This window comes from Oryctolagus cuniculus, chromosome 16 (assembly GCF_051225735.1).
Source record: "Oryctolagus cuniculus isolate XC-2025 breed Fujian yellow rabbit chromosome 16, ASM5122573v1, whole genome shotgun sequence".
Classification (NCBI taxonomy): domain Eukaryota; kingdom Metazoa; phylum Chordata; class Mammalia; order Lagomorpha; family Leporidae; genus Oryctolagus; species Oryctolagus cuniculus.
In genome coordinates this window covers 39769647-39896143 of record NC_142882.1, presented here as the reverse complement: position 1 = coordinate 39896143, position 126497 = coordinate 39769647, and the positions used below count along the sequence as shown (strand labels likewise).

General features: G+C 43.2%; 1 protein-coding gene and 3 pseudogenes across 2 annotated transcripts; 3 read left to right on the top strand and 1 right to left on the bottom strand.

The window, feature by feature from the left end:
• The first annotated feature begins 46744 nt into the window (after positions 1 to 46744).
• LOC100355902 (uncharacterized) lies at positions 46745 to 92763 on the top strand. Its single transcript, XM_070059570.2, has 4 exons — positions 46745 to 46997; positions 83169 to 83226; positions 85370 to 85496; positions 87884 to 92763. The coding sequence occupies exons 3-4, from the start codon at positions 85373 to 85375 to the stop codon at positions 89848 to 89850; spliced, it is 2091 nt and encodes a 696-aa protein (XP_069915671.2). The 5' UTR covers positions 46745 to 46997; positions 83169 to 83226; positions 85370 to 85372; the 3' UTR covers positions 89851 to 92763.
• Positions 89995 to 104230, top strand: LOC149121692 (receptor expression-enhancing protein 1 pseudogene; annotated as a pseudogene).
• A 2325-nt stretch (positions 104231 to 106555) lies between these two features.
• LOC100355659 (developmental pluripotency-associated protein 4 pseudogene) lies at positions 106556 to 110173 on the top strand (annotated as a pseudogene).
• A 2603-nt stretch (positions 110174 to 112776) lies between these two features.
• On the bottom strand, positions 112777 to 115195 carry LOC100355410 (E3 ubiquitin-protein ligase TRIM4 pseudogene; annotated as a pseudogene). The gene has a single exon (XR_016222632.1). The product of XR_016222632.1 is annotated as an E3 ubiquitin-protein ligase TRIM4 pseudogene (transcript).
• Between the last annotated feature and the right edge of the window lie 11302 nt (positions 115196 to 126497).

Here is a 126497-nt window from a genome sequence, read left to right as displayed (position 1 = left end):
GTAGTAATTCAATAATCAAAATCCATTGCAGGTCAAATGGATTTCAGTTTTTAGCTCATGGTATTCAAGTTTGGTTGCCTTTCAGCTGGGAAGCAGAAGAAATGGCTGACAAGTTTAAATGCCATAGGGATGGCCAGAGATTCAGAGTAATGACAATGATAGGCACCACCAATGGAAAAATCCAGCCTTAATGATAGAAACCCAAATCCCCAATGAGGGGCCACACTTTTGGCGTCTTTCAAGTCATCAAGAAGTAGTTCTATTTTACAAGGACTCTCAGTCAAGCTTCAAGCGAAGTGCATGGATTTTTGTTGTTGTTCTAAGAAAATACATTTGCTGAACCATTTGTAGGAAAGACAAGGGGAAAGTTATCCATGTTAGGCCACCTGTTCACAACTTCCAACATCACTGCTATCACCATTTCATATTTCAGAGGTCAACTGCTAACGTTGGGTGTCCATCCTGAGGAAGGGGGAGAGGGCAGGTACTATCTGCTATCTCCTCGCTTAGTTTCTTGACTTCAAACCACTCTTTCCCTTCTCTCGTTGCCCCAGGTCAGAAGTCAGCCTGCTTCACTAGTTCACCAGTCTGCCTTGCAAAGCCCCTGGCCCACTCCCCCACTGTGAGAATCTCACTCAGGTCATGCAGACAGGTGAGTACATGTGCCAGCACACAATGTTGCATGGACTGTTGGAACTGAGAACCACAAACTGCATGCAGTAACCAGAATATCATCTGGTGGCCTCTCAGCATCACCCACCCAGGTGGTTGTACTCAATTCAATCTCACATAATTCCAGAGGAGCATAAAAGGAAAGACATGGGGTCAGGAGACCAGCTGGCCTCACTGGGCTGTCCCTACCATGTCACCCTCTGAAAAGGGTGTTGCTATGGCAACTCTGCAACCTTGGGGCCAGTGCATCAGACTTCCTCTGGCTGCAGGGCCTCATGTCTCCCTTAGCCTCAGCAGGCACTCCTAGGGCAAACTCGGCCCATGCATATTACAGTACTGGCCAGGCAGAAGCAGGGCTAGCTCTGCTCCCTGCCCACTGTGAGTTCCTGGTGTGTCAATAGCTGCAGCCAGAACCACAAGGCCACAACACACAACACAACTGGCTGTCCTGTGAGTCCAGCCAGCCCTGTGAGCAAATGTGTGATGTGATCAGCCTTGGAGACTTCCGTTGGATCCTTTGACCAATGGGCCCCAGTGGGGTGGGGATTGTTCTCCCCAAATCCTTTCTATAAGAGTCAAGATGGCAACTGCTCACCTCTGGTCTTAGAGGGTTTGCTGTTTTCTGGAAGAATGTACTCAGGAGGTGATGGTTGGCGGTAGTGGAGTGGTTAACACTTCTGAACTATGAAAGGGATTTTCTTTTTTTTTGTTCTTAAGGACTCTACCTCTGTCTCAGTTTTCTCACTTTGCAGTACACCCATAAGGTAAGTATAGACTCATAAGATGTCTTGTATTTAAATTTAAAAAGTCATCATCTGCCCTCTAATGTTGGCCTGTTGAGATCTGATGGCAGGATGGCAGGATGGAAGGATGGCAGGAAAGAGTCACTCTAAGAAAATGCTTGAAGTCTTCATTAGAAAGAGGAAACTTCAGGGTTAAAAGATTCTGGTCTGAAATGTGGGGAGCTCCCATAGTCCCTCCATTCAGCCAAAACCAGAGATACTGATGGAACAAAGACATAAGCCTCAGCCATTCTTGCTCCCTGCCCAAAAGATGGATAAATATTGGAATTTATTCCTAGCCCTTGAATCTTAATTGGGTCTCACAATTGCCTTCATACTCCATCCTGCATTGTTTTCCAGATTTCCAAGGGCCCCGCCTGGTTCCATGAATTCATCTCTGCTAGCTACCTTCTTCCTCACCCCCATGTATCACTGTCTTAAAATATAAAAAACCCAGCCCCTGGGAGTCAGGCCTTCTGCCACGTGTTCCATCAATGTCCAAGCTGGCAGTTGGTCACCCACCTCTGCCAATGTATTTTCTCTGAATAAATTCGGTCTTGCTGTAAATTCATACACTGCCTCCTCTTGATTTTGCAGCTTTTTTCCTAACAGATTTGATTCTCCTTCTTGATTACACCTTTCTGCAAATCATGGGCACCAGGATAGAAGTGAGATCCCAGTCTTGTCCAGATTAATCAGAGGTTTGACAACCTCCCAATTAGGATCCATATTCCTGTCCCAGTTTCACTTACCAAGTCTCTGCCTACTATCTGCCTATTTCCACTTCAGACAATAGTGTCATTTCTGGACTCTGCAATCTCTGAGATCTTACATTAACCCAGTTGTTTCTGCCTGACATGGATATGACATCCACAAATGAGTTAGGTGAGTCTATTGTGTGCCTACACCTTCTGTCACATTGTTTTGTAATTGTGTCCATCCTTGTCATCTGTTCCCCAGGACTGTAAGTGCCTTTACAGTAAGCATTATATTCACATCATCCGTGTTGTATCCATTATACCCAGGATAGTACCAGGTATAATGCAGGCATGTCACCCCTGTCATCCTCCCTCCTCTGCTCCTTACTCCCACAGTGCTGGTGGCTGTGGCTTTCCTGCTTCTCTTCCACTCCTTTCTCTGCATAGCCAACAACACCAGGACACCACACACATCATGCATGCTCTTCTACCCCGTTGGATCCCATATGCCCTCTAGTTTCCATGGCTCCAAACAGAATGATACAGAAAGTGAGTGAAGCTTAGCTGCACCCATGAAGCCAAGCTACTGTGCTCCTTTATCACTAAGTGAATTGTGGACGTTGGCCTTGAATGCTCTGACTATGCTCAGTACTTATGCTCCCATGACAGCTGAGAGCATGGCAGTTTCCCAGAATTCAAGAAGATGCCTGCCTGCATATTACACTCAGTTAGGGGCCACAGAACTCTGCAGCGCTGTTGTTGGAGCCCTTTCTACTTATTCACTGTTCACACCTACTGCCTTTTTCTTCTTTTTGTGCCCATGTACTTCCACCAGAATAGCCAAGACAAAGTGAGTTTATTGAAGAGCCATGATGCTGAGCCAGTGGCAGGACATATCACTTGGACCTTATAATGTGCAATTTGGCTATCCTGGGAAGAAATTTCACTTATTTACTGCTTCACTGTGCTTTGGGTAGCTGAGGTTGGTGGACAAATGAACTGTGAATTAGTGAGGTATTCCAGATTCAGCTTTTATTTTTTTTTAATACTGATGAGACACTACGTACCATAAGAGGTCAGAATCTCATCTTTTAAAATTTATTTTATTTACTGAAAATGCAGAATTAAAGAGAGAGGTAGAGACAGAGAGAAAGAGAGCGGTCTTCCATCAGCTGGTTAACTCCCCAAATGGCCACAACAACTGGGGCTGGGTCAGGCTGAAGCCAGGAGACAGGAGCTTCCTCTGGGTCTCCCACATGGAAAGCAGGCGCCCAAGCACTTAGGCCATCCTCTGTTGCTGTCCCAGGCCATGAGAAGGAGTTGGATTGGAAATGGAGCAGCTGGAACTTGAACTTGGATTGGAAGTGGAGCAGCTGGAACTCGAACTGGCACCCATATGGGATGCCTGTGCTACAGGCCAGAGTTTTAACCCAGTGCCAGCCCCCAAATTCAGATTTGAATTATATAATTTTGTGGGTTTTTTAATTTAAATTTTTCATATAGATTATTCTTGTAGACACTGATTTTGTTTTCTAGTTTCTAAGTAACTACATGATAATGAGGACAATTGTATATGGTAGCAGTTAAAAACATTTGGCTTGCTGATTTACATAAGACTTACAGGTAGTATCCACCCATGAGACTGTGTCTTGGATTAATGTGAACTCTGTAAATTGATTGGAGGAAGCCATTCATTACTGGTGAATATTAATGTACTGACAACACCTTGTCCTTTAAATAACAAAGTTCAATTTAAGATTTACACAGCAGTTTCCACCTTCCTCCATCTATGCTAGTAACACATTGAAATCCAGTTGTTTCTACCTTTTAGAACTCACTCTGATGTGTTACTTTTCTTCACTCCCACTGCCACAGTACCTTAGTTTAGGTCCTACTAAATTACCTTCAAAAGAGTTTTTAATTAACCTCCTTGGCTTTTGTCTTCCTTGCTTTTGTTTCCAAAACCTTCTGAGATTCAGCACACTACTCTGCCTACATCTGGGTTCTCAGTATATCCTACTCCAATTTCTAAGGAAATCAAGAGGTTGGTAGTTTTTTTTTTTTTTTTTTTTTTTGACAGGCAGAGTGGACAGTGAGAGAGAGAGAGAGAGAGACAGAGGTTTTCCTTTTGCCATTGGTTCACCCTCCAATGGCCGCTGCGGCCAGTGTGCTGTGGCCGGTGCATCGCGCTGATCCGATGGCAGGAGCCAGGTGCTTCTCCTGGTCTCCCATGGGGTGCAGGGCCCAAGGACTTGGGCCATCCTCCACTGCACTCCCTGGACACAGCAGAGAGCTGACCTGGAAGAGGGGCAACCGGGACAGAATCTGGCGCCCCGACCGGGACTAGAACCCGGTGTGCCGGCGCCGCAAGGCGGAGGATTAGCCTAGTGAGCCGTGGTGCCAGCCGGTAGTTCTTTCAACACACCACACAAAAGGTTGCTCAATAAATGGCTTATTGAACCATATGTTCTCCCTGACGGTGACGACTGACTGAACACCAAGAGGGAAACCTGTTGGAGCGAGGTGGACACTATGGGAAACGGTGGCTTGATCAGCATAGCCCTGACTGTTAATGAACAACTTAATACATTATCCCTCTTAGTAGTTTTTTTTATCTGTTCTACTTAATATGACTGGTTTAGTTCTGTAATTGATGCACAGTTATTCTTAAGTGTTGAAAATTAACTGAAATGTGATCCCTGTTGAACATGGGAATGGGAATGGGAGAGGGAAGAGAGGTATAATTTGGAACATGCTCAGGCTGACTTGCCCCAAGTGGTGGAGTTGGAAGCATACCAGGGGATTCCAATTCAATCCCATCGAGGTGGCATGTACCAATGCCATCTCACTGTTCCAGGTGATCAATTTCAGTTCACAGTTGGTCATGGTGGAGGGACTGGGAGTCAAAGGGAGCACATAGACAAGTCTAGTACCTGCTAACGCTAACCGATAGAATAAATAAAGGGGAGAGTGATCCAACATGGGAAGTGAGATACTCAGCAGACTCATAGAATGGCAGATGTCCTAAATAGCACTCTGGCCTCAGAATCAGCCCTAAAGGCATTCGGAGCTGGCTGAAAAGCTCATGAGAGTATTTCAGGCATGGAAAGCCAAGACACTCTGGCAAAAGATCTCTGCGAGTGAGATCCCAGTGGAAAGAACAGGTCTTCAAAGAAGGAGGTACCTTTCTCTGAAGGGAGGAGAGAACCTCCACTATGACTATGACCTTGTCTAAACAAGATAAGAGTCGGAGAGCTCAGAGGGCTTCCATAGCCTTGGAAACTCATGACTGGAGAATAGGGAGATTACTGATGCCATAGACAGGAGTGTCAATTGGTAAAGTCAACAACAGGAGTCACTGTGCACTTACTCCTCATGTAGGATCTCTATCCTTAATGTGCTGTACATTGAGATTTAATGCTATAACGAGTACTCAAACAATATATTTCACTTTGTGTTTCTATGGGGGTGAAAACTGTTGAAATCCTTACTTAATGCATACTAAACTGATCCTCTGTAAAAAAAAAAAAAATGAAATTATCAATTCCCAACTTGACTCTCACTGGGATTAAACATGACAATAGGTCTGCTCTGATTTCATCATCATTTAAAAAAAAATCATCTATTATTTTTCACTTTATGTTTCTGTGTGGGAGCAAACTGTTGAAATCCATACTTAATGTATACTAAGCTGATCTTCTGTATATTAAGATAATCGAAAATGAATCTTGATGTGAATGGAAGGGGAGAGGGAGTGGGAAAGGGGAGGGTTGTGGGTGGGAAGGACGCTATGGGGGGGAAGCCATTGTAATCCATAAGTCGTACTTTGGAAATTTATATTCATTAAATAAAAGTTTAAAAAAAATAAATAAATGGCTTATTGAGTAAATAAATGGATTGCCTTGCATAGCGAGGGTGAACATACAACCCTGTGTTAATATGCCCCTTTTATGATCAAACTTGTCTGAGAACAACAAATTATACATTCATCTATTGTGGCAGTCATCAAATAGATTTCTATTTCCTTATCTAGTCTCAGGTTCTTGACTTGAGAGTGGTCCAGTTCTGACCAATATGGGCATTTGAGGAGTAAGTCACTTCAAGGCAGCTCCCTTTGTCTCTGTACCTCTCAAATACACCCAAAACTATTTTTAATTCAAGTTATGAAATAACCATGTGACCATTCACTTTCAAAATGTATTTTCATAGGTTTCTCATGCATTTTTATACATAATGCCCCCTATGAAGTAAAAAAATTTCTGAATTCCAAAAAAAGAGTGAATAACGCACATAAACTTTTCTGAAGATAATAGTAAAAATAAAGATGACTTTTCAGAGAATAACAAAGGAATTGAGAGAGAAAATGATCTCAGAATTAAAGTCTGAGATGTCATAATATTCAACAAATATTGGTGAATGAACAGAAAGCAATGTCTATCAAAATCATAATATTGGCTCACATGCTTGTCATATGCCTGCTTCCCAGCAGGGCAGTGCTGGAGCTGTGACAGAAAGTGCTAGGCACCCCGCCCTTTACCAGGTTCTGGGGATGTTGTGTGAGGCAGTGGACTGAGAGGTCCAACATGGCTACCAGGGGTGTCCCTGCAGGTGCACCTGGGCCAGGTGGGTGTGGGCGACTGGGATAACACCACCTGCTGCTTCCAGATCCTGGGGAAAGTCCATTCTGTTCTGAGTGACAGCAATCAGACAGCACTGCACCAAGAGCAGAGGACAGCACTGCACCAAGAGCAGAGGACAGCGCCTGACTCTGCAGGGCCCAACCAAGACCAAGATGGAGATGCACATTAGAGGTCACTCTATAAAAGGTGTCGCTAGAGGGCACTCAAGCACACGAGCTTCTAGCAAAAGCCTGCTGGTGTTCCACAGGCCTCTCTTGGACATCTAGGGAGACCTGATCAGATCTTGGAGTCTGTGCTTTGTGAGCAGCAACAGGAATCCAGGATGAGGGACTGCTTGGCAAGCCCCTGACACAGGCATTTCGCATCTATGAGGCCAGTGGTGCCTACATAAGCACTGGTTGTCAGATGACTTCAGGAAACAGGTGAAAAATGGAAACCAGGTGCTGTCCCGGCCCCAGGAAAACAGATCCGTATCTCACCTGACTCTTAGTCTGTCCCTGCTGACCTGTGTTCTTCCACTGTGGTCCCTACTTGATGCCTCTCATCAACCTCCCAAAGGAAAGCAAGTGCCTGATGGACCACTGTAGATGAAGAAGCCAACGCAGGGCATAATAGACTAATCCTCTGCCTGCCGTGCCAGCACACCAGGTTCTAGTCCCGGTCGGGGCGCCGGATTCTGCACAAGTTGCTCTTCTTCCAGTCCCACTCTCTGCTGTGACCCGAGAAGTCAGTGGAGGATGGCCCAAGTACTTGGGCCCTGCACCCGCATGGGAGACCAGGAGAAGCACTTGGCTCCTGGCTTCGGATCAGCGCAGCGTGCTGGCGGCAGCGGCCATTGGGGGGGGGGTGAACCAATGTAAAAGGAAGACCTTTCTCTCTGTCTCTCTCTCACTGTCCACTCTGCCTGTCAAAAAAAATAAATAAATAAACAAGAAGCCAACGCAGAACAGGAAGGGACTCTTCCTTTGGACCCCATCAGAAGAGGTGTGTATAGAGATCAGTGCAGCCGTGATGTTGCCTCCTGCTCACTCCCATGTAGAAAAACAGAATTGTTTACAGGACTATGGTTGAACATAGTGACCACCCCCACTGTATGCATGGCCATGGCTAGATACAGGTGACCACCCTCACTGTGCATGACCATGGCTAGACACATATGATCACCCCCACTGTGCACATGGCCATGGCTGGACACAGGTGACCACCCTCACTGTGCGCATGGCCATGACTGGGCACAGGTGGCCACACCCAGACTACCCCATCTCTGTATATTGTTGTTGTTGTTTTTGACAGGCAGAGTGGACAGTGAGAGAGAGATACAGAGAGAAAGGTCTTCCTTTGCTGTTGGTTCACTTCCCAATGGCCACTGCGGCCAGCGCGCCATGCTGAACCAAAGCCAGGAGCCAGGTGCTTATCCTGGTCTCCCATGGGATGCAGGGCCCAAGCACTTGGGCCATCCTCCACTGACCTCCAGGGCCACAGCAGAGAGCTGGCCTGGAAGAGGAGCAACCGGGACAGAACCGGCGCCCCGACCGTGACTAGAACCCAGTGTGCCAGTGCCGCAGGTAGAGGATTAGCCTATTGAGCCGCAGCGCCGACCCCCATCTCTGTATCTTTTCCCTCATCTGGTCCAGTCCATGACCAAGTCCTGCCTTTCCTCAGGAAGTCCGCTTGGCAGCTGGCTATGGATTTCCAGAACCCTTGTTCTTTTTTAAAAATTTTAAATTTATACAAGGTGAACAAATATCATGTGATTCAAAAAAAAATATATATATACATGTGTATATGTATTGAGGATATGTTCCACCCCACCCTCCCTTCTACATTCTCTCTGCTTTTCTTGTTTTTTAATTTTTACAATGATACTTAGTTTATTTTATAATTGCAAACTTAATCCTCCACTAAATAAAGAATTCAACAAGTATTAAGTAAAAAATCCACTGTTCCTCAAGAGTATAGACAAGTGCTATAAACAACAGCTCTCAAAATGTCAAATTCATTCATACACATTGCTTCTTTTGTACTTTGCCTATTAGTTACCACAAATCAGGGAAAACATATATTTGTATTTTGGGCCTGCCTTGTTTCACTAAGCCTAATGGTTTCCACTTGCAAAAGACAGGATTTCATTCTTGTTTACAGCTGAGTAGTCTTGCACAGAGTACATATATCACAATTTCTTTATCCAGTCATCAGTTGGTGAACATCTGGGTTGATTGCATTCCTTAGCTATTGTGATTTGGGCTGCAATACACATGGTGCTTGTTTATCACTCTGGCATTTGAGTCACAGCTGGCTTCCCCTTGCGCTCCACTGGGTTCTAGAGATTAGGGACTAACACAGACATCTTGCTATGAGAGGCAGTAGTTGTCAATCAAGCAATCTCTCTCTGTTGTTTCATGGTGGGGAGGACAGTGACAGCTCCAGGACAATCAAACTCCATTAAAACAAAACATATTTGACACAGGATTCATGAGCCAAAAGGATCCTCAAGACAGAAGTTGCCTTATGTTATGATTACTTAAACACTGGCGGGGCTGGATTCCTCACAAGAGTCTCCAGAAGCCACCAAGAATGGGTTTGAACAGGGAGGGTGACGGGACTCCTTGGGGAGTGCTCTGTCCTATGACCTTCTTTCCCCTCCAGGCACTGCCCAACCTGCCCTCTGTCACCCCAGGAAGGAGGTCACGCCCCCAAGCTGAGGCTGAGCTCCTGAGCTCCTGAGGATCATCTCTTGCTTCCCTTTTCACTTGACCTAGGGCTTCTTAACCCCACCACAAAGAAACCAGGGCTGGCCAAGGCGAGGGGAGATAGGTTTTTCACAACAGCATGCCAATTCCTGTACTTGGTAACATTACCTGAAAGAAGTAGCCTTTAGCTGGGAAAGGTGCTTTGAATTTTCTCCAGTGCTGCCTGGAGTTTTCTCTCTACTTCCTGCCAGCCAGCACAAGTGTAACATTGTAGCTCCGGTTCACCAGGGGCTCACTGCAAAAGGAAAGAGCCCCAGCTGGACTCGGCTTTTCATATGGGCTGAGGATGAATCCAGAGGCTTCCTGTCATAAATAAGAGGCCTTGGGAATAGGAAAAGGGGCAGAAATGAAGGATCCATATGGGGCAGCCATATCTCCCTAAATGCAAAAAAGGGTCTGAGGGAACAAGGACCCTGCATGGGTGTTAGTCCCAGCAAGCACCCCACCCAAGGAGGACCAGTAACAAGGGCTAAACTAGAATTGGGAGTGAGTGCTAAGCATGGCAAGTGGGACACCCACATCCTATATTGGGGTGCTGCGTTTGAGTCCTGGTTCCCCTCCCAATTCCAGCTTCCTGCTAGTGCAAACCCAGGGAGGCAGCAAGTGAGGGCTCAAGTACTTGTGTCTCTGCCACTTACCTGGGAGATCTGGCTTGAGGGCTGGGCTCCGGGCTCCAACTTGACCAAAGCTCAACTGCTGCTGGCAGCTGGGGAGTGAACCAGCAAATGGAATATCTCTTTGTGTTTCTCTTACTTACAAATAAAATCAAAATAAAATCACACACACATATGTAACCAATGAGTGTGTATAGAGCTTGAGTATTTTTTTAAACATTCTGGTATGCAGCTGTGGACTGCAAGGCTCTCTGTTCTCAAAGAGAAACAATGTTAATTTGGGGACAGAAAGATAACTGGGCCATGCCCAGGGAATACAACCAACCCCCCTTATGATTTTCACTTCTCATTCTTGAACTCTGTCTTCCATAATTTATTCAACTTGAAGAAATTGGCTGGGGACCTGATAGAAGAGTGAAGTCTCTCTCTAGCCAACCACAAGTAAGTCTGTTTATCCCCTGGCTGAAGGTCTACTCGTTTATACCCCTAGGTGACTTAAAGATGTGTAATTGTATAGCCTCAATTTTGTTTGGGCACTGGTGGATGGGACCACATAGTGTAGCAGACAGGCCTGAAAAATCAAGAGGGACACAACAGTAACTAAAGGGCCCAGGGAGAAAAAACTCAAGCAAGTTCAAGGATGGCTGCTCTGTGATGTCCCATAGCCCTCAGGGCCAATGTTCTTTCGGTTAAAGCTACCTGGCCTGGTCAGGTGATTAGTTGACATCCTTTTGCATTATCCCTGAATTGTTTACCCAAGCACAAGAAGAGTTGGTGACTGTACACACCCCACCAGGTTCTGCCTATAGGTGGTCAGTGCAGAGTTAAAAGGTTGTCAAGTGTGACATGGGACAAAGAATCTAAGGAGGTGTTAAGGGCACCAAGGTTTCTCAAACTGCTGTGAGGTTGCCATAGTAGCCTTTCCATAGGCAAAACCTCCCCAAGGGGCTAGGAGATGGCCTCCAGCCCCAGCACTGGCCCTAAACCACCTGCTGTTTCATGCCTTCCAAAGGAAGACTAGGCCTATCCTGACCTCTCCTTAGGAACACCACAATCAAAACATCATGTACACCCTGGAGCACAGTACCCCAAGGGCTGAATCCCCAAGGTCTTCCAAAAAAGCCACTTGTAATTTGTCAGGTGAGTCTTTGAAACATTTGGAGGAGCCTTTCAACACATCTGCATTCCTGTGTGCTCTGGGAGTCCCACTGTCCCAGAGCAAAGAGACACTGGGACATGGGAGACAAAAGAAAGCAAACCCCGGGTCCAAAAAAGAGCCCCACCTCTGTTGGGTAGGAGGAGCACAGCAGGAAACAGGACCAGGCCTCCTCCGGGCCATGTCCTCTGCAGTGTTGTCCATCTGCTGAGGCCCTGTGCTGGATGACACTGGGCATCTGGGTGCCCTGCAGGGGGGATTCAGTGACTACCAGGAGAGAAGCAGGTCAGTGCAAATGCCACCTCAAAAGCCCATCTACAGCACACCTAGAACCCAAACAACCCTTCAGTCCTGCAGACAATGTCCTCCGCCCAGACAAGCACATCTCAGAGCCAGATGACCAGAGGGAGGGGTAAGGTAGTGAGTATTGTGGCTGCCCCTACACTGCCCCCCACAGGGAAGAGTCAGGGTGGCATGGACCATGGGCCATCCGAGGAAGCACACTCCACACAGCAGAATGCACATTTGTTGGCCCCCACCTCCATGGTGTTAGCGATGTGTTCCACCCACCTCACCCCGTGTGTGACACCTGCAGGCCCATCCACACAGTGTGATTGACCCACCACACCAACTCAGCTGATCTGGATCTCCAGGGCCCAGCTGCTGACCTCCAAGAAGGGCAACTCAGCCACTCCCCATTCCTTCAACTTTCTTGGGCATTGGGGGAGATAAAGTGAGGTCAGAGGGCAGGGCTCGTTTCATGTAGACAAGAGGCAGCACCAGCACTGATGCAATGCAGAGGCACCCTGGAAATGCCTCACAACGGCAGAGGGGTTTAACTCTGGTCCCACTCCCATCAGTGGGCCGGCCCCCTGGTGCCCACACCTCTCTCTTCACACCAAGAATGCCTCAACTCCCTCCTAACCCCTCCCAATAGTCCTTCAGTCACAAAAATCCAAGAACACAAATAGCACAGTGAGAACCACCAAAGGAGAGGAGTTGGCTTTACCTGAAGGCCCATGGCTCGCTGTCCACTGTGGGTGTCCCCCAGGCTGGAATTGGGATCTGGAATGTAGAGAGAGTGCCCAGATGTCAGCAGAGGTGAGCCCTTGCTTGCAGCTTGGCAGCTGGGCCACACAGAGCCCCAAACCTGGTGCAGATACACCTGGTTCCGCATCCAGGGCAGCCCAGAAGAGTTGCTTGCTAGGAGTGGACCAGGGCCAGGGGCCCAGCCCAGGTAGCTGCCACCTGTCAACCTTGGTGCTGAGTGGCAGCTGCAGTCTCAGTCCCTGTGCTGCACTGTGGGGAGTGAGGTTCACAGAGGGCAAGCAGGAGCCAGGGCAGACATGAGTATCCAGTGTGGCACAGAAGAACCTGCACGTAAACCCTCAGATAACTTTCCAGAGCTGCGTGGCCAGGATGCCGGGTGAGAATGTGTTTGTGCCTCACTCACCTTCATGAATTCTGGTGTGGGGACACTACTGGGGACTCCAGCAGACTCTGTACAGAATCCTGGACTTTGTGCAGGGCACACACAGGGCCTTGGTCTCGGATGGGGGCATCCCTGGTCCACCTACCCTAGAGGGTCATGTATTGGGCACTCACCTTAGTGCAGAACTTAGCAGAGCAAGGTCTGCAGGGCTGACATGGGTCACTGGAGGGGACAAGTCCAAACAATGGGACAGGGGAGCAGTCCCTTATAGCACTGCTGGAAGTGGTGATTGGCATGGATGCACACAGGATGAAGGCTGAGATTGTCTGCAAGTCACCCAGCAGTGATTTGGTCTAGCAGGTTCAAGCAGCCACCCTGAGGGGAATTGCTGTGACTGCAAGGCGTCTGGTTCCCACAGAGCAGCATTGTGAGTATGCCGGTACAGAAGTGACTAGACCCTGCAGGCCCTGCCCTAGGTAACATCACCAACCTGGGACAGCAGTGGAGGAGAGGAAATTTGCCTAGAGTAGGCTGTTTAAGTCTTTTTTCTCCCAGAAGTCATCTCTGAAAAATGCACATGGATATTTTGAAAGGAGCCAAGAGCCACCATAAAAAAATGGGGCTCCTGAGACAAACCGTTCCAGAGACGGCCTTGGGAAATGGGGAGTAAACCGGTTCACAGAGAAAGCAGTCAGCTACTAACCAGAGATACACAGAACACCTGCCTTGTAGATAAGCCCCTTCCCTACGCTTGCTCAAGGTTAACTAAGAAAGTTACAAGGCACGTAGCAACCTACTCCTGTCTCCTAGAAACCCCCTCCCCTAATGTATCCCTTTGACCTAGTACTTTTCCACCGACATTAGCACTTCAGACTGCCATACAAGGCCCGCTACTGAAAATTATCCAATGAACTTATGCCAGTCTTTAATATGTTAATTCTGTGGTTTTGCCTTTTAAAAGCTGTAGAAGATAGCTGCTCGGGGCTCCTCTCGCTTGCTTGCTGCTTGCAGCAGTAGAGGGCCCATTTGTACAAATGAAATAAAATTACCTCCTGTTCTATTGCATCGTCTGGTCTGTGTTTCTGGGGTCGTCACAAGAGGACACCGCTTTTGGGGTCCTACAATTTCTATCTGTATAATCACATACTTGGTGCTTCCTAACATTGCAAAAGCCTTCTTTCCTGCTCTCAGATGTGATGCAAACATTTTTTTTTTTATTTGACAGATAGAGTTAGTGTGAAAGAGAGACAGAGAGAAAGGTCTTCCTTCCGTTGGTTCACCCCTCAAATGGTCACCATGTCCGGAGCTTCGCTGATCCAAAGCCAGGAGCCAGGTACTTCTTCCTGGTCTCCATTGTGGGTGTAGGCACCCAAGCACTTGGGCTATCCTCAGCTGCCTTCCTGGGCCACAGCAGAGAACTGGACTGGAAGAGGAGCAACAGGGACAAGAACCCGGCACCAATATGGGATGCTGGCGTCGCAGGCGGAGGACTAACCAAGTGAGCCACGGTGCCGGCCCCACAAACATTTGTTTTAAAAGCCCAGTGGTATATGATGAATTGTGTAGTTTAGATTTTTCAACAATGCATCATTGTTAAAAAGATTTATTCATTTAAAAGGCAGAGCTACAGAGAGTCAGAGGCAGAGGCAGATAGAGAGAGGTCTTCCATCTGATGGTTCACTCCCCAGATGGCCACAGTGGCCGATGCTGCACCGATCCGAAGCCAGGAGCCAGGAGCACCTTCCAGGTCTCCCATGCAGGCTAAGGCACCCAAGGCCTTGGGCCATCTTCTGCTGCTTTCCCAGGTGTCGGGGAACGGGACAGCCTGGCCAGCTGTGCCCCTCCGGACATGTACAAGCACAAGTTTAGTGCTGGGCTTTTTCCACCCTGCCCGTTGCTAATTGCAAGATCCTGTTTTGACTTTAAGCATCCTGTTATTGCATGTTTCCCACACTTAGTTGGTAACATGTTTTCCGTGAATCATATATAAATAGGTGGACGGTGGGCGGAGTGAAGGAATGAATGAACGCTGGTAAAAGACGGAGTAATGAATGAACGCCGGTAACAGGCGGGAGCTGTGAAAGAATGCGAGTAGTAAGCGGGAGTGGTGAATGAAGGAGTTGTGAATGAATGCCGGTAACAGGGCGGGCGTTCGCGACATGTAACGCGAGTCTGCTGAAAAATAAAGTGGAAGCTGAAAAGCCGATAAACGCGTCTGGTGTCTCCGAGGTCTCGCTGGCGTTAACCTATCCGGAAGGTGTACGCCTGCACCCAGGCCATAGCAGAGAGCTATATTGGAAGTGGAGCCGCTGGGACTTGAACCGGCACCCATATGGGATGCCAGCAATGCAGTCGGCGGCTGCACCCACTTCGCCACAGCGCTGGCCCCAAAGATGAATGCATCTTTAATGATGGATTTTTTCCCCACAGATGTCAACCATCTCCTTAATTTCCTTATTTATTTAAAGTTTTTTTCTGTATTTAAAGGCACAGTTAAGCACACACACACAAACAGATATCAGAGACAGAGACAGAGACAAAATCACTTCCCAGATGGCTGCATTGGCCAGGTCTGGGCCTGGTCGAAGCAAGGAGCCAGGAGGTTCTTCTGGGTCTCCCACATAGGTGCAAGGGCCCAAGCACTTGGGCCATCTACCACTATTTCTACAGGTGTTTTAACAGGGAGCTGGCTTGGAAGTGGGAGCGTTCAATATAGGAACTGGAGCCCATATGGGATGTGTGTGTCGCAGGTGGCGGCCTTATCCACTTCACCACAATGCCATCCCCTATTTCCTTATTTCTAGCTTAAATGTACCCCTTACCTCCACCCTACTGACACACATCCTTGTCTTAGAAATTGAGAATCATGGGGCCAGTGCTGTGGCACAGCGGGTTAAACCCCAGCCTACAATGCCAGCATCCCATATGGGTGCTGGTTTGAGTCCTTGCTGCACTTCTGATCCAACTCTCTGTTATGGCCTGGGAAAGCAGTGGAAGATGGCCCAAGGTCTTGGGCCCTTGCACCCACGTGGTACACCTGGAAGAAGATCCTGACTCCTTGCTTTGGTTCAGCTCAGCTCTGGCCGTTGCGGCCATTTGGGGACTGAATAAGTGGATGGAACATTCTTTCTCTCTCTGACTCTACCTCTCTCTGTTACTGTGTCTTTCAAATAAAATAAAATAAATTAAAAAAAAAGATATTCAGAATCAGATGCTCAACCTGCAGTGCCTACCGGTCCAGGGAAAGAGACAGCCTAAAATATAGCCTCTGACCTTGGCTTAAATCTTATGGATAGGATTCCCTGGCTTTGTCCAGGAGCCAAGTGGCCTTCCTGTTCCTGTTCCTAGAGTCTCCCAGCCTGCTGATTAAGGCATATTATTTTTAATTTTTTTTGGATGTGTGGCACCTGATGCTTAAGTCTTGTAGATTGTAGGATCATCATTCCATAAACTTCTTTTAAAAAAAAGTCATTTATTTGAAAGAGTGAGGGAGAGAGAGAATCTTTCAACCACTAGTTCACTCCCCAAATGGATGCACTGGCCAGGGTTGGACTATGTGGAAGGCAGGAACTTCATTTGGGTCACTCATGTAGGTGCAGGGATCCAAGTACTTGGGCCATCTTCTGCTTTATGAGGTCCATTAACAGGGAGCTGGACTGGAAGTGGGCCTCTGGGACTTAAATCAGCACATGTATGGGTTACCAATGCTGCAGGGGGTAGCTTATCCATTGTGCCAGAGCGCCGGCCCCTGCACAAACTTCTTTAAAAGTACTTGGTAGTGCAGTCCTGCTTTGCTCTGAATTTTGGAATATTCCCCCTTTCCATGAACTGAATCTATTCTGTTCTGTTTCTCATTTAGCCCCTAGTGTGGTGGGAGTTGAGAGTAGAAAGGCAAAGACTCTGTGCAGGTTCTTTAGAGCCTCAGACAGCGAGTTGAACAAAGCTCACACAGACACTGAGTATAATGCAAAGGTTCATTATAGGACAAGAATGTACAGAGTAGGATTCTAATCACAGGTTGAGGCTGAGCTACAAAGCCCCAAAGATGACTGGGGCTGTGAGTTTTTAGGAGCTGGCCCTGGGTGAGGGGCCCGTGGTGTGGTTTTGGAGTCACCTGGTGCATAGGCCATCTATCGTATCGAGATTCAGCTTCTAAGGGAAGGTTTAAAGCTTACAATTCTGATTTTTCAGCTTTCTCTATTAGGCTTTTTTTTGTCTCCTGCCTCAAGCACACGGATTAGGGAGGCAGAGAGAAACAGATAAGGAAGTGTTTGGGAATTATCTTCTCCCAGCTTCCCCGGTTTACCCTTAGCTGTCTCCTGCCTGACAGTATTCAGTGCGTGTCTTCAGGCATGAATCCTGGGAGAAGAACTTCACTCAGGGGACCACAGTGTCACAGTGGATCACAGCAGGATTCCCTGTTGAGGGCAGGCAGTGTGCTTGGTGCTGAACATAGTGCTGACTAACACGGGAACCTCACTTTAGCTTGAACATGCCGGGGAGAGCAGGTGCTGAAGGAGAGCTGGCAGGGTCACAGGATTCTGGGTCCAGTGAGTGGGACAAGACTGTTGCCCATGGTGCCAAAGGCCAGACAGGACACCCTGGGTGGGCCACACCTCAGCAGCATCTGTCCCCAGTCTCCTTGTGGGCCATTAGGATGGACCAAGTAAGGAAGTCAAGATCTCTGATCTGTACAACCTTGGAAACACCACGTCTCTCCCCTGAGCCTTACCTGGAATATGAGACTCATAGGAAAACTACAGAGAGCTATGGCAGTGTTTACGACAGTAGATGCTGGAAGGCCAAACACTATACTCATTGAGTCTTAGCCTATTTTCTTCCTCACACTGAGCCTAATTTTCTTCTACTGTGACCATTTGTACAAATGTTGCAGGATTTTTGTGGATCAGGTCTAGGTTTGTGTCCATGAGTCAATTTGAGACTGGGTGCAAGAGTGAGAAGAGGAGCTAAGATTTTATTTTATTTTATTTTATTTTATTTACTTGACAGATAGAATTACAGACAGTGAGAGGGAGAGACAGAGAGAAAGGTCTTCCATCCACTGGTTCACTCCCCAAACGGCGGCGACGGCCAGAGCTGGGCCGATCCAGCTTCCTCCAGGTCTCCCACACAGGTACAGGACTTGGGCCAAGGACTTGGGCCATCTTCTACTGCTTTCCCAGGCCATAAGCAGAGAGCTGGATTGGAAGTGGAGCAGCCAGGACTAGAACTGGAGCCCATATGGGATGCTGGCACCTCAGGTAGAGGATTAACCTCCTGCACCACAGCGCTGGCCCCAGGAGCTAAGCTTTATTAGACAGACAGTATTAAAGCTCCCAGAAGTGGGAGGAGCTGGCAGAAAGAGACCAAACAGAGGGAGACTTGCAGTCTAGAGATATGTATGGTGCCAATGTAGGTTGTTTTCTACAAGAGGGCAGGACTCAAGCTGGTGAGGCTTTTGCTGTTGTGGATGTGGTTTCTGGGCAGGGCACCTATGCTCAGGCTTGGAGAGAAAGGACTTCTTTGGTGGCGTCTCCTGGGGTTAAGGCTGGTTGGAAATAGGGTGACTCTGGGCCCCCCACTGTGAGGTGCCACGTCCTGTTTCAACAGTTTGAATCTGTAGGCGAGAAGTGGAGAGATGGCGGGGTTCTAATCTGGACTGAAGATGGAATCCGTGACATCTGTTACTCCTAAGGGTATTGCAGTCCCTCACAACCTTGTGAGACTTTTAAAAAGTGAAATTAGAGCAGGGGGTAGGGGGCACTCAGCCTGGTTGCTGAGGCTTGATTTCTGGCTCCATTTCCTGATTCCAATCACCTGGTATTTTGAATAAAAATTTAAATCATTCTATAGTGATCTTTTTTTTTTTTTCAACTAAAAGGTTGTTGTTATTTTGTTGAGTCATTATATCATATAAAAAATAAAGTACATGAGAAACCTATAGAAAATTCATTTTAAAAATGATCACACTTGGGCCAGCACTATAGCATAGTAGATTAAAGTATCCTCCTGTGGCAGAGTATCCCACATGGGCTCTGGTTCAAGTCCCGGCTGCTCTACTTGTGATCCAGCTGCGTGCTGATGGCCTAAGAAAGCAATAAAAGATGGTTCAAGTGCTTGGATCCCTGAATCCATGTGAGAGACCTGAAGAAGCTCTTGGCTCCTGGCTTTGGATCAGCCCAGCTCTGGCCATTGTGGCCATTTAGGGAGTGAACCAGCGGAGGGAAGACCTGTCCTTCTGTCTCTCCCTCTCTGTCTGTAACTCTGCCTCTCAAGTAAATAAATAAATCTTTTTAAAAAGGGATCACACTGACTTTTTTCCCATTTAATTACAAGAAGTTAAATATATTAGAATGGGAGGGGGAGAGAGAGAGAGAGACAAAGGAGGGAGGGAGGGAGGAAAGGGGAGAGAGAGGGAGGGAGAGGGAGGAAAAGAGAGGGAGAAGGAGAGGGGGAGGGAGATAGCTACAGATAGCTCTCATCTACTGGTTCACTCCGTAAATGCCCACAACACCCAAAGTGGACAGAGGTCAAAGCCGGGTCTGAAGCTCAGTCCACATCTCCCATGTGGGTAGCAAGGACACAGCTGCTGGGGTCATCTCTCCACCTCCCAGCATGGGCATTAGCAGGAAGGTGGAACTGAAAGCAGAGCCAGGACTTGAACCCAATCTGATATGGGAGGGGCATCCCAATGAGCAGCTTGGTCTGCACCAAACACCCACCCCTTTTTTGCTTTACTTTGGAGGGATAATTTCAATGGATACAGAATTATAGGATGATCAGAGGTGTTTGCTGATGAGCCTTGAATATCTCTTTCCTCTCTCTTCTTGTATAGTTCCTAAGAAGAACTCCCCTGTGGTTTCTGTGTGGCTCCTCTACAATGGGTGATTTTCCTGGCTGCTCCTTTCTTCTGCTTCGGGTCCCTGTGCAAAGATGTTACATCTTGTGTACTTGTCCCACCGTTCTTGGACATACATTCTTCCTTGTTTTCTTCAGTCTTTTCCCCTCTCCCTTTAGTTTGAGAAGTCTCTGCCACCTGTCTTCCAACTCAGATTCTTTCCTCATCTGTGTCCATCTAGCAATGAGCCCACCAAGGCATCCTCCACTTCTGTGAGCGTGGCTTCTGGTTTCTATCATCTGTTCCTGTCTCTCTACTTATGTTATTCACAGTTCTAGCGTGCTCTCTTCCTTTTCCATTTCATCCTTTACAGTATTTTTCACGTTTGTTTTCAGTTCCGAGTCTTAGAATTCCACTGCCTGCCACGTCTGAGCCTGGCTCTGATGCTCACTCTGAGTTTCCAAACTGTGGCATTTCTGTCTTTTACTAGGCACACTTTCCACTTGTTCTTTTCAATCCATTAGCATATTAATGACAGTCACTCTCCACTCCCTGACAGTCCTAGGAACTTCATAGTACTAGGTCTGCCTCTGATGCTTGCCCTGTCTCTTCAAAATATTTTTTTTTTTGCATTTTAGTTTGCCTTGTAACTGGTTATGCTGAAAGCCAGCATGATGTAGTGGGAAATGACTGGGGTAAATAAGCTTTAGTGCAAGTTTTTTCTGGTTGGGAGTCAGGCTATGCCTATGGTTTGCTGCTAGCAGCAGGTGTTAGACACCAGTTTTCTAGAACATGTGTTCCTGGCCTTCGACATTCACAAGCACTTGGCAGGTCCTTTTATCTACACTGCATGAGATGATTCCAGAGGGCAGGTGCAGCTCTGCTGCAACCTGAGCTAGGGAGATTCCCTGAGGGCAGGCTTCTTGCAAGAACAGGAAACTGTTGCTCTATTTCAGACGGGCTGCTTTCCCCCTTCTTCCTGGGGACAGAAGTGGACACCTTTCTCTGACTCTCACCCTGATAATGTGCGGGGTTCCTGGAGATAAAAACTCCATCAGTCTGGAGATGTGGTTTCTGCTCACCGTGCTGAGCTTCTGCAAAATTGTCAATTCCAGTTTGATTTCCCTTGCTCAGGTATCTCCCCCATCAGTAACTTTGGATTACTTAAGCCATGATTCTCTGTGTCTGCCTATCCAATATTTGGAGGGGTGGCTCTCCTTGTGCTCTCAATTCCTGACAGACAGAAGAAGAGCTGATTTGCATTTTGACTTCTCAGCTCCACATACGACCTCTATGCTCATGGCCTGTGAAAGTTGTCTTTTAACTACTTTTCTTCTCCATCCCTATTTTGTAAAATGGAAGGGGTGTGTTCAGGACATTCTTCTGCTTTTTAAAAGCAACATAATGCAGCATGCTCAAGAACAGTGCAGCCCAGAATCAGGGTTGTCCTAGGTCACAGAGCACAAGGAATTCCTTTTCCTGGTTCTCTGTGACCTAGGAAATTTGGTGTCAGGCTCATATTCTGGCCGAGATGAGTATGTGGTCCTGGACTCCCCTGCATCACCCTCTCATGCCACTGGCCCCCATTTTCGGGAACCCTGCTTCCCCATCTCTCCTGTGTCTAAGGACCCGCACTCGTCCTCACCCTCCCTGCACCAAGGTATGTTCTTTTTTTTTTTTTTTTTGACAGGCAGAGTGGACAGTGAGAAAGAGAGACAGAGAGAAAGGTCTTCCTTTTCCGTTGGTTCACCCTCCAATGGCCGCCGCGGCCAGCACACTGCTGCCGGTGCACCACGCTGATCTGATGGCAGGAGCCAGATACTTATCCTGGTCTCCCATGGGGTACAGGGCCCAAGGACTTGGGCCGTCCTCCACTGCACTCCCTGGCCACAGCAGAGAACTGGCCTGGAAGAGGGGCAACCAGGACAGAATCTGGCCCCCTGACCAGGACTAGAACCTGGTGTGCCGGCGCCGCAAGGCAGAGGATTAGCCTAGTGAGCCACGGCACAGGCCCCCAAGGTATGTTCTTGCACCTCCTTGTCAAGGTATGTCCTTGTATATTGCTGCATTTCCCCTCCTCCCACTCAGGTGCTCTCCCTCCTTGCCCCAACTACTCTCCATGTTGGCCTTCCTTTATTTCAACCTGCCCTTTCTCTTGCCTTCTCACTGAGTCGCTCCACTGAAAATTCCACATTGAATGTGGCTCAGGTCAAAAAATTTGGGGGTCATTATGGCTCTCTAGTTCTCTCACCACCAACACAGTCTGTCAGCAAATCCCACCAGTTCTGATACAAATCTCCATTTCTACCTTCTTCACCGCCATCAGACCCTGCAGTGCCGGGTGCTAGGGGAACTCTTCCTCCTTTATCCTCTGCCTACTGCAGCCAGAGGGAGCCCATTCAAAGCAAAGTCCAGAAGTACACATCCTATTTTATGGAATACCTATTCTAGAACAGAAATAAATACAAATGAAGTAAACGCAAAACTTGGCTCAGGTTGAGCAATTGGCTCAGCAGCTTGGGATACCCACATTCCCTAATGGAGTGTGTGGGTTTGTGGCGTGAGAGACTGATGGGGGCTGTAACTGAGGCCTGCCAGGTCCCGTGGTGGAGGTGGAGGTGCGAAGGTCTTTGCTCAGCAGCTGATGGGACACAAGAGCCTGGGGACTCCCAGGATGCAGGGCTGGCCTGCAGGTGCTGAGCATGAGGTGCTTGGACGGGACCCAGTGGTTGCTGCTTTTGTGTGCAGTTTTGTTTGTGTGTGTGCCTTGGAATCCTGGCATGTATCCTGTTGTCTGAATGTCTCTGGAGGAAAGGGGCTTCAGGAAGACCCTCTGTCTTGGGCTGGACATCCACATGGGTCCAAGCCTCTGGCCCTGAAGCCTTCTTGGGTCTGACCAGTGTCTGGGATTTCACCACTCTGCATGGTCTTGGGCATGTGTTCAGCTGCGGAGTTATCCACCTGTGGCCCAGCGACCTTCAGGGATCAGCCACCCATTCATTCCCTCTACAAGGAGAGAACATCTTCCAAGGCTCCAGGAGTTGGCTATGCGGCTTCTGTGAGGTCCTAGAGTTGCTCCCAGATGCTATTTATCACATAGATGGTGGAGGAATGATGTTCTCTGGTGTTCGAGGAGCTTGGGTCAGGTCCCTTGGGTCAGACAGTAGCAGCACAGCTTGGGCCATGCAGGTGGCTGAAGCCTAGGACCTAGGGACTCTCAGACTGCTTGTGGCAGGCAGAGGCTGGAAAGAGCAAAAGAGGTTGCCTCTGGCTCCTGTGACAGCTGGATCTGGTCTGTCTGCTGACGCCCCTTGTTTTTGTTGTGCATTGCTCATCACTCTATGAGTGGATCCCCCACTCCGTGCACATGTCCACTTTCCTTCACTTATGGGTACTGGAGCTGAGCCCAGCCCCCAGCTGGCAGAATGCAATGCCTGCCTGAGCCCCTGAAAGTTGGCTGCCTAACCCTGATTGGGAAGACTCTCCACAATCCTCCCAACAAGCCTAACAAATCCCAGGAGATGCCATGTGCCCATGCAAAAGCATTGGGGCAACTGGAATTTGAACACCCTGTTTGACCTTCCAAATCCTGGTCCATTTTATGAGGGCCCCAGCATTTCTGTATAGTCCTTCTGGGATTTCTTTCTTTCTTTCTTTCTTTCTTTCTTTCTTTCTTTCTTTCTTTCTTTCTTTCTTTCCTTTTTTTTTTTTTTTTTTGACAGTCAGAGTAGACAGTGAAAGAGAGAGACAGAGAGAAAGATCTTCCTTTTTCTATTGGTTCACCCCGCAATGGCCGCTGCAGCTGGTGCACTGCAGCCGGCGCACCGTGCTGATCCGAAGCCAGGAGCCAGGTGCTTCTCCTGGTCTCCCATTCGGGTGCAGGGGCCCAAGCACTTGGACCATCCTCTACTGCCCTCCCGGGCCACAGCAGAGAACTGAACTGGAAGAGGAGCAACCGGGACAGAAATAGCAGACCCAACCAGACTAGAACCCGGTGTGCCAGCGCGCAGGCGGAGGATTAGCCTATTGAGCAGTGCCGCCGGCCCTTCTGGGATGTCAAAGCAGTAGCATTAGCCCTAGGCTGCTGTCTTGGTTGGTATCTGAGGAGGAGATTGAAGGACCTCGAGTCGTTTGGAGCATGGGACCCAATCTCTCCTCCTTGACAGATGGACGGCTGAGTATCAAACCTGGGATATGACGGTGAGACTCACAGCCACTAGGGGTGCCCTCAAGCAAGGCTTGGCTGTGCCTGGCTCTGAACTAGTTTTGTTATGGCCCTGCATTTTCATCACAGCCCCCATGAAGTGGTGGAACATGGGTTCTGTACTATAGGTGCAGACACTCTCCTGAGATCACACAGGTCATGAGTCAAGGCTTTATGGAACCCTTCTGAGGCTCACATCCAGGTGTGGCCACCCTTGTGAAGGTAGGAAGAAACAGTGACATCATCCCTGAACCTTCTAGAACATGCATCTGTTTAAAACCTTTTTTTGTTCTTGGCTTCCAGGATATTCTTTGGACTAAAGAGGCTGCAGGCTTCAAAGCTGCAGTGGGACCATCCCCTTACCCCCCATCTGCCAGCCTGGTCCTGCAGGCATTCATCATACCTTACCCTGGAGTTGTTCCTTAGAACACCAGGTTTGCAGGCTGCCCCGCATGGAGACCCCAGGCACAGAAAAGCTCTCTCAGCTCAGACCTTCTGGGGTCTGGTGCTGTGGGGAAATATGAGTCTTGGGGGTGCTGCAGCTCACTGGTATTGAGAGGGCCAGTGGGGTACCGTGATCCTGGGCAGGAGATAGGTTCCCTCGAGTGCAGGCTGGAGAAGGGGTATCCAGGAGGCTGAGTTGTAGGGTGATGAGGCCCAGCACTGGGTTCTCCTCTGCCAGACACCCTGCTGGTCCCAGGGCTTCCCTAGCACTGCTGGGGTCCATGTGCTGCCTCCCTTCCCTGGAAGTCCACACTCCTTATACAAAAAGTTTCCCTGGCTTGAGCCTGACAGACTGGTGCTCCTTGTGCAGAGCTCACCACAGAGCCAGTCCCTCACACCCCATTGTCAGGTAAGGCAGCTGGAGTGGGGTGGGCTGGCAGGCGGTAGGTGGGCTTACCTGCACCAGAGCAGTGCTACTGGGTGCTGTGCCTAGCTGGGAGGAGGCTGGAGGGGCAGGAAGCAGCCAGTCACCCACAGCATCCCGAGGGTGCCTGCTCTGAGTTCCCTTGTCTTCTATAAAACAATGGTAAGAGCAATACTGTAGTAATAGTGGCTAACATTCCATGGGATGTGTGTGCGAGGGCTTTCCATGTCTCATCTCATGGAACTACCTTCAACAACCTTAGGAGGTAGTACTATTTTTTAAAAAGATTTTTTTATTTTATTTATTTGACAGGTAGAGCTACAGACAGTGAGAATGAGAGACAGAGAGAAAGGTCTTCCTTCCGTTGGTTCACCCCCCAAATGGCCGCTATGGCTGGCGTGCTGTGCTGATCCAAAGCCAGGAGCCAGGTGCTTTTTCCTGGTCTCCCATGCGGGTGCAGGTGCCCAAGCACTTGGGCCATCCTCCACTGCCTTCCCGGGCCACAGCAGAGAGCTGGACTGGAAGAGGAACAACTGGGACGAGAACAAGGGGCCCATATGGGATTCCGGCGCTGCAGGCGGAGGATTAGCCAAGTGAGCCATGGCACTGGCCCCGATAGTACTATTATTAACTTTTTATTAGTCCATTTCACAGATTGACAAGTGGAGGTTGAGTGTGAGGGCTGGGTTCACCCAACCAAGGCTGCTGAACTGGGTAGTGGCAGAGCTAGAGGTTTGAACCTAGACCTATTAGAGTCCAAAGTACACATTGTAAGGTACGATGCAGTCCCAAAGCAATTTTTCATTTTATTTGTCATCTTTTGAGTTCAAATGTAACAGGTGTCCAGGAAAGTGCACTTCCAGAACTGGACCATTCAAGAGTTCTCAGGAGCTGAACTCATTCATATCCCCTGACCCCAGATCAATGCCCCAGAACATGCTCTCATCAAAGCATGTTAGTCATTAATTCATGTTAAATTCATTTCTTCTAAAATTATTTTTAATTAGGACATTAAAATTGTACCTATTTATTGTGTATCATGTGATTCTTTGACACATGTGTTTTTTAAAATTATTCTTTAGTAGACTTCAATGAATTTTTCAATGCTGTTTTTAAAAGACTATTTGAGAGGCAGAATTTCAGAGAGAGAGAGAGAGAGAGAGAAAGATCTTACATATGCTGGTTCACTCCTCAAATGGCTGCAACAGGGGGAGCCAGGTTTATCTGAAGCCAGGATCCAGGATCATCTTCAAGGTCTTCCATGTCCATGCAGGGGCCCAAGCTCCTGGGTCATCTTCAGTTTCCACCTTGTAAGGTGGAAAAACCACACACAAAAGCAGCAACCACTGGGTAACGTCCAGGCACCTCATGCTTAGCACCTGCAGGCCAGCCCTGCATCCTGGGAGTCCCCAGGCTCTTGTGTCCCTTCCAATAGGACCTCTGGGTAGCTTCTTTGGAAATAATAAATGTTTTATGTGAGCCCTCCTGGACTTCAAGCTCTCATGGCCTGGCACTCAGTCTCACATAGACTTCCTTTTTTCATTTTAGTGCAGCAAGAGTGAAATGATTCCTGTTTGGTTTTATTAGATAGAGACCACCTACTTAAGTCCAGGATTCTGCGTGGGTGGTATAAACACACACACACACATGCCTACAGACTATGAAAGCACCAAGACACTTTCCTAGTAGCTACTTATTTAGCCTCTCTGCCCTTGGGGAAAAGGCCAAATTGCCAGAGGCACCTGTAATCTCAGAGTTCTCTTTATAACTGGTTGCCATTTAAGCAGAACTAAATTGCTAAAGAATGGAGACCCTGAACAGAAAGACATAATCAAGAAGTGTCGTCATTCTCATGACTCACTATAATTGTCCTAGGGAGTTGTTCATGTTAATGGAAGTAGAGATTATTTTTCATTCAATCTCTAAATCTCAAAAGTTAATCAAAGTTAACTTTTATTCATCTAGTCCAACTAGAATTTAACTTAGAAACAGTCAGGTAGTTGCCTGAATTGCTGTTATACAAACTTCAGTTTGGTTACAGGTTTTATAATCTTTATACATAGTGAATGAAAGCATTGAATCAGGCTTAATAATACTGATTTCTATGTAGTTATCAATCACAACAAAAATAAACGACACCTCATTGAAAGCAGAACAGCAGATGTGAGTTAACAGACTTGGTTATTGATGAAAAGGGGTGATACTACATTCCCAAATTTGATGCTCTCTATAAGCGGGGAGAGGCAAACCACAGGATGATTAATTGCCTTACCTTTGATGGCTCTAATACAAAACGCCTGCTCCTGCTCCCTGTTAACATGTGGTGGATGCTGTCCTGGCCCACAGCTGAGTGGCCTTGTTCACAGCTGCAGCTCACCGAGGAGGCCACGTCACCTGGGAATGAGCTACAAGGCATCTTCCCAGCATGGAGACAATCCCACCTCACTTAAGCCTTAATAGGATTCAAGTCCAAGTTCCCCCTTGTGGTACTGTAACAACTTATGTTTACATACCAGGAACACCAATCCGTGCCATGCTCATAGCTTTGCTATTGGGCATGTCTGGAACATTAGGAGGCTCAAGCTTTACTCTCCCCTATGATTATCATGAAAAGCAGTAGGCATTATCTCTAATCTTCTAGCTAGCATGACCTAGTTTCCTCTCCTTTTGTTACTCTTTCTTGCATCTACTACAACATCTAATCAAAATCACACAGAGAAATTGTATTTCAATGGTGACAGTTTAACCAACAATATCAATGTATGTGGGAGATTTAAATATACAGGATAATATCTATTAACTCAGTATATCCATCATGGGAGAAATTTTTGTTCTTTTAGTTTTTTAGGATTTATTTTATTTATCTGAAAGACAGAGTTACAGATAGAGGTAGATCCAGAGAGAGAGAGAGAGAGAGAGAGAGAGAGAGGTATTCCAAATGCTGGTTCACTCTCCAAATGACCACAATGGACAGAGCTGAGCTGATCTGAAACCAGGAGCCAAGAGCCAGGAGCCAGGAGCCTCCTGCAGGTCTCCCACAAGGGTATAGGGGACAAACGACTTGGACAATCTTCTACTGCTTTCCCAGGCCATTGCAGAGAGCTGGATGGGAAATGGAGCAGCCGGACTCAAAATGGTGCCCATAAGGGATGCAGGCTGTACAGGCTGGGACTTTTACCCATTGCACCACAGCGATAGCCCCCATCATCAGAATATTGACCAGCAAAATAATCCCTTTCCCTCCTCCAGTTTCAGCTTAGTACTTCAGTATTTTTAAGTTTCTCTGAAGTTTTCTTCTAGGTTATAGATTTAGGTCCTTGACCCATTTTGAGTTGATTTTTGTATAAAGTGTAAGGTAGAGGTTTTGTTTCATACTTCTGCACATACAGATACAGTTTTCCCAGTACCATTTGTTGAAGAGACTGCTGTTTCTCCATGGGTTGAGTTTAGCTAATTTGTCAAAGAATAGGTGGTTAATGCATTGATTGGTTTTGGGGGGTTTCTATTCTGTTTCATTAGTCTACATGTTGATTTTTGTGCCAGTAGAAGACTGTTTTGATTATAATTGCCTTGCAATATGTATTGAAATCTGTTACTGTAATGCATCTGCTTAGTTTTTGCTGTATAGAATTGTTTTAACTATTCAAGGTCTCTTGCTTTTCCAAATGAATTTTAGCATAATTTCTTCTAGATCTGAGAAGAATATTGTTGATATTATCATTGAGATTGCATTTGATCTGTAAATTGCCTTAGTTTGTATGGATATTTTGATGATATTCATTCTTCTAACCCATGAACATGGAAAATTCTTCCTTTTTCTTATCTTCTTTTATTCTTTGTTTAATGTTTTATAGTTTTTATTGTAGATAACCTTCATCCTTAGTCAAATTTATTTCAAGATATTAAATTTTTATAGTTCTTGTGAATGGGACTGATCTTACTAGCTCTTTCTCAGCCATGACATTGTTTGTGCATACAAAGGCTATTGATTTTATACCCTGCCAACTTTACCAAACTCTTATGAATTCCAATAATCTCACAGTTGAATTTTTTGGCTTTCCTATATATAAGATCATATCATCTAAAGTAGGAAAAATTCAACCTTCTCTTTTCCCATTTGTATATCTTTGATTTCCTTTTTGTGTAATGTCTTTGGCTAAAAGTTCCATAACCCTGTTGAATAGCAATGGTCAGAGTGAATATCCTTGTCTGGTTCTGGATCTTAGTGGAAATTCTTCCATCTTTTCCCTATTTAATGCCAGCTGTGGGTTTGTCATAAATTGCCTTGATTTTTTTAAAAGATTTATTTGTTTATTTGAAAGTCAGAGTTACACAGAGAGAGGAAAGGCAGAGAGAGAGAGAGGTCTTCCATCCACTGGTTCACTCCTCAGTTGGCAGCAATAGGCAGAGCTGTGATGATCTGAAGTCAGGAGTTTCTTCTGGGTCTCCCATGTGGGTGTAGGGGCCCAAGAACTTGGGATGTTCTCTACTGCTTTCCCAGTACATAGCAGAGAGCTGGATTGGAAGTGGAGTAGCTGGGACTTGAACCAGCACCCATATGGGATGCCAGGACTGCAGGTGGTGGCTTTAACCACTATGCCACAGTACTGGCCCGCCTTGATTGTTTTAAGGAATGCTCCTTCTATACCTAATTTGCTAAAGTTTTTTTTTTATCAAGAAAAAATATTGTATTTTATCAAATGCTTTCTCTGCATCTACTGAGATGATCATATGGTTTTTATTCATCAATTTTAATGTGATATGTCACATTTATTGATTTGCATTGTTGAAGCACCTCTGCACACCAGGGATAAATCCCACTTGGTCTGGGTTAATGATCCTTTGATGTCTTGTTGGACTTGATTAACTAGTATTTTGTTGTAGGTTTTGGCATTTATATTTATCAGTGATAATGATCTATAGTTCTCTTTCTCTGTTGCATTTTTTCTGGATTTGTAATTAATGCGATCATAGAAAGAGTTTGGGAGGATTTCTTCCCTCTCAATCCTCTTGAGTAGTTTGAGAGGAATTGGAATTAGTTCTTCTTTCAAAGTTTGGTAGAATTCAGCAGTGAAGCCATCTTGGTCCTGGGCTTTTCTTTGCTGCAGGGGTCTTTATTATTAACTCAACATCCATCTTGGTTGTTGGTCTATTTAGGTTCTGTTTGTCTTCATCACTCAATTTTGGTAAATTGCCTATGTCCAAAAATTTATTCATTTCTTCTAGATTCTCCAACTTGTTGTCCTATAACTGTCTGTATTAGTTCCTGGTGGTTCTTTTTATTTCTGTGGTATCCATTGTAGCATCTCTTTTTTCATGTCTGATTTTCTTGATTTGGATCTTACCCCTTTTTTGGTTAGTTGGGCTGATGGTGTATCAATTTCATTAATTTTTTTCTGAACAACAGCCCTTCATTTCATTGATCTTTTAAATTTTTTGGTCTCAATTTTCTTTATTTCTTCTCTAATTTTAATATTTTTCCTCCTCCTAATTTTGTGTTTTATTTGTTTTCATTTTTCTAAATCCTCATGAGGCTTTGGTAGATCATTTATGCTGCCTGTAAAATTTCTTGATGTGGGCACCAATTGCTATAAATTGTCCTCTTAGCACTGCTTTTCCTGCATTTCATAGGTTTTGATACACTGGTTTGTCATCTCCATTCATTTCCAGTAATTTTTGGCTTCCCTTTTGATATATTCTATGACCCAATGTTCATTCAAGAGCATATTTTCAGTCTTCACGTGCTTTCGTATTTTCCGGAGTTTCTTACGTTGTTAATTTCCAGGTGTATTCCACTGTAGTCAGAAAACATACATGGTGTGGTTTCAATTGTTTGAGTTTGTGAGTTTTGCTTTATGGCCTAGCATACGGTCTATCTCAGAGAATGTTCTTTGCACTGATGAACAGAATGAGTATTCTTCAGCAGTGGGCTGAGATGTTCTGTAGGTATCAGGCCAATGTTCCATTGTGTAGATGGCTCCTGTTTCTTTTTTTTTTTAACAATATTTGTTTTTATTTTTTAATTTTATTTAAGGAATACAAACTTCATGAACTTAATATATACAAATTTAGGAATATAGTGATTCTTTCCACCCTATCTCCCTCACACCCACACTCCTATCCTTCTTCCTCCTCCCTCCTACTCACATTCTTATTTTTTGCGAAGATCTATTTTCAGCTAACTTTATACTCATGAGATTAACCCTACATTAAATAGAAGTATCAAAAAATGTAAAAAAAAGTGTAAAAAACATAAACAAAAACAAACAAAAAGAATCGTTCCTCAATGATCAATATAAGGGCTATTCAAAATCATTACATCACAGAGTGTTAATTTCAGTCCTATAGAATACCACTGATCAGAGAGAATATGTGGTATTTTTCTTTCTGGGACTGGATTATTTCACTAAGTGTAATGATTTCCACTTGCATCCATTTTATTGGAAAAAAACAGGATTTCATTCATTTTTACTGTGTAGTATCCCATGTTGCAATATATACAATAATTTCTTTAACCAGTCTTCAGCTGATTGACATCTAGGTTGATTCCATATCTTAGCTTTTGTGAATTGAGCTGCAATGAGCATGGGGGTACCGATAATTCTTTCAAATTCTGATTTCATTACCTTTGGTTAAATTCCCAGGATTGGGATAGTTGGGTCATATGGTAGGTCTATATTCAGCTTTCTGAGATATCTCCATTCTGGCTCCACAAAGGCTGCATCTCTTTACATTTCCAACAATAGTGATTAGGGTACCTTTTTCCAAATCCTTGTCAGCATTTATTGCTTGTTGATTTCTGTATGAGAGCATTCTAACAGGGGCAAGGAGAAACCTCCTTTTGGATTTGATCTACATTTCCCAAATGGATAGGGATCCTGAGCATTTTTTTCAAGTGTCTGTTGGCCATTTGAATTTCCTCTCTTGAAAAATGTGTTTGGATTCTTTGCCCATTTCTTAACTGCATTGTTTCTTTTGTTGTTGAGTTTCTTGAGCTCTTTACAGATTGTGGATATGAGTCCTTTATCATTTGCAAAGTTTGCAAATATTTTCTCCCATGCTGTTGGTTGCCTCTTAAGTTGATGTTTCCTTTGCAGTGCAGAAGCTTCACAGTTTATGTAATACCATTTGTAAATTTTAGCTTTGATTGCCTGTGCTTCTGGGTTCTTTTCTAAGAAGTCTTTGCCTATGCCAACGTCTTATAGGCATTGCTCCAAAATGTTCTCTAGTACTTTGATGGCATCAGGTCATACATTTCGTTCTTTGATCCATTTTGAGTGAATTTTTATGTAAGGTTTAAGTTGGGGTCTTTTTCATACTTCTACATGTGGAGATCCAGTTATCCAGCACTATTTGTTGAAGAGACTGTCTTTACTCCAGCAATTGATTTTTGCTCCTTTGTCAAAGATAAGTTTGTTGTATAGATATGTGGAATGATTTCTGGAGTTTCTATTCTGTTCCATTGGTCATCATGCCAATCTGAAGCCAGAAGCCAGGTGCTTCCTCCTGGTCTCCCATGCGGGTGCAGGGCCCAAGCACTTGTGCCATCCTCCACTGCCTTCCTGGGCCACAGCAGAGAGCTGGACTGGAAAAGTAGCAACCGGGCAGGACTGGCATCCCAACCGGGACTAGAAGCTGGAGTGCCGGTGCTGCAGGTGGAGGATTAGCCTAGTGAGCCACAGCACCGGCCAAGTTTTGATATTTTATACTGTCATCTTCATTCATTTCCAGAACTTTTTTTGACTTTTCTTTTGATTTCTTCAATGACCCACTGTTCATTCAAGAGCATGCTGTTCAGTCTCCAGGTGTTTACATATATTTTATATTTTCTTGAGTTGTTAATTTCCAGCTTCATTCCATTGTGGAATGCACTGGTGAGAAGAACATGTGTTCTGCATCTGTGGGATGAAAATTTCTGTAGATATCGTTTAGATCCATTTGATCTGTAGTGTCGATTAACTCTGTTGTTTCCTTGCTGATGTTCTGTGTGATTTATATGTCCATTGCAGAACCTAGAGTATAGAGCCCCCATTACTATTGTATGGTAATATATGTCTCCCTTTAGTTACATTAACATTTCTTTTAAATAGCCAGGTGCCCTGTACTTAGGTGTGTATACATTTATTATAGTCACAGATTACTGTTGACTTGATCCCTTAAACATTGCATAATGCATTAAAGGATTGTCAGTGTTTCTTGGGCAAACGTTTGAAGAAAATTTCAAGTGTAAGATTTCTGTAAGTAATAACTACCATTGAAATACATGTAACCATGTTTGCATGCAGTGACTGTTTAATGATTCAAAAACAGAAAAGCACTGGTCTTTATGGCAGCACTCAGATATAGTTTGTTAGAGATTACATAACACCCAGAGAGGTGCAGGTGTCTGGGGCAGGTCTTAAGACCCCACTAGGGATGCACACTTTTGTCAGGGAACGGGACAGCCTGGCCAGCTGTGCCCCTCCCGACATGTACAAGCACAAGAAGTTTAGTGTTGGGCTTTTTCCACCCTGCCCGTTGCTAATTGCAAGATCCTGTTTTGACTTTAAGCATCCTGTTATTGCATGTTTCCCACACTTACTCTTGCTGAGTTGGTAACATGTTTTCCGTGAATCATATATAAATAGGTGGACGGTGGGCGGGAGTTATGAATGAACGCTGGTAAAAGGCAGAGTTGTGAATGAACGCCGGTAACAGGCGAGAGCAGTGAATGAACGCCAGTAATAAGCAGGAGTGGTGAATGAAGGAGTTGTGAATGAATGCCGGTAACAGGGCACGATATATAAGAGGGTTGGAGGAGGCGAAGACGGCGGGCGTTCGCGACATGTAACGCGAGTCTGCTGAAAAATAAAGTTGAAGCTGAAAAGCCGATAAACGCGTCTGGTGTCTCCGAGGTCTCGCCGGCATTAACCTATCCGGAAGGTGTATGCCTGCACACTTTCCCTGCTCGAGTGCCTGGGTTCAGTCCTGGCACTGCTTTCAATTTCACGTCCCTACTCACTTGTATGCCAGGATGCAGCAGGTGAACACCCAATTTCTTGGGTCCCTGACACCCAACATGGGAGACCCAGATGCAGTTCCAAGTTTCAGGCTTGGTGACCACAGCCTGCTGGCTTCTCAGAGAGGAAAGAGCACGTGCAGTGGACCAGAGGAGACCCAGAATCTGAGATAAACAAGGATTTCAATGTGTGCAGAGGGAAGGTGGGCAGGGGGCAGGTGAATATAGGTCCCCAATGTCAGAGGAGGAGCTGTGTCCTGCCCTGAAGGGGATGGAGACAGAAATGGATTTGAAGAATAGCAATGGTGAGAGTCCACATTTGGGCAGCTGAGCATAAAAACCACACTGGGGAGCATATGAGGACAACAAGCCTGCCACCCCATCCCCAGCCTGCTTCTTTCTTTCCCCAACTGCTCATCATCACCACCCCACCACCCTCTTACCTCCGTCTCTCCCACACTCCAGTATCCACCCCACATTGCCCTTTCTACCCTCACTCCAACCAGCCTCTGGAACCAACACTCTGTTCTCTAGGTCTTGGAGGTCAGCTTTTGTGTTAGCCCCAGAGCAGTGAGAGGGGACTACATTAGTCAGTGTGACAACTTCTTGCCTGTTAACTCCATCCATCCATGCCAAGGAACACACAGGGAGCCAAACATGACACAAGACCAATTCCATGCATACAGTTAAGATTTTTATTCATGAGAAGCATAGAAAACTCTCAAGCAAGTGAAAAAGCTTAAGTAGGCTCAGCTTGCAACCCCTGTTCTTGATGTGCTCTGAGGTAGGCTAGCGGGGGGCCACCTTTCGGTTGTGGGGGCCAAGGCCTCTGGCTGGGGCCGGCAGGCAGCAGGCACACAGGAGGAATCTGAGGATGCTCCTGCCAATCCTCCTGCCCAGCCCTGGCAGGCCCTTGCTCTGGACAGAGGCAGCTGCTGAGATCCAAGGCTCCTCAGGCTCAGCTCCTGGGATCTCTGGCACCAATGGGTCCCCACTGTTCCTGGGGGAGGGGGTGGAGGGGGCAGCCACAGGGACAGGTTCTGGGGCTGGGCTAACATCAAGGTTCCTCTCCTCTTGCAACAGTCCAGGGAGGGGAGAGGCAAGCACAGCAGGTGCAGTGCCAGGATCCGGCTCAGTGTAGGACTCTGGTTCCGGTTCAGGCTCCCTGCAGCCCTGAGGCAACAGGGGCTGGCAGGAGAGAAGGGCAGGTGCACTCCAGACCTCCCTCGTAGCTGCATATGCAGGTGCTCCCCATAAAGCTGGGAGACTCTGTGGCGAGGCCACAGCCAGACTCGTGCTCTGCCAACGGGGCTGCACCTGCTCAAAACTCCGCAAGTCCAAAGGCAGGGACACAGGGCTGGGGCAGCCAGGACCAGATGGCATCAAGACCCCAGGCCCGCCAGGTACTTCTGGGCCTCTGGGTCCGCAGGAACCTTCAGGGTGAAAGGAGCCAAGAGCCACCATAAAAAAAAATGGGGCTCCTGAGACAAACCGTTCCAGAGATGGCCTTGGGAAATGGGGAGTAAACCGGTTCACAGAGAAAGCAGTCAGCTACTAACCAGAGATACACAGAACACCTGCCTTGTAGATAAGCCCCTTCCCTACGCTTGCTCAAGGTTAACAAAGAAAGCTGCAAGGCACGTAGCAACCTATTCCTCTCTCCTAGAGACCCCCTCCCCTAATGTATCCCTTTGACCTAGTACTTTTCCACCGACATTACCACTTTTAGACTGCCATACAAGGCCCGCTACTGAAAATTATCCAATGAACTTACGCCAGCCTATAATATGTTAATTTTGTGGTTTTGCCCTTTAAAAGCTGTGTGAGATAGCTGCTCGGGGCTCCTCTCGCTTGCTTGCTGCTTGCAGCAGTAGAGGGCCCATTTGTACAAATGAAATAAATTACCTCCTGTTCTATTGCATCGTCTGGTCCGGAGTCTGTGTTTCTGGGGTCGTCACAAGAGGACACCGCTTTTGGGGTCCTACAAGGGGTTGCACCAGGGTCACCTCCTTGCTCTCAGCCTCTTCCTGTAAGGGGTCAAACCACCATTGCTGGTGAGCGATTTCTGCTGTAGGCCTGTCGCAGGGGTCTGGGCTGAGGAGGGAGCTCAGGAGCTCCTCCAGGGCCGGGCTGGCTGCACACGGGAGCTGGTAGCTCCCCCTCTGGATGCAGTCACACAGCTACACCCAGTCCTTCCCTGTGAAGGGCATGGCCCCCGCCAGCATGGCAAAGAGGATGACCCCCAGGCTCCAAATGTCTGCTGCGAATGGATCATATGGCTCCTGCTGTAACACCTCGGGGACGCTGCACTTTGGAGTCCCGCAGAAGCCGGACACCAGCTCGCCCTCGGGCAGCTGCCAGCTGAGCCCAAAGTCCCCCAGCTTGACATTCATGTCTGAGTCCAGCAGTAGGTTCCTCAGCTTGAGGTCCCTGTGGGCCACGCGCTGCTCATGGCAGTGGCCCACGGCCACCAGGATCTGATCTCTCTCTCTCTCTCCTGCCGAACCTATGTGTTGAAAGTGAATTGTATCCATAAAACTACAAGTAGTACATGCTAATCCCATATCTAAAATAATCTTTAATTTCTTTCATTGAGATTCGTAGTTTGAATTGTAGAGATCTTTTACCTCTCTGGTCACATGTATTCCCAGCTGTTTTCTTTTTCCATAGTGTAGCTATTGAACATGGGACTGCTTTCTACTGGTTATTGTATGTTGATGTTACACCCTGACACTTTTGTGAATGTATTTGTTCTCTCAGGTTTTTAATGGAGTCTTTGCTGGTTTTCTATACGTAAGATCATATCCATAGCCAAAAGTGAAAATCAGGCCTCCCTCTTTAATTTAGATGCCCTTGATTTTTTTCTCTTGCTTAATTTCTCTAGCTAGGATTTCCAGTAGAATGTGGAATTAAACTTGAATGATAATAAAAAAGAATCTTCCTAACCTTAGTATCCATTAGCATCAATGTTGGTTTTACCATATCTAGAAATATGGTTTCAGATCAAAGTGTATTTCTTCAGTTTTTAACCTGTATTTTCCAATATAAAAAGCAAATTATTAAACTTGACTTAATGATTTTATATATGCTAAACATAATAGAATAAACATGATTTACAGGTGTATTATCTATGAGATCAGCCAGTAATACTTCTCCTTAAGAAATACAGAAAGTGGCACCAGTGTACTGGCATAGTAGGTAAAGCCATCCCTTGCTGGCATCCCATATGGGTGCTGCAACGTGTCACAGTTGCTCCACTTCTGATCCATCTCCTTGATTATTGCCTCATCAAAGCAACAGAAGATGGCCTAAGTGTTTTCACTCCTGCCACCCACCTGTGAGACCTGGATAAAGCTCCTGGTCCCCAGCTTCAGCCTGGCCCAGCCCTGGCTTTTGTGGCTGACAGGAGTGAACCAGTGGATGGAAGATTTCTCTCTGTCTTTCTCTCTCTGGAGCTCTGACTCTCAAATAAATAATCCCCCCCCCATTTAAAAAAAAAAAGTCAGAAAAACAGACAGCAGTTTCAATTTTATTTTAATTAGTAATTCCAGTTCAGAATTGAGTTAGTTTGATTAAAAGTGAATTTTTTTTTTTTTTTGGCACATGGTGAGTGGTATTTTCAGATTCTGTAATTGCCAAAAACAATGATGTCAAGAAATGACAATTGTGGGCATCTGTAATAAGCACTTTTTCCTATGAACTTTAGATTATCTCAAAATCAGATAATTGGTGAGAGCCATCTTCTTTGAGTCTACTGATTCAATTGCTATTTCTTCCAGAAACATACCCAGGAACAATGTTTTCCCACATATCTGGGAATCATTTGGTTGAGTCAAGTTGACCCTTAAAAATTTACTGTCAGAAATCTACCTATATCAGTGTGTCACCCATATGCATTTATGGATTAAGCAGCACTTATCTCCAGTAAACCCAGTGACAGTCATAATTCTACTTAACACAATGCAAGTAACCTGCATAAAACTGAAATGCATGAACCTTTCCCCAGTACAAAAAAAAAAAAAAAAGCCATGGCCGGCACCGCAGCTCACTAGGCTAATCCTCCGCCTTGCGGTGCCGGCACACCGGGTTCTAGTCCCGGTTGGGGCGCCGGATTCTGTCCCGGTTGCCCCTCTTCCAGGCCAGCTCTCTGCTGTGGCCAGGGAGTGCAGTGGAGGATGGCCCAAGTCCTTGGGCCCTGCACCCCATAGGAGACCAGGAGAAGTACCTGGCTCCTGCCATCGGATTAGCACGGTGCGCCGGCTGTGGCGGCCATTGGAGGGTGAACCAACAGAAAAGGAAGACCTTTCTCTCTGTCTCTCTCACTGTCCACTCTGCCTGTCAAAAAAAAAAAAATACCGGCACAGATAAACGAGGCAGCATGGTACATTTTAAGCTTTTATTTAGTGAGAAAGATGCATAGGAGAGTGAAAGCTTTATTTAAGAGAGAGAGGTGAATAGGGGTTCATACTGAGCACCAGGAACCAGCAACATGGATGAGCATCTAGGCCAGGAAGCCTAGAGCACATGGCCCAAAGGCCATGTGCCCTGGAGGCACAGGGCTACAGCAAGCCCTCTCCTGGCAAGAGGCCAGGGAAAAAGAGCTGCCGGGCCACACCATGTCCCAGCTTTTAACCCACTTCCAAAGGGGGAGTGGTTAATTAACCTGATTGGCTAGTGGGCACCCAGGTGTGGCCAGGTAGGGGCATGAGGTCACACAGGGGCATGGCAAAGGCGTGGTCTTCCAGCTCAGAAAACTAATTTTAATTTTAAGCTATATGCCTGCCTATTTCATTATGACACTGGCCCCTGGTACACATTTCTGTAACTGTCCATGTGGTCATGAAGGATGTAACTAACTTCCTTGACTGTTCCTGCTGCATTCCTTTGCCTTCCACAAGCACTTCAGCTGACCCAGGTTCTTTCCTTGGTGGCAACACCAAAAACATCATTCTTGGAGGATCTGTGACATTAGTTCTTCCTGGGTTGAGTTGTTGCACCTTGATTTCTGCTTGCTTTTATCACATGGCCTGATGCTTAGTGAAATAAACCAATCCCAAAAAGACATTATCATACATTTTTCTTGATTTATGGTAATATTCCAGTGCAAAAAATGTTATGTATAAGAGTGAATGAGTGAAATTGACATTTTAAGATTTGATTATTGTTTATAGCCCTTGTCTATACTCTTGAGAAACAGTGGGTTTTCTAATTACTGCTTGCTGAATTGCTTACTTAGTGGAGGCTTGATTTGTTTATAAAATAACCTGCAACCATGTCATTGTAAAAGTTAAAAACCTAATAATGAAGGAAGAGGGAACATAGGAGCATAGGGATGAGGGAGGATACAGTGCAAAGTATCATTATGCTCTTAAATCTGTATATATAAAATTCTTAGCTGGCGCTGTAGCTCAATAGACTAATCCTCTGCCTGTGGCGCCAGCACCCTGGGTTCTAGTCCCAATTGGGGCACCAGATTCTGTCCCGGTTGCTCCTCTCCCAGTCCAGCTCTCTGCTGTGGCCTGGGAGTACAGTGGAAGATGGCCCAAGTGCTTGGGCCCTGAACCCGCATGGGAGACCAGGAGAAACACCTGGCTCCTGGCTTCAGATCACCGGCAGCAGCAGCCATTGTGGGGAGAACCAACGGAAAAGGAAGACCTTTCCCTCTGTTACTTTCTCTCCCTGTCCACTCTGCCTGTCAAAAAAATAATAATAATAAAATAAAATAAATTATTCACCTTACATAAATAAAAAAATAAAATGAACAAGTTGAAGGATGCCGTAAGTATTCTAGAAATGCTCTTCTTACCTCCAGTGTGGAGTGGTGGCCCAATGTCCTCCTAGGATTGGGAGAATCATAGACAGCATTATAGTTTCCTTCTTTACATATGACTCAAAGGAATGAGGAGCTGAAGTGGCTGAGTGGCATCTTAATTTTCACTTCAATGGTATCATTGCTTTGTCTGCTGGTGGAAATCCTCCTTTCTCTGGAACTAAGAATTTTATGCCAGCAGAGCATAAAGTCCTGAGAATAGGAAGCAAAATTTGTGCTACTGGGTCACTAGAAGTAAACTTAGGCGATGTCATCCTCTTTTCTAGCCCAGGATTCCTGGACCCATAAACCCTGGCTATTGGGGGGAAAGCCCTGAGTATTAGATGCTGATTCAGAATATTTGCAGCCATCAGAACAACTTGCCCCACTCTCACTGTATTGCCACGTGGCTGGCATCGTAACTGAGCCTTCATAAGAGCCTTCTACCATTTTATCAAGCGAATCCATGAGTAGAGCTCAATGCTGCACTTCATACGACATGAGCTCCTTGACCTGAAACCATGCCATGTGAAAACCATAATGGTGGATAAGGCATTCTGTGAGTCCAGGCAGGATAGTTTGACAGAAGCACTGCAAGTCAGCAGAGTATCCATGGTGGATGTATGTTCCAGTAAACACAAAATGTTGATCCTATCTGATAAAAGTATTCCATGGTAATCGACCAACCATTAGGTGGCTGACTGATTCCCACAGGAACTAGTGTCATATTGACATGAATTTGGAACTTAATTGTTACAGCTGTTAAAACTGCCCATTGACTTATTATGAAACATCAGCATGAAATTTAGGTTTACAAACTAACTATGGAGGGTCCTGATGCTCTGGCATAAAGGCTAATGCTACTGCTTGCAGTGCTGGCACCCACATGGGTTTGAGTCCTGGCTGCTCCACTTCCCAAATAGCTCTCTGCTATGAGCTGGTACAGCAGTAGAGAAAGGCCCAATTGCACTTGGGTGGGAGACGCTAAAGATGTTCTTGGATCCTGGCTCTTGGCTTTGGATTGGCCGAGCTCTGGCTTTTACAGCCATTTGCGTATGAACCAGCAGATAAAAGACTTTTATCTCTTGTCTCTCCCTCTCTGTGTCTCTCCAATAAATTAACATATCTTTTAAAAGATCAACATGGAATATGTATTACGATTTTGGATATCTTTGAAAATGTTGAGATGATGGGAAATCTTATCCTGTAATTTTATTACACTTACATTTGAACCACAGCTACGTGTGGTCTATTAATATTGAAGAACATGGCCCACATTAAGTGCATATTTGGTCTGTTTTTATACCTTAAAATATATTTTCCTTATATCAAAATTCAAAATTTATTTGAGGGCAGAGAGACAGAGAAACAGACAGACAAATATAGAGGTACTCAGAAAACAGCCAGGATGTGCTGAGGTTGGAAGCCAGGAGCTTAGAGACAGTCTGCAGGAACATGTATATACTAGATATAATGCCTTCATCAGGTGCTTATAAATGTTGTCTCCTGTCTTTGGTTTATTTATTTTATTTTATTTTTTTTTTATTATTTTTTTTTATTTATTTTTTTTTTGACAGGCAGAGTGGACAGTGAGAGAGAGAGACAGAGAGAAAGGTCTTCCTTTTGCCGTTGGTTCACCCTCCAATGGCCGCCGAGGCCGGCGCGCTGCGGCCGGCGCACCACGCTGATCCGATGGCAGGAGCCAGGAGCCAGGTGCTTTTCCTGGTCTCCCATGGGGTGCAGGGCCCAAGCACCTGGGCCATCCTCCACTGCACTCCCTGGCCACAGCAGAGGGCTGGCCTGGAAGAGGGGCAACCGGGACAGAATCCGGCGCCCCGACCGGGACTAGAACCTGGTGTGCCGGCGCCGCTAGGCGGAGGATTAGCCTAGTGAGCCGCGGCGCCGGCCTGGTTTATTTATTTTATGCTCTTTATAGTTCCCTTTGTAAGGCAAGAGTTTTTTATTTTAATGAAGTCCTAATTTTATATTTTTCCTTCACAGAAACACAGAAATTGTTTGATTCTTCCCTATAAGAAGTCATGGTCAAGTACAGGATCAACAAGGTAATCTTTGATCTTACCATTTGGAAATTTTGTGGTATTGCATTTTACACATTGGCCTATGATTTATTTTGTATTAGTTTATGTGAAAGACATGGAAATTCTGTCTAGATTCCTTACTTTTGCATAAAGATGACCATTTGATTTGCTACCATTTGAATTATGGGGACATATTTATGGAATTTCTTCTTTTTCAATTAGCACATAAGGATTATGTATATTTACAAGGTTGGTGTAATGATTCAAAACATGGATGCAACATGCAATGACCAAAAAAAGGTAATTATCATTTGCATCTAATTAAGCTTTCACCATTTCTTTTCTTGAGAGATTTAAACTCCCTTTTTCTGATATTTTATAAAGAATGATTTCCAAAGATTTGCCTTCTACTCAGAGATTATGTAACTGCCTGGTTTCCACTATTGTCTATAACCTTATATAAGCACATATGGGGCAGGGCATATCCAAGGTGAATATTCATGGATGTCTGCTGTATGTTTACCAGCACCCCAAACACAAAGGCAGATGCCTCCTCTGCCTCGCTGGCTGTCATGAGCAAGCAGATGTTCCCATGTGTTCTCACACAGTGTTCTCAGTAAAGGAGCTGTTGTCTAGAAAGGCTCTGAGTTGTTCTCTGACCTGCTGGAATCAAATTCTGTTTTTCCTGGAACTGATTCTCAGACTCACATTCAGTAAAAGTGCATGTGCAATTACTTGGACTTAATTTGTGTGGAAGACAGGGACAGGTATCCATCAGACAAAGTTTCATAGGACAATTTTGAGTGCCTAATTATTGTTCCAGGCTGGTGACCTCTAACAAGGATGGTTTAACACCTATGTTTCTGGGAATGCCTTTAGCTGAATATCTAAGACTGGGCCAGCGCCGCGGTACAGTAGGCTAATCCTTCGCCTTGCGGCTCCGGCACACCGGGTTCCAGTCCCGGTCGGGGCGCCGGATTCTGTCCCGGTTGCCCCTCTTCCAGGCCAGCTCTCTGCTGTGGCCAGGGAGTGCAGTGGAGGATGGCCCAAGCGCTTGGGCCCTGCACCCCATGGGAGACCAGGAGAAGCACCTGGCTCCTGCCTTCGGATAGGCGCAGTGTGCCGGCCATGGTGGCCACTGGAGGGTGAACCAACAGCAAAGGAAGACCTTTCTCTCTGTCTCTCTCTCTCACTGTCCACTCTGCCTGTCAAAAAAAATATCTAAGACTGGTCACTTAAACGAAGCATGTATTAGATACCCTTGTAGTAGGCAGTCATCCACCAAGATGGTGAGACATTGTGTGCATGTGCTTGCTGCTGGACTTGGAGACCTCCACAAGACCAGCTGTTATTCTTCTACAGGAAGGCAATGTGAAGTGGTCCTGTGTGTGCATAACAGCTTTTCTACATGAATGGTCAAGCTATATTAAAGAGTCACGGATCTACCCAGCTATGAGTATTCAGGTCTCAGGCTTCACTGAGCACCCACTGACTCCAGGTACTCCTGTTTTCCCTGGTGGTCATTGGGTTGAGTAGGTGAGGCACTTGTGGTCATGGCAGTCAAGGGAATAATTAACTGACAGGTTCATGATACAATGTATCATCAGCATAGTGATTAACAATTAAAATCAGACCACAAAGTGAAGGCAAGCAGGGAGAGAGAGACTGAGAGAGAGAGAGACAGAGAGAGAGACAGAGACAGAGAGAGATCCTAAGTGTATTCTAAGTTGTAGTCTCAACACCTGTCCTTGTCTTGTGTGAGTTTTCTGATTACAGTCTGGCTCAGAAGCTGAATCAGAGCCTTTGGTAACTGCTGAAGTTAAACTGGTTGACCAGATATGATATGGCTGGCAACAAAAATTACACTTGCTGACAAGGCCACTTGGAATGTGTGTACAGCAGAAAGCAGCACCTTCCTCCTTTTCTGTTGTTTTGATTTAGGTGGTTCCAACTACATTTTAGCTTTGATTGGTTATACCCATAGTTCTTTGATACACCCGTTTCAAAGTCACCAGTCTAATACACCCCAGGTATGTCTACTTTTAAATAAATAATATGTAAGCAATTTTGGATTACAACAGAGAGAAGACAGCATCAATGATAATTCCTCACAATATAGCACTTTAATATGATAAACTGTTAGATAACATGGGTGACTGGTTATTAATTTTTGAAGTTCATTTATTTTTTTCTTTTTTCTTTTTATTTTTTTGACAGGCCAAGTGGACAGTGAGAGAGAGAGAGACAGAGAGAAAGGTCTTCCTTTTTCCATTGGTTTACCCTCCAATGGCCACTGCGGCCGGCATGCTGTGGCCTGCACACCGCGCTGATCAGAAGCCAGGAGCCAAGTGCTTCTCCTGGTCTCCCATGTGGGTGCAGGGCCCAAGGACTTGGGCCATCCTCCACTGCACTCCCTGGCCACAGCAGAGAGCTGGCGTGGAAGAGGAGCAACCGGGACAGAATCCGGCGCCCCAATTGGGACTAGAACCTGGGATGCCTGCGCCGCAGGCGGAGGATTAGCCTATTGAGCCATGGCGCCGGCAAAGTTTTATTTATTTATTTGAAAGGCAAGTTACAGAGAGGCAATGAGAGAGAGAGAGAAAGAGAGAGAGCGAGAGCGAGAGCGAGAGCGCTTCCACCCTCTGGTTCACTAGACCTCGGCTGATCCAAAGCCAGGAGATCAAGAGTTTCTTCCAGGTCTCCCATGAAGGTGCAGGGGCCCAAGCACTTGTCCCTTCTTCTACTGCTTTCCTATGCCATAGCAGAGAGCTGGATCAGAAGTGGAGCAGGCAGGTCTTGAATTGGCCCCCATATGGGATGCCAGTACTCCAGGCGATGGCTTTACCCTTTACGACACAACACCAGCCTGGTGATTGGTTATTGACTATGAGAGGCTTTCCATTTTGCAGAAACTGACTTAGCAAAAAGAGCTTCCAGAGTTCCATAGTGAGGTGCTGTTTTGGTTCTTTGAATATTGGTGAGAACCTAGGGCATCAGGAGCACCCAGTGACAGTGCGTGGAGCAGAAATGATTGGAAAGAACTGCTCCACTCTTTTTGACACTAACTTGCCATGCTTATCTTCAAGCATTCTTGAAAAGTGGGGCTGGAATGAAGGCCCAGCCACTCCACCTCCAATTCATCTCCTCTAATGTGCCTGGGAATGCAGCAAACGATGGCTTAAGTATTTGGGTCCCTGCCACCCAAATGCTTGTGGTTTCATCCTGGCCAGCACCATCTGTTGCTGTCATTTGAGGAGTGACCCAGTGGATGGATGACCTCTCTCTCTCTCTCTTTCTTTCTTGCTCTGCCTTTCAAATTAATAAACAAATCCTTAAAAATTAATAGTGAAACGAGACATTACAAATATATAAATACACACAGTCCTGTTAAATAGCTATAGAAAAGCAAATTTCTTACATAAACTACTCAAAACCCAAAAATGTCAAGTTAAGTTTTTCAGTTTTCTTGACAAAATACTAAAAGGTATTTTGAATTAAGTTTCTTGTTTATAATAGCGGTCTAAATATTTCACACTAGAAAATATTTTTCCCCACGAACCTTTTATTTAAGGAATACAAACTTCATATATTTCTTCTTCTTTTTTTTTTTTTTTTTTACAGGCAGAGTGGACAGTGAGAGAGAGACAGAGAGGAAGGTCTTCCTTTTGCCGTTGGTTCACCCTCCAATGGCCGCTGCGGCCAACACACTGCGGCCGGCACACCGCGCTGATCTGATGGCAGGAGCTGGGTACTTATCCTGGTCTCCCATGGGGTGCAGGGCCCAAGTACTTGGGCCATCCTCCACTGCTCTCCATGGCCACAGCAGAGAGCTGGCCTGGAAGAGGGGCAACCGGAACAGAATCCAGCGCCCTGACAGGGACTAGAACCCGGTGTGCTGGCACCGCAAGGCGGAGGATTAGCCTCGTGAGCCACAGCACCGGCCCCATATATTTCTTAATTACAGCTTTAATGACATGGTGATTCTTCAGAATGTACCTGCCTCCCACCCACTCTCCCACATTTATTCCTCCTCCTTCTCTTATTCCCATTCTTATTTATTACTAAAAATATTTTCAATTAACTTTATATATATATACACATACACATATATATGTGATTAATTCTATGTTAAGCAAAGAGTTCAACAATAGTATGGGGGGAAAAAAACTGTTCCACAACAGTCGAGACTAGGGCTGTTGAAAGTAATTGCTTCTCAAAGTGACAATTTCACTTGTATAGATTACCTCTTAGGTGCCCTATTGTTTATCACAGGTCAGGGATACCATATGGTATTTGTTGATGTAAGGCACTTAGTCCCTTAACCTGGCTGCAAGAAAATATTTGGCAATGTTTTCTATCCAGTTCCCCTGTTTATTTTTTTTGTACTTGGTGAATTAAAAGGTGGTGTAAAATGATTTGAAAAACCAATGAAATACAAATAAAAATTGCATTTTTTTTTTTTTTTGGACAGGCAGAGTGGACAGTGTGAGAGAGAGACAGAGAGAAAGGTCTTCCTTTGCCATTGGTTCACCCTCCAATGGCCGCAGCGGCTAGCGCGCTGCGGCCGGCGCACAGCGCTGATCGGATGGCAGGAGCCAGGTACTTCTCCTGGTCTCTCCCATGGGGTGCAGGGCCCAAGCACTTGGGCCATCCTCCACTGCACTCCCTGGCCACAGCAGAGAGCTGGCCTGGAAGAGGGGCAACCGGGACAGAATCCGGCGCCCCGACCGGGACTAGAACCCGGTGTGCTGGCGCCGCAAGGTGGAGGAAGTAGCCTAGGGAACCGCAGCCGCCGGCCAAAAATTGCATTCTTAGATATGGAAGTTAAACTATGTTCTCTACACACCTGCTAAAAGTTATACCGTATTCATGATCATTTATTATTCAAAAGAAGCCTTCCAGGAACCAAGCAGCAAGTAAGATTTTTCTGGAAGAAAACAGAGTTTATGAAGGAGCCAGGATTTGGGGGTCAGTCGGCAGCAGTTGATGTCACTTTAAAAAATTTTAAATCAGGAAAGGAAGAAGAACATCAACTGATCCTTGCGACCTTGGCGTGGGAAGAAAGGGAAGGAGGGATATAAACTAAACCAAAAGCCCCTCTGGGTTGCAGTCTGTCTCCACCGCCCCAGTCTGAAGCTCTTCCTTGGGGACAGGAATCTCAAGGGATGCCCGGGCGTGGACTACATTTCCCAGAATCGCCAGCGGCCCTGACGTACCACGGCTCCGCCGGCCGGGGCTGACTGTGGGGGAACGTCCGCTGTGCGTGTCTGCCCTTGTGGCTCCGGACAAAGGAAGTCGCGTTGAGGAGATCCGTCCCGGGAGGCTCCTTCTCGCCCCAGGCAGTTTGCAGGACACTCCCTCAGCGTGCTTCCAGCGGATCCGGCGTCTCTGCATCTGCCCACTGTGGCTCCCACGTGCGGCGAACTAATGCCCACACTCGCCGCTTTGCTCCCCGCGTCTCCAGCAGAGAGGGGCCGTGCTCCCGGGACTTTTCACGGTAAGTGTGGCGAACAGGAGGGGGCGCGGGTGCGCTGTAGGAGAGGGTGGGTGCGCGGGCGGCCGGTGGTCCCTGAGGCGGCTCACCCCGGGCGAGGCTGGGACCCCGACCCCGTGCTGTCGCGTCTCCAATCGCTGCTACCCTGCTCAAACTTTCCTTAGTGTTCTTTGTAGTGGTTACCAGAGGGCGCCGGAGGGGAGAACTGCCGAAGCAGGGCAGGCGTGCGGACAGCGAAGGCAGACAGCGAACCTCCCGCTCCGTATTTCAGTCAGCCCTGTTCCCACGTCGGGTGGGTCGCCGAGCGCGTTCTGGCCGTGCCTCCCGCTCTATCCGCGGTGGTTACGGCGGGGCGGGCTCGGTGAGGCTCTCCTGGGATCCTGAGGCGGCCGTGGGGGGGACGGGACGGAGGCTCAGACAAGGATCTACCCCGCTGCCCCTAGGCTGCGTCCTGTCCTGCGGGGCCAGCGGGGTCCCCGCGGACACACCTTGCAGCCCGGCCCCCGCAGGCTTGGCTGTTTCCCCACGGGAGCAGTGCGGAAGGTGCACAGGAGCTTTGTGGATAGAGGCTTCTGAAGTGTTTTGCAATCTGGAGATGGAGGCCATGCAGACATAGCTGATGATTTATTTGGCTGCTTTTCAAATTCTGTCTTCAGTCCTGCGTTCCTCTCATTAGCAGGGATGTCGACTGTTATTACTGCTACTGATCTTTGCAAAGTGAGGTGGTGGCTGAAGCTAGTGCAAGCCTACTGCGTGGGTAAATAACTGGAGCTATTTTAATCTAGATTTGCATACAGTGCAGAACTATAAAAAGGTGCACACAGAAAAGTAATTTTTTCCATCTGCCCAGTTCTTTACGGTTACCCCACACTCCACACAGCTGGTTATCTTGCAGTTTATTTTGTTTTAATTAAGAGGGCTAGTTACTTTTCTTATTTTGGGTTCTGTGTCGTAAGTCTGTGACATTTTTGAAATTGGGAGATTATTAGCTATAGATTTTCATAATGTCAGTGGTCATCAGAAACCTCTATACAAGTTGTTAGTGCGAGGAAGGGTAAGAACAGAGAGGGTAAAGAAAAGAAGTGTCACATGCCTACACAGTGGAGTAAAGATGTCGCCTTGAAAACCATTGCTGTGGCCGGCACCGCGGCTCACTTGGCTAATCCTCCACCTGCGGTGCCCGTTCCCTGGGTTCTAGTCCCGGTTGGGGCGCTGAATTCTGTCCCGGTTGCCCCTCTTCCAGTCCAGCTCTCTGCTGTGGCCCGGGAGTGCAGTGGAGGATGGCCCTGCACCCGCATGGGAGACCAGGAAAAGCACCTGGCTCCTGGCTTCGGCGCAGCGCTGGCCGTAGTTGCCATTTCGGGGGTGAACCAACGTAAGGAAGACGTTTCTCTCTGTCTCTCTCTCTCTCTCTCACTGTCTAACTCTGTGTGTCAAAAAGAAAGAGAGAGAGAGAGAGAGAAAGACAGATAGACAGACTATTGCTGTAGGCTGATTTCAGTATAATGTTTTCACCTGAATAATCATGTTTGAGTGATTCACATAATGAAGTCATCTAAGAAGTAAAATAGAAAGTGAATCCTTGGAAGTGGGTGTTAGAATACATCATTCTTCCTCTCAGCCCCAGCGTGTTTCACCAGCATGCTTCCTGTCATAGTGCTTGTGGACGGACAAGCAGTTATGTGTTTCTGCTGAAAAGAGCTGCTTCAAACCTTTGAAACTATTCTAAGCTTACTTTCTGAGCAACCATGTTGTGTGCCCATTAACATAACTTGGAAACAGCCAAGAATAGGACTCCTAGACTCAAGCTAACTGCCTGTTCATGGCAGATCATTCCTGACACTACTCTAAGTTTCTGGCAAGTTATTTAAAATTTGGGAGAGAGAAGTGTTCCATATGAGACATATGATCTGGTAATTTGGCAGTGATGTCTTTAAGGAAAAGTGCCATATGTGGAAGCAGTCTGATAGTGTTCATTCTTCTTTCCATTAATGACAGTCACTGATGTCTGGTACTGGATGGGAGAAGAGAATCCTCTCTCTGAATTGCATTTAGCCAGGAGGATTCATCTACGTTTATCTAAGGTCTCTGTGTGGGAATAACCAAAATACTGCATTGTGCAGGTAAATTTTTTTAAAAGGAAGGGATAAATTTTTGAGATGACTCTTGATGTAAAGATTATAATTTGTAGTAGATGATGATTTTTGGTTATAAATTGAGGTTCATTACATTTAAAATTAGTGTATATATTTGAATTTGTGGAGTCCTAGTATTCACTTTATGTTATCCTTGCTTTTGGTAAATAAATTTTCTCCCATCTGTCATCAAAATTTGAAGATTTACTTCATGTATTTGATATAGTGACAGAGAGAAAGAAAGAGAGACAGAGAGAGAGATCTTTCTTCTGTTGATTCGTTCCCCAGATTGGGCCAATGGCTAGGGGTGGGCCAGGCTGAAGCCAGGAGCCAGGATCTTTATCCAGGTCTTCCAGATGGGTGCAGGAGTGAAGGACATTGTTTGCTGCTTTCCCAGGCATACTTAGCAGGGAGTTCTATCAGAAGTGGAGCAGCTAGGACATGAACTGCTGGCCATAGGGATGTTAGCCTACAATACCAATCTCATGCATATAAATGTTCATGAAGACACTGAAAAAGGTTCATGGAATTTGGAGTAAAAAGATGACATTGTTTTGCTGTAAAAATTGAAATCCATTCAAAGTTTTTTTTTCATAATACATGGTTTACACATTTTTCAAGCTTTCTTTATGCAGGGCTTTCAAAATTTATTGCAGCAAAGCAACCTTAATCATTTAATTCCAGTTTTTTGTGATACTTTCTTTTAAAAGATTTATTTTATTTGAAAGGCAGAGTTACAGAGAGGCTGAGGTAGAAAAAGAGAGAAAGAGAGTGGTCTTCCATCCTCTGGTTCACTCCCCAGATGGCCACAATGGACGGAGTTGTGCCAATCCGAAGCCAGGAGCCAGGAGCTTCTTCCGGGTCTCCCATGTGCGTGCAGGGACCCAAGGACTTGGGCCACCTTCTACTGCTTTCCAAGGTCATAACAGAAAGCTAGATTGGAAGTGAAGCAGCCAGGACTTGAACCAGCACCCATATGGGATGCCAGCACTGCAGGCTTTACCCACTACGCCAGAACGCCAACCCCCATGATACTTTAAAGTACCCTTGTATATATGCATCTAGAAGTTTCAGAAGAGAATATATGAAACTTTTAGGAGTGATGTGTTCTGGGAAGTATCACTTGATAGAAATAAGGGAGTAATGCTTTTGTTTTATGCTCTTCTGCAGTATTTAATAGTTAATACATGCACCTTATTGCTAAAGGTGCATTTTTAAAAGGTAGAGCCTCACAGAGAGACAGGGAGAGAGAGAGAGAGACAGAGAATCTTTAATCTGTTGGTTCTTTCCTCAAATGGCTGTGGTGGTCAGGGCAGGGACAGGCTGAAGCCAGAAACCTCACGGTCCATTTGATCTCCCATGTGAGTGCTGGGATATCTTCTGCCTTTCCCAAGTACCTTACCAGGGAGCTGGGTTGGAAGTGGAGAAACGGGGACTTGAACTGGTGCTCTTATGGGATACTGACATTGCAGGCACTGCCTTAATCCAGTGTGCCATAATGCCAGCCCCTCAGTTGACATTTTGAAGTTGCATCAGTGCCTCTGAAAATACACAATCTCAATTTACAAGGGAAATGGAAAGAAGTTTCTTCTAACTCCAGTTGGTTCCGGGGACCTTTATTGGACATCATATTGGACATCAGCTCTGACTAGATTGATAAGCCATGCAAAGAAGTCAGAAATTTTGTTAACATTTTGTTTTAAGTTAGTGGTGATGAACATGCAACTTGTGGGACTACGTGGTCCCTAAAATCATTTGGTTTGTCCCTGCCGAGGCAACTACAGCTGGGACTGGATAGTCAATAAATCTATAGCAGGCCAATTTTTTTTAAAGATTTATTTATTTATTTGAAAATCAAAGTTAGAGAAGTAGAGGCAGAGAGAGAGAGAGGTCTTCCATCCGCTGGTTCACTCTCCAATTGGCTACAACATCCGGAGCTGCACCAATTTGAAGTCAGGAGCCAGAGCTTCTTCCGGGTCTTCCTACACGGGTGCAGGGGTGCAAGAACTTGGGCCATCTTCCTATGCTTTTCCAGGCCGTGGCAGAGAGCTGGATCAGAAGTAGAGCAGCCGAAACTCAAACTGGTGCCCGTATGGGATGCTGGCATTGCAGGCAGCGGCTTTACCTGCTATGCCACAGCGCCAGCCCCAACAGGCTAATATTTTAGTTGGTAATTTTGTATGGCCCATGAATGATGTTATATAAATATCCAAAGGGCCTTGGCAGAAAAATGATTCAACCCCTGCAAAATGTTAATAGCAACTCAAAGGCAGTTTACAAATCTATTTAAGATTGAATGAATAATAACAAATACTAATCCTGTGAAAGACAAACATTCTAGAGAACACATGGCAAAGACACAAACTGTGCATCTAAATACTGTCTTTATTCCTTCTCAGAAAAGAGAAATGGGAATCCTGTGTGATGAGAGAGGCAGTGTACATCAAAAAAAAGTGCTGCTGATGTTGGCTCACATAGAACCTGTTTCTGGAATCAGATGACACATGAGGGTGCATGTTTATGTCTGGCCAGTGTGTATAAGGTATCCATGTGTACAGTTTGTAGCAACTCATATGCACAGCTGTTCTTATCTAGATGTGCATGTTGTGGGGATTCCTCAGTGTCAGCTCCTTGTTAGGGGAGATGAATTGGGGGTGTGTATACGGGGGGCCATAGCTCAGAACTACTCTCTGAATATCAGGCCTGCCATGAGTGGTGCTTCTTTAAAATACAGATCACTCACGTATTCTATTGGATGACTTGGCTTTGCAAAGCTCATTTCCCAAGCAGTATTGTGTTTGAAGGTTTTTTGTAAGTTGTTTTTTTTTTTTGGCTTGGCTCAGGTGCATTTCATCTGGAATGAGTATGGATGCAAATGAGGTATGTGGAGATCACAGGAAGTTTTCTGCTGATTTTGCTAAGTGACCATGGTCTGCTGCTGCTGTCCACTGGCTCCTAAAGCCTGTGATGGCTCTCACTTGAGCATCTGTAAGCCAGAAAAATGGAGTCTCCACAGCTTGGGGATCTACTTTTTTCTCCCTTGACTTTCTTTGTCCCTCTTTCTCTTTGATGTTTCTGCTGGTTTTAAGAGGATGAATCCCCAGGAATACTCACTGCCTTGATCCAAGGTGCCACTTGGCCTCTCTGCTTGGGAAGAATGATTCTTGCATGATGCTGGCCATTGGAAGAGACTTTGATGGACTCATATTGGGCACCTTCAAGGTGGACAGCTTGTTCTATCTTCCAAACCTTTGGCAGTAGAATGAATGCCTCTGCATTAGCTATGTGGATTCCCAGTGAATTGGATGGAGAAGGGCTGAAGAAACTCATCCATCTCTTATTTCATGCTTTTCTAATTATGTGTTTCTGACTTGGTATTTTTTTTCTAGCTTTTCCATTGATTCATATGCTGTAGACTGCATATGATTCTATTTTCATAACTTTTAGCTCTTGTCCACATCTGACTATTATGCAGAGGAGGACAAAAGTGTAATCATATTCCTAAAGTATTTAAGCTAGCTGTGTTTTCCCTGTGACCCAAAGCTAGAAAGCTGACTTCTCTTTGTGAATAGTGAGTTTGCTGGGTGCTTATCCTGGAGCTCAAGATTTTTGAGCACCAGACACAGATGTCCTATGTGGCTGCTCCATATTTCATGTTCTTGCTTATGGAAAAGCTTTTCTCATGTTCTCCAGTCCCTGGTTGGGCTGCACCTGTCCATAGTGGGAACTAAGCTTTTGTTTGGCACTTGGAAACTTTGGAGTGCTGAGCTCTGCAATCTTCTGCATGAGTTTAATTGGAAAATAATTGTGTTTTGAAACAGTTGAGCTGTGGTTAGACAGGACAGTTTTCTTGAAGCCTGGTGAGAGTTGATGAACTGAGAGTATTTTTTCCACCCCACATTTTGTTCTGAGATTTATTTCATTTTATTTTCTTAAGAAAACTAAAATTGAGCTTTGCCCCCCCCCCCCTTTCTGGAATTTTTGTGCCTCCATCCCCTTTATGACCGCCTGCATGGGTACCCTTTTCCCCTTCTCTTTATTTTGCTGAGAAGAGCAATAGAAACATTGCAGCTGTCTCCCCTGTCAGCATGGCTTCCTCAGAGTTTCTCCTTGAATTAGGGACTGGGTTAGTTTTCTGCACAGAAAGGCATGTCTAAAACCAGTGTACTTTTTCAATAAAAGCCATCATAAAATCAATCTGCATTGTAAACCCGTCATTTATTTTGAATATGTTGTGGGTGTATCTTTTATGTAGTGTCTGTAGGCTGGAGCCTCCCCACCTAAGGCAGAAAGCCACTGAGGCACAACACAACTGTAGCCTTACTCTGTTATTTTACTGTGGCTCCCCTTTCACCCTTTATTTTTGTTAAGAATTTAAAAAAATATATTTTAAGGACAGAGTTACAGAGAAAGAGCCTGAGACAGAAGGATGGGGATCTTGCCTTCTGCTGGTTCACTCCTCAAGTGGCCACAATGAATGGGTGGCCCAGGCCAAAACTGGAGCCTGGAAGTCCATGCAAGTCTCCCATGTGGGTGCAGGGGCCCAAATACTGCTTCGCACGGTGCATTAGGAGGGAGCTGGATCAGAAGCTGAGCAGCTGTGACTCAAAATGACACTCTTGGGGCTGGCATTGTGGCACAATGGGGAGTCTACCACCTGCAATGCCAGCTTCCCTTATGAACACCAGTTCATGTCCCAGTTTCTCCACTTCTGATCCAGTTCCCTGTTAATGGGCTGAGAAAAGCAGCAGAGGAGGGTTGAGTGTTTGGGCCCTGCTACCCATGTGATGAAGAGCCTGACTCACGGCTCTTGTTTGGATTAGCCCTGGCCATTGCAGACATCTCAGATGAAAGAGCTCTCTCTCTCGCGCACGCTCTCTCTCTCTCTCTGTTTTAGGAATATTTATTTGCAAGGCAGAGATACACAGAGAGGGAGAGAATGAGAGCTTTTCTCCTGCTGGTCTTTTTTCTAAATGGCTGCAAGGCCAGGGCTAGGCAAGGCCTAAGCAAAGAGCCAGGAGCTTCATTCACATCTGCTGCAAGGATGGCAAGGATCCAAGTACTTGGTCCATCTTCTGCTTTTCCCAGGCCAGTAGCAGGGAACTGGATCAGAAGTGGAGCAGCTAGGACATGAACTGGTGCCCATATGGGATGCCAGCATTGCAGGCAGCGCCTTTACCTGCTACTCCACAATGCCATCCCATCTGTCTCTCCCTGCTCTCCATAACTCTTTCAAATAAATACACAAATAAATCTTTAAAAAATATACATTCATATTGGAGGCCAGTGTTTTATTTGATGGTGGCTTAATCCACTGTGCCACAATCCAGCCTCACCCTCTATCCTTCTGTTGATTGTGTGTCAAGATCTTGATATCTGGACAGATGTTGGCGTTATGTTATTTTGGTTCTCATTTGTTGAGTTTATTTTGGTTGTCCTTTTTGAGTGGCTAGCTATAATGTAACTAGTGGCTAAAGCTTGTTGGAACTGATTCTGCTTATTTATTTCTTCAAATATAAGTGGAAAGTGAAATCCTCTCAAAAGTAATATACTACAGAGTAACACCTGGAGATCAAGCTTCCTTTCTTCTCACCTAACAGATACTGGTCCGTATGCTTCTCGTTTTAGCCCAAGGCTGTGTCAGACTCCTAGAGCAGGAGGAAGCTTGTTTTCCAGGTCAGAATTCATAGATGCGGTTATCCATTCACCTCTGAGCATCAAAACCACAGCTCTGCTTTTTACTTGGTTTGCAATTTGTGGTGGCACCATCTCTCCTAGGGAGATGGATCCCTTACTTAAAAATACACCTGGACCTGTGCTGTGCCGCAGTGGGTTAACGCCCTGGCTGAAGTGCTGGCATCCCATATGGGCGCCGGTTCAAGACCTGGCTGCTCCACTTCTGATCCAGCTCTCTGCTATGGGCTGGGAAAGCAATACAAGATGGCCCAAGGCTTTGGACCTCTGCACTTGCGTGGGAGACCCAGAAGAAGCCCCTGACTCCTGGTTTTGGATCGGCCCAGCTCCGGCCATTGTGGCCAATTGGGGAGTGAACCAACAGATAGAAGAGCTCTCTCTCTCTCTCTGTCTCTCCTTTTCTCTGTGTGTAACTCTGATGTTCAAATAAATAAATAAATCTTTTAAAAAATTTATTATAAAGATCTGTTTTAACACAGAAAGATAACCACTTAATTAAAAAAAAAAAAAAAAGAATACACCTAGGTGGAGAAAAATTCATTGAATCTGTTTTCCAAAGTAAAATTGTGGCTGGACATTCTTGAGATTGTGAATAGCAGGGTGGGGAAATTCTTAGCTATGTGCATTAGCATCCTTTCCTTTTTGTCCCGTGTATTCCCTCCCTTGTGGAATGCTCTGTGTTCTTCTGTGACACACAGAGACGTTGTTTCTGATTGAGCCTCTTTGTGCACCACTACAGTATCTGGAGTTGCCTTTGTCACCATTTCTAACCAGAAGCTCAGGTGCAGAGTGAGGAGGGGATCGTCACCCTGTAGCCACTCAAGGTTTGGGCCCCTTGCTCTTTTTTCTTTCCTTCAGTGCTGGAGCAGGCTTAAACAGAGCTGTACTGGATACAAGTGGTTCTTTTGTATTGGAGTGGTTGGAAAGCAAGAAAATTAGTTGTTGTTGTTGTTGTTGTTGTTGTTTTTTCCCTGTAGGAAAGTATTGAGGAGACACTACACAAAGTCAGCAGCAGTTTTCTTGCAGTCAAGATGAGTAAGAATAGGTATGGTTATTTCTCAATTTTTTTAAAAAAAATTAAAAATATTTATTTAATTGAAAGGCAGAGTTAGGGAGAGAGGGAGACAGAAATCATCTATCCACTGGTTCATGCCCCAGTGGCTACAACAGCTGGGGCTGGACTGGGTCAAATCAGGAACCAGGATCTTCTTCCAAATTTCTCGTGTGGGAGCAGGGGCCCAAGCACTTGTGCCATCCTCTGCTTCTTTCCCAGGCACATTAGGGAGCTGGATCACAAGTGGAGTAGTTGGGACACAAACTCATGGACAATGGGATGCCTGTATCACAACAATGACTTTTCTACTGTGTCCTATTGTCTGTTTTATGGAAATATAGTTTAAGGGATACTAGGAGGTCATGCAGGCCCTCCCTACAGAACCATTTTGAAATAATGATTGAGGGACAGTCTAGAAGACTGCTTCCAAAGGGAGAGTGCTGCTGCAACACAGCGGGCAGTGATACAGAAAGGGTGTAAAGGGCAAGGGAGGAAGAGAGGACAGAGAAATCTTGGAAAGTTCAAAAGCACACAGTAATAGGACACAGATCATCTGTGCAGATTGCCAAAATAAACCATTTGAATTTTAGGGTTTTATTTTTTTTTAATTTAGAGATAATTTCTTTTTTTCTTTCTTTTTTCTTTTTTTTGACAGGCAGAGTTAGTGAGAGAGAGAGACAGAGAGAAAGGTCTTCCCTCCATTGGTTCACCCCTCAAATAGCTGCCACAGTTGGAGCTATGCTGATCTGAAGCCAGGAGCCAGGTGCTTCTCCTGGTCTCCCACGCGGGTGCAGGTGCCCAAGCACGTGGGCCATCCTCCACTGCCTTCCCGGGCCACAGCAGAGAGCTGGACTGGAAGAGCGGCAACCAGGACTAGAACCGGCACCCATATGGGATGCTGGTGCTGCAGGTGGAGGATTAACCAAGTGAGCCACGGCACTGGCCCCTAGAGATAATTTCTAATACAGGTTCTGACATACTTGAGTCAATTGCTTTGTTTCTTCATCCAGGTAAGATATCTTTATAAGATATAGAGAAGTGTTGTAATTAAATGGAGTAGTACACTTCTAAATATGCTGTTAACATAAGAGTTTTGTTGGGAGAGGAATGAGCATGGCTTTATGTGTGTCTTGCTTAGAACAAAATTTTTATGACCAAATTTGAGGTTATTAAAAATCAGTGTTATATTTGAAACATTACTCATTTTTTTTCCTGCTGTCACCTCTCCCTCACACTCTGCATCCCTATGCAGATAGTCTACATGCAAGCAAGCAGAAAGAGAGGCCTACAGGTCTGGAGTAATGCAGATATGCCCTTTGCTTAACATGGGCTTGATGGACTAGAGTTTCTTGTGATTCAGTTTGCATTTTTCTGTAGAGGGAAATACAGTGATTGGGATAAAGTATCTTGTCGCCTAGTAGATGACTCCAGTTGCCTTTCTTACACATCTACCTGGCATCACAGGTGATTCCCAAGGCACGTGTTGGGCTCTATGGGAAAAAAAAAGTGGCCTCTTCAGGGTTGGTATATTTCTCCTGGAAAATGGGAGAATCGCTTTGTGAGAAGCAGTTCGTGGAAGATGTATACTTTCCTAGGAGGGAGACTAAAGTCATTCCCTTTAATTGTCTCTCCCTGTACTAATCCCTGAGGCTCATTGCTTGGGATAGGATGCTAATAATTATAGACCAATTATGAATAATCCATGTGTGTCTTACATATGTCTACAGATGTTTGTCCCATGACCTTTCAAATATAGTAAGGAAACCTCACAACAAAAGAGGAGGTTCGCAAGGCCTGCTGCCTTGGGCTACAAACTGCATTTATTACCCCCTTAGCACTCTGGCTCCTGTTGTTTACATCTTTTGATGGTTCTTTTTAGGCCACTCCTGTGTCCAGAGTACTGAATGGGTGACACAGTTTTTGACCACACTGCCAGTCTGATCACTCAGCCTAAATTGGAGTTGGCTGGTTTGTATAACCACTCAAGGGTCAAGGGAACCCAGAGCTGCTGCTGACTTTCTCTGCCTTCATGCTCACTCCAGAGATGCCTACTGGAGACAGGTCTGAGTGGCTTGACTTGGCCCTCTTTCCTTGGTCTCCCTGGTGACCAGGCTGATTCTTATGTAGGCCGGAAACCTGTTGGCTTACAGCAACATCTGGATTTCCCTTTTGCTCTCATCTGGGCTGTATTTGAAAGTTTTCTCTTAGTTCTCAAATGCCCTGAGTAGGGAGTGTTATTTTGTACCAAGATGTGTCTGTATAAAGGCAGGTATCACTGAGGGCTCTGCAGGATCAGCTGAACACACCCAGGCCTGGATGAAGTTCCAGGATCCTGGCATCAAGCTGGCACATTCCCAAGTCCTGTGGGCATTTGGGGATGTACCAGCAAATGGATGAAATCTCCATCTCTAACAAACTTTTAATTTTAAACCTTTTTATTTTATTAATATAAAGAGAACAGATTCCGTGTATTTTGTAATTAAAATTCTAAGAAAATAACCATACTTCCCTACCTATCTCACCCTCCTTCTTCTTTTCTGTCTTTAAGAATTAAAGAAGTTGGCTTCCTGATATGGGATACTGGCCTAGCACGCAACAGATTAACTTGCAGAACCACAATGCTGCTCCTGAGTAGTATTTTTGTAATTACAAGATCTAGATTTTGATTTTAAAATGATAATTTAGAGTTATTGGAACAGAAAAAGGATATTTTGTAATAACTAAGGAAATACAAATAAAATACAGACTGAAGTTAATAATATGTCAATATCAGAGCCAGTGTTGTGGCACAGTGTGTTAAGCCACCAACTGCAATGTCAGCAGTCATACCAGAGTGTTGGTTGGAGTTCCAGCTGCTCCGCTTCCTACCCAGATCTCTGCTAATGGAACTGGGGAAGTAGCAGGATATGGCCTAAGTGTTTGGGTCCATGGCACCCATGGAAGAACCCAGATGGAGTTCTGGGCTCTTGGCTTTGGCTTGCCCCAGGCCCAGTCATTGCAGCCATTTGGGGGTGAACCAGTAGATGGAAAACCACTCCCTCTCTGTAAAGCTCCCTTTCAAATTAAATAAATCTTTATAAAGAAAACATTTATAGTGCCACATTCATTGTGATAAGTGTACCATGTTAATATGAGAAGTTAATAGTTGAAGATGGGTGTGGGGAATCTGTAAACTCTTGTATTTGTGTAATTTTCTTTCTATAAATCTGAAAAATATTCTTAAGTAGCATTTATTTTAAAAAGATAACTGGTTAGTTTATATTATGGGAAAGGGCCACAACCTAGCATTTAAAAGTTGAAAATTGAAGCAAAAAATTAATGCAGAAAAATGATTCCTCTGGATTAGAAGCAATTATTAATTGTCTGTGCTTCCTCTGAATAGCGAAATGGATGAGAGTATAGTCATAGTTCCTGGAAAAATGCTTGATTTTGTTTGCAAAATTAGTTTTCTGGATAAGTTTTTATAAAGGTTAAGCAATGGATATTTAAATTTCACCATCCAGAAATCACAGACTTAGTGGGCACTACATAGTGAAGAAAGTTTAAAAATGAAAGCCTTGGGGTGGGTGTTATTGCAGTGGGTTAAGCTGTCACTTGGGGTGTCCTCATTACATGATGGAGTATATGGGATCTAACCTGTCACTGCTCCAATCCAGCTTCCAGCTAATGCATGTGGATGAGAAGCAACATATGATGGTCCACCTACTTGGATTCTTTCCCCCTACATGAGAGAACCTGGCTCCTGGTTTCTTCACAGCCTGGTTCCAATTGGGAAGAGAACCAGCAGGTGGAAGGTTTATCTATCTTCTCTGCATTTTTGTCTCTTTTTTTCATTCTTTCTAATAGATAAATGAATGAATGAATAAATCAAGTTGATTTTTTAAAATCAGGAGACATGAAAGTGGTCAAATGCTTGCTTTTTTTTTTTTTTTTTTTTTTTTTTTTTTTGACAGGCAGAGTGGACAGTGAGAGAAAGAGAGAGACAGAGAGAAAGGTCTTCCTTTTTCCGTTGGTTCACCCCACAACGGCCGCTGCGGCCAGCGCACTGCGCTGATCCGAAGCCAGGAGCCAGGTGCTTCCTCCTGGTCTCCCATGCGGGTACAGGGCCCAGGGGCCTGATCCATCCTCCACTGCACTCCCGGGCCACAGCAGAGAGCTGGACTGGAAGAGGAGCAACCGGGACAGAATCTGGTGCCCCGACTAGGACTATAACCCAGTGTGCCGGCGCTGTAGGCGGAGGATTAGCCTGTTGAGCGGTGGCGCCGGCCCCTGTGTGTACTTTGACAGCAGTATTTACAATGAGTAGACCAAACTAGTATAAGGATCCTTGCATCTGAATTCAAGTTTAGTTTCCCAACAGTGGCATTATTAGAATACCAGTTTATCTGGTTCTAAATCATGTAAGGGCTGATCAGAAAGTTCAGGTGGAAAGGCCACCTTGAATTCTTGATTGTTTTGCTGTGTATTTCATTAATCATTGACAGTGCTGGAGGATATCATCTCCTGTTTTTTATGCTGTTATACTTTGAAGTATTTTCCTTATTTCATTTTCAAATAGTTCATTGCTAGTATATACATATGCTTCTATTATTCAAATTTTATTTAAACAGTTTTTGATTAATGTGTACTAGTCATACATTATAGGATATACTGCAATATTTGAACACACATCCATAGTGGAAACTCGTCAAGCTAGGCAGCTAGTGTTTCCATTTCCTCTTCATGATTTGAGCATACCAGCCTCTCTCCTCCAGTTCTTTACACAGCACCTAACATGTTGCCCTGTAGTCACCTAACTGTATTATGGAACATCAGAAATTACTTCTGCCTCCCTGTATTTTGGTACCTGTTAGATAATCCCCCTCTATCCCTAGCGTCCACTTTTCTCAGCCTCTAATAATCATAATTCTCTATTCAAATCTGTTACTTTTTTCACTTCCATATATGACAAAGAACATGTGACATTTGTGCTTCTGTGTTGGCTTATTTCACTTAATTTAATGATCTCTTTATATACATTTTGCAGGATGTAACAGTATTTTTTTGTGTGTCTAATTGATGTTCCCTGTCCACTTTTTCATTAATGTACTGCTGGATTGGTTCCAAATCATGGCTGCTGTGAACTGTGTTATAGTGACCATGGGAGAATTACTGTCTTTTTGATATGCTGATTTCATTTCCTTCTGATATATAACCAGTAGTAAGGTAACTATGTCATATAATAGATTATTTTTTATGTTTTTTGAAGAATGACTGTTCATCAGCTGGCTCACTCTCCAAAGAGTCAGAACAGCTGTGGCTGAGCCAGGCTGAAGTCAGGAGCTCTATCCAGTTTTCCTTTGGAAAGGCTGGAACCCAGCTCCTTGGGCCATCTTCCACTGCTTTCCCAGGTGTATTAGCAAGGAGCTGAATTAGAAGTTGAATAACCTGGACTCAAATTGGCACTCACATGGTATGCTAGTATCACAGGTGGAAGCTTAACCCTCTCTACCACTATGCCAGCCCCTCTCTCTAGCAATTTAAAATCTTCATAAAAGTCATGAATGTTGGCATCCACCCCATTTCCTTTTCTCTTTATTATTATTCAATTCATTGAATTCTTATTTTTATTCCACTATTTCTTTCAAATGGTTCTTCCCAAGACCATTAGTGATTATTGTGTTGCTTAAATGCAATTTATACTTTTAATTCCTCATTTATAGAGTGCATGTGATTCACATAGCACTTCATTAAAGTTCTATATGCCAAACCTTCATCTAGGCACAGAATATAGGCCCCTTTTCTCTTAGGGGTTAATATGAAAACATGTGAATAAGAAAATATAAACTCCTGTTTCATTAAGAATAAATTATATTATGAAAGTGAAGCACAGTAATGAGCTATAGAACTAACTAATGGGAACAAAGAAGGAGGTTATAAGGCAGCATGTGATACTTCCCTAGCTCTGTCGTCTAATACTACCTCCCTCAGCATACATCATATCTCATTTCCCTGGCTTTCCTCTGTACTTCTGATTACTCCATTTCACTTCATTTGCGGTCTCTTCTGCCTAAAATTAAATATTGATATTACTCAGATTGTTGCCACTGCAGTGCTTGTCTTCATACTTTACATAGGAGACCAGGAGAAGCACCTGGCTCCTGGCTTCGGATCAGCGCAGTGCACCGGCCACAGCGCGCCAGCCGCAGTGGCCACTGAGGGGTGAACCAAAGGAAGGAAGACCTTTCTCTCTGTCTGTCTCTCTCTCTCACTGTCCACTCTGCCTGTCAAAAAAAAAAAAATGTGTAGTGTCTGGGTTATCTCATTTATCTCATTTACTCTTCATCCCTTCATACTTTATATTAAAGAAGTTTACATTTTTTACTGAGCATAGAGCTCATATATGCAACCATGATATTCACAGGTTTCTCAAAATCAATGTGGGCAAAATTAAAAATAAAAGTTGCTTCCCCTTTGGAAAACTGTATCTCAGAATATGTCACCAACATTCAACCCCATATATAAAGCAAATATTTGGGAATCATCAGTTCTTTACTTTTTGTCATTCACTTACCCATGGCTGGCCAATTCTATTCCTTAGCTGTTTTTCAAATTTATTAATTCCACCTGCCACCTCCCTAGTCCCACCTTCCTTATATCTGCTTTCTCCTATACAAATAGAATTGCAGTAATTACCGAACATGGCTCCCACTCTTGCTCTCAACTTGAATTCATTCCCCAAGCAGAGCGTAAAATGCAATAGTTGTCACCTGATTTCACCTTCGTATCTTTACCAACGCCACATCACTTCCTCATATCACTTCTGCCTACTTCTCCATCTTCATCTTTGTCAGTGTCCCCTGACCCCAACTCTGCTTTAATCATTGTAAACATTTCTGGTTTCCGGCCTGTGTCTTGCCTTCAATATATTATTTGGCATCTAGTAGTTCATAAAGCTGTAGACTGCATAAATGAATGAATCGTTTGAGGATTGATTTCTTGGAGGATCTTAATTAAAGACAGAAAGAATAAAACAGCAAAACAAAAGAGTATCCTTGGTATACAGAAGGTACACTATTTTGGCAAGCTACAGAGAAGAGACTGAAGAGGAGTTTAGCAGAAGGAAAGGAGTGTGGCAGGCGTTGGTCAAGATTCTAATAAGCTCATTAGGAAAAGAGTAAGGTTTCCTTTACTTCAATGTAGATTGCCCTCCAGAGGTGAACAGGGTCCTTTAAACTCACTTATTAAACAGACAAAAAAAAAAACAAACAGCATTTATTCTCTCACAGGTATTAGTGTCTAATTTGTGTTTTGATATACATTTACCTATATCTAGTGACATTTGAGCACATACACATTTTTTGTTTTTTTTTTTTTTTTAGATAACTTTTATTTACTAATATAAATTTCAAAAGTGCAATTTTTGGATTATAGCGGCTTTTTTCCCCCCATTACCTCCCTCCCACCTGCAACCATCCCATCTCCCAATCCCTCGCCCATCCCATTCACATCAAGATTCATTTTCAATTATCTTTATATACAAAAGATGTACTTAGTATATACTAAGTAAAGATTTCAACAGTTTGTACCCACACAGAAACATAAAGTATAAAGTACTGTTTTAGTAGTTTTACCGTTAAGTCACATAGTACAACACATTAAGGACAGAGATCCTACATGGGGATTAAGTACACAGTGACTCCTGTTGTTGATTTAACATTTTTTTTTTTTTTTTACAGAGTTAGACAGTGAAAGAGAGAGACAGAGAAAGGTCTTCCTTCTGTTGGTTCACTCCTCTAATGGCCGCCACGGCCGGCACTGTGCCCATCTGAAGCCAGGAGCCAGGTGCTTCCTCTTGGTCTCCCATGCGGGTGCAGTGCTCAAGCACTTGGGCCATCCTCCACTGCCCTCCCGGGCCACAACAGAGAGCTGGGCTGGAAGAAGAGCAACCGGGACTAGAACCTGGAGTGCCGGCACCGCAGGCGGAGGATTAGCCTAGTGAGCCGCGGCGCTGGCCAATTTAACAATTGACACTCTTTTAATTATGATGTCAGTAATCACCCGAGGCTCTTGTCATGAGCTGCCAAGGCTATGGAAGCCTCTTGAATTTGCCAACTCTGATCTTATTTAGACAAGGCCATAATCAAAGTGGAAGTTCTCCTCCCTTCAGAGAAAGGTACCTCCTTCTTTGATGGCCTGGTATTGTTAGATTCCACCGCCCGAAAAACGTCACCAAGAGACACGTCTCTTATGCAAACAGCACGGGGAAGTTTTATTGATTATCCAGCATGCTGGGGCTGTCTGATCATCATGAGCAGAGCAGCCCCGAATAACCAAAGGTTAGGGTTTATAAAGGCAAAAACCGCAAAACCGGGAAGGGGGGAATACACGGTTGCTATGCACGGTTGCTGTACACAATTGCTAAGATCAAAAGAGAGTACATAAAATCAAAAGAGTATATGGTTACTGAGGTCAACATAACCTAAAACCTAAGTGAAATTAATATTTATCTAATCTTGACAATACCAGTTACAATCTTACAATTAGCAATTAGGACTTGACATTAATGTAAGACACAGACAAATCACATCTTCATTATGAACCCAGGTAACCCAGGGGCAACTTTTTGTGCTTGTAAGCTTGAGCAATCATGCTAGGGGGTTTTTGTGCTTTGCCAAGGGTGATATAGTGTACTGCTATTGTTTGACTATTTGAAACCATGGTTTCAGACTAGAGTCTCACGGTGGGGGGGGTGGGGGGTGTTGGAGTCTCAAGGACTCCAAAATGGAGTCCCTACTGTCAGGGGGCTACTTCAGTATTTTTGGTTTTGTTTTGTTTTGACAGAGTGGACAGTGAGAGAGAGAGACAGAGAGAAAGGTCTTCCTTTTCCGTTGGTTCACCCCCCAATGGCTGCGCTGATCCAAAGGCAGGAGCCAGGTGCTTCTCCTGGTTTCCCATGCGGGTGGCAGGGCCCAAGGACCTGGGCCATCCTCCACTACACTCCCGAGCCACAGCAGAGAGCTGGACTGGAAGAGGAGCAACCAGGACAGAACCTGGTGCCCCGACCGGGACTAGAACCCGGAGTGCTGGCACCGCAGGCAGAGGATTAGCCTAGTGAGCCACGGCGCCGGCCGTGATGGCCCGTTTTTTACTCTGAGATTTCACTCACAGAGATCTTTCATTTAGGTTTTTTTGTTTGTTTGTTTGTTTGTTTGTTTTTTTTCCCCACAGTGTCTTGGCTTTCCATGCCTGAGAAACTCTCATGGGCTTTTTAGCCAAATGCCTTAAGGGCTGATTCTGAGGCCAGAGCACTGTTTACAACGTCTGCCATTCTAATTCACATACGTTTTGACCATTTATGTTTCTTCTGAGAAATGCCTATTCAGATCCTTGCCCATTTCTTAACTGTATTATTTGTTTATTGTTTTGGGGGATTTTCAGCTCTATATATGTTCTGGATATCAATCCTTTGACATATTCAGATTTTTCAAATGTTTTCTGTCACTCTGTTCATTGTATCATCACTCTGATGATTACTGTGTTGCAATGAAATGTCTTAGTTTGATATAATCAAATTTGGTTTTTTGTTTGTTACTTGTGCTTTTGGAATCTTATCTAAAAACTTTGTCTCTGCCAGTGTTTTTCAATTTTCCTATGTTTGCTTAGTTTTTGGTCTGATATTTAGATTTTCAATTTACCATATGGTGGCTTTTACATAGTGTTAGAGGTGTTGGGATATATTTTCAATCTTCTACATATGGATATTCAGTTGATACTCTGGACCAATTGCAAATGAGATTCTTCTTTCTCCAGTGTATTTTGGTTTCTTTGTTATGGGTAAATTGCTTGTGGAAATGTGAGTTTATTCCTGGCCTGTCCATTCTGTTCCATTGAACTGTGTTTCTGCTTTTATGCCAGTGCTTACATTGCTTCTGTACTATGTCTTTAAATCAGATATTCTGGTGCCTTCAGATTTTTCATGTTGTTCAAGATCGCTTTGAATATTTAGGGGTTTTCTGATTTCAAATGAATTTTAGGTTTGTTTTTTTCAGTTCTCTGAAGAATTTACTTTCCTTTTAAAAAGCTTTATTTATTTGAAAGGCAGAATGATAGAGTCAGAGAGTGAAAGAGCTGTTTCATCTGTTGATTCACTTCCCCAGTGGTAACAATGGCTTTTGATGAGACAGGTCAAATCCAGAATCTGGAACTCCATCTAGATCTCCCACATTGGTGACAGGGACCCTGGAACTTGGGTCATCTTCTGCCTTCTCTACCACATTAGCGGGGAACTGTTTCAAAGGTAGACCTGTCAGGAATTGAACAATTGTTGTGAAATGGGAAACTGGCATTATAGGTGGCAACTTAATCCATTGTGTTACATTGGCTTCGGATCAGCACAGCTCTGAGCTTTATGGCCATTTAGGGAGTCAACTAGTGAATGGAACACCTATCTCTCTCTGCCTCTGCCTCTCTGTAACTCTGCCTTTCAAATAAATATATAAATCTTAAATTCCCCTCTGAAGAATTTCGTTGCTGTTTTAATGCAAATTGCACCAAATATGCACATTACTTTTGGCAGTATAAAAATTTCAATAATACAAATTGTTTCAATCTAGGAACATGAGACATCTTCTAATTTTCATATATTTAATTCCTTTCACCATTGTTTTCTGATTTTATTGTATAGGGCTTTCATATTTTGGTTACATTTATTACAGGGTATTTTATTTTCTTGTGACAGTTGTAAATGTTTGTGCTTATAATTTATTTCCAGCTGAGTTCACTATTATATACAAAAGTGCTACTGATTTTATTTTGTATTGTCACGTTTACTAAGTTCATTTGTCAGTTCTGGAATTCCCTTGATGATGTTCTTAGGTTCTTTCCATATAGAACCATGTTATCTGCAAACAGAAATATAAATTTGAATTCTTACTTTCCTTTTTGAATAGATACTTTTTCTTCTGTTTTTTTATTTCATTCTTTTAAATCACTTTCTGTTTTTGTTTTTCAGCTAGAAAATTAATTTTATTTTCTTTCAAAGAACCAGCTCCTCATGTTACTGCTTTTACTTAAGATTCTTCTTTTGGGCTGGCGCTGTGGTGTAGCAGATAAAGCTGCTGCCTGCAGTGCTGGCATCCCATATGGCTGCTGGTTCAAGTCCTGGCTGTTCCACTTCCAGTCCAGCTCTCTGTGGCCTTGGAAAGCAGTGGACAATGGCCCAAGTCCTTGGGCCCCTGCACCTGCGTTGGAAACCTGGAAAAAACTCCTGGTTTCTGGCTTCGGATCAGCACAGCTCTGGGCTTTATGGACATTTGGGGAGTCAACTAGTGAATGGAACACCTATCTCTCTCTGCCTCTGCCTCTCTGTAACTCTGCCTTTCAAATAAATATATAAACCTTAAAAAAAAAAGATTCTTTCTTATTTATTTCTGCTGTGGACTTTATTATTACTTTTTACTGCTGTAGTATTTGACTCGTTTTTTCTAGGTTTTTGAAAAGTTTGGTAGGTTGTTTATCTGATACCTTCTTTGTGTTTTTAGATGTTTGACCAACTAAAATCATAGTTTTTAGTTTCTGTATTTCCTTGTTAATTCTGGGGGACCTTCTAGTTGACTGCTGGAAATGCTGGTAGAAATGAAGATGTATTAATTTGCTAATAAAATACCACAGATAATATTTTTTTCTCAAAGAAACCTTTTATTTAAGGAATAAAAACTTTATGCATTTCATAAGTACAACTTTAGGTATATAATGCTTCTTCCCACCATACCTGCCCTCCCACATACTCTCCCACCCCTCTTCCTCCTCCTCCCTCTCATTCCCAGTCTCATTCTCCACTAAGATATATTTTCAATTCACTTTATACACAGAAGACCAACTTTATATGAAGTGAAGATTTCAACAATTTGCACACACATGCATACACACACAAAAAAGGACTGTTCCTTAACAGTTGAGTCAAGGGCTGTTCAGAGTCATTGCATCTCAAAGTTAATTTTACATCTTTTTTTGTTGTTGTTGTTAGAATCTTAATTAACTTTATTTATTTATTTATTTATTGGCAGTTAGACAGTGAGAGAGAGAGACAGAGAAAAGTCTTCTTCTGTTGGTTCACTCCCCAAATGGCCACAGCAGAGAGCTGGATGGGAAGAGGAGCAACCAGGACAGAATCTGGCGCCCCAACCGGGACTAGAACCCGGGGTGCTGGTGCCGCCGGCGGAGGATTAGCCAAGTGAGCCACAGCGCCGGCAAAATATGACTTTCTTTCTCTGGGATACATTGCATCTCTTTAAGAAGATATGGATAAAAATTCATGAGAAATTAATAGCATAGTAAAAATTGATAAGGATTCAGGATGGGCTTGCTAAAAATGATGACATTAGTTTTATCTCTTTTTAAAGAATATACTTACAAAATAAATATAAAACCAAACATAAGGGAAGACTAATAATTTTATTAGTAATGAGTCAGAAAAAGCTAATCCCAGTTCTTTTTTTTCTAGTATTGTCTGTTTTTAAAAATTTACATAAGGTGAATAAATTCCATGTAATTCATATATACAGATTTAAGAGCATAATGATACTTCTTACCCTTTCTTCCCTCCTTCTCATTGTCCCACACTTTCTCCTTCTTTCCTCATTTTTTTCTTTTAACTTTTATAATGGCATGCTTTCAGTTTATTTTGTAATTATAAGCTTTAACCCTCTACCAAATAAAGAATTCAACAAGCAGTGAGCCGAAAAAATCAGTGTTCCTTAAGAGTATGGAAAAGGGCTGTGAACAATAATCAAATCTCAAAATGTCAATTTAATTCATGATTAATTACCAGAAATCAGAGAAGGCATATGGTATTTGTGTTTGGGGAATTGGCCTCTTTTACTACACATAATGGTTTCTAGTTGCATCCATTTTGTTGCAAAAGACAGAATTTCATTCTCTTTTATGTTTGAATAGTATTCTACACTATATATATTCCAGTCACAGCTGGTGGACATCTGAGTTGATTCCATACCTTAGCTATTGTGAATTGAGCAGGGTACTGATAACTCTTTCATATTCTATCATTTCATTGGGATAAATTCCCAGGAGTGATGGCAGGATCATAAGGTACATTGATTTTCAGATTTCTGAGAAATCTCAGTACTGTCTTCCATAATGGCTGTAATAGTTTACATTCCAACCAACAGTGGATTAGGGTATCTTTTCCCTCACATACTTATGAGCCTTTTTGCTTGTTGAATTTTTTTTTAAAGATTTATTCATCTGAATGATGGAGTTACAGAGAGAGAGAGAGAGGCAGAGGCAGAGAGGGAGAAGTCTTCCATCTGCTAGTTCAATCCCCAAATGACCAGAACAGGTGTTTGGGGTCAATTTGAAGTGAGAAACAGAAATATCACCCAGGTCTCCCAAGTGGGTGCAGAGACCCAAGCACTTGGGCCATATTATGACACCTTCTTAAGGCACATTAGCATGGATTTGGATCAGAAGTGCAGCAGCCTGGCCTCAAACTGGCACTTGTAAGGGATACCGGGACTGTACGCAAAACCCCTCCCCGATTTTAGGATTCTGTATGATAGCCATTCTAACTGGGGTGAGGGGAAACCTCATTGTGGTTTCTATTTGAATTTCTCTGATGGTCAGTGATCCTGAGCACTTTCTTCATATGTCTGTTGGCTATTTGAATTTCATCCTAGGAAAAATACCTGTTCATATCCTTTGACCATTTCTCGACTGGATCGTTTGCTTTGTTTTCATTTAGTTTCTTGAACTATTTATAGATTCTGGGTATTAATCCTTTTCTCAATTGCCTAGTTTGCAAATGTTTACTTCCATTCTGTCAGTTTCTTCACTTTGTTAGGTGTTTACTTTGCAGTTCCAAAACTTCTCAGCTTGATGTAATCCCATTTGATTCATTTTGTTTTTATTGCCTGTGATCCTTGGGATCTTTTTCAATAAGTTTTTGTTTGTGCGATGTCTGGCAGAGTTTTGCTGATGTTTTTCTCTAGTAATTTGATGGTATCATATCATAGATTTAAGTCATTGATGCATTTTTAGTTGATTTTTATATAAGTTATAAGGTAGGGATCTTGTTTCATATTTCTGTATGTGAAGAACAGATTTTCCCAGCACCATTTTTGAAGAGACTGTCCTTTCTCCAGGGATTTTTTTTAACTCATTTATCACACATTAGTTGTAGATGCATGGATTAATTTCTAAGGACAGTATTCAGTTTCCTTGGTCTGCATGTCTTTTTTGTACCAGTACCTGGCTGTTTTGATTATAACTGCCCCATAGTATGTCTTGAGTTTGGTTTTGTTGTTTAAGATTGTTTTAGTTATTTGTGATATCTTGCATTTTCATACGAATTTTAGCATCATTTTTTCTAGATCTGAGAAGAATGTTGCTGGTATTTAGATTGGGATGATATTGAATCTGTAATTGCTTTTGCAGGTCCTATGCTGTAGTGTACTAGGTTGAGGCTCTGCGTGTAGTGCTGGCATCTCCTGGCTGCTCTTCTTCTAATGTAACTCTCTGCTAATGGCCTGAGAAAGCAGTGGAAGATGGCCCAAGCGCTTGGGTCCCTGCAACACCTGGGAGAAGCTCCTGGCTCCTGGCTCTGGATCAGCCCAGTGCCAGCCATGGTGGCTATTTGGAGAGTGAATCAGCAGATGGAGGACCTCTCCCTGTCTCTCCCTCTCTCTGCAACTCTGCCTCTCAAATAAATAAATCTTTATATATCAAATAAAATAGGGGCCAGCACTGTGGCATATTGAGTAAACCCACCATGCTGGCATCCCATGTGGGCAGTGATTGTCCAGGCTGCCCCATTTCTGATCTACCTCCTTGCTAATGTGCCTAGTATGTGGTGGATGATGGCCCAGGTCTTTGAGCCGTGTACCCACGTGGAAGCGCAGAAGAAGCTCCAAGCTCCTGGCTTTGGATCAGTGACCCAGGTCTTTGAGCCGTATACCCACGTGGGAGGCGCAGAAGAAGCTCCATGCTCCTGGCTTTGGATTGGCTCAGCCCTGGCTGTTGTGGCCATTTGGAGGGTGGGCCAGTAGATGGAGGACCTCTCTCTCTGCCTCTCTGTTGACTCTGCCTTTCAAATAAATGAGTGGATTTTAAAAAATAAAATTAAAAATATTGCTTTACGTAGTATAGGCATTTTGATATATTGATTTTTCAATTTATGAATATGGAAGGCATTTCCAATTGTGTTTTCTTTATTTTTTAATGTTTTGTTATTTTCATTGTAGACATCTTTTATATCATTGATTAAATTTATTCTAAGGTAATAAAGCTTCTTGTAGTTTTGGGAATGATGCTGATCGGATAAATTCTAAGCTGTGACACTGTGCACATAAAGGCTGCTGGTTTTTGTATGTTGATTTTATATCTTTCAACTTTACCAAACTCTCTTATGTGTTCCAATAGTTTCTTAGTGCAGTGTTTGTTTCCCTTTATATAGGATCATGTCATTTGCAAATAATGATAATTTGAGTTCCTTCTTTTAATTTGTATTCTTTTGATTTCTTTTGCTTGCATTATTGCTTTGGTTAAATCTTTTAAAACTGTATTGAATAGCAGTGGTGGGAGTAAGCTACTTCTGGTTCTGGAAATTGGTGGACATGCTTCCAACTTTTCCCATTCAATATGATGCTGATGAAGATATGTCATATATTTCCTTGGTTGTGTTAAGGAATGTTCTTTTTTTGCCCAGTTTGCTTATGGTTTATATAATGAAAGCATATTTTATTTTATCAAATGCTTTTTCTGCATCTACTGAAATTATCATAGGTTTTATTCAATTTGTTAACAAGATGTATCATTTATATATTTGCTTATGTTAAACCATTCCTACATACCAGGGGTAAATCCCTTTTGGTCCATGTGCATGATGTTTCTGGTGTGTTGTTGGATTCAGTTAGCTAGTGTTTTGAAGAAGATTTTTGTGTTTATGTTCATCAGGGATATTGGCCTATATTTCTCTTTCTCCATTGTATCTTTTTCTGGTTTAGGAATTAAGTTGATGCTGGCCCAACAGAAGGCATTTGGGAGGATTTTCTCCTTTTCAATTGTTTTGAATAATTTGAGAAAAATTGGAATTATTTCTTCTTTAAAAGTCTGGTAGAATTCAGCAGTGAACCTATTGGGTCCTGGGACTTTTCTTTGTTGGGAGATTATTACTGATTCAATCTGTCTTGGTTTTTTGTTTGTTTAGGTTTTCCTTGTGTCTTTATGACTCAATTTTGGTATATTCTATGTGTCTAGGAATGTGTTGATTTCTTGTAGGTTTTCTATTTTGTTAGCTATCGTATCCAGCGCCTACATTCTATATTTCAGTACTAATCTGAGTTTTGGGTACTCTGCTTTCAAACCAGTTTCCTGCTAATATTCCTGGGAAGCACTGAATAATTGCTCAAATTCTTTAGTTTCTGTCCCCTAACTGGGAGACCTCTTACATAAATGGGGGACTTGAGAGCCTGGTCCAGTCACAGCTATTTCAGACATTGTAGCAACATACAGAGCAGATGGAGGAGATTCTCTCTCTTCTCTCTCTCACTCACTCACTCACTTTCACTCTTTTTTTTTTTTTTTTTTTGGACTGGCAGAATTAGTGAGAGAGAGAAACAGAGAGAAAGGTCTTCCTTTTCCATTGGTTCATCCCCTAAGTGGCCGCTCCTAGCTGAAGCTAGGAGCCAGGTGCTTCCTGTCGCTCCCCGTCTTTGTGGAGGAACGACACATGACCCTGCGCTGTTCTTTCATCTGCTCGGCCCTCCCCGGGTTTGCTGCTGGTTCTTCCCGGGTTGGCTACTGTCCCTTCCACCTCCGTGGAAGGGCGGTTCCCCCTGGCCACTTTCCCCACTTCCGCAGGGGAGCGGCACACCGCCGGCCGGCTCTCTCGGGGGCTGCACAGGTGTTCCTTCAGATAGATGTTCCCCTTAGATGTTCCTGGTGCATGTTGTCTCTCTCCTCCTTTATAGTCCTCTTCCGCCAATCCCAACTCTGCTACCCACACGCCGAGTAAGCTGCTCTCCTCCAATCAGGAGTAGGTCCTGCAGCCTGTCAAGTTGGTGAGAGGCAGCTGGGTAGAAGCTGTTTTCTCCTCTCCCAGCGCCATATTGTGGGAGAGCAGATGTATAGAATAAGAGTTACAGAGAAAGATGAAGAGACAAAGATCTTCTATCAGCTGGCTTACTCCTGAGATAGCTTCAATGGCCAGGGTGTGGCCAGGTTGAAACCAGGAGTTTCTTCTTTGTCTCCATGTGGGTAGCCGGAGCCCAAATACTTGGGCCATCTTTCACTGCTTTTCTTAGGCCATTAAAGAGCTGGATTAGAAGTGGAATAGCTGGGACTTGAACCGGCACCTGTATAGGTTGTGGGTGTAACAATTGGCAGCTTTGCTCACTACACCACAACACCAGCCTCTTCTCTGCCTTTCATATAAATAAATCTTTAACAAAGAAATGAAAAATCCTTTAAGGTAGTAAAAGTCATCATGACTGAGCATTGAGGACTCTATTGAAATGATCCACTTTTTTACTTTTTTTTTTTTATTTGACAGGTAGTGATAGACAGTGAGAGAGAGAGACAGAGAGAAAGGGCTTCCTTCTGTTGGTTCACTCCCCAAATAGCCGCCACGGCCGGCACTGCGCTGATCCGAAGCCAGGAGCCAAGTGCTTCCTCCTGGTCTCCCATGCGGGTGCAGGGGCCCAAGCACTTGGCCATCCTCCACTGCCCTCCTGGGCCACAGCAGAGAGCTGGACTGGAAGAGGAGCAACCAAGACTAGAACCCGGTGTCCATATGGGATGCTGGCACCACAGGCGGAGGATTAACCAAGTGAACCATTGTGCTGGCCCCTGAAGTGATCTACTTTTTAAAATGCTTACTTATATATTTGAAAGGCAGTGCTATAGAGTAAGAAAGGGAGAGATTGATCATGCTTCTTGTTTGTTCACTCCCCAAAGGCCTGTAATGACTGTGGCTAGGCCAAGCTGATGTCAAGAGACAGGAGCTTCTTCTAGGTCTCTCATGGATGCAGGGTCCCAAGCATTTGAATAATAACCTTTTGCTGTTTTTCCAGATACATTAGCAGGGAGCTGGATCAGTTTGGAGCATTCATATCTTATGATACTGGCCTTACAGTTCAAGGATATAAAACCCATCTGACACAAAGTCCCATTTGTGGGTGGGCCTAGTATTGCAGCTTCCAGCTCTCCAAGGTTTGGGCTAGATGGGTTCTGAGGAATTGTGTTAAAATAGATATTAAGCCATAACTCTTGGATTAAACTTTTGTTATTAGAGTTTCATGTTTACCAGTGATAATGTCTGTGGCAACTTTGGGTCTCTGGATTGCAACCAATGAAGGCATCCAGACCAACATTAATGAGATCAACAGTCAGCAGCATTGCGTCAAGCTGAACTTAAATGTTTTTTCTTGTTTGTAGAGGGGTGACCTGCAGTATCCTGACATCTGGACATAGACAGTAGACATTGGAGTCATCCCCTCTGCCAAATGGAGTATGCCAAGTTTGGATCCATCCTGTATTAAAGAAACCTCAGTTGCCAGGCTCAGGTTTTTACTGTTCTGTATCAATGGCTAACATCCTAGTAGACAATGGTTTGGAGAATCACATGTTCAAGTTGTGTAGACGACTATAGTCCCAGTATAGCATAGTTAATAGCTATTAAATTTAATTTTTCTGGAACGTGGTAGTGTTCCAAGAGAGGTAATTTCTTGCATCACAGCCCTTGAGAACTAATGGACATCACAGATGATCCACAGAATATAGAAGGCATGTGACCCCATAGAGTAAGGACACTGCTTATAATATTTATTTTGACTGATTTCAGCACCTTTTATTGCAGGGGACCTATGTAAACTAGACTGCTTTGTAGCATCAGTGACGATTTTTTAAATGAAGCATGTATTGCACTAAAACCCAAGAAGGACTAAAAATATTAGCCTTGTATGTTCTTCACAAGTATGTCAAATAGTCTCATTCAGGGAGGATATCATCATTGTGATGTATGCTTTTATTCCTGATAAATGGTGAGTGCAGTTAAATTCTTTGCAAAAATTGTGTTTGATGGCAAAGTCAATGAAGTGTCCATATATCCCCTAGAAAAAAGTGTTCTTCCCAGGTGAAGGCAAATTGAGACTGAGGGAATACTGGAAAAGATTTGAAAAAAAAAGCACATTTGCCACACTTTTTTCTTAAGATTTTATTTATTTGAGAGGTAGAGTCACAGAGAGGGAGACACAGAGAAAGGTCTTCCTTCCACTGACTTACTACCCAGATGACCACGCAGCCAGCTAGAGCTGAACTGATCTGAAGCCAGGAGCCAGCATCTTCTTCTGAGACTTCTGCCTGGTTACAGGGGCTCTAGCACTTGGGCCATCTTCTACTGCTTTTCCAGGCCATAACAGAGAGCTGGATCATAAGAGGAACAGCTGTGACTTGAACCAGGGCACATATGGGATTCCAGCACTGCAGGTGGAGGCTTGGCCCACTACGCCACAGTACCAGCCCCTGCCATGCTTCTAAGAGTTAAGACACATCATTTATCTATTGAGAGGCATCAGATATGTTAATATTAGATATAAGTTATGGTGGACATAATGGGTGGCATATAGCATTAAAATTTTAGTAATTAGGGCCGACGCCGCGGCTCACTAGGCTAATCCTCCGCCTAGCGGCGCCGGCACACCAGGTTCTAGTCCCAGTCGGGGCGCCGGATTGTCCCGGTTGCCCCTCTTCCAGGCCAGCTCTCTGCTGTGGCCAGGGAGTGTAGTGGAGGATGGCCCAGGTGCTTGGGCCCTGCACCCCATGGGAGACCAGGAAAAGCACCTGGCTCCTGGCTCCTGGCTCCTGCCATCGGATCAGTGCGGTGCGCCGGCCGCAGCGCACCGGCTGTGGCGGCCATTGGAGGGTGAACCAGCGGCAAAAGGAAGACCTTTCTCTCTGTCTCTCTCTCTCACTGTCCACTCTGCCTGTCAAAAAAAAAAAATTTTTTTTTAGTAATTATCATGAGGTGCTATTTATTTTTTCCAAATTTAACAGGTAAAATTGGAATGTGAAATGGGGCATAGTTGGAATAATCACAGTTTTCATTTTAATACATGTAACAAATTTTAATACATGGGGATATTGAGTTTCCTGTTATTGAGCCATCTTAATTATTTTAGTTTGGGATTCTTATTTTCTCTAGCCAAGTTGTAACTTAAAAACTTTATTTTATTACTCATCGTGTTAGACCATCTCTGGCACTTTTGGGATTTTTTGGGTACATCTGACTATTGGAAATTTAGCAATACCATAGTTAAAGTGAGATATACCAAGTAAATTATTTATTTTTCTTCTGTTTCATCTTTTGGAAATTTTCTAAAATTTTTATTGAGTACCCTATTTAAATTTAGTGGGATCCCTGGGAAAGGCTCTTATTTGAACTACACTACTGATTGCAGCTATGAAGCTTTGTGAATAAGTGCATGTAGAACCTGGGAAAGTTGATGTATATTTTATGTGGTAGAGACATAAAAATCAGTGTCTTTTTTTAATCTTAATTATATCATTTAAAAATAATTTTAGACTTCCAGTTGGATCAAATTGTGTACTTTTCTGAAATATATACATGTATACAACTATACAACTTAAACATTTTACATCTTCCTTCTTTAGACTTTTTAAAAAGGTTTATTGGGACTGGTGCTGTGGTGTGGCAGGTAAAGCCTCCACCAGCAGTGCTGGCATCACATATGGGCGCCAGTTCGTGTCCCTGCTGCTCCATTTCCAATCCAGCTCTCTGCTAATGTGCCTGGGAAAGCAGTAGAAGGTGGCACAAGTCTTTGGGCTCCTGCACCTAAATGGGATACCGAAAAGAAGCTCCTGGATCCTTGCTTCAAATTGGCCCAGGTCTGCCTTTGCTGTTATCTGGGGAGCAAACCAGTGGATGGATGATCTCTTTCTCTCTCTGTTTTGTTAATTCTGCCTTTCAAATAAATAAATAAATACTTCTAAAGATTTATTTATTTACTTGAAAGGCATAGTTATATAGACAGAGATTTTCCATCCATTGGTTCTTTTATTTCTTCAAGATTTATATATTTATTTTAAAGTCAGAATTAAACACAGAGAGAAGGAGAGGCAGAGAGAGAGAGAGAGAGATCTTCCATCCACTGGTTCACTCCCCAGATGACCACAACAGCCAGAGCTGAGCCTATCCAAAACCAGGAGCCAGGAGCTTCCTTCTTCCCACATGGGTGCAGGGGCCCAAGGACTTGGGCCATCTTGTACTGCTTTCCCAGGCCATAGCAGAGAGCTGGATTGGAAGTGAAACAGCCGGGACTCAAACTGGTGCCCACATGGGATGCCAGCACTGCAGGTGGTGGCTTTATCTGCTACACCATAGTGCCGGCCCCCATCCATTGGTTCTGTCCCCAAAATGACTGCTATGGCTAGGGGTCATCCAGGCTGAAACTAGGAACTTCATCTGGGTCTCCAATGTGGGTGGCAAAGCCCCACACACTTGGGCCATTTTTTGCTGCTTTTGCTGCTTTCCCAGGTTCAATAGCAGGGAGCTGTATCAAAAGTGGAGTGACTGGGACACAAACTGGCACACATAGGAGACACCAGCATTGCAGGCAGCAGTTTAACACACAGTGTTACAATACCAACCCCATCTAGATTTTTGTAGTATCTCTATTTTATTTAATCTTTTGCCTTTTTTCTCTTTTTCTGGTTTAAGTATTTAGGTACTAAAGTCACAGTTTGCATTTTTGTTAAGAATTTGTTCTTTTGAAAGGCAGAGTTACAGGGAGAGGGAGAAGGAGAGGCAGAGACAGAGAGAGAGAGAAAGAGAGAGAAAAATATCTTCCATCTGCTGGTTCATTTCCCAAATGGCCGCAAATGTTAGGGCTGGGGCCCAGTATGAGGTGAGGAATCAAGAGCTTCATCTGGATCCCCCTCCTAAATTATCTGTATATACATACACAAACCAGAATATAAATAATGGGTAGTTGCATACATGTAAAATCAATATAGCAGCCCATAAGATAGAATATTTGAAACACTAAAACTGATGAGAAGTAGAAAAATGACAACAGAATCTGAGCTCTATTACAGTATATATGTGATAAACACTATTCATGTTTTTTTTAAATAAACAACTATGAGGAACATAACAAAAAATTCATATGTTTTAGTAATACCGATCAGTCCATATGAAGGTACAGAAATATTCCAAATTGAATTCCACATAAAATGTGACTTCTCTTCTGTATGTTTATTTGTGAATATTCAGCAGAAAATGTGTGTAGCATGTTTACTGACCCCATAAGGTTATTTCAGGGAGCAGGCCTTTAGTGCATGCATAAAAGGTGACATTCATGTTGTCTCTAATACATCAAATTATTAAAAAGTAAAAAATGATCAGGCAACACTGGTTGTTGCAATACCACATATTTCCATTAGTGATGAGTGGCTCAAGATTGAGCTCAAATCTTTGTGGGATTCTTAATTAGTCAGTTTGACTCTATGTTCATCTCTCTTATATCACAGGCACTAAATTTTTCATCCTTCATTCAATGCTAATGAAGTATTAGCACTCCTTTCTGACTAAGTGCTTGAAATCATAAATGCCAGTCATTACTTTGGAAGGTATATTTAAGACTCAGGAATTGCAAATGAGTTATGAGAGACCAATCAACAACAATTTTGTGTGGCCTTCCTTCTTTCTCCTCAGGAATCCTGACAGAGTCTTCATCTGCATTCCAAAGTGAGCAGCTCTTGCTGTCACAGGTATGTGGCTACCACTATTGGAAGCAGTGATTTTGAAAAAGGACAAGAGAATCCACTGTTTCATGATACCACTCTAGTTCTTTGATGCCTGAAACTGCATTCTTGTTTAAATTGTATGACGGTGAGAACTAAGCAATAATTTGCTTCTGAGTCTGAGGTAAAGTTACTTCAGCTAGAAGCTCAAGTCTGAGGTCCCTCAATTTGCAGAATAAAGTTACTGAAAGGCAGTTACCAGATCAGAGATGATACAAGAATGTGAACACCACAATTCAAACATTATACATAGACAAAAATGACCAGTAATTGTGGGCCAAGGTTCAGTGGCCATGACACTGCCACTCAAATCCTCAAGAACTTATTCATAATTACATGCCCATTCTCATTTAGACGGGAAAAGAAGTAAAAGCAGGAAGTGAGTGGCACCCTTATATTTGTCGTTCTGCCTAATTTGTGGCAGAAACCACACATTTAGTGCAGATCTCAAAAAAAAAATAAAGTTTTGTAGATATATATAGATAACTGGATGAAATGATGAATACATGAATTTCATGAACTTTTGGATAAGGAATTACCAGATAGTGCAATTTTAAATATTCACAAAGATTTTAGAATATACTCACCCTGTTCTCTAGCCATATTAATCCACTAAATATATTAGAGTAGTTTTCCTCACTGTGAAATATGGTCCATTAATGGCCCACAGATTATTTTAGTAGGTAAGATCAAGCATCATTTTAAAAGGATTAAAAATGAGTTATTCATCAGTGGATGAAAGACCCCTCTCTGTCTCTACCTCTCTCTGTAACTCTTTCAAATAAATAAAACAAAAATCTATAAACAAAAAGAGTTATTCAGTACTATTAGTTGCTTCTGTGAATATTTTAACTTAAAAAGAGTTACTGGAATTTTCTCCAAAGTATTTGTAATAAGGTTATGAAGGTTCTAGAATCACAATTTAGTTGTGAGAATTAAAAATAATAATTAATTTAAAGTTTCTAAAAATGCTTTCCACATTTGAATTTCTCTACTTAGGGTATTTTTTTGTCAAACCTAGAATTGAAGATGAACTGGAGTACTAGGTTAGTATCTCACATAGTTACACAAGTTCGTCTGTTGTATCTCCTAAGTGTCCCAGGAAGCTGATTTTCCAGCAAATATATGGATCATCCTCATTTCTTCGTAATGGAAGTGTCATTGCTTTATGGGAATTGTAGGCTCATCTGCCCATTATGTCAGCAGGGCAGGGCCATTGAAATTCTTGTCTAGTTTCCTTTCAGCATGTGCCATCCCAGCCAGTCCCACCATCTTCACAGAATTCCTGGCCTTGGGGCTATCCTCATATTGCTCAAGATTCATGTTTGTGAATGTTAGTATGGGGTAAAAAGAATTTTGGAGAGCAAGACATGTGCTTGTCTCTTGTTTGCATAAGTGACAGTCATAGAACTCAGGTGTTGAGGTCTGTCATTCAGGGGCACCCTGTCGACCTTGGCTGTTCCAAGAAAGGACACCAGTGGTAGATCCTGAGCTGGAGAAGGGGTACATAAGTTTGGGCTTTCCAGGAATTTGTTTGTCAGAAGATGATGCACTGACAGAAGACCAGTGTCTCTAGGTGTACAGAAGATGGTTTCAAAAGTCCTGTACACAGCATGTCTTATCCAAGATGACCATGAGATGGAGATGTGTTTTCTGGCCATTTGAGCTGAAATGTGTATGGGGTAAATGTAGGTTGCACTTCTGCCATTGTTTACCCATCTATAAGATGGGTGTATTAGCAGTACTGGTGAATGTTCCACATTCCCTGAGAAATCATTGTGAGGTGTGTGCAGGGTGACTTACACTATGTAGCAGTTGCATTTGTGAGGTTTCATTATATATCTTCTCCAAGTGACATCTCTGGTTTCCTGCACTGTGTAGCCTGACCAGCATGGCTTGTTTGAGGTTACAGAGTTTTGTACATGACCTAATTTCCAGAAACATGGAAGGTTGGCTACTGGGTGACAGTCCCAATTACTTTGAAAGTAGGTAGTTTATGATATTTGAAGAAAGGAGCTCCATGAATAGGAATCATTTCTGACAGAAATACCCCTTAATGCTCTCTCTGAGACAATGCCTTAAGGCTTCAGAGCAGAAACAAAGAGTCACTGAAATACAAAAATCCTACTTTTGCATGGTCCAAGCAGTTATTGATCATACTGACGAGAGTAAACAAGATGTAGTTGATACTACCTTACCTCATGTGTATGTTATTAAAGACTAGGTAATAGTGGATGTTCTGGGCCAGCCTTCAAAAGAAAACTGAATGGATGGAGAGAGAAAGGCAAGCACCTAGCAAATGTTACATATTTAAGGGGTCTTGAAGGTTAGTCTGGGGTGGAGGGATAACCTCTCATGTCTGAGAGTCACTATCTACATTGCTTCCATTACCACATGCTTGTTACTTTGTTCCACTATCATGATTTCTAGAGTCTATCTCTATACATGGTATCTAGGGGCATGCTGCTGCCTCCTGTATCATAATAGTTCTTCCTGGTAGCTAAAGGAGGGTTTGCCAGGGTCTCTGCATGTAAAAATGATAAAACAAATTGTATTTCAGGAGATAAGTGGTTTGAGTAGTGTCACATAATTAGTAGATGCCCAGCACTCTATTTTTTGTGGTAGTGTTTCCTATTTTGCCATACTTTTTTTAGATCAATATCAGAAACTGTCACCAGTTTCATATAAGCATTGCTTTAGAAGACTGCCATGAGCATGTCTTTCCTTTTGATCCTAATGCTATGTATGAATTATGTGACTTCAAAAACATCGTAAAATTTTTAATTAATTTTCTCTTGAAAATTTTGAACGAAATACAGTACTCATGAAGCTACTGAAAATGACTGTGAGCCTTTCTCTCATTTTCTGAAATAGTAAAATTACACTAAATTAGACTTCCTTTTGCTATTCAGTTTTCTAAAATATAAACAGAATACAATGACCACATCTAAGCAGAAATGTAAATTATAACCTTGTGATCTCCAGATAATTTATTTATGTGATTATTAGAACCTTTTTTTTGTATCAACAGCTTGCTATAATCCAATTGGTAGGCATAGATCATGTTTATTGCTTTTTTTCTTAGTTTTTTTTTTAAATTTATTTGAAAGGGTTATATATAGAGAGATCTTCTATTTGTTGGTTCACGCCCCAAATGGCTGCAATGGGCAAGGCTGGGACAGGCTGAGGCCATGATCCAGGAGCTTCTTCTGTGTCTCCCATGTAGGTAGCATTTGCCCAAGTACATGGGCCATCTTCCACTGCTTTTCTCAGGCCACTACCAGGGAGCTGGATCAAAAGTGCAGCAGCTAGAACATGGACCAGTGCCCATATGAAGTGTTTGCATTTTAGGCAGCAGCTTAATTTGCTATGTGACAATGCTGGTCCTGTGCTTATGGAAACTTCTACCTGAGATTGTGAAATTGTACTGGTTACATTTTGCAGATAATTGAACTTTGCCCCCATACTCACCAGTATGTATCAACATTTGTTGTAGGACAAATCAGAAAACAAAATGGCTTAATAAATAGCCATTTGATTTGTAATTCTGATTCAGTATGTTGGGATGGGTTCAGATGGGCAGTTCCTATGATCATTCTGGGATTGGAAATGAGGGTTTAGTTATTCGATGCACTGATTGAGGCTGGTGCCTTCGAGATGGAGGTGACTTCACTTAAATATCTGGAGCTTTGTGCTGATTTTTGGCTAGATCATATCTCATCAACAGGCAGGCTCCAGCGTTTTTCATAAGATAACTGTAAAATAGGGCAAATCTGAGAAGGTAAATATTTTCCAAACTATCTGTTTCTATCACATTTACTGATATCTCATGGAATAAAGCAAGTGAAATGGTGAAATCCAGGCAGGATCTGATGATGGAATGTATATTGGGTATCAAGTTATTTGGAATCATTACTGGAAAAGAGTACTACACTAAATATACATTATGTATATTTGTTCCAATGCGATTTTGGCCAAAAATGTTAAGCTTTAAGTTGCATACTTTCTATAGAATTTGAGGTCTGAAAAAAAAAAAAAGAAGTTTTCTAGTGTACACACTTTGTGGAATCCTATGTGGTACTTCTGCATTAATAGAAAAATAGTAAATCCAAAATAACTTTTTTTAGAATAAATTTTAGTAAAAATATAATGTTTATCTCTATAACTTCACTTATTTGAGCAATCACCGTTAAAATTTTAATATTTTACTATTATATTATTTTACAACATGTGTAGACAATGCTTTCTTTAAAGCAATGACAACTTCTGTTTCATCTCTGTCACTTAAAGAGGTGGGTACGCTTTCCAATGTATTTTGATGTCTAAAGATTTAATCCTTCACAGTGAAGCTGATGTTGTCTCAGTTAATGTATTCTATATTCTTTATTCATTCTGTCAATTTTTTTTCACAGTTCAATGTAGAATGAAGCCAGATAAATTTTCTTTTAAGTCCTCCATTCCCTTCTCTTCCAGGTATAATTCTGGGCACTTCCACATATTTCCAAGAGCAAAGAAAATTAATGCATCACCTGTAAGTGGTTTTCTTAATTATTCCTCAGTTGTCGGTTTTTATTTTAGGAGATTTATAATAGTTTATTAGTTAAAATGAAAAAAATGAAACATAAAATTTATTCTCAGGGAATATATACAAGTAAGATGCATGATGAATCAGGTAAGAATCATTACAGTCATCTAACATATGGTAATTCTGTCTGTCCCTTCTGTTGCCATAGCAAAAAGATAGATTTGTTACATGTTTTGAGTTGAAGCTTGGAGTACCATATGCTAAAATTTGGGGGTCATGATGTCTGAAACAGTCTTTATTGTCACAAAGATGATGTTGTGAGCAGCATTTTAGTATTTAGTGTTTGTGCTACCCTAGAAATAAATACTTGTGCAAGGGTAAGAGTAGCCTAGTTCTAAAACACAAGTCAGTTAAGTTTGTTTTTGAATTACCAGAATAATGTAGTCTTTAATAGTTTTCAGGGGCTAACTTGATTCATGGATAGGATCAGTAATGTTTGGGAAAAGAATCTACTGTACATTCTTTTTATATATATAAAAAGATATATTTTGTTTATTTAGAAGACAGAGTTACACAGAGAGGTAGAGACAGAGAGAGGTCTTTCATCTGCTGGTTTACTCCCCAAATGGCTACAACAGCCAGTACTGGGCTGATCCAAAGCCAGGAACCAGAAGTTTCTTCTGGGTCTCCCATGTAGGTTCAGGGGTCCAAGGTTTTGGACCATCCTCCACTACTTTCTGAGGTACATTAGCAGGGGGCTAGATTGGAAGTGCAGCAGCCAGGATTCAAACCAGCAAGTAATGGGATGCCAGCACTCCAGGCCGGGGCTTTAATCTGCTACACCATAGTGCCAGCCTATGTAAATTCTTTTGCTGCTTAAGACTTTTATTTATTTGAAAGGCGGAGTTACAGAGATGGCAAGAGGTGGAGAAAGATAAAGAGATGTCTTCCATCCACTACTTCACTCCCCAAATGGCCACAATGACTGGGACTGGGCCAAGCCAAAGCCAGGAGCCTGGGAATCCATCCAGGTCTCCAACATTGGTGCAAGGGACTCAAATATTCAGGCCATCTTTCACTGCTCTTTCAGGCACATTAGTAGGGAGCTGGATTAAAGTGAGCATCTAGGAATCAAATCATCTGTTCACATGGAATGCCAGCATTGCAAGTGGAGGCTTAACCTGCTGTACCACAATGCTGATACCTACTGCAGGTTCTTAAACAAGTATCTATATATTAATTTCAGCTACTCACAAAAGCAAATTGTACTGCAGATTTTCCCAAGTTCTGTTTTTGGGCAAATAATCCCATCGTTTTCACTTTAATTTGGTGTAATGTTGTTTCAGTTCTTCAAATGTTTATCAGTAGAATAATCATAGACAAAGTCAAAGGCTATTTTCTATTGTCTTACTTGAATCTTCTCCCTTATTTAAAATGTTTATGTGCTTGATAGAGAAGCTGGACTGACAGAGATATTGAGAGCTCCCTTGTATTTACTTTCTAAGTAACCACACCTAGCTGAGGTAGGGCAAGACTGAATCCAGGAGTCAGGGATGGAGTCTAGGTCTCCCTCATTGGTGGCATCACCACTGCTTCCCCAGGTCTGCATTAGCTTGGAAGTGGAAACTGGAACCAGCCCTGGAAATGCAACACAGGCAATCTGAAGTAGAAGTAGAGGATCTTAGCTTGCCTCATAAACACTAAGTTAAATTCCTGCCTTCTTTTAAAACATTTTTTTCTGCCATATTAGAAGTGGCTGTGTATGGTGTTTTGCTATATATTCTTTTCTGTTCATTCCTACCATAGCTTCACTGATGGTTTCTCATGTTTTTCCCTGAATACTTCTACATTCTGCTCAAACAGTCATGGCTCATCCAAGAGTCAGTCTGATTCCCTATTCAACCTGCTGCGCAATTCCCCTTGACACATGTGGCCCTTTGTGATGTGACACTGCTATTTCACTACACCTTGGGCATTTTCCCAAGGTGCATTTGACTTCCTCTTGAATGTGTGGCTGTCCAAATGCTCAACAACTCTACAATAAAAGCACATCCTTATTTCTTTCTCCATAGCCATATACAAGATATAAAACTGTCAGTGTTTGTTTTGTGACAGAGTTGATATGTTGACCAGAAGTGTTCTATCACAGGTGATGATAACATTTGAAGACCTGGCTGTGTACTTTACCTGGGAGGAATGGCAGAACATGAACAAAACTCAGAAAACCCTGTACAGGGATGTGATGCTGGAGATCTACAGCAACCTGCTCTCCTTGGGTGAGTGATACCCATCACAAGCCCAGTGGTAACATTTTCTTGCTATTTGACAAATAAGTCAGCTCTTTATAAAGGTTAGTGATGGGCAGATATAGAATTTGAGCCCATGAATAATCTGAATGTCCACCATCTACAAAAGGATTCAGGTTTGGAACATTTGTTGCATAGCTCCTGGACCAAGCTGTAGTCCTTTCCCTAACCAAAGGTAGTGATTTCCCAAAGTCTTACATTGTTTCCATCAATAGGATACTGCATGACCAAACCTGACTTGATCTTCAAGTTGGAGCAAGGAGCAGAGCCATGGATAGTGGAAGAATGCCTAAGTCAAAGCCTTCCAGGTCAGTCTGTACATATTGGGCAGGGAGGCCAAGGCATGAAGAGTGCAGCAGATATTGACTGGTGCTCTTTCCACTAAATTTCCCAAGTCTTATTCCTGATGATAACTGGATTTGCATCAGACACTAGCATTCTGGAGTATCTAGGGATACCAGTATCTCTCTCTTTTGTTCTTGGTGAATATGTTCTTTGATTTTAAGAAATTCCAATACTTTTCTGATGTTACTAAGGCTTTTTTCCTAGGTTAGATACATTTTCCAAATTCTAACTGCCCTTTTCTACAGTTTTCTACTTTTTTCTTCATGCATTTATTAATTTTTTCAATGCTTATTGATTGGGAAATGTATAGGAACTTGTTTGTTAGTAGTTATTCCAATTGAATTCTCACTCATTGTTTTGCAGGCAGAGAACTTGCTCTTTTATAAGCATCTCAAGACTGAACCAACATATGTGAACTCTTTTTTTCTCTCTCTCTCTCTCTCTTTGCCTTGCAAATAAATAGTAATAGGTTGTTGGAAACAACTGAGGAGTGAGCTTGTAACTGGCAACCCCCTGTTTCATTCTCTCTTTGTGTCTCATTCTGTCTCTCTGAATCTCAAACAAGTAAATAAGTAAACACTTAAAGATGACCAGGAGCAAGCCTCTGTGCTGTGACATCAGAAATCATGAAGCTAAGCATGAATCTGTATAGCAACACAAAAATAAGTCAATCGTAGGTTAATCAAGAAAGTCATGAAATTCTGAATCCTAAGGTCATGCAACCTCATGGGTTCATGTTGAATGGCTCAGATTTGTTTAAGCATGGAGTTGGAAATATGAATGCTCTCATCTTTCAGTATCATTGAAAAAAAACACAAAGATAAGAAAGGCATAGGAAATAGTATTCTGTGAAAATAGGAAACAGCTGATCATAAGCTTCCAGAAACTCAAATCATCAAACAGGGCTGTTTATAGAAAGAATTGAAAGGCGAGAACCAGGACTGTTGATTTCAGAATGAGCAAGAAAATACTTTTCAAAGAAGGTGAATACACCCTGGGTTGCAGAAACAAATCTTTAAACTGGTAGGGAGTGCATACCCAATGTGGTATATTGGGACTTTTCTGTACCTATTGTGGTTCTGAGAAGCTGAAGATGTTTGGTTTCCTTAGAAATATGAGGAAGCTATCATAGAGTGCAGATAAAAGCAGAGCTTTTCATTTGAGAAATCCCACAAACGCTGTTTTCCTGGGAACATTAAATATGAGACAACCATAGATTCAAATCCTGTTCCTTAAATGTGGTCCTGCTTAGAGTACAGACACATTTCATCTTCTCTACCTGCAAATAAATGATACAGTAAAATTTTCCCGTCTTTATGGCTGAAATATCAGAGAAGCAGAAAACACATTTTTTATAAAAATAAACTCAGGAACAGAACAGGGAAGAAATTGGTTGCCAGGCAATGAGTGAGTGATTTTACTAAATATTTCTCCATTCTTTAAAATTGTATAGAGTTTGTTTCATCTTTGTGAAAGGCAGAATCACAATGAGAGGAGAGAGAGAAAGAGATTTTCTATTACCTTACTCCCCAAATGCCTGCAACAGTTAGGCCTGACTAGTCTGAAGCCAAAATCCTGAAATTCTATCTAGGCCTCTGTAGTGTCTCACAGGATCCCAAGGACATGTACCATCATCTGCCTCCAAGTTTACATAAACAGAGAGCTGTACTGGAAACAGAGTAGCCAGGGTTCAAACTGGCACCATTTTGGGATACAGGCATCTCAATCCCTGACTTAGCACATCATAGCACATAACCCAATCTTCCATACTTGAAAAAAATTCAGGTAGTAAACAAGATCATAGTGAATATTGGGAAAGCCACTGATATAATTTAATATATTAATGTTTTAATAAAAAACATGTAGTAGTCATAGTAAAGTATCTTGTACTGATTATGTTAGAATCTTATGCCACTTGGAAAACAAGTAATCTCATTCCCTTTACATCAGTGTGCTAGGGAAAGCAATTATATGTGATTCAGTGGCATGGTTATTTTTTTTTCTCATTTCAGTTGCCATGAAATGGGATTACCTGACTAAGACACACCAGGAAAGTGAAGACACAAATTTGATTCAGGATGGTATGAAATATAACAAGACATCAAATCTCAAGAGAATTGTATTAAGAAAAACACTTAATTTAAGTTCAAGCCATATTCCAAAACTGATTATCAAGAAGGGAGCCTATTCAGGAATGAATGCTGAGGAATGCAATGTGTTTCAAGATGTGTATCCCCCCAGTAGGCCTGGAGATAAATTTGATGCCACTAAGGTACCTGGGACCTCTGTCCAGTGCTATGACCCAGTTAGTCAGCATTGCAAGATTCAGACTGTGAAGCAGTCATTTGAACATACTGGACAAGGGAAAACCTTCAATAGGAAGAAGATACTCTGTACATTTGAGAGGGTTCATAAACGAGATACCAGTAATAAGTCAACTGTCACTGTTGGAAAAGCAATTCAAATAGAAAAAGCTTTCCATAAAAATTCTAAACTCAGTAAGCATCAACAAACCCACACAAGAGAGAAACTTTCTGAATATATTAAGCCTGTGGAACATGTCATTAACCAATCACATCTTACAATAAATCAGAGACCACAAATAGGGAAAAAGCCCTATGCTTGTACACTTTGTGGAAATTCATTCAGTTATAACTCCTGCCATGCCATTGATCACTGTACTCACATACAAGAAAACCCTCATTTATGCAATGAAAGTGGAGAAACCACTTACCAGAAGTCATATCTCATTAGACATCAGAAAATCCACAGGCAGAGGAAACATCATGAATGTAATGAATGTCAAAAAATCTTTCTCCAGAAATCAAACCTTATAACACATCAGAAAATTCACACAAGAAAGAGACCTCATGAATGCAATGACTGTGGAAAAGCCTTTTGTTATAAATCACAACTCAAAATACATCAGAGAACTCATACAGGGGAGAAACGTCATGAATGTAATGACTGTGGAAAAGCCTTTGGTTTTAAGTCACATCTCATACAGCATCAGCGAACTCACACAGGGGAGAAGCCTCATGAATGCAGTAACTGTGGAAAAGCCTTTGGCTCTAAATCACATCTCATACAGCATCAGAGAACTCACACAAGGGAGAAACCTCATGAATGTAATGACTGTGGAAAAGCCTTTGGCTCTAAGCCACAACTCATACGGCATCAGAGAATTCACACAGGAGAGAAACCTTATGTGTGCAATCACTGTGGAAAAGCCTTTTGCTATAAGTCACAACTCATAATACATCAAGGAACTCATACAGGGGAGAAGCCTCATGAGTGTAATGACTGTGGAAAAGCCTTTGGCTTTAAGTCACACCTCATCATACATCAGAGAATTCACACAGGAGAGAAGCCTCATGAATGCAGTGACTGTGGAAAAGCGTTTGTGTGTAAATCAGGCCTCGTACGGCATCAGAGAACTCACACAGGGGAGAAATGTCATGAATGTAATGACTGTGGGAAAGCCTTTTCCCAGAAATCAAACCTTATAACACATCAAAAAATTCACACAGGGGAGAAACATCATGAATGTAATTACTGTGGAAAAGCCTTTTCCCAGAAATCATACCTCATAACACATCAGAGAATACACACAGGGGAGAAACCTTATGAATGTAATGACTGTGGAAAAACCTTCAGTCATAGGTCCCACCTCCAGACACATCAGAGAATTCACACAGGAGAGAAGCCTTATGAATGTATTGACTGTGGAAAAGCCTTTTCCCAGAAATCACAACTTATAACACATCAGAGAATTCACACAGGGGAGAAACGTCATGAATGTAATAACTGTGGAAAAGCCTTTTACCAGAAAGCACAACTCATAACACATCAGAGAATTCACACAGGGGAGAAACGTCATGAATGTAATGACTGTGGAAAAGCCTTTGGCCAAAAGTCACAACTCCTCCTACATCAGAGAATTCACAGAGAGAAGAAACCTAATTATTTTAATGACTGAGAAAGTCATTATTACACATCATCAAATTCATATAAGGGAAAATCCTTTGAATGTAATGCATTGGAAAAGTCTTTATCCAGAAGTCACACCTCATAAGACATCAGAGAATTCATATGGGATTCACACTGGGGGGTGGGGAACCTCATGAATTTAATGAGTGTAGGAATGCTCTTTGCCAAAATCACACCTTATATCATCAGAAAACTCACAAGGTGGATACTTATGAATGTCATAAATGTGGATTAGCTTTTTTTCCTTCAGGATATTTCATAACACATAAGTAAATTCAAAGAAAGGAGAGTCCTTGAGGATATGAGTACAGAAGAGCTTTTTCCCAAAATCAGTGTAACCATTGTGACAAAGCCTTTTGCTGAAAATCATACCTCATGCATCAAGATATGCACATAGTGAAGAAAGCTTATGAATGTCATTAGTGTGAAGAAAGCCATTTGTCAGAAACTGATCATCATTGTGCATCAGAGAATTCACACAGGGGGTTTTGTTGGAGTATAATGAATGTGGAAAAATATTTTCCTGGAATTCATGCTTGGAGAAATATCAAATTCACAGAAGGTGATATCTTTTGAATGCAGTAAATATGAGAAAATCTTTAGCTAGAAACTAGACCTCAACGAACATCAGAGAATTCACAAATTAAACATTTCAATGTAATCAATATGAAAAAAAAATCTGTCATAAATCAGTCTTGAATTCCCATGAAGACTCAGAAATGAGAAAACATGCATGTATAGTGAAGCCCTGTACCATCTCTCAAAGCTTAACTGAGAGTTCACACATAGGAAAACTCCTATGACCATAATTTAATTTGAAAAAAACCATTACTGTAAGGCAAACTCAGCAAACCTTAGCAAAATTACAAAGAAGCCTCTGAAAAAGTATTGTGTGTGGAACAATTCTTTGGTGGAATCACACCTCAGCACATATTAGGCAGCTTACATGATGGAATTATACTGTGAGACCAACACTGGTTAATTGTTCTTTAGAAACTTGTTTTTATCTTATATACCCTGTATTTTTAAGTTTCCCATTATTGTGAGTGAGACCAAGTAAATAAACTATGCTCTCATGTATAAATTTTGCTAACAAATATTCAATCTGCAACATTTATTTGAAATACCATCTTCATTAGTTACAAAATTATTTTGTATAGCAATTTTGTTATCTGCCCAGTATTCTTTCCCTATATTATTGTAGTAAAACCACTGGTGTGACCATAGGCATGTCAACCGACTATGTTCCAACGATGATACTCTACCCCAACCCTGAATGATGAGTGCTATGTCCAGCATATTGAATGAGTCTCTGGTGATCTGAATACTTATGAGAATTTTCAAATTACCTGTGTGGAGATCAGGATTAGGCAACACTAACCAAGATGTGTTTGTATATTCAGGCAGGTGTTATCCCACACATCACCATCATTCTATAAAAGGACAACCTCAAATCTTATAAATTGCAACACTCCTTATCTCTTGAATTTTCCTATATTACTGAGTGTATACAGTCCCTTTTAAAATCTTTCATTCATGGTCCCCTGTTTCTAATTTTCTTCCTTAAATTCCTTCTTGTCCAGACATAAGAACTTGGACTGAAGTCTCTTCAGAGGGTACCCATTGCAACAGAGAAATGGGTACGTCAATGTAGTTTACTTTTGTGTTAATATAACCTTATAGTGATTTTGTGGTAATCATTTTGGTTGTATTCTGCCCTTCTAAAGCTGACCCTCAGCTTCACTGAAAATTTGTATTTTCATCCCTTTCCCATTTACACAATCTTTTTTATATTTTAGTCAGATATATGCACAACTCAGACCTCAGGATATAGTCAGGATAGACACTACCTAGGATGTGTGTCCATTTCTTGGTGACTTGGCTGCAAATGCAATGATCATCTAGCTGCGGTAGATCTTTAATTTTCCATCAGGAGGACAGTCCTGCCAGTCATCCCTTCTGCCTCAAATACTACCCAGTGGGAATAGCTCACTCTCCTTTGTCAAGTCTCCTAGCTTCTTCCAACAGTTGATCATATCAAATCTCAGGATAATCCCACATTTAATAGAAAATGAATGGTGTGGCTGATGGCAGTTTCAGTGAGGTTGAATGGTTTGCTGGACTGCTGCCAATGGGGCAGATTCTATGTTACTCAGATCTCATCTAAAATATTGCATGACTGAGGACTTGTTTTTGGCTCCCAGCTAAATATGGTGTTGTTTGTTTTTTTTTTTTTCATGGAACCTGGGGGTATTATGTTGAAAAAAATTTCATACATGTGATTGGGTTAGCCTGGGTTTTCTATGTAACCCTGGCTTTAGTCACATGTGCTCATACATTCCAAAGGCCAAAGGAGGTTTATGTTCAAAGAAAATAAGAATCGATGTCACCATGAAGCCAAGGATGAAAGTGGTATAATCACAAGCAATGACAGATGCTACTGGAAGCTGGAAGTGGCAAGGAACAGATTATTCCCTTGGGACCAGATGGAGCACAGACCTCCCTGCATTTCAGCTTGAGCCAGAGTGATTTGCTTTTCATCTTTTAAATAGTGACAATGCATTTACCTTTTTTCAGTTATGAAGTTTGTGATCATTTCTGGTAGTAACAATAGGAAGCCAGATTCTCTTGTTACTTCCGGGAGGTAACTGAAAATCCTTGAAATAGATGAGCATGATCTCTGGAGGTAAAAGTTGAAAGACTGATCAGATATGGAAACTTGACAGAAGAGCTAGTAGGGTCAACATCAGATTGATTAGGTAGCTTCCTGCTCCAGATCTCAGTATTAATACATGATGACTCTTTCCTTAAAAAAGTCATTTCTTGTGTCTAAATGGAGTTTTGTTTTGTTTTTTAAATGTTTCTTATCACTAATGCCTCAATAAATTCCTCTCTTCTACAATTCATTGTCATATATTTTATTTACAAATAAGCCTGAGTGACAAGGAGAGGAAAGTTATCTTCAGAAATCCCCTAATTTCTCTCAATTGTAGATTTGGTGTTTGATTCTTAGATTAATTATGGTTTCTATTGACTGAGGTACTGGTTAAGTTTTTGACTGATGTTGACACAATCTCTTGTTCTTGGTAATTGTATATTTTCTGGCTCAGCATCTTGTTTTCTTATCTGAAATTTTCTGGTTTTCTGTATGGACATTGTATGACTAGATGTTTTTACTGCTTGGATTTCCTTCCATCTTAGTTCTGTTTTCTTCCAAAACAGGGCTGAGACAGGAGCACATAGAGTGGCTTCTTTAGGACCTGGCGACAAAGGAAGAGTGAGGGCATAGAAAATGTTAGAAAGGGAAGCAAGTTCACAGAAGACAGTGCTGCTGAGTAGGTGGCTAATGTGAGCCAGCTAGTCTCCTTATCACTCTGAACTCTATAGAGCCAAGAAATCGCTGTCTACTGATCTGCTGAGATTTGAAAACTGTGACCATTGTGTGTCACTGGATATTGTCTTTGACCCTTTTATATCCCTGTTAACTTCAGTGAGCTTTATTAAAGGCTAGCATAGTCAGTTGACATGAGTGAAAGAGCTTTGTAGGATTATTATAGAAAAAAGTGCCTCCTGGGGTCGGTGCTGTGGCATAGCAGATAAAGCCAACACTTGCAATGCTGGCATCTCATATGGGCACTGGTTTGAGTCCCAGCTGCTCCACTTCCAATCCAGCTCTCTCCTGTGACCTGGGAAAGCAATGAGAGATGGCCCAAGTCCTAGGGCCCCTGGACCCATGTGAGAAACCCAGAAGAAGCTCCTGAGCTCCTGGCTTCAGATCGGTGCAGCTCCAGCTGTTGCAGCCTTCTGGGGAGCGAACCAGCAGATGAAGGATTCTCTCTCTCTCTCTCTCTCTCTCTCTCTCCTCTCTCTCTCTTTCTCTTTCTCTTTCTCTTTCTCTCCCTGCCTCAGTCTCTCCTTAACTCTGCCTTTCAAATAAAATAAATAAATCTTAAAAAAAAAAAAAACTGGTGATGAAGAGCAAGACATACAGACTCACACAGTAGAAACACAGTAGGTAACAAGACTGAAGGAATGGAAATTTTCAGACAATCATTACATATGACTTAGGTTTAAAGTTAGTTGTTTTGAGGAAAGGTCTTTGGTTTAGTGCTTAATAACACACTTGGGATTTCCACACCCCAATCTGAATATCTGGTTTTGAGTCCAGCTCCACTTCTGATTCTAGCTTCCTGATATGCGCATATTAGGAGGCAGCAGGTGATGATTTAAATATTTGGACCTTGCCATTCAAATGGGAAACCCAGATCTAGTTCTAGTCTCCTGGCTTTAACTGTTCTGGCCCAGCTATTGTTAGCCTTTTGGGGTTAGACTGGAAGACAGAAGATCATTTTCTGCATCTGTCTCTCCCTTCCAAATTAAAAAAAAAAAAAAAGGATTGTTGAGGATTGTTTAGTTAATTTTTTTAATTCCTGTTCTCCTTTGGGTAAAGAATCTGCCCCTATGGAGATAAGGGCAGGTAAGACAGTGGCTCTTGTGAGGGTCCAACAAAAAAGACACTCTGGGTGGGGTCAACTATGGCTTCTCAGGAATGGTAATGTATAAGTATAAATCCAGAGAGTGAATATTGAATAAATACAGCATTTTAAAAAGGTATGCTACAATTTAACCCTGGAATTCTTCACATCAGATTTGGAATAAAGCCTTTGGTATATTTGAATGGCCTGAATAGTAATAAAGATTTATGCCTTACTCTCTAAGTCTCTGTGTGCATTATATGTTTTATGATGAGAATAAAAAGGAGGATTACAAATACAAGCATTTGTATGCCAGCTTGGAGCTATCTTTCCTATTTTTATGTTATTTAGGAAAAGAAACCTGAAATTTCTCGTGGTCTCTGACAATATTGTGAAATTAAGTACATTGTGTACATGTCATGTTAAAGGTTTAGTTGTGTTTTGGAGCATATGGCCTAGTAAGTATGTGAAAATATTAATACTATTTGTGCATAAGCAAAATATCTTAGTGTCCTCATGATTGACATAACAAAGCACCCTAGACTGGATGAATTAAACAACAGAAATTTCTCACAATTATGGAAGCTAGGGACACCAAGTTCTATTCTCTTGTAGGTGGACACCTTCCTACTGTGAACTTATAAAGACTAAAGTCACTTCCAGCAGGCATATAGGCTGTCTCTTACTGATATAACATTGTGAGTTTTCTACTCTCAAGAAACAATCTCAATGTAATTACCTGCCAAAGTCTTCATTGTATAAATTCCATTGCATTAGGAATAAAAATTTTAATGTATGATTTGTTGAAGATAAAATTATTCAGTTTATAGCATTCTATACCTACCCCCCACCAAATTCTTTCATGAAAACTACATTCATTCCACTATAGCAGTCTGAAAACACGACTATTTTAAATTAATTCTAAATCTAAAATCTAATCTTATTTAAGTATCATGTAAATTGTATATGACAGATTTATCCTGGACAAAATCCCTCTCCTCTGAACAAGTAAACCACATAAGTTAGGTGCTCCCTTAATACAATGGTAAGGTCAGCAAAGGATAAATATTCCCAATGCTACATGAAGAAAAAGAAAAGAGTGATAGGTCCCAATGAAATTCATAACCTAGTGGAACAACTGCCATCATCTTAGTGCTGAATTATAAGTCTCTTTAATTGGAGACCCGGGTTTCCAGAAGCAGAGATGGCAGCATCATTCCCATGGCTCTGTATGAGAAACCCTGGCTCACCAAACCTGTGTACCTCTGCACCATATATCAAATAGTCCCAAATTCAACATTCATGTGTGCTTCTGTATGAATCACGGAATGATCTGTGCAGTCTTCATTCTGAACATGGTTCCTATTGCAATGGCATGCCCCCAGGCAACCAAGGAGCTCTGAGTGTGTGGAGCCACACCCAGTGATTGCCCTGAGACCCAGCTCTACCCTGCACACATGGTCTCAGCACACATGGCTCCCACAGTTACTGAGTGCAGAAGTTCTGCTCTGCCCTGTCATCCTGTCCAGCAAACAGAGAGGCAGATGTTCCTTGAGCCAGCTTCACCTAAATGGCTTGAGTCCCAGAGTCTGTTTATATTGAGAGGCTGGGAGCACCTCACAGTCCTGTGTGGGTGCCTGACCACTACTCAGTCCTCCCAGCAAGGCTCAAAGTCAGTGAGGACTGCAGAGTTTTCCCTCCACTAGAATCTCTGGATCACATGACCCATAAGAGCCCCTTGGCAAATGTTACCTCTCTTGGCCACTTGGCCGCTGCCCCCAGTACAGCAGAGAGGATGATCCTGTCTCAGTTGCTGTGCATGTACACAAAGGCTTCTGCAGCTGCTGCCGAAGCCCAAAATGGTGCCCTCCCTTTCTCAGCCTGGCAGTGGGCACCATTGTGGGGAGGACAGGGTGAGGTAAACCTGCCTCTTTTACTTCCATGGGGTCTGTGGGTAAGTGCTAGTAACTACCAGCCCCTGGGGCTCCAGTCTGGACTCAAGCCACACTCTCCCTCTGGCTACATCACTGCGGGTTGCTGCAGTCTGGTCTCACCTCTGTCTCCAAGCTGCCACCTGCTCTGGCTCTTTGGCTGCTACCGTCAAGTGTTGTGTCCATGTTCGTGCTGCACCCCCACACATTCCACACAGGTCCATCATGTTCCTCTTCCTTTTGTCAACTTTCCAGTGCCATTTTCTAATTCTCTCCTGATTGTGCACTTTATATATATTTATATATACATATAAATTTATATATTATATATATATATATAGTTTTACTATTTATCCCTAGCCTAGCACAGTGTGTCATTTCCTATTCCATTATCTTGGAATCTCAAAGATGCAATTCTAACAATATGATAATTATATCCCTCTTCCTTCCTTTGTTTCCTAATTTTTGTGGTAACATTTTTATTGACTTTATAGTCCCAGGCTTAGCGCTCCACTAAATAAAGAGTTGAGGAATCAAAAGTACAAGGACCACTGTTTACAGGAGTATAGAGAAGGACTGTAAACAACAATCAAATCCCCAGATGTCAGTTTCACTCATGTACAATAAATTTGTTTCTTAATTCTGTATGTTAGCCATTACATATCAGAGAAAACATGATATTTGTCATTTTTCACTGTGATGTCATCACATCCCTGTATATTTTGGATGATGGTTTCTTAGTAACTTTCATGTTCATAGTTCCTCATAATCTTCTAGGTGCCATAGTGCCATCTCCTAGTGCCGTCATGCTAATTGACAGGAAATTTATATATATTTTGTGAATATTTAGAGAATTAAAAATTAAACTATATTAAATTTTTGAAATTGTACAAAGTGCAGATTTTTGTGCCCATATTTTTCCTTTAAATTTAATAATTTAAATTATTGAATAATACATACTGAAATACTTCTAAGTTATTTTGCTGAGTAGCATAAACATTTCTAGTTTAAGTCCCTGCAAATTTTGTATTTTTGTAAGTAAAATTTTGTAAATATTTTCAATAATGTCCATCACATGTGCTTGAGATTCTTTCATTTCCTCCCCAAAGTTCTAATTTCTAATTACAAAAGTAAATAAAATGTATAATATTACATATGATTCATTGCTGGTTTTGATTTGCCTGTGACAAGATTATTTACACCTCCATAACACTTGTGTATAGCATTACCAAACTATTTTTTTGCAATATTAGCATAGGGAACTTGGGCTTACCTTGGCTTGCTTTTCACTGTGAGGTCACCACCTCATATCCTTTCTTGAAGTGTCTGATAAGTTTTCATGTTCATAATTTTTCAGAAATAACTGCCCACAGTCTCCTTATGCAATGTATATCTAACAATTTTTGGATTATATGGAAAAAACATTGACCTTGGTTATTTTATTTCCCAAAGTGCAATTCTGTATACTTCCATTCCATTAACTTGAATTTGTGATGAGAGCTGGTTTCTTGGTTTAAATTATGAAAACTTTGTTATTATTCTTCCTTAAAGCTAATTTAATTGATATGTTCCTTTACTTCCTGTATATGTATTTGTTATTTTATTATTGCTTCTGCCAAATGACTCATGTCTATTCACAGGAATTCAAAAAAAATTATCATGTTTTGTGCATCCCAGTCTTACTTATTTTATATTGCATTTTATTGTTTTCACCTATATTTATCATCCATCCTCCTTGAAAATCAAGTATTAGCCTTTTACTCTTTCCCCAGCCCACGGGGTAATCAGCTAGGACATGAGGAGGGCAGACCTGAATGGAGAGACAAACCAGACACGAGAAGGGAGACCAAGACAGTACTCTGATCAAGGTCTCACTTTATTGGAGAAGGAGGCAGCTTATATAGTACAAGGCAACGATTGTAACAGTCGAGGGCAAGCAGGGGTCATCTTACAACATAGTTCAAAGGAAGAATTTCACAGGAATCAGCATCAATTTGACAAAGGGAGTTACAGCGAGGTCTTACAGCTACCAGACATGCTTATCAAGGTACAAGAAAGCACTGAAGCCAGATGGCCAAGCACTAACCATATCAGTGAGCTGTACAAATGGAATTTTCTAGTGAATCATCCTTACAGGAACACAGTTGAAGATTAATCTAAACAAAGGCCTATACAGGGAACCCAGCACAGTGGCTCCCAACAACTCTTAAGCTTTTCTTGCCGGTTTTATTGCGAGTTCACCATTTCAAACAGAATTCCATACATCATATCAGAACTGTCATGTGTGCATTTCATGAAAAACATATTGAAATAGTGGATCCTTTAACCCTTCCAAGAATATATGTGCTTTAGAACATTTTGTGGCTTTAATGGTACACATAACGCAATGTTGGACTTGAAAATTTGTACGTACTAGATTGACACACTTCTATATTTCCTTTAGAATTATGCTAGATAACAAGAATTGGTCTTGATTTATATTTCTGTAATTATGTACTCTTTTGTAAATATTATTTTGTGAGTATTATTCAAAAATTTCCCCTATGTCTGCTTAGAATTGTATATATAAATTACTAATTTCTACTTGTAGCAATTATAATATGATGTCATGCCATATCTGAATAATTCATTTTTACTTGAATATTTTAAAAATTTGCACTTCAATTGATTATAATTACCTACTTATATCACTGGTAATATCCTTTATTCCATTTCTATTTTTTAATTTATTACTGTGACCTTGGTTTTTTTCATTAATAGTGTGACTTATGTCCATCTTGGAACAGGTTACCTATGGTAATCAACTTTACCTAATTTCTGCCAGTTTTCAGACAATGTTCGTGTACAACATTGCATAGAATCATTTAGCGTCAGTGTCATCATTCTCCTTTTCAGGTCATATATTTTGTTACATTTTGTGGACTGTTTTGGAACTCTACATTTACACTTGATTTTGGAAATTTTCCGAAGTCGTTTCTTTAGATCAATGTTGCATTTCAAATGTATTCTGTTATAACACTTGAAATATTGTTGATTAAAGCTATGTTGACTTTCTTTTCTTTTTTCTGTCAAATTTAATTTTTCATAATTATGTATGTGTTTATTTCCCACAAAATTACTGTATATTGTTTTGTCATTAATAATGCTTTTAAAAAGTATTTCCTTCTACTCTATATAAAAATACATTCCAACCATAGCCCTGAAAGTATTTGCTCTTCCTAGTCAGCATTCTCTCTTTTTTAAAGATTTATTTATTTATTTATTTGAAAGAGTTACACAGAGAGAGAAGGAGAGGCATAGAGAGGTCTTCCATCTGCTGGTTCACTTCCCAATTGGAAGCAATGGCCAGAGCTGCACTGATCTGAAGCCAGGAGCCAGGAGCTTCTTCCAGGTCTCTCACACAGATGCAGGGGCCCAAGGACTTGGGCCATCTTCTGCTGCTTTCCTCGGCCATAGCAGAGAGCTGGATCAAAAGTGGAGCAGCCGGGACTCAAGCTGGCACCCATATGGGATGACGGCACTGTAGGCAGCAGCTTTACCTGCTGCACCACAGCGCAGGCCCTAGCATTTTTTTGTTTTTTGTTTTTTTGTTTTTTATTTTTTTTGTTTTTGTTTTGTTTTTTTTTTTTTTTTGACAGGCAGAGTTAGAGAGAGAGAGACAGAGAGAAAGGTCTTTTTCCGTTGGTTCACCCCCGCAAAATGGCCTCTATGGCTGGCGTACTGCACTGATCCGAAGCCAGGAGCCAGGTGCTTCCTCCTGGTCTCCAATGCGGGTGCAGGGCCCAAGCGCTTGAGCCATTCTCCACTGCCTTCTCCAGGCCACAGCAGAGAGCTGGACTGGAAGAGGAGGAAGAGGAGCAACCGGGACTAGAACCCGGGGTGCTGGCACCGCAGGCAGAGGGTTAGCCAAGTGAGCTGTAGCACTGGCCATAGCATTCTCTTTTTGAAGCCATGAAGTGGCTCACATTTCTCTAAGTTGTCTAATTCCTTCCATGTGCATGCTTTTGCAAAATGATGTCACAGTGGACCTCAGATGGTCAAGTTCATGTATTCCCTTAATATTTTGAGTTTTTTTTTTTACTACTCATGCACATTTTAGATTCTTTATATTTTACTGTTTTTTTTTTTTTTGACAGAGTGAACAGTGAGAGAGAGAGACAGAGAGAAAGGTCTTCCTTTTGCTGTTGGTTCACCCTCCAATGGCCGCCGCGGCCGGCGTGCTGCGGCCAGCGCACTGCGCTGATCCGATGGCAGGAGCCAGGAGCCAGGTGCTTTTCCTGGTCTCCCATGGGGTGCAGGGCCCAAGCACCTGGGCCATCCTCCACTGCACTCTCTGGCCACAGCAGAGAGCTGGCCTGGAAGAGGGGCAACCGGGACAGAATCCGGCGCCCCGACCGGGACTAGAACCTGGTGTGCCGGCGCCGCTAGGCAGAGGATTAGCCTAGTGAGCCGCGGCACCGGCCATATTTTACTGTTGAAAGTGACTACAATGTGTCGTGGTGAAGATCTTTTCCAGCAACGTCTATTAGGAGTTTTATGTGTTTCCTGTACTTGGACATGTCTTTCTTTCTCCAAATTGGGGAAGTTTTCTGTAATTATTTCACTAATTAGGCCTTCTAATGCATTCTCTCTTTCCACACCTTCAGGAACTCCTAAAACTTGTATGTTGGCTCATTGGATATTATCCTATAAATCTTCAACTTTGTTTTTAACTTTTAAAATTTCTTCCTTTTGTCTTTGAACTGACTGAAAATTTTCTGAAGATTTATCTTTTAGCTCAGATATTCTTTCTTCTGCCTTATCAAATCTGTTGTGAAGGCTTTTTACTGCACTTTTATTTCACCTATTTCATTCATTTCTAATATTTCAGTTTGATTTCTCTTTTTTTAAAGATTTATTTATTTGAAAGAGTTACTCAGAGAAGGAGAGGCAGAGGCAGAGAGAGAGAAAAAGAGAGTGAGAGTCTTCCATCTGCTGATTCCCCAACTGGCCACAACGGCCAGAGCTGTGCCTATCTGAAGCCAGGAGCTTTTTCAGGGTCTCCCACGTGGGTGCAAGGGTCCAAGGGCTTGGGCCATCTTCTACTGCTTTCCCAGGCCACAGCAGAGAGCTGCATTAGAAGTGGGACAGTTGAGACTCAAACCGGTGCCCATATGGGATGCCAGTACTGCAGGCGGCAGCTTTACTTCCTATGCCGTAGTGCCGGCCACTGATTTCTCTTTAAATCTCAATTTTATAGGGAGATTTTTCTTCAGGTCATGTATAGATTTCCTTAATTCATGGATTTGCTTCTCACTTCTTCTGAGTCGTCCTATGATTAATCTTCTGAATTCCATTTTGGGCATTTCATCAGTATCTTCATCTTCACATTCTAATCTTGAAATGGTGTTCTGTTCCTTTGAGGAAGTCATGTTTTCTTCTTTAGTCTTGTTCTTGAATTTCTGCATTTATTCTTAAGCATTTGTGGAGATACTTGTTACTTTTTTTCCTGTGATGGTTTTTATCTTGAACTATGCCTCAGTGGTTTAGTTGAATGTCTGCTCTTTCAGTGAATAGCTGGAGTTGTGTGCTGGGTGTGACCAGGAAGCTCTAGCCAGTGCTTCAGAGTGGACGAGTATCCAGAATGACACCAAGGTTGGGTACTGTAGATCTCTTGTTAACTGCAGTGGGTATGGATGCCTCTGTTGGCATAATCACACCCTCACCTCCTCTCTTCCCAGCTGATCAATGCCCAGGTATTATCCCTCAATGGATTCAATACTCACCTGTGCTTCCGCATGAACTGCACAGAGAATCTGTGCAGTCCTTGGTGTCAGCATGGATCCTGTAGCAATGACCCACCCCAGGCAAGCAGGGAGCTCTGCTGTTTGGAACTGCACATAATGATCGCCTAGAGACCCAGCTACACCCTGTGCCCTCTCGTGTAGTCTTAGAATTCCAACAGTGTTGGTACTCAAGGGTTCCACAGTCACGTGGTTAAGAGCCCCACTATCCTGTCCCATCCACTGAGAGGTTCCCTGACCAACTGCCTCTGGGTGCTCCATATAGGTTGTTTTAGCCCTGGAACCCTGGAGCTCGTTATATGTTGATGCATCCTTTCCTCACTAGAGGCATCACTGCTTTTTAGTGTCAAGCCACAGATTCATCCTCAGGTAGCTGTCACACCATAGCTTCAGCTAAGGTGCAGTGGGCAAAGAAGGAGGGAGGACAACTGTGCTTCCTGGGATACAGAGGAGCTTTCTCATGGCATCCACTGAGTACAGTGCTCCATGCACTAACTGACATGCATTGGTAATGGAGAGCAAACCCTGTCAGATCCATCTAACTTCTTGCTGTGGCACAGCAAAGGATTTGACTAGATCTAGGACAAGTGGTAAATGAAATGCACATTGACCTCATTCAGCCTCCACAGTGCTGTGAACAAAAGTGAGAAGGTGAGTTTGGGGTCAGACATCTATGTTGGACTCCCATCAGACCACTTTAGAACAGGGATGGTCAGTTGTGACAGCTTAAAGCCACCTTTTTCAGTCTTCTTTCAGATTTTCAGGTAGTGAGATCTGATATTATTCATGATTTTTATATCCAGGATTATTTCTTCTAAGAAAGCTTAGAAGATGAATTGGAGAAGTGAGTCACAGATAGGGCAGCATCCTTTCAGTGAAGTCACCATCAGATTCCCATTAGAGCCTCTGTGCTGATTAGATCTTCTGGACAACAAAGGACGTGGAGAAATTGGAAAAGCTCAGAAGAGGAAGAAAAATCATTAGCAGCACAAATATATGACTTAAAATTTTCCTACAAAATGAAAACTAATTGAATACAGTTTTAGTGACTGATTTCTTTTCCAAGTTAAAAGAATTTATTATGTGGGGAGTATTTGCTCGAAGAAGTGTGATGATAACTTTATTTTCATTTTAATAAGGACAAAAAATTAATTTAAATGGAGTCAGGAGGTGCCAGCATTGTGCTCCAGTGAGTTAACTTGCCACTTCTGATGCTGGCATCCTGTAGTGAACTGGTGATTCCAATCCTGGCTGTTCTGCTTCTGATCCAGCTCTGTGCTAATACCCCAGGGAATTCAATAGATAATGACTCAAGTACTTGAGCCCCTGCCACCCATGTGGGAGACTTGGATAGAGTTCCAGGATCCTAATTTTGGCCTGGCCCAGACCCATCTGCTACTGCAGCTATTTGGGGAGTGAACCAGGAGGCTAAGACTCTTTCACCATCTCTCCCTCTGTCCCTGTAACTTTGCTTTTCAAATAAATAAATAAATAATTGAAGAAAAAAAGAAAATAACTTCAGAAAACCCTATGTGGCCCGCAGCCCAGCCACATTACTCCCTCTGGGCTATGCCTGTTTACTTGCCTTGGTCTCATGGAACATATTTGGCACCCTTTGCCTTGCTTATTATTCCTACAGGGCTGTGAAATCAAAGAACATTAAAGAATAAGTCAAGTGGATGATGTATTGGATTATATTTGCATTTTTCACCACACAGACACATTTACAGACATCTTCCTTTGTTGGTTTTCATTGTATTATGAACTAAAAGTAGCATTTGTAGCCTGGCTGCTGTCTCCCTACACAAAGGGCTCCAGCCTCCTCTACAGGTAGTGCATCCCATGCTATCTTCAAAGGAAAAGGAGAATGATGGTTACCTGATCCAAGCAAAAGACAGAAGTTAGGATGCCCTTGTGCACTTTGGGAAGCAGGACTTGAACGTGGCCACTACAGTGGCCATGATGCCTGCTTCCAAGGGGCAGAGTGCCTTATCTGAGAGACTCTGGAGTTTCAGCACACAGGACTGCACCACTACCAGGGGCAACAGTACCCTGCTCCCTCCACTGGGCCTGGGCAGTCCAGTGACCAGCACTGCCAGCCCAAGCATTACCTAGAGTCCTTTTGTCTCACTTCAAGAAGAAAATTGCCTCATCCTCGGCCACTGAAACCACGTGAGTAAGAGGAGCCAACAGCACCGGAGCCACAGAATATTTCTTCTCTGCCTTAAGAGCTATTCTCTAACAACAGAAGTCCACAGCTGGGTGTGCTTTGAGTGTGCAGCCTCACAGATGTGGCCTTTTCTCTCTCCCCCAGACCTCCATTAACGAGTTCTGTTCCTTTCATTGCTATCCTTTTCCTTGGTTCAAGGGGTGGTGGGTGACCTATGAGGCCTCTGAGGTTGGTTGTTTCCCACGACTAGCTCTCCTTTGCACCCAACAATGTGTTTTCTTTTCTTTTTTTTTTTTAATTTTATTTTTATTTTTTTGACAGGCAGAGTGGACAGTGAGAGAGAGAGACAGAGAGAAAGGTCTTCCTTTGCCGTTGGTTCACCCTCCAATGGCCGCCGCGGCTGGCGGCTGCGGCCTGCGCACCGCGCTGATCCGATGGCAGGAGCCAGGAGCCAGGTGCTTTTCCTGGTCTCCCATGGGGTGCAGGGCCCAAGCACCTGGGCCATCCTCCACTGCACTCCCGGGCCACAGCAGAGAGCTGGCCTGGAAGAGGGGCAACTGGGACAGAATCTGGCGCCCCAACCGGGACTAGAACCCGGTGTGCCGGTGCCGCTAGGTGGAGGATTAGCCTAGTGAGCCGCGGCGCCGGCCCCAACAATGTGTTTTCAGAAAGAGGACAGCATCACCTTAATACTGCTGAGAGGCACATGTGTAATTTATCTGTTGCCTACTTAGTTTATTTTTAAGATTTATTTTATTTATTTGAAAGATGGAGATACAGAGAGAGGTAGAGCCAGAGAGAGAGAGAGAGAGGTCTTCCTTCTGCTGGTTCACTACCCAGATGACCGCAATGGCCAGAGGTGAGCTGATCTGAAGCCAGGAGCCTGGAGCTTCTTCCAGGTTTCCCACGTGGTTGCAGGGGCCCAAGGACTTGGGCCATCTTCCACTGCTTCCCCAGGCCATAGCAGAGAGTTGAACTGGAAATGGAGCAGCAAGGACTCAAACCGGCGCCCATATGGGATGCCGGCACTGCAGGCTGGTTGGTTTTTTTTGTTTTGTTTTTGTTTTTTGTTTTTTGTATTGCCAGGCAGAGTTAGACAGTGAGAGAGAGAGACACAGAGAGAGTTATAGACAGAGAAAACACTGAGAAAGGTCTTCCTTCCATTGGTTCACTCCCCTAATGGCCACCACGGCCGGCTCTGCACCGATCTGAAGCCAGGAGCCAGGTGCTTCCTCCCGGTCTCCCATGCGGGTGCAGGGCCCAAGCACTTGGGCCATCCTCCACTGCCCTCCTGGGCCACAGCAGAGAGCTGGACTGGAAGAGGAGTAACCAAGACTGGTACCCGGTGCCCCAACCAGATCTAGAACCCGGGGTACCGGTGCCAGAGGCGGAGGATTAGCCAAGTGAGCCAAGGTGCTGGCCCAGGCTGGGGTATTAACCCACCGCTCCACAGCGCCAGCCCTGCCTACTTAGTTTTTAATCCTGTACATGCAAACCAAGAAATTTTATTTAAAAAAATCTTTTTGTTCCCAGCACTTGTGACTATATTGTACATATTTATGGTTTTTATCTTAGCAAAATGGACTTGCAAGGGCTGCCAGAAGTTCTAATATGTGAGAAAACTGCAAAAGCAAAAATGTTTTAAAAAAATGTTGATTCAAGAAAAAAAAAAACGTATTTGTGTACTCACCCACCCAGTAAGACAGTTACTGTGTCTACCACATCATCTGCACAATCCTAAGAGAAGCTAAAAATATACATAGAAGATTAATTCTGCTCTATATTCAAGTAAGGTACAGATACATGTAAACAGATAAGCATAGAAAAGTGTAGTTCACCAAGTCTATAAATGAAGTGAATAATTTACAGTAAGGACATAGAAGAGAAAACCACGTAAGAGTCTGGGCAGCTCAGAAAGTGCTGTGGGGCCAGCACTGTGGTACAGCAGATAAAGCTACTTCCTGTGGTGCTGGCATCCCATATGGGTTCCAGTTTGAGTCTCAGCTGATCCACTTCTGATCCAGTGCCCACTAATGAGCCTGGGAAAGCAGAAGAGGATGTGGGAGACCCGAAGGAAGTTCCTGGCTCCGGATTGGCCTGTCTCCAGTCATTGTGGCCATTTGGGAAGTGAACCTATGGATGAAAGACACCTCTCTCTCTCTTTCTCTGTAACTCTGCCTTTTGAATAAATAAATAAATATTTATAAAAGAAAAAAAGAGAACAAAGTGCTGCAAAAGTAATGCCACATTTTGAAAGCTGGACTAAGTGTAAAGGGAGTGAGAGGAGGCCATTCTAGACAGGTAAGCATAGGCAAAATATGAGCTATGAAGCAACATGGCAAATGATGGGGACCAAAGTCATGTGGTAAAACAACATATTTAATAGGAAAAGGGCAGTGTGATAAATGGCAAACTCAGAGTCAATACACAAAAGACATGGGTTATGCTAGAACGTGAACCTTTGCTTTCATTAAATGGCAATCCACTCGATAAGTAATCAAGTAACATCAAGAAAAATACACTTTATAAAGGCCATTTTAGAGGCCAACATTGTGGTGTAGTGGGTTAAGCTGCTACCTGCAGTGCCAGCATCTGATATGTGCTGGTTTGAGTCCCAGTTGCTCCTTTTATAATCTAGCTCCCTTCTAATGTGCCTGGGAAAGCAGCAGAAGACAGCACAAGTGCTTGGGCCCCTGCACCCACATTGTAGACCTAGATGAAGCTCCTGGCTCCTGGCTTTGGTCTGTCCCAGCCCCAGCTATTGTGGCCATTTGAGGAGTAAACCAGTAAATGGAAGACTTCTCTGTCTTTGTCTGTCTGCCTCTCTCTCTCTCTCTCCCTCCCTCCCTCTCTCTCTACCTCTGTGTTACAAGGAAATAAAATACATCTTTTTTAAAAAAGGACATTTCAGCAACAATGTAAAGATACATGATAATGTCTTCAGGATACGTTATACCAAAATTGACATACAAGAGGACTCAGAATGCACATCTAGATAATAGATGTGTATAAGGAGTAGATGACCATACTCAAGAAAAGCATATGTATTAAAAGATAAATACCTGCTATGTGTCTAAATGGATATAATTAAATAACTGAGGCTATAGAAATATTGGAAGTATATAATAGTGGTTGAAAAACATAACATTCAGGGCTGACGCTGTGGAGCAGTAGGTTAACGCCCTGGCCTGAAGTGCTGGCATCCCATATGTGCACTGGTTTGAGACCCAGCTGCTCCACTTCCAATCCAGCTCTCTGCTATGGCCTTGGAAAGCAGTGGAAAATGTCCCAAGTCCTTGGGCCCCTGAAACCATGTGGGAGACGTGGAGGAAGCATCCTGGCTCCTGGCTTTGGATCGGCACAGCATTGCGGCCAACTGGGGAGTGAACAAACAGATGGAAGACCTCTCTCTCTGTCTCTGTGTAACTCTGACTTTCAAATAAATAAATATTTTTTAAAAATTAGTCCTAAGTTTTTTAAATGTAGAACAGAAATGCCTATGTGATTATACAGTAATAAAGCTTTTTAAGTACTATCATGGTATAAGACAAATGTCTATAACCATATTTAAAATTCGCATGGTTGATATATAACCCTTGAAACAGCATACTATACAAAATTCTTCCAAAAAGTTTATGAAAATTCTATATTATGAAAAAGTTATGCAAGGATTTAAAAGACTTTTCCATCAAAGTAAATATCTTTCAATCCCATTAACTACTTTTATACCTCTAATTTTGTCCATCTAGGATATTAGTTGAAAATTAAAGGAGTATGTGTTTGGCCAAATGATTAGGACAACTTCCCCCTCAGAATGGAGTACCTGGATTTGATACCTGTCTGTGGCTTTTGACTCAAATTTCACATGAAAACAAGCCCTGCAAAGCAATGGTGACAGCACAATTAATTGGATTCCTTCTACCAATATGAGAGCCCAAGATTAGGTTTCTGATCCTGACTTCTCCCCATTATAGGCAGTTGGAGAGTGAACCAGTGGATAAGACAGGAGCTATCTCTTTCAAGCGTATTATTCATCGTATCACAAATCATTTCAGCCAAGATTTGGAAGGAATTTCACTTTATAAAGAAAATATGGTCCAGACACTTAGTGGGATTTTTTGTTGCCACAGAAAAGAAGAAATTCCTGTGACATAGATGAACGTAGATGACATTATAATAAACCGATCAGCCAATCAAAGAAAAACACAATAAGATTCCACACATAAAAAGTATTTTAAGAAGTCAAAATCCTAGGAAGTAGAAATGTGTGTGTGTGTCTATGTGCGTACAACTATACTGAACTGTACATTCAGGTGTTAAAGATGAAAGTTAACATTATATTCTTTTACCATAATTATAAATGAGGGCATTATTTTATAGAGATGAAATATTTAAGTCCTTTCTTACCCTAAGAAGATGGCTCCCCTTGTGGTCTTAAGTCACTCTGCACGTAGAATGTGGGGCTGGCATTGTGGTGTAGTGGGTAGAGCCTCCAGCTGGGACACCAGCGTTCCATACACAGGGTGGTTTGTGTCCTGGCTGCTCTGCTTCTGACCAAGTCCCCTGCTAATGTGCCTGGTGAAGCAGCAGAAGATGGCCCAAGTGCGTGGACCTCCCATGGCCACCCACATGGGAGATCTGGATGGAGTTTCTTGCTCCTGGCTTCAGCCTGGTGTAGCTTTGGTAGTTGCAGCCATTTCTGGAGTGAACTAGTGGGTGGGATCTCTCTCTCTCTCTCTCTCTCTCTCTCTCTCTCTCTCTCTCCTCTCTCTCCCCTTTCCTCTCTCTGTGTAACTCTTTCAAATAAATAAATAAACCTTTTTTAAAAAAGATAAATTTATCAATCCGTCAACTCCTGACTAACAAAGGAAGATCCAAAAGCGGGTGTGAGGATATAACAATACCCTGGAAGAATTATTAAAGATGGCAAAATCAGTCTTGCACAGTCAGGATCCAGAGGAGGCTAAGGAAAAAACCTGAGTTGCAAAGAAAAAGGCTGCTTACTCTGTAGCTGCGTTGTGGCCACACCTCTCAGGGAAACCCAAGATTGCTCCATTAGGCTCCTGCTATTCCCGTGGGTGCACAGGGCACTTCAAACAAGGGTGCTCTAACATGCCAAGAAAGGCTAATGGGTCACCCCTGGAGGTCTGTCCTATTTGCAGAGAAAGACACCAGAGAACAGATTGCCCCTAGGGGCAAAGGCCAAAGGAACAAACCCAACCTGCCAACATGGCTCAACAGGACCTGGAGAACCAGGACTGAAGGGACTCAGAACCTTCTCAACAAGCACCCAGCACCTGCACAATCACCCTCTGGGTGACTCTGACAGTGTAGTGGGGTCAAAGCCTGAAGTTAAACACTAAAGTCCTCAAAATAGATCCGTATAAGCGACTAGGTGAATATGCTTACCCACATTAGAAGCCCAATATTCCCAACACAGCAAAAGAGGTCAAGATCAAAACATCCTTACAAATAAAATCAAAGGTGGGCAAAGAGGAAATGTCCCTTGGAAGTGCTAAGAAAACGGTGTGTTCCGTGGGGACCGATCCCCCTGTAGTGGCTCCTACACTCCAGGAGGGGGTAGCTGTGCACCTGGAGGATGTGAATACAGCTGAGGTGAGAACTTCTGCCCCAGACGCTGTGCTGGCCTCTTGGGCCAGAACTGTGGCTGGTGCTGGGAAGAGGAAGGCAGTGGAAACACCCCCAGAGGCCTCCGGTGACAGATGGTGTGTGGTCCATGGGAAAAGTCTCCCTGCAAACACACATGGTTGGGTGCAGCTGCAATTTCATGCAGGACAAGCCTGGGTTCCTGAGGGGGAAAAAAAGGAAGAATGAGTGCATTCCTCTTGTTTCCTGCAAGTAATTTCCCAACCCATACCTGGAGAACAATATACTGTGCCCTGAATGTGCTCACAGGAATAAAATCTTATCAAAAAGCCTACAATGGGACTAGAATATCAGGGCTTAAAGGACATTTGCAGTTTTCTGCTTCCTTCTTTGATATCATCCCTTTTTTTATTTTTTGGACAGGCAGAGTGGACAGTGAGAGAGAGAGAGAAAGGTCTTCCTTTTTGCCGTTGGTTCACCCTCCAATGGCCTCTGTGATTGGCGAGCTGCGGCCAGTGCACCGTGCCTATCTGAAGGCAGGAGCCAGGTGCTTCTCCTGGTCTCCCATGGGGTGCAGGGCCCAAGGACTTGGGCCATCCTCCACTGCCCTCCTGGGCCACAGCAGAGAGCTGGCCTGAAAGAGGGGCAACCGGGACAGAATCCAGTGCCCTGACCGGGACTAGAACCCGGTGTGCCATTGCCGCAAGGCAGAGGATTAGCCTATTGAGCCACTGCGCCAGCCGGCCCATCCCCTCACAGACTCACCTCACCGAGAAATACTGGTCATGTGTCAGCAGTGATGTCACTACCAGCAACTTTGCAAAGGTATCTGTCGGGCCACCAACACCCTCAACAGGGGCATCTCTGAGTCCATTGTGATGGTTGTGAATGCCAAGCACCTGGAGATCATCCTGCACTTCCTACTGTCACAGGAAGCTGAGACTGTGCCCCTGTGTGTTTGTGTCCTCCAAGCAGGCCTGTGGGGTCTCCCCTCTTGTGGTTCTTTTCTCTGTCAACAGCAAAGAAGGTTCATAGCTGAAGCAGTGCATCCTATCCATTCAGCATGCAGTCCACGGAAAGGCTCTTGAGCTAAACGTGTTGCCTCTCCCATATTCTCCCTACTGAGATGGTGCATCACATTGCCTGGGTTAGCACACAGTATTACTCAACTGCTTTCCGTTATAGAACTAAATCTGGCTTGTAGATTTTGTTTTGTTTCACTGGTTTATCACCTTCAGCCCTTTCACCCTCTCTTTCTGTGAGAAACAGTGCCTAGAACAGACAGGGGAAAAGTGGTGACATCATTCAAAGGCAGGAAGAGCTGGGAGAATCAGGACAGAGATCTCTTTCTAGCTTTCACCTGCCAACTTCCTATGTGCCCGGTGTGCTGACAGTAAACATTGGCCACTGTGCATCCCTTGTGCTTGGCACTCAGAATTATTTTGAACATGTTAAAATGACTAATGATTTTGGCCGGCACCATGGCTCATTTGGCTAATCCTCCGCCTGCGGCGCGGCACCCCGGGTTCTAGTCCCGGTTGGGGCACCCGGTACTAGTCTCGGTTGCTCCTCTTCCAGTCCAGCTCTCTACTGTGGCTTGGGAGTGCAGTGGAGGATGGCCCAAGTGCTTGGGTCCCTGAACCCACATGGGAGACTGGGAGGGAGCACCTGGCTCCTGGCTTCAGATCCACACAGCGCCGGCCGTAACGGCCATTAGGGGGAGTGAACCAACAGAAGGAAGACCTTTCTCTCTGTCTTTCTCTCACTGTCTATAACTCTACCTGTCAAATATAAAAAAATCTTTTAAAATATTGACTAACAATTTTCCTTTGCTCTCTGAAGGATTATGGGGAGGAAGCTTGTGTTCTGCTAGGTTGTTCAGTTATATCCAAGGCCATTCACTAATATCCCTCTGCTGCTTGATTCTGCTAATGTCATGTGTTCTTTCTCCAGCTCCCACTCCTCATCTCTCTCCCATGCTCCCAGAATACCCTCAGAAGGAACAGAGACAAATAATTGGGTCTATTTTTTAAAGACTTATTTATTATTTGGGGTCAGCACTGTAGCGTAGACAGTAACGCCACTGCCTGCGGAGCCAGCATCCCATATGGCGCTGAATTGGATCCTGGCTGCTCCACTTCCAATCTGGCTCCCTGATGATGAGCCTGGAAAAGCAGTGGATGATGGCTCAAGTACTTGGGCTCCTGCACCCATGTGGGAGATCCAGAAGAAACTCCTGGTTCCTGGCTTTGGTACAGCCCAGCTCCAGCTGTTTGGGCCATCCCAGCTAAGAACCAGCAGATGGAACTCACTCTCTCTCTCTCTTTCTCTCTCTCTCTCTCTCCACCCTTCCTCTCTGTAACTCTGCTTTCAAATAAATAAGTAAAACCAGAAGTTAGGAGCTTCTTATGGGTCTCGTGTGGGTGCAAAGGCTCAGGTGCTAGGGCTATCTTCTGCTGCTTTTCCAGGCAATTGGAAGAGAGGTGGATTGGAAGTGGAGCATCTGGGACTCAAGCCAGTGCCTATGTGGGATGCTGGCGTCACAGGCAGCAGCTTCACCTGCTGTGCCACAATGCCCGCCCCCAAAGAACTGGATTTAATTACTCTATTTGCCTCAGGTGAATTCCATGGCAGAGGGAGGATAGGGTACGAGGATAGTGATGCTGCAGGGAGCCTAGAGAAGATCTGCACTCTCATTTCCCATCTGAAAGTTAAAGTCACAACCATGCAGAGAGGTCTGGGCCCACAACTATGTGTGGTGTGAACTACAACAAGAATGACAGAAATCTCGAGACAGAGCTTCAAATTTCTCTTGGTTCCAAAAAGGAATGGAAGACTCCATGAGCAGATTCTAAAGTAAAGGGGTTGAAGACAGGTTCTACAAGACATCATTGGTAGAGGTGAATGGATCTGTAAAAAAGAAAAACAATGAACTCCTTGACAGCAAGGTTTTTTTTTTTCAATCACTGCCAGAAAATTTTTATTAAAAGTATAGAGGGAAATACATTAAAATATTGGTAGAAGTACGATTATGGAGAACTTTATTTTTTACACTTTTTTGTGTTTCAAATTTTCTACAGTAAATACATATGACTTTGGTAATCCAAGAGAAATAAGCATTATTTTTAAAAATAACTACCCAGTAAATGTTACAATCATCAGTATGTACAATCTAAAGCATAAAGGAAAGTGATGAAAATACATACAGGATAAAACCACATAACAAAATTGAAACCCAAAACAAAAATGATGGTGGCCCACAATCAGCAGTCAACAAATGCTTACAGAGCCTAGAAAAAGAGTGTGAGTTTTCACCTCAGACAAACCTTGGTTTTGATCCCAACATGCTTTGGCGAGTTGAGCAACGAGCTAAGACTCTAAAGGTTTGTTTTCTCATTTGTGCAAATGCAATTTTAGTTTCCTATTTTATAAAGATGCTAGCACAATGTAAATACAATACGTGTTTCTCAACATTTGATTATGACATTAGTAACTGTATATTCAATCTGTGAATCTGAACAGATGCACAGCATAGTGAATATTTGAGGGCAGAGACATGGTTGGGAAAACAGGAAGAGCAGTATGGGAACAAAAGGAAAATTCCCTTAATTTCCTAATACAGAAAGTTGGAATATCAGTACTTACTGCAAAGAGGCATTGCATGACTGGATAGAAGGTGATTCCACAAATTTTCCAAATTTCAAAAAAGTGAGGTAAGACTATGGGATGCCCATGCTATGTGCCCTTAATAAGAGTTACAGTACTTTGGGCTACAAAAAAAACCAAATGCAAATAAAATTGCCTAATATATTAAAGGCATAATTATTTCATTTAACAAGAATTATGGGATTAGGAAAATTCCAATAATCTAATAACACAAAGACCACGTTTCTTCTGCCTGCCCTGTGATCTCCTAAGTTCCAATGTAGCTGCTAATGTTGAAGCAGGACTGTTGTTTCCCCAAATGTCTTTTTTAAAAGCTACAAAAACACTCCCCAGGAGCACCTTGGAAAATTTCCCATTCTGTCTCATTGGCTACAACTACTTTACATGGAATTGTCTCCTCTGAAGCACATGGAGGACAAATACACAAAAAATTTCAATTAGAAAGACTCAGAAGAGAAGGTAAGAACTAGGGGAATGGAAACTGGAAAGGCAACTGATCAGATATGCCACATAGGTGTATGCACAAGACCAACAGGAGGCCAAACAGAACATGAAGTCAGAATCTGAATGGATGTTATTGATGGACTACCCAGGATATATGAAAATATATAAAGTAAAAGAGGGCTAAAGGATATGTGTCCCTATGCTGGGGTACAAAGAGGGACTTTTTTGACAGGGGAAGGACAGCCTTATTTCCCATCAGTCACTGGGATGACTAAAGATGCTAATGGACTTAACCAAAAAAATGGCCAGAGGCGAGAAACGAAAGGAAAAGAAAAAGTGTGTAGGTGCACCCCATCCACAGCACTATAGAATGAAACATTCCCAGCCCCATGATCTAGGTAAACTCCTACCCGGTGAAGAGATGATTCTTGTTTGACAGGAATTATGGGAAGGCTTGTTAGAGGCCGATAGCCATCTGAATTCCAGTAAATGACCCAGATTCCCATATGGGGGGGGATAATTCTGAATTATCAATAATCCCCATGACATCTTCCGACACATTCCCATGGCTATCTCTAGGCTATTTTTACTCTCTACTTCCCAGTAATGTTTCCCCGAAGTGAAAACGTTTTTTCCCAGAACACGAGGCAAGTGTTGAAATCTCTCCGCAAATTGTGTGTTGTTCTGAGGAGTCCTCCACCCAGTACAGTAGTTCCATGCTGTAGAAAATACTGGCGATAACTGGCCGGTGCTCCATTTTTCACGTATCTCCCTCCTTGGGAGATGATAAGTTCGTGGTGAACTGTGTCTTCAGCATTTCCTTCATCATTGGTGTCTGCCACACAGTCTTCACATTTAGAACTTGAGGGGAATAGTTCACATCGCCTTGGTTCCCACACCTGATCAGCACATCTTTTGGATCCTAGAGCAACTCCAGGCTGGAGGCCTGGCTTTTCTCTCCCACTTCTAAGATGAGCTTCTTCGTGGAAGTGATCACTTGATTGAGCGTTAACATGTTCTCATTCATTTTCTTCTGCATTTCTTCTTCTCTCAGTCTCTGAAGAATCAGTTGCTCTTCATCAGCCAGGAAGTAGTGTAGTTTTGAAAATTCCGTGCTAATTCTCATTTGCTGATTCTTTATCTTTACCTTCCACTTTGTAGCAGTCTTCAGTTCTGTTTGCTGTAACTGCATAACTGCCTTCATCTTGACGGTAAGACTACATTCAAAACTGCAGTTTCTCTCGGTAGTTCCCCGCCCCCCCCCCCCCACAGGCAGAGTGGACAGTGAGAGAGAGAGAGAGAAAGTCTTCCTTTGCCGTTGGTTCACCCTCCAATGGCTGCCACGGCCGATGCGCTGCGGCCGGTGCACTGCACTGATCCGAAGGCAGGAGCCAGGAGCTTCTCCTGGTCTCCCATGGGGTGCAGGGCCCAAACACTTGGGCCATCCTCCACTGCACTCCCGGGACACTGCAGAGAGCTGGCCTGGAAGAGAGGCAACTGGGACAGAATCCAGCGCCCCGACCGGGACTAGAACCCGGTGTGCTGCCGCCACCAGGCGGAGGATTAGCTTAGTGAGCCGCGGCGCCGGCTTCTTGGTAGTTCTGAAAGGCTTTGTCGATGGGAGCCATGGTGTGGGCCCGGTGCTCCCGGGACTCCCTGCAACCAAGCACACCGGCCACTGGTCGACCTCGCAGAAGAGCCGCCCTGGTTCCCAGTGGCAGCTTCACAGGTTCTGAGGCGCTGGGCCCTGGTGTCGGCGCCGCCTCTTTTCCGTCATCCTGGCCAGGGCGGGGTGCTGGAGCTGGTGACGCCCCAACTGGACGGAATCATCCTGCCCAGAGTAATCCGGCAGAGCCTCCTGGACCTGGCTCAGAGCTGGGGGGAGTTCCGGGTGGCAGAGCACGCCATCACCATGAAGGAGCTGCTGCGGGCACTGAAGGAGGTGTGCGTGCGGGAAGTCTTCGGCTCGGGCACCGCCTGCCAGGTGTGCCCTGTGCACCAGATCCTGTATGAGGGCCAGGCCGTCCACATTCCCACCATGGAACACAGGCCCGGGCTCATCCTGCGCTTTCAAAAGGAGCTGCAGGCGAGCCAGTGCGGAACAAGCACTCACAAGTGGATGCTCCCGGTGTGACGCCGCGGGCTGCACCATCCAGGCCCCTCACCCTCGCCTCCTCGGTGACTCACCTCAAGTGCAATATGAAATAAAAGACCGGGAGGCACAAACGCTGGGCTCCAGGGCGCCACCGTGTGGTCGCTACACTCCCAAAGCCATGGGGGCCGACCCCGGCGACCAGACCCCAGCCCCGCATCTGGGCCTCGGGCCTCGGGGACCAGGTTCCCCTGCTGCTCCGTTTCCGGGGGGCTGATGGGGTACCGCGGCCCCTACTCTGCGTCTCTCCGTGCTCAGGCCGGACCCCGGTGCTGCCGTTAATTTTTTTTTTCCTCTCTGTGCTGCAATTTTGAAATAAAATGCCAAAGAACAAGAAAAAAAAAGGAAGAATAAAGGAACATTTTTTTAAATTCAAATTTATTACATTGGGGTTAATTTACCTAAAAATACTCCACATAAACTTTTATATTTTGAAAAGCTAGAGCTCACAGATAAAAGTTGAAATTTGGCATCTTAATTAGGTAAACCTAGCACCACCAGGAATGGTAAAAATTGAAATATATTTGGCAGGATATAATGGGAAGTCTAACATCACTAGTCATTTGAGTCTAATCACAGGGAAACAATAGGCTCTGATGACACTGTCTCTCTACAATTATTAAGGAACCTTAATACTCAAGTGTCCTCTTTTCCCCATTTCTAATATACTTATCTTTATACAAAATAAATTATACTTCACCATTAAAAAATTAAGAGTGAGAATTTAAGAAGGAGGAAGAAGAAGGGTTTGAGCATGGGTGGAAGGGAGTATGAGGGAAAATATCACTAAATCTGTATATATATGAAATACATGAAACTTGTATAACTTAAATAAAATTTTTTAAAAAATAAAGAAAAGAGCCAAAATAAACCACAAGGATTCCATCATGGGGGCTCCACCCTGATGACCTTTTATAATCCTAATCACCTCACAAAAAAATCACCTGCTTCTAAACATCATCAAATTTCCTCCCTCTTAATACCTCACAATGGGAATCAAATTTCAACACTTGAACCCTTGGAGGACATTCAAATTGTATCCCAACCATAGCAGAGTCTAACCCTTAGTACCTCCCCACTGGGCCTCACTGGAAGATAGGGCTTTACAGAGGCTACTAAGTTAAAATAAGATGTTTATGGTGGGCTAATCCAACATGACTAGTGTCCTTCTTAGGCGGGGAATTTTGGACATGGACACACAGAGAGACAACAGCAGGTGAAGATAAAGCTGGAGACCTGATATGGAACTACAAGCTAACAGAAACCAAAGATCACTGCCAACCACCACAATATAGGACAGAATTATGTTGAGGATGCTCTTCCACAGGTCTCAGAAAGCATCCGCACTGCTGACGCCTCTATCCTGTACCTCTGGCCTCCAGAACTGTGAAACAAAACCGAGCAGCTCTTCTGAGCCACCCTGTTTTCAGTATTTTGTTATGGCAGCTGCAAGAAACTAAAGCATCATGTAAATGAGGCACTTCAGAAGCAGCTCTTCCAGTTCAGGTCAAGCTTTCGGATGGCACAGCCTTGACCCTCAGCCAGGCCGACTGGTTAAGCAGCTTCTCCACTTCTGACTCATGGAGATTGTGAGATAGATATCTGATGCTTTCACTGTTTTACGGACTGGCTTTTGCCCTACCACCATCAAAACAAATCCATATGTTGAAGCTTGTCAACACTGAAAAGCAACAACAGAGAAAAATATCTCCATGTGCAACAAACTTATTTGGAAATAAGCAAAAAGGATCATATTCTGGGATGCACACTCGGAAAAGCCACAGTTACACATGAAGAAGGAAAAGGAAGGGAAGTCTTTATTAGCAAAAAGAGATGAATCACACAAGCTTCTTGGATACATAGGGCATTGGTCTTGAAGACCTGAGGTAGGAGCTGGCATCAGCTTGTTGGTGGAGCTGCATTGCTGGGCAAATGTTCAATCCAGAACACTTTATCTGAATTGTTGCAGTATAAAACAACAGTAAAGACAAATTTTGTTACAGAAATACATGCCCACATGTGAGATTAGCAAAACATAGGGTGCGGCTGGCACCACAGCTCACTAGGCACCTGCGGTGCCGGTACCCCAGGTTCTAGTCCTGGTCGGGGCGATGGATTCTGTCCCGGTCACTCCTCTTCCAGTCCAGCTTTCTGCTGTGGAGGATGGCCCAAGTGCTTGGGCCCTGCACCCGCATGGGAGACCAGGAGGAAGCACCTGGCTCCTGGCTTCTGATCGGTGCAGCACGCCGGCCAGAGCAGCCATTTGGGGGGTGAACCAACGGAAGGAAGACCTTTCTCTCTGTCTCTCTCTCTCAATGTCTAACTCTGCTTATCAAAAAAAATAGGGTGCATTTTGACAGAAGGCGCTTGTCCTGGGATTTTTAGAAAGTCCTTAAAACAATATCTAGTCAGGTATGAAGTCTCCTGTTTCATAACTCCCAGCTCTAACTTTGTCTGGGTTTAGCAAGAATGAGTTCATCCTAGCAAGTTTCACTTACCTGAAGTGTGACTGTATTTGGAGCAGGAACTTCATAGAGATGAAGGAAGGGAGTAGGGACTTCACAGAGATGAATGAGGTCCTAACGGTGGGGACCTAATCCAATATGACTTGTGTCCTCAAAATAGGAGGAAGAGACACTAGGGGTGTAGATGTCAAGAAAAAATGCCATATGCACACTCAGAAAGAAGATGGACATCCGCAAGCTACAGAGAACAGCTTCAGGGGAAACCCAGCCTGTTGACTCCTTGATTTTGGGCTGCCAGCCTCTAGAACTGCGAGAAATAAATTTCTGTTGTTGGTGCAAGCACTAGGGCATAGCAAGTTAAGCCTCCACCTGCAGCCCTGGCACCCCAGATGGATGCCAGTTCAAGTCCCAGAAGCTCCACTTCCGATCCAGCTCCCTGCTAATGTGCCTAGGAAAGCAGCAGAACATGGTGCTTGGGCCCCTGCGTCCATGTGAGACATCCAGAGGATGACTCTGGCTCCTGATTTTGGTCTGGCCCAGTTCCTCCCATTGTGCCCATTTGGGGATTGAATCAGTGAATGGAAGATCACGGTCTCTCCCTCTGTCTGTAACTCTGCCTTTCAAATAAAATCAATAAAAATAATCTTAAAAGAAATTTTAAAAACTAGCTTGGAAGCAGGCCTCCCCTGGACTGTCCTCACCATGGCCCTTCTCAGAATGAGAAACACTCCTCAGGGCCAACCTAGTCTGTGTCTTTTTGAAATGTTACATGCCCAACCATTTCTCATTAATGACTACTGCCAGGCTGAGATTACAAAGCAAATGAAACACATCACTTCTCTTTCTCAGTTAAAAGGGCATTGTGGAGCGCCTGGAACGTCATTCCTGGGAACTGAGAGAGCCGTTATGTGAAGCAGCTGCCTTAGTTGTTGTTACGATTTTCCCTGCTAATGCTCCATCCCTTTAGCCCTTACAGGAGGATCCTTTCACTGCTATTCCATTTTCCCATTCGGCAGAAAAATTTCAGGCTGTGACTCCTGGAGCCATTGCACTCAGGTAAAGCCCGGGAGTCAACAACAGCAGAAAAACTGAGGACCTCAGCCACTCAACAGAGGACAAACCAATCCAGTATTCCTGTGAGCCTCTAGAGGACCTCAGATCTCTCTTCAAAAAGAAAAGAAAACAACAGATAAGTTACCTCCTCTTAAGCCATGTCTTCACCAAGGCGTTTATTCTTCCTCAGACTCCTTTACATGAACAGACCCATTGGTAACTCCAAACAGGATATACCTGTTACAATGAGTCCAAATGAATCAAACACACATAGAGCAGTTACTTTGGCTATAACTGAATATTCAAAACATAACTGTAAGACTTATGATTGTTATCTCTTGAGAGTGGTCCAAGCACAAAAACAAGCTCACACCTGGGATACATATTTCCTGGATGTAATCATCCTACAGACTGGACACCTAGAACTTTTTTTGTTCATTTAAAATTTCTAATGCTCTTAGGCAAGGGAGTTTCTCTCATGAGCTCCATCAAAATTGCATTTTAGATGCTGCTTCCTCAATCACTGTGTACATACTGTCATGCCACAACTGCTGTAAAAAAAAATGTAGTAGGACCCATCTTTTGGATAAAGAAAAAAACTGGGCTGCAAAAACCCACTCCCTCCGGCCCCTGGCCCCCTTGCCCCTAGCCAGCCCGTAGTAGTTCCCCAGCGTGCGCCCACAGAGAACGTGAACAGAACAGGGCACTTGGAGTGATGGAGCAGCAGAAAAGACACGGCTGAGGCACCATCGCTTCGCTGATGGACAACCGCTGGGTTACCTGACGTGATTGCCTGACATAGCTACATGACTGACCTCTGGGGATTCAAAGTACACTGTGGAGAAAGGCTTCCACCACTTGCCAAAATGAACTCTGCAGAAAAATGAAGAAAACTGGAGAACTCCGACAAAAAGTTGCAGACCATAAATAGCCACTTTCCTCTGGAGTCTTTAATTCATCCACAGCCATTGATAAAAGGTTTTGGCCTTATGGGTGGGAAGAAAAAGAAAAAATATTGAAATATCTGGCCCATCCAGCTTTGAGTACAGGGTTCATACTGGGTTTGAACTAGCTTTGGCAGCAGTGGCACAGCCTGTTAGCAGATATTGGCAACAGACCAATGCCCGTAGTGAACCCTTCATGTATCACATCCACAAAGCTGGCTCCCATGAAGACATGCAAAGATACTGACCTTAGGGTGGCTTAAGAAGCATGTTTTCATGTGAGGCACTGTACCATCTTTATGAGCTAGCTATAAAATATCTAAACCATGTGCTTTTCACAGATTATTCACAATTATTCAATGATTGCAAGGCTTATTTACTATAAATTGCAGGACATGTAAAGGAACCTCAGCTTTCAGGTGTGAGGTTTTCAACAAATCAAGCATATAAAATATAATCGCAAAATAGGAAATTTGTATTTCTGCTTTAAATGGTATTTGCTAGTCTTTAAACTGAAGAATTTTACCCATGTGCTCTTTTAAATATTAGTAAAAGCCTCTGATCTAACTGTATTAGAAAGCTTTTCAATGCTTACCATTTATTCTCAAAATGTCAATTTTTCTTTTATGTAAAATTTAGTACTAACAATTGTTAACAATAACAAATATTTACAAATACATATATGCATGTATATACATATACACATCCAAAAATCTTTTACGTATAACCAAATTTGTTTTCATAGCCTAACAGAGAGCTATTTGAAATAAAAGCAAATATTTGAGTCCTAAAGTCAGATATAATTTACCTTAAACAAATGATTAGATTTTTGACAATAAATGCTCATGAAAATGATTGCATTAAAGAAGACCCAATAGTTTCAGATATGCCAAGTTACTAGAAGAAAAATTCAGGCATTGTGGTTTCCTTCTGGACTTGAAGGTGACAAGGATTCTATAGACTATCATGCAATTATTCATAAACTCTCTAATGGAATTAAACATTGTTGCAGTCTCTCATTATATTATTTGACAGATCATTCGAGAATTTTGTAATCCAGGAAAAGCTTAAAGTTCATATGTGTCACAATAAACATTGAGGCTCAGACAACTCTTTTATTTGCCAATTTAATTTCTTTCTTTCTTTCTTTTTTTTTTTTTTTGACAAGCAGAGTGGACAGTGAGAGAGAGAGACAGAGAGAAAGAGAGAAAGGTCTTCCTTTTCCATTGGTTCACCCCCCAATGGCCACTGTGGCCGGCGTGCTGTGGCCAGCGCACCATGCTGATCCGAAGCCAGGGGCCAGGTGCTTCTCCTGGTCTCCCATGCGGGTGCAAAGCCCAAGCACTTGGGCCATCATCCACTGCACTTCCGGGCCACAGCAGAGAGCTGGACTGGAAGAGGAGCAACCGGGACAGAATCTGGCGCCCCGACCGGGACTAGAACCCGGGGTGCTGGCGCCACAGGCGGAGGATTAGCCTATTGAGTTGTGGCGCCAGCTGAGCCAATTTAATTTCCTTTGGGTAAATTCCAAGGAATGGGATGGCTGGGTTGTATGGTAGGGTTATATTCAGGTGTCTGAGGAATCCCCAGACTGACTTCCATATGTGTCTCCTGCTTACTGTATTGGTAAACATCTTTGAAAAAACTACATGTATTTTAAATAGAGCAAAGAAGTAGCCTAACTGATAAATTAGGAGAAATGTTTGTAAGACATCACCTGAGATGACTAAATTATAATTTGATTTCATCATCCATTCATACTCTTGGTCATTATATTCGAGTATTGTACACGGGAGTCTGTTCTGCTCAAAGATCAATGCAGTAGTAGGTTGGATTTTCTGATAGGATTTTGAAGCTTTTCAGAAAGCTAGGATGTTATATGCACAAAAGATGGAGATAAACCATTAGGCACAGAAGGAGCCTCCCATTTAAAATGGGTACTGACTGAGACTTAATAGAAACTGACCAATTAACCAACTCTACTAATTAGGCAGTAGCCATTATTGAGATAATTCCCTGCCCCAAGTCTAACACTTCTCTAATAACCAAATAATAATGTGCGTCATATCTCAAACAAAGCTGGGATTGGAAATAATTTGCATTTCACTTTTATTTTTATTATTAATCATAATATATCATAATATATTATTATATTTATATATATTTATACTATTTTAAATAAAAATTATTATAAAAAGAAAAAAGAAAAACGAATGTATATTGGCCGGCGCCACGGCTCACTAGGCTAATCCTCCACCTGCAGTGCTGGCACACTGGGTTCTGGTCCCGGTCGGGGCGCTGGATTCTGTCCCGGTTGCCCCTCTTCCAGTCCAGCTCTCTGCTGTGGCCCGGGAGTGCAGTGGGGGATGGCCCAAGTGCTTGGGCCCTGCACCCGCATGGGAGACCAGGAGAAGCACCTGGCTTCTGGCTTAGGATCAGCGTGGTGTGCTGGCAGCAGCGTGCTGGCCGCAGCGGCTGTTGGAGGGTGGGCCAATGGTGAGGGAGGACCTTTCTCTGTCTCTACCCCTCTCACTGTCCACTCTGCTTATCAAAAAAAAAAAAAAAAAAAAACTAATGTATATTGTCAAACTTGACAGTCACCTGGCTGATATAATCTGATCAGCATGAAAGAAAAAAATGATTTCATTACTGGCTGTTCACAGACAGAAAAATCAAATGCAGAACTGTATGGCTGTGTAAAGCTGAAAAAAAAGATGTCACTGATTCTGTACTGATAACTGCTAATGTTTCAGTAATAGTCCCTGCAGATCCAAGTTTTTAGCCCTCCTCAGAAAAATCTGTGGGTTCATCTGGTCATAAATATACAAAATAAAACCTTTTGCTTGCAAGAAGGGACTTCAACAAACATACTGCAATAACATTTTTTAGGGCTGGGTGCTTCATTTAGTCATTTTATAGCTGTAATCAGACACAATCTCTCTTGCTTGCTCCTTCAAAAAATCAGTTAGGACTTTCTATGCCCATGTGTTTACTATATATGATGACTGTGTTTGTACATCTTACAGCCAGTCCCAAATCTTAAATGTACTTCCATGACAACTGTAAATTACTCCAGTGCAGTAATTACGCTAAAAGTTTGGGCCTTTCTTTGTGACATTTCATACACATTCCTCCACATTGGATTCTGATTTGTGTTCAGTAGGAAGAGTTCTTCCTCTTATGGTCTTGCCTCTTATGGGCACTCAACCCCTACACAGCCAAGGCTAGTTGTTTCTATCCCTTGTGATGATAAACTTGCAGAGTGTGACTTGCAGCAGCAGTGTTGAATGCTCTAAACCTTCCCACTGCTAGATTAGCAGTATGGGGTCATAAAGTGATCAGCTGACCTGCGTACTTGCTACAATGGCCAATGCCACTAGTGCTGCCTTGTGATATATAAGTGATGAGCTAAACTAAAGCTGACAAAGTGTCTTACAAAACCTAGATGCTATTATCCTTTACTCAAAAATAAAGTGCGTATGTTGGGAGCTAGCAGAAATGTATCATATCAACCTGATAATTTCAATTTAATTCAAAAAGAATACACAAATAAATAAATACTATTCATATGTTCACTTTCAGGTTTTTTGGAGATTGGAACAGGCTTTCATGGCTGTGACTTTTTCTAGGATCGCTGTGTATATTACTGTTATTCAGACCCTGTATACACAATTGCTTTGTACAACTGATTTCTCCTAGCATTGCCCAACTACAGATGGTGCTGCAAAAAGAAAGGAACTTGGTATGTTCAAACTCTACTACCACGGGCTGTTAGATGACCCCCGCCAATGGAGTGCCTGAATGCTGACTCCCTAGGACGACACCTCCAGAAGGAAGAAGCCAGATTGAATGATGTCGCAATTCTAAAACAGCAATTTGGGACTGAAGTCCAGGTGGAGGAATGAAAAGAGTTAGAATTTTAATGGTAGGAAAGTAGAGAGGGCAAAGGGCCCCTCCAGTAATGTGGAACATTTTCCTTTTTTTTAAACTTTTATTTAATAAATATAAATATCCTAAGTACAGCTTTTGGATTACAATGGCTTTTTCACCCCATAACTTCCCTTCCACCCACAACCCTCCCATTTCCCGCTCCCTCTCCCATTCCATTCACATCAAGATTCATTTTCAATTATCTTTATATACAGAAGATCGATTCAGTATATATTAAGTAAAGATTTCAACAGTTTGCACTCACACAGAAACACAAAGTGTAAAATACTGTTTGAGTACTAGTTATAGCATTAATTCACATGGTACAACACATTAAGGACAGAGATCCTACATGGGGAGTAAGTGCACAGTGACTCCTGTTGTTGACTTAACAAATTGACACTCTTGTTTATGGCGTCAGTAATCCCCCTAGACTCTTGTCATGAGTTACCAAGGCTATGGAGTTCACATTTTGAGTTCACCAACTCTGATCTTATTTAGACAAGGTTATAATCAAAGTGGAAGTTCTCTCCTCCCTTCAGAGAAAGGTACCTCCTTCTTTGATGGTCCGTTCTTTCCACTGGGATCTCACTCGCAAAAATCTTTCATTTAGGTATTTTTTTTGCCAGAGTGTCTTGGCTTTCCATGCCTAAAATACTCTCATGGGATCTTCAGCCAGTTCTGAATTCCTTAAGGGCTGATTCTGAGGGTTAGAGTGCTCTTTAGGACATCTGCCATTCTATGAGTCTGCTGTGTATCCCATTTCCCATGTTGGATCATTCTCTCCTTTTAAAATTCTGTCAGTTAGTATTAGCAGACACTAGTCTTGTTTATGTGATCCCGTTGACTCTTAATCCTATCATTATGATTAACTGTGAACTGAAACTGATCACTTTGGTTAGTGAGATGGCATTGGTACATGCTACCTTGATGGGATTGAATTGGAATCCCCTGGCACATTTCTAACTCCACCATTTGGGGCAAGTCTGATTGAGCATGTCCCAAATTGTACATCTCCTCCCTCTCTTATTCCCACTCTTATATTTAACAGGGATCACTTTTCAGTTAAATTTAAACACCTAAGAATAATTATGTGTTAATTAAAGAGTTCAACCAATAGTATTAAGTAGAACAAAAGAAATACTAAAACGGATAAAGTATTAAGTTGCTCATCAATAATCAGGACAAGGGCTGATCAAGTCACTATTTCTCATAGAGTCTTAATCTATCTGTTAAACCAGCCTGAGCAAGAAAGCAAGTCTGCTCATGAAAGAGACACAGTTTTGTTGATTAGCCAGGAGAAAAGCAGTCTCTGGTGTCAAGGCCACATAAAACATCAGGGGCAACAGTTGTCTGTGACCAGTCTTGGGATTGTGGTGAAGATAAACAGTTCTCCAGATAGGACCCAAAACAGAGCTATTTTCTTTGTTCTGGGAGAAAATATTTCATGTTTTACATATATAAACCTCTAGCACAAGAAACTGCTGGAACTCTCTTTTCCTTCCTGGCTGTATTCATGGGAATTTCTTATCTTTCATCTCCAGTGAACTTCCTTGCTAAAACTGCCTTCTTGTGTGGTCATCTAATTAATATTTTGCCACAGATAGAACAGGTTTCTGGAGCTCATCTCAGCTGTTATATCTTGGTTCCCTTTGACTAAAAGTGAGAATGAAAAGGGGATTACTGTCTTTTTCATTTCCTATCATCTCTGATTTCCTTCCTGGGACAAATCAGATGAACTCTGAATTTTATCAGTGATGCCAAGCTGAAAAAAATTGCTTAAGGTTTCTCCATTCAGTAAGATGCTTACTGTAGATTTGTCAAAAATTGTCTTGATAGTGTTGAGGAGTGTTCATTCTATACCCAATTTCCTTAAAGTTTTAATCATGAAATGATGGTGAATTTCATCAAATGCTTTCTCTGCTTCTATTGAGATAATCACGTGGATTTTATTCTTTTGTTTGTTAATGTGATGTATCATATTGATTGATTTGCAAACATTGAACCATCCCTGCC

Bases quoted from the DNA above. Each gene is read 5' to 3' on its own strand.
- LOC100355902 (XM_070059570.2), top strand. From the start codon at position 85,373: ATGATAACATTTGAAGACCTGGCTGTGTACTTTACCTGGGAGGAATGG. The intron at 85,497-87,883 runs GTGAGTGATACC...TTCTCATTTCAG, and splicing joins CAGCAACCTGCTCTCCTTGG to TTGCCATGAAATGGGATTAC.